Source organism: Choloepus didactylus, chromosome 10 (assembly GCF_015220235.1).
Source record: "Choloepus didactylus isolate mChoDid1 chromosome 10, mChoDid1.pri, whole genome shotgun sequence".
In the NCBI taxonomy this organism is placed as follows: Eukaryota; Metazoa; Chordata; class Mammalia; order Pilosa; family Megalonychidae; genus Choloepus; species Choloepus didactylus.
In genome coordinates, this window is record NC_051316.1 from 19,140,996 (window position 1) to 19,285,174 (window position 144,179).

The 144,179-nt window shown below is 41.8% G+C and overlaps 1 protein-coding gene across 5 annotated transcripts; it reads left to right on the forward strand.

Moving 5' to 3' along the window:
- The first annotated feature begins 6,544 nt into the window (after positions 1-6,544).
- On the forward strand, positions 6,545-109,346 carry SYK (spleen associated tyrosine kinase). Of its 5 annotated transcripts, XM_037798258.1 has the most exons (15): positions 40,689-40,775; positions 41,337-41,451; positions 57,856-58,320; positions 61,035-61,195; positions 77,002-77,140; positions 80,245-80,326; positions 80,712-80,761; positions 82,614-82,682; positions 91,083-91,170; positions 93,107-93,284; positions 95,784-95,993; positions 97,595-97,784; positions 102,051-102,191; positions 102,835-102,947; positions 108,442-109,346. In XM_037798258.1, exons 3-15 carry the CDS (start codon positions 57,907-57,909, stop codon positions 108,512-108,514), a joined length of 1,908 nt encoding a protein of 635 aa, XP_037654186.1. In that variant the 5' UTR covers positions 40,689-40,775; positions 41,337-41,451; positions 57,856-57,906; the 3' UTR covers positions 108,515-109,346. The 5 variants fall into 5 exon arrangements, with proteins under 5 accessions (XP_037654189.1, XP_037654185.1, XP_037654187.1 ...); XM_037798257.1 differs by lacking the exons at positions 40,689-40,775; positions 41,337-41,451 and adding an exon at positions 6,546-6,731; XM_037798259.1 differs by lacking the exon at positions 41,337-41,451 and having other exon boundaries at positions 40,670-40,775.
- Positions 109,347-144,179: the final 34,833 nt, after the last annotated feature.

Sequence of the window (144,179 nt, forward strand, 5' to 3'; positions counted from 1 at the left end):
GTTTGAGTTAGATGTTCTTTTACTTGCAACCATAAACATCTTAGAAGGTATATCATGTGTAATGTGTGGTTTTTATTTGAAAAAGATGAAAAATGAGAACAGTGGCCTTCTAAATATTAAAATGTACATATATTCTATATTAAAAGTGTGACATTAAATTGGGGTATAAGTGGTGATACTCCGACTGCCAAATCCCAAATATGTAGGGGGATAAAAAAAAGAATCTTCCCGTTCTTCCCCAAAAAGGGGAAAGGGGAGAAAACAAAAAATTTAAGAGTTACTAACAGTAACTGAACAAAAAAAGGAGAACGACTTAAGGAGCCGAACTTCCAGAAGTGCTGGGTCATATGAAAAACAGAAGTTTGAGATATCAGTGAGGTCATGCTCCCACACCTCCCAAGAAACCATATCCTACGAGTCCACAGAATCCTGACAATTCCCACCCCGATCTTTAGAGAAGTGAAAGAAGTTATTGTTTATTCTTAGCTTTTTCCGGTTCAGACTGTGAGGGAGTGAAAATGAGGGTAAAATGAGAAATGTCAGTCATTGGGAAGGACTGTCTGATGAAAGTGTGACGCTTCCTCAAGCAACCTACATTATTTGGGAGAATGAGCTGAAGCCCAAAGACACCTCCCCACGCCCCCCCCCCCGACCAAAAGGAGTGGGGTACACTCTGCCCCTCACCCCCTCCCAACTAGGAGGAGCATACCACGTGTCCAAAGAAGGGAGAAGCCTAGTAAATTTAGCACAACTCCACCCCCTCCTTCCCCACGCTCAAAGGCTACAGAAAATTAGATAAACAGAACACAAAGCCTTCAAACTGTAACCCGAAGAGGAAAACCATCTCTTAAGGATCCAATCGTATTGCAAAGGGAAGGTCTGAAGGAAGTTGCCAAGCATGGAAAAGACCAAAACAACTGTAAATTTTAAGAGAAAACGGCATGCAAAAGTTAGAGAATACAGCCCTAAAAAATTTTAAGTGCTACAGGCTACACAATAACTTAAGAACACGGATTCAATTAAAAAAAAAAAAAAAAAAAGTCAAGAGACTAGCTGAATAACCAAGAGAAAATAATAGCTAATAAGAAAAAGAGCCCACAGCTAAGGAAATAAATTGAGGACCAAAAACATCTACAGATAAATTAGAAATAACAAGGAACAAAGTAGACCCAGCTGAAATTTTAATTACTGGTTAAAAGACAAAGCAGAAAATTGAAAATGAGTAGAAACATAAAAAAAGAGAAAGAATATAGAAAAAGAGAAAGAATATAGCAATCAGAGAAAAAATAATATAGATGAAAAACAAAAGGATAATTGAAAATTATAACCTAATCAATGGAAAACTATTTAAAATTTTCCTTGAATGTGAGAAATAAATCTGTTGATTACAGAGCAAAGTGCGTTTAAAAATTAAAGATAAAGTTGTACTATTTCAATACATATTCTCACCAAGTTTTTGACTTTCAAAGTTCAGGTATCCAGAGATAAGAGTAGATCATCTAAAATTGGAGGGGGCGGGGGTGGAGACTGGCTATTTTCATATTCTTGAAAGCAGCATTCAATGTCAAAATATAAGGAGTTGAATCTATCAAGTTTTGAGCAAAGAGAAGTGGACTGAGGAATAATGAGCCCATCTCTGATGTCATTCACATATAATGATAACAGACTAACATCCTGAAATTTGAGATAATTCATAGATTCAGTGTGTGAGATCACTTCTTGAAAAAATACATCAAGTCAATCAATAAAGAAATTAGGAATGGCGATGTGGTGGTAAAAAGAACTGGAAGTGAACATAGAATTTGTATAAATGTAGAACTGAGAATAAACTGAGGAACTATGGTTACAAAAAATAATGCAAAAACTTAAAACTCAACAAGATAAAACTAATATAACTAACAAAAATTGGGAGGAAAGGTAAGGGAAGGTAGAAGCAGATGTAAGAGGTAATAAGCTAATCTTTCACCACAGAGTTAATTTATACTGTCTAAAATTAAAACTTGTGGGCACAAAAAGAACAACTAAACCTCTTATTATTTTCAGAGGTCTTTTTCTTTAATCATAACGGGATCATTTCAGAAATGATACGTTTGTGGCAAAGAATCATTTCTGTGAAGTCAGCAAGTCTTTAAATCTTACTTTGTACTTTTAATTTTGCTAAAGTAGAATTAAATGTAATTGTTTATATTAATAGAAATGTATAATAAAATATTATATTTAAAATGATGCCAATTTTTATAAAATCTGTCATTTTCCATGTGTCTGTATGCAAAGAGAGAATTCTGTAATTATGGCCACCCAAGGTTAAGGATGCTTATGTCTGAAATTTGGGACATTACTATTTCCTTTGTTCTTTTTTTCATTTCAGGCATCTCCTATTATGAGGATTTGTCACTGTCACTAAAACAATAACTACTTTTTAAAACAATGGTTCAGAGAAAAGCAAGCTGGTCAATGGAACAAGATTGGAGTCCAGAAACATGTACAGTGTATTATGAATCACTAGTATTAATGTGATGAAACTGACATTTCAATGCAGTGGGAAAAGGACTGTTTATTGCTTGAGTATCCATATGGAAGAAAACCAAGTTAGTTACATATGTTGTTCTCTATACAAAATTAAATTTCAGAGGGAGGAAAGATCAAGCATAAAAAGTTAAAGAATAGAAATATTAGAAGAAAATATAAAAGGATGAGACATTCTTTTAAAAGAAGTTTGGGAACCAGAGGAATTATAAAATAAAATAAATATATTTAATTTCGTAACATCCCATAGCTTCTATAAGTTATACAACATAACAAAGTGAAAAGAAAAAAACAGACTGGGAGACTATATTTACAAGCATGAAAGAAATTTGTTAATATTGTCCACATAAAACAGCTCCCCAAAATGGATAAGAATCAACTAACTGCCCACTAGAAAAATAGACATAGGATACAAACAAGCAATTTACAAGATGTTCTAGTTTGCTAATGCTGCCAGCATGCGAAACACCAGAAATGGATCGGCTTTTATAAAGAGGGTTTATTTGGTTACAAAGTTACAGTCTTAAGGCCATAAAGTCCAAGGTAAGTCATCAACAATCGGGTACCTTCACTGGAGGATGGCCAATGGTATCCGGAAAACCTCTGTTAGCTGGGAAGGCACGTGGCTGGTGTCTGCTCCAAAGTTCTGGTTTCAAAGTGGCTTTCTCCCAGGACGTTCCTCTCTAGGCTGCAGTTCATCAAAAATGTCACTCTCAGTTGCTCTTGGGGCATTTGTCCTCTCTTAGCTTCTCTGGAGCAAAAGTCTACTTTCAAAGGCCGTCTTCAAACTGTCTCTCATCTGCAGCTACTCTCTCAGCTTCTGTGCATTCTTCAAAGTGTCCCTCTTGGCTGTAGCTCCTCTTCAAAATGTCACTCTCAGCCGCACTGAGTTCCTTCTGCTTGTCAGCTCATTTATATGGCTCCACTGATCAAGGCCCACCCTGAATGGGTGGGGCAGTGCCTCCAGGGGAATATCTCATCAGAGTTATCACCCACAGTTGGGTGGGGCACATTTCCATGCAAATAACCTAATCCAAACATTCCAATTTAGTCCCCACTAATGTGTCTGCCCCACAAGATTGCATCAAAGAATATGGTTTTTTGGAGGGAGGACATAATACATTCATACCAGCACACAAGAGAAATGCAAATGGCCAAATTATATGAAAAGAATGCTTAGTATCCTAGGGGAATGTAAAGAGAAACCAGAGATATCAGGTAACTACTTCATTGCAATAACTGTACACCATTGGAAGGCGTGGAGAAATGAGATTTCTGATACAGGAAACTGCAAATTGTTATAACTTGTTTGGAAATTAAAAATAAAATGTGAATAAAAATAAAAATGTGTGTAACATTTGGCCCAACAATCCCACTTTTAAGATGTTATATTACAAAAATAACAGTATAAGCATATTAGGCCCAATATCCCAAGATAGTAGTTCCAGAAAAGTAGAACAGAGAAAAATGAAGGGAAAGAAATCAACAAAACTAATCAAGAAATTTTCTCATAAAGAAAATATTTCTAGATTGCTAAACACACACACACAACTGCTAATTTCTCCCCTAAGTATGCATTGAAATTGTACTAAAGAACAATTTCATGAAAAAAATCTCCAAACCTTATTATAATCATATATCATCAATTTTAAAACACTGGAAACAAATAGAAGATCCTACAACTTTCAAGGTGAGAATAAGAGGTTACATGAAAGGATAAAGAATCAGAATGGTTTCGGATTTCTCATCAGCAACCCTGGAAACAAAAAGATGATGGAATAATGACTTAAAAATTGTGAAGAATTATAATTTCCAAACTAGAATTCTACACCATCCAAATCATCAATCCAACTTGAAGACAGAACCTTTTTGAATATTCAATAATAGTAAAATATCTACTTCCATTCTTAGGGAACTCCTGGACATTGTCTTCCACAAAAATGATGGGATAAATCGAGAGAGAGAAAGCCATGGGATACAAGAAACACAGAATAGAAAAAGAGTTGACCGAAATTGTACCTAGATTTACAGTGCAAATTCATATTACCTACTTGGTCCAAAAAAAAATTAAGCTGAGAATTTACTTTCAAGTGTCCAACGTCTAGTTGTGCCCTAGGCTTCTGATGGAAGAAAACGCAAGGTTTCTCTGTGAAAGAAGATACCTGCTTCCTAGGCCTCAAATAATCCCCAGATAATTTTGAAAGGACAATGAGTGGTTCACAATTAAATATTCATATACATAAGGAAACGAGGAACCATGAGCAAGAAATATTTAGACAACATAAACAGACATGGGGAGATCTCATATGGTGGAATTAACATAGAGAAACCAGAAAATAATATATGTACTATTTTTAAAGAAAAAATTTTAAATCTGCAAGGAACAGGAAATTTTGCAAAGTGACTGTATTAGGGGTCTCCCAAGAACACCCCAGGTTTGGATGATCAGCTAAGAGGGCTTACAAAACTCAGTATTTGGTCGTACTCACAGCTAAGATCTATTACAATGAAAGGACAAAGTGCAAAATCAGGAAAGGAAAAAGATGCATGGTGCGCCTTTTAAAAGGCTAGGAGAAATGTGTTGACTTCTAGGAAGTTTTTTTTTTTAACTCTTTAGAATCATCACAGGCACATTAATGAACTTCTGAGATGATGCAAAGGCGGAAAGGAACACGGAAGTGTTAAATGGTAACTTGGAGACGGTTTTAGAACCTCACCTCATCGCCATCAGCATCCCCTAAGGAAACACACTCAATCGTAGTAAAAGCAGCCTGTGCTCCGCAAGCGCAGATTCAAGACAAGTCCCGTAGTGCCATTTCCAACCATTTTGCCAATTCTAAAAACCTCATATAGACACAGACGTTCTGCAGCCTCCAGTAGAGAAGGATCACTATTTTGCTGGCTAACTGAAACAAACTAAGTGTAGTAGTCGACAAATATAATCTTAATAAAAAGGCTTCATTTAAGTTTAAAAAATTAATGTCAAAAATAGAGAATGTCCAATAATATTTCAAGTGAAAGGGTGAAAGTCCCAAATTGAGTGGAAACACTCCTTATCTCTTTATTTTCCTTCATGGCAATTATAATGTAACATATAAATTGTATTTTATTTTTAATGTTTATTTTAGTAGCATATATACAACCCCACATTTCCCCTTTTAACAACATTGGGAGATATATTTTATTTTGAAGATTGTTATTGGCTCAGGGTGCAGCTTTTTAAAACAGGCACTGTCAACCAGTGTTCTCAGGAGGATGAGGGTTTGGAAACCGTTTCATGGGAAAACTTTAAAGAGGATATCCAACAGGGGAAAAAAAAGGACGGGAAAGCAGAATTGGATGGGTGTTTTTTAAAACATTTTAAGGACCCTAGAAAAGAGATTAAACTTAATTTAGCTCCAGAGGTTAGAACAGGTTGGAGGTAGAAGGAGGCAAATAAAACTGAATATAAAGACCCATCTAATTAAAGCCAGCAGTAAATGACTGCATTGGACAGGCTGGGCCCATCCAGAGGTATGCTGTCTGATTCCACGGTCCTCCTGGTCACCGCGTCAATGGGAACATCTTGGGTGGGTGGCTGTAAATCAAGTGCCTCCCCACCTCTTAGGTCCTTAGAAGTAACAGATGAAGGAGGGTTGGGGAAGAGACTGAAAGCCTTGTCCGCCTGCCAGCGCTTCCTTTTGTTGAAAGGCCCACCTTCTTTATATATGAAGGCCCCCTCACCTAGCTTCTTCGCCTAAAAGCAGCGCGGGGCAGCGCGGGGCAGCGCGGGTTTAGCAAAGCGCCCCAGTCTCTAGCTCCCTTTCTACCCCTCGCGGCGGGGGCGGGGGAGCGTGGAAGCCGGACCCCGAGGAGAGGGAACCCCGCACGCGCTCCGGGCCAGCGGGCGGAGCAAAATCTCGCCCGGCGCAGGACGCACCCACTTGGCCGGTCAGCCGGGGCGGGCTCGCCGGCGGCCTGGAGGAAGTGCGGGGCGACAGCCGGGACGCTTAAGGAAGTTACAGAAAATGAGGAAGCGCCGCGCACAGGGCGGCTGAGAGAGACGCGGAGGAGAGAGGCGTCGCGGCGCTGCGCCCCAGCTGCCTCCGAGGACGCGCCCACCCTGCCGCGCCTTTGCAGCTGCTGGAGCCCCGGAGCCCGCCGGGTTTTAGGGGTGGGGGTGGGGGCGCGCCTCGCCGGCCCCGCCCTCGCCTCACCTGGGACAGGTAGGTGTGGCTGCGCGCGCGCTCCGTCTCCACGCCTCGCAAGGACGCGGGGACGGGCCCACTTTCCCGCGTCGTGGGACTTTCGGAGACGCGCGGTTTATTGCATGTTTTGGTTGGGCAAAAGGGGGGCTTTGGCGAACGAGGGGTAAGATGCTGTTGTGTTCGTCCCTTTACCCCCTTTTTGAAGTGCACACCAGGCAGGTGCACTCAGGGCCGCAGATCTTTTAAAAATCGGAGGTAAAAGGTGCCAAAACCATTTGAATAAAAATTGGGAGGTTCTGCTACTTTTCCCCTAAACCAGCTGACTTCCAGGGTTCAGCCACCGTACAGGGAGAGATACATTTGGACCTGGGCCGGGGGTGGGGGTTGGGGTGGAGACATGGACGCGCAGACGTACGGCTGAGCGGACTGTGACCGCGGGACGGCGACTCATCAGGTACCTCCATGAAGTGCAGAAAGTGCAGAAGTGGGACAAGTTTTCTGGGAAACACAAAGCTGGAATCAGGCAGAGCAAATGAAATTTGATCTTAGAAAGAAATTTTTTTTCGTTGGACCATTTATACGAAACTGCTGGAAAATTCCACTGCCTAGAAGTTACTCAGTGTAGATATGTTCATATGCCTTCTTAGGTTACATATGTACATTTTTTTTTTTTAACTCCAGTAAGAGCGAGCTGTTGCATAAGAAAAACCTGAACATTTCTAAACCACTACGCTAATATTTAGCTTGATTGCTGTTTCCGATACCTAGTCCTTGTAAAGTAACTTAACTTAGCCAGTGAGTGATTTAGAGAGCAGAAACGTTTTATGTAGTAAAATCTAAGTTTGTGATAAATGGCAATATGGCAACATGACTTCAAAAACTTAAATCCGTCTAAATCATTATATAAAAATGCAATTCATTATTTTGTGTGTTTGTTTAAATTTTCAAGAACCAGAAGGACAAGCATTGGAGAAGTAGAGTTTGACTCTTTTTGTGTCACAAACAGAATTCCAGGTTATTTCATGAGTTTTGTATGACTCTCCAAAGATTTCTTTGAACTCCAGTAACACTGTTAATAGGAAGAGCATTTCTTCTCTTTTTAACCCTCAAAATATTTCAGTGTGTGGTTAAAAGAGTTGGAGATGTGCCATATCTAAATCATCATGTGTTCAAAAAAAAAAAAAAAAGCAAAAAGTCAACCATAGCATGCCTGTGAATTCCTGCAAGAGATCAAATTGATCCATCGGTTTTGGGTTTGTTTGTTTCAGTAAGAACAAATTCAATGCTATTACACAAACAGCACTGCTTGAAAATTAAATATGTTGATGATTCCCTCTCCCCCCAAAAAAGTCTAAATAGTGCATGCATGGATATATTTGTATTTGAGCTAAAGATTTAAATACTTGTAAAGTCTGAGATGTTTTAAGTGAGAAATCTTTTCAGTTGTAATTTCTTTTTGGATCATTTTATTCTATCCACATCATAATTTTGTTTCGATGTATTTAGAGAAATTTTGCAATAAAGTAGAAATTAAATTGTTTTATTCTTTGTATTTGGAGTGCTTTGATATAACAAATTTTATAGAAAGTCTTAATAATTAGAATGCTTTTAATGTTTCAAGCAATGATAAAAATGAGGTGTATACTCTGAGTCTTTACCTTTGCCGAGAAATGAAATAGGAAGAAATATTATTTTATACCTAGATTTGCACTTTGGAAGTTACTCACCTTGGTCTTATTTAGGCCCATAGTTAATATCCTAAATGCAGATCTGATTTCTCTGTTTTTTAAAGCAGGGGCGTCTTAATAGAACTTTACCTGTGCCCATTATCATTTTGAATCTCATGATTTTTCAGAATTTAGAATTGAAATCCAACTTAAATTTCAGGATTTAGAATTTAAACTTAGAATCTAAATTTCAGACTTGAGAAAGACATTTCTCAGAATTTAGAAAGGTGTGCATCCATACAAACACCATATGTTATCCACCCTGCCAACACCCTTTGCTTCCACACATCAATGTATCTGCACTAATAATAAGAAAATTTTTACTAGGTGGAATAAGTAAAGACTATAAATAACTATGCCAGTTTAGGTCAGTGTCACTAAATGAAGTTCCTTAAAATTTAGAAAAAAGACTTGTTTCAGAGCTCTTTGGAGCTGTGCCTCAGGGATTTTGGATCTGCATTATACTCCATTGACCTGTTTGCATTTGAAAAGAACCAAATTGCATTTATATTGCCCAATAATTTACATTTTCCAGAAATTAGGTGAGTAGTTCCCCCTTTTATAGAGAGTCTGAAATATGGCAAGATTTCACTGAGTTTTTAATCATGTAGATCAAAATATAAGTTTAAATAAGCATATCCAATTTTAGTGAGTGATAAACTATTACCACTGTGTCTGTTTCTTTTTTTTATATCAACATTTATAATATTTTAAACTTTAAATGTATAGTGTGTCCAAATTAATTGCAAATTTAAAATATATTCACTCTAATCCATGTTCAGTAAATCTAGGTATCAGGCAATTGATTATGAAAAATATAAGAATAGTTAGTTGAATCAGAACATTATAGCATCAATAGAAATAATAAAAAAATGAAAAAAAAACCAAAACAGCATAAATTATTGGCTGTTTACTACATGTAAGAAACTACACCAAATGCTTTAGAAGGAACATCTCATTTCATGCACACATCAACGTGACTAAATGGAGGCTGTGTATTTTTCATTTTGAGAATGAGGAAACCAACATGCCTGTGATTTCATGGCTAGCAAGTAGAGTATGTGACTCCATGCTGTCTTCATGATTATCATATTTCAATGAGGATAGGCTTCTCTTTTTCAGTTTTTACAGTCTCCTCTTCAGGAATAGGAAGCCTATAACTGTTTATTGTACAAATAAATCTGAAAGTCTCTTTCCATGAGTCCACATCTTGGCTCTCTCCTAACCCAGACAGCCTGAGACCAGCCAGGGACAAACCTGTAGTCTGACAAATTCAGATTTATTGACTTATTGCTACGAGAGAGATTACACATCAGAGGATCTGTGGAACATCTCCAGCAAACAAAGGAAAAGATTGAGTTATTGTAGGATTTGAGGGAAGAGTGAAGTTTAGGTAAAATTTAAATGAAGCAAGGTTTTGATAGACTCAAGGCAAAGGAGGCTATATGTAAAGGGTTTAAAAACAGGTTTGAACTGTCAAGTGGATCTGGTCCTCTTTCCATGGAAACTTCATAGTTAAGATAGATACTGAGTATTGTGTCCAGAGACATAAGATCTGTAGCTGTTCACCTGGGTTGGAAATTGAGGCTGCAACCCTGGGTCAAAGTGACTTAAATCCTCCAGGAAGAGCGTGTTTCATCCTTATTGATATAGTTTCAATCAGCAGAGTTTCTGACAGTCTGTGATTTTAGAGTAAGAGAGCAGTAGTTACTTAAAGAAGGGGTGATAATGACCTTTTATGGTGGCAGTATGTCCTTGGAAGAAATATTTTTTCCTGTTAACTTTGCAGCTAAGTTTATCCGTGCTTCTTATCTATGTCTAATGAAAGGCAGGGCAGATTTTTACAATCCAAGATAATTTTTACCTTCTCAGCTTTCACTGTGTAGATTTTTTTACTTTCCAACCATCCCTTAACTCACCTCCTCCACCCTGGTTTTGCAAGTTTTTATCATTTTCCTCCACTTCTGGGTTGGTTTAGCTGTAACTGGGTGGAGAAAAATGTTGGGGAAGAATTTCTAAAAATGTCTACATACTGAGCTTTTTTTTTTTTCCTACTAAAACAATTAAAAGCAAAATGTGCAGTACTAAAGAGTGGAGTCAAATTGCCTGGTTTAACTTCTCTCTTCTCATCTGAATTTGTTCTTTTTCACTTGGGAAAAAAGTTTTTTAACTGAGGAATTATGGGGAAATGTTTTTAAAAACCTAGGCTAATTGAATTTTTGTGTGTGTGAAATTTAACACATATACATAGCAGTGATAACTTTCAAAGTACGATTTAACCAGTAGTTAGCAAATTTCAAAGAATGTTATTGTTACAGTTCCACAATTTCAGTTATTTCCTTATTATAAAATATAACATATATACAGAAAGGTGATAACTCTCAAAATACAATTTAACAAGTGGTTATATAGGTAATTTCAAAAAATGTTATGGGTTACAGTTCCAGAGTTTCTGTTCTTTCCTTATTGTGAAATATAAGATATATACAGAAAGGTGCTAACTTTCAATCAAATATACTGCTTACCAAAGACATAGCCACCATGTCCTTAATTTAACGAGTAGCTATAGAGCAAATTTCAAAGAATATTATAAGTTACAGGGCCATCTTTTTGGTTATTTCCTTCTAGCTATTCTAATACCCTAGCATCTAAAACAATATTTCTATAAAGATTCAGTATTCATAGTCCTTTATTAAATCCTATCTTGTCTGTTGCTACCCGTCCTCTCATTTAATCACTAGCTAATTGGATTTTAAAGGAAAGTTCATTCATTTTGATATATTATCAGGGAAATTTTCTTATAATTTTGCTTATAATTTTGTCTAACAATTGTTAGCTTGTACCAATTTAATTGTTTAACATTTTGCCTTTTAAGAGTCAAATATGTAGGTTTTTGCCCTATGTATTTTGAAAAGTTGTTTGAATTGGACTCTTAAATATAATCAAATTTAGCCAAAGCCACCGAAAGTGAAAGAAGAATATTTCGTTTCTATTATAGTAGGTTTAACAAAGAAAAATGACTCTCTCGATACTTTTAATTCTCAGAAACTATGTAGTTATTTTTGGAGGATGGCCAAAGACTGACGGCTGGGGAAGCACAGTGAAGAGACTTTAGTGTAGGTGGTAACTCAATTACTAAGGACATGGTGGCTGTTCATCTGGTAAGGAGTATATTTGATTGTCTGCTCTGGTAGAAGAACAAAGTATCCAGTTCTGATACAGGTGTCCTGGCTTGCGCAGCTGGAGAAGGCAAGATCATTCACTATTATACTCAGGGAATCCTGAAGGGACCGTGGGTTTGGGAAGGATCTTGAGCCTCTAGATTGATTTGCTGAGCGTGAGATGCTTTGCTCTGAGCTGGGAGTAAGCAGGAAGCCAGCAGTTTCTACAAGGAGAATTACCATTTACTGGGGTGAGAGTGTAGAAGGAATCATTGGGTCAAGGGCAGAGTTTCTGGGAAATCCAAAATTTAAATATTAATTATCTGTTTATCCTCTGCATGGCATTAAAAAGCATTGGAGTATCTAACACGTGACCTTCTACTTACCCCCTCCATCTATTTTTCTTAATTGATAAACCCCCATTCGGCCTTGGTCATTCTGATAAATTATTAAATCTATCAGTTCCTGTTGAGGTGCCATGGGAATGTTTTGACTTAACCAGCATTACTTTTTCTCTTCTTTTAATTTAAATTTATAAGAAGTTCCTCCCTTCACTTCCTCTCATCCTCTAGTAGTGCTCCCCAAAAGTAATCTTTTAATTTTGTGAACTATTTCTTTTAGACTTTGCCTCCTTGTTTCCTTACAATATACTTATCAGGAATTTTTTTAAGTCTCAGTTTTAGATGATGTCTGCCACTATTCTTCAAAAGAACACAACCCAGGCACTGCTCATAATTCCCTGGCTATGGAATCCTTTTGTTCTCAGAGCATTTGTGCTCCAGGAAGCCTTTGGGGTAAAGTGTGAATTCTTGCTACGCGTTTTGTAAGATCCATAGAGTTTGCTTGGGTCGAGGCAGAAAGTTATGATTATTTTCATCATAAATGCCAAAAATCATTTGATTATTTGGTTGATACAGTGCCTCCGGGGCACACATTTACTGAATATTTTTTTAAGATGCTGGTTGAAAGGGTTCTGAGGTCCCTTGTGCTCAAATTCCCACTCTTTTCTTTATAAATTACACTTGGCATCTTTGTAAATGGTGCAATCACAGAGGACGTTGTTGTGATACATATCTCAGATCATGCAAGCAGTGCCCTTGGCACAGGATCTGGTATGTGGTTAGAACTGACATAACTGTCAGAGCCTCTCCCAGGTGGGGTGGCCCTGGGAATCCACCTCCGCAGTCTTGGATAGAAGTCAGTAATAAATATTCCCAAAGAGATTACAGATGAATAAATGCAATTTCTGAAGTTGGTTTCTCTGACCTCCAAAATGGGAGAACTTTCTGTCATTTTCTTTCTGAAGAGTTTTTGATTGCATAACAGGTGCTCAAATGCACGTCCACTAGTAAAGAATTCAGATACTGCAAGCAACGCAAAAGCCCTGCTTGACTATCTTGCTCAATCCCAGCCTCACCCCCACTGTGGAGAGCAGTGTAGTGTATTTTCTTTCAGTTTTTCATCCTGTGCATCCACATGTATGTACAGATATGTTTGTATCTTCAGAAGATATAATTCTCTGTGTGTGTCTTTTAAATACCGATATTATTTGGCAGCTTTCTTTTATCACCAGTATGTTGATGGAGGGACTTTCCATATCAGTGATCCTTGTATTTCATTCCACAGGGTGAAAAATATGATAGTTTATCAATAGACATTTAGATTTTTTCCTAATTTTTAATGTTATAAAAAATGCGGCGATTGTACTTTTTTCTTTTCATTCTTTCCCTCTCTTTGGCCATTTGTGCTGTGTTTATAAACCAGTAGATTAATCTTTATCTCAAGAAAGGTCTTCCGTCATGCCCATCCGTCTATTCTTTCAATCCCTTGAGTTTTTATTTCAGCAAGCAGATGGTTGATTTCCAAGGAATGTTGTTAATTCTGTATTTTATCAATGATACATTTGACTCGTGTCTTTTAGTACTAGTTTCAGTGTGAACCTTCTCTCCTCACCTTTGGACTTGGTTCATGTGTTCGCTCATTTGGCGCCTTTTCTTTGTGGGGTCAGTGTTCCTGATATGTTTGGTCTTTCTAGGTTGTATGTTCTCCTCTTTGGTTTTGAGAAGCCCTAGGACTTTGTCTTTTAAGGCTGTGTGTATTGCTTGCCCCTCTGGCAGCTGGTGCCCTGTGAAACTGAAGTACTAGAAGAGCTCATGCGCTGGGCAGTGTGTGGGGTGCAGGGGCTCCCTGTTTTCTGTGGATGTAGCCATGCCCTGCCTTTGCAAAGCAACTAACTGCACTGTTCCTCCTCGGGAACAGTCATCAATCTGTCCCTGGGGGATGGTGAAAGGTGTGGAGTGGGAGAGAGCTCGTTTGCCTGACTGCTCCCCTTCACCCCCCACTGCCGTCTCCAGTACAGATCTCTGCCACTTCCCAGGCGACCCACCCTTGGATCTTCTCACACCTTTGCAGCAGCCTTCTGCTGCCTGTGGTTTGGGCTGTGGTTTCCTTCTTCAGTTTGATCCTATCTCGTTTTGTGCCTTTCAAGAATAGTGATCGTTTTCAGGCCACTGATAGTACGCTCCCTGGCGTGGTTATGGATTCATCTTCAGTGGTATTGTTTTTAATGTTGTTTCTTTCATTTCTCTGCATTTACGGCTACCACATGTGCTTGAAGCGGAAGTCCACTACTTCCTTTTTTTTTTTTAAATTTAACAAAACCAATCAGCTGATGGTCATGGCTGGGTAAAGGAAGTGACAGTGAGAAGGAAGAAGAAACTTGCTAGAGAAGAGGTGGATCACAGAGCTTGGTGTATTGTCCCCCAAATCACTGCGGGCTTCCTTGGTTTTCACTGTTACTTTTGGAGCTGCGCCGTCAGGACTGTAGCTTACACAGAAGTATGTCTATGATGAGAGCTACGTTTTGAAGTCCAAACTGATGATTAGGAAATTAAGAGTCAAAACTCATAAATTTCTTAGAAGCATACCTAAATGCACATAGGATTTTAGAGGTGGAAAAAATTTTAGAGACCTTCTAATTCATCCTGCTGAGAAGAAGTGAGGTCTGGAAAGGTTAAGCCATTTGTCCAACCCCTAAGTGGTGTTGCTGGGATTCAAACCCCCAAGCCTAGGTGTTTCTTAATCCAGAACCAGAAAGCTTATCCAATGCTCTAAAAGGGAGAAAAAGATGATCTGCTTTTGTGCCAAGGGGGTGGGAAGTCTTAAAGTCCTATCAATGGAGGCAAAAAATCTGGAAAAGATAGAGGGATGGCATAGGGTCAGTTTTAGACCTTTTCTCAGTAGTTGTAGGAAACTTATTATGTTTATGATTTACTTACTTTCTCAACACAGTTTTTTACAATCTTTATGATAATAACAAGTTTCCTATAACTACGGGAAAAGGTCTAAAATTGTGTTGAGAAAGTAAGCAAATTCTGAAAGAATTAGACTGAAGATTTATAAATCAATGAGTGATTAATATGAGAACATTGGATGCTAATTTTTACATCTTCCCTCAAGAAAGATTAAGCTTCCTTCCACATTTACCATCCAAAGTGAACTAGAGCAACATAGAAAACTAGTTTAAAAGGATGCACCAGGCCACATGTAACAAGCCCAGTTGTCATGTTCATCAGACCTTGTGTACCTGTGGTTGTCATCACACAGAGCAGAGCTGCTATTTTCTGCACTGCTGCCACCAGTGCAGTGGAGGAGGAAATGCAAGGTGTGCTGAAAATCTTGGAATAGAGGGAGGGCACAAAAGAATTTTTTTTTTTTTTTTTTTGGCTTTTATAAAGTGGGTTTATTTGGTTACACAGTTACAGTCTTAAGGCCGTGGAGTGTCCAAGGTGAGGCATCAACAATAGGGTACCTTCACTGGAGAAAGGCCATTGACATCTAGAAAACTTCTATTAGCTGGGAAGGCACATGGTTGGTGTCTGCTTGCTCACAGGTTGTATTTCAAAGTGGCATTCTCCAGAATATCTCTGTGTCAGCTTCTCAGGGCAAACTCTGGGCTAGTACCTCCAAAGCATCAACAAAACTCTGCTTTCAGCGGCCATCTCCAAAATGTCTCTGTAAGTTGCAGCAGCAGCAAGCTCCTTCTGTCTGAGTGTCTTACACAGGACTCTAGTAGACTAATCAAGGCCAATGCCAAATGGGTGGGGCCACGCCTCCATGGAAATTATCTAATCAGAGTTATCACTTACAGTTAGGTGGGTCACATCTCCATGGAAACAACCTAATCCAAAGGTTACAACTTAATCAACACTAATAAGATATTTTTAAACCCAATTCCATTTGATTTTGGAAGTATTTATGATGCTGATGGGATTTTAGTGATTCATTGAAAGAAAGGCAGTTGACAACTGAGGAGAAAAGATACATTCTAGAAATAATATAGAAAAGTGAACACACAAGACAGGGATGATTTCCGTAAGGAGTCACTGTTGTCTGCAAAGGTATCTGTGCAAGGTGTTCCTTCTAGCTTATTTCTTCTAAGAAAACTCTGGAAGGAGTGTTGGTGTTCATTAATTAAGGAAAGGTTAAGTAAAATATGGCCATCTCTGGAGATCAAGATAGAGGAACATCTAAGTCATCTTAAGTGACCCTCGTGTAAAGATGGTCATTGTGTATGTAAACACCAATCAAAATCAAGCAAATTAAAACAGTTAAGATACAGTTGCCCCCCACTCCACCCCCAGATTGGCAAAACTTAAAAAAAAAAATTATGATAAGACTCAGGGAAAAAATGAAAAATAAGAGTAATAAGGAGGGGCACAGTCCACAAGATCTTAAGGCAAAGCTATAATGGAGAGTGGAACAACACGCCCAAATTACACATGGAAAATTGGTGTAGTATAAAGGTGGCATTTCAAATCAGTCAGAAAGGGGGATTTTAATTAATTTAAATTTAATTTATCTGATGTTCTTAGAAAAAAACTGGCTAATCACTTGGGGAAAAAATAAAGCTTTATCTTTTATACCAAAATAAATTCCTGATTAAACAAAGAATAAAAATACAGCAGTGAAATCCTAACAGTACTAACAGAAAATTTTGGTGAGTTTTTCAATAATTGTAGAGTGAAGAAGGCCTTTTCACACATGCTACTGAAGATAATAGAATGATAAATAAGATTTTCTAAAAAAATTTTAAGTCCCTGTACAAATGAAAATATGTGTGTAAATAAGTAAAAACAAACTGTGGGATATATTTATTTTTATGCCCATGGTAAAGGTCCAGTAGCCTTAATGTGCAGTGAATTCTTTCAAGGCAATAAGGGAAACGAAACAAAACAAAACAAAACACCACAGTACAATAGAGAGGTCAGTCAAAGGGGAGATAAGCAATTAAAAATGCAAATGAGCCAATAAGTGCAAAAATATGCTCTGCCTCTCTGTAATCTGACACTCATTTAAGGGTTTGCTATGAGGTGGGATGAGGGAAAAAGTCACTCCCATGCATGGGTTCTGACAGGGCCCATTGGCACTATCTTCCAAATTATAAAATACACATAGCCTGTGACTCAACAATTTCACTTTTAGGAAATTATTGCACATATACATTGACAAAAGTTGGATAATGCATATGCATACAGTAATTCCTTGCAACATTTTATTTTGTAATAGCAAAAAAAAAAAAAAAAAAAGAGGAAAAAAGAAAGCTCAGTGCCCAACAGTAGGGGACTGATTAAATAAACTTTGGTGTATCCATACATTGGACCCCTAGACAGTCTTTTAAAAAATGTGAAATTTTGTTCACCCAAAGAGATAGCTGTCCGAAGCTATATTGAATGAAAAAGCAACATATAATTTATCGTTATATTTTTAGTAAAACACATGCACTTACATGATGATGTACACTTGTGTGTGTGTGTGTGTGTGTGTGTGTGTGTGTGTATGTGTGTCTGGCTCCATAGATATCAAACTAGGAATAGCAGTTATCTGAGAAGGGGAGTAGAATTGTTTTAGAGAAAGGTGAAATTCACAGTTTTACTCTGCAGACTTCTGTATTGTTTGCAGGTTTTACAGTGATCATGCCTGTGTGCTTTTTTTTTTTTTTTTTTTTAATTTAGAAAAATAACAAGAAAGTTTGCTTGGGGGGAGAAAAACAGTGGGATGAGGCCAGGAAAAGAACTGCATTTAGAAACACAGTGACATGACTGCTGTGACCATTCTGTCTTTAAATGAATTACGGGTGGAGAGGTTTTAAGTGGTTGCCCAAAGTTGTGCAGTGGTGGTTCTCCAACACAACCATACCCTGCCTTCAGGATGCTTTTCCTGACTACTGATGCCCACGTCTCCCTCCTAAGATGCTGATCTGTGCTGTCCTGCAGCTTGCCTTTGAAATTATTTTAAAGCCCCTCTCACCTCATCCCACCCCCACCAAGTGCAGCAGCCAAGATAGAGAACTACTGCAATTTTAGAACTAGTCAGTAGGATTTCATAACATGCAAGCACATCTTTTAAATCTTTTAAGGTTAATAAAGTTTCCACCAATTTGTTATGTATTGATCTTCTGAGCATAGTGACAGCTTTGTGTGCCTTTTGTTGTCAGTGCTCTGGATGGGTGAGAGTGGTTCCTTCCCATCAGATCTCTGTGAGTGTATGTGTGTTTGTGTATGTGTGTGTGGAAGACAGAGCAAGAACAGGTGTTTTTATGTTGTGACTACTCCCTTCCACAGTTGCTGGTATTTAGAAGATCTGTAGGTCTGTGAAAGTCTAGGAGCAAGGCTGTTAAATGAGAAAGTCCCTGCCTTCCCAGCACACTGTGGACTGGTAGGAGATGAACACACACCAGATAATTCTCAGAAAAAGAAGACGTGTGCTGGTGTGATAGAAAAATCTCCCATTAAATGTTCTCCACGAGATCATTTGAATTGCTTCCATCGTGAGATTTTTAGCATTATTCTAAGTTTATTGTACTTTTCTCCCAATCAGCCCAACTTGTTGTTGTCTACTTGATTTCCATGAAATGTTTTCTATTTATTTTCTCATAAGAAGGATATAAAGAACTGAGCTCCTGGTTAAGAGCTCCGGTCGTGGTTTCTTGACGGCCTGTGGCTTAGCTTCCTTGCCTCGTGGCTGCAACAGCTGCAGACTGGCAGGGTTGCCCAAGTTGTGGGCCATTTTACGAAGGTCTGCTGCTGTTACTTCCCGCCTCTGCTGGCTGCATCCATTCATGGACACCCTCAGGAACACTGTCACACTCACACCAGAAAGCCTGGAGGGCTTATTGCATCAAATTATGTATTTCCACTTTATAATAAAATGTGTAGGACCGCAGTTTTGACCTGTGAATATCCATTTCCAAGAAATGGCTTAGTTTTTTAAATTACTCTCTGGGAGGCAGTGTGGTTAGCAGAAACAGACCATCACACAGGCCTGGGGTCCATCATTTGCTTGAAACTACTTAGGCTCTGCTACCTCATCTGCAAAATGAGGATAAAAATACAGGCCTCTAGGGTTTTTGTTGTGCGCAGTGATACACGATGCAAAGCACCAAGCAGACTGGCTTGCAAATTAGCATTTGCAAAATGCTAATGGTTGGGGGCCAGAAATCAAGGATAAATCATTTCTGGTTATCTGGGTGTGTCTTTTAGGAGCAAAATAATTTTAGTGACTTTATTGGAGGGTTATAGGAACTCTTGGACTCTTGCCTAACAGTGTTGCTTGACTTCAGAAGCAAGCCTATATCCCAAAGCTATGTTGGGAATAGCTGCTGGGACTAGGCAGGGCTCAGGGAATGAGTTTCCATCCATCTCTTGTCGCCCGTCATCGGACCAGGGCACTGACATACCCCCGCAGTGGGTCATGGCCAATTTCTTGGTCTGGAGCTCTGGAACACTTCATAACATTTTGGCCCTTGTAACCCACTATCTAATGGGTAGGTTTTGTCTCCTCTGCCTGATTGCAGCAGCTGGAGCTGTGCAACAGACTTTTTGTATCCTCTGCTTTTCCAGCATGGAACCTTCTTTGCACATTGTAAACACTTTTAAAGTTCCCTTCTAATATTTTCATATGCCAGATTTGATTTAAATACAGTGAACAAGATATTTAGAGAAAAGGCATCCCTCCTTAATAAAAAGAAAACCTAAAAGCCTGCAAGTTTGGCACTAGTAGGAGAAACTTCTGGAAGGGAGGGGATGTCTGGGCCACACAGACTCTCTCTCTGAGGATGAATTTGTAAGATTGCCTTCGCTGATCTGCAGGCCCCACCTTGCAGGGCTCAGGGCAGGCAACTCTTGTTGCTTCCCTCTGACACAGTGGCTCATGCATGGACAAAAAGGTGGGCAAAAGGCTTTTCCCTGTTTCCTTGCCAAGGATCTAGAACTGTGCTGTTCAATTCAAAGCCGCATGTAGCTACTTACATAGCAACTACTTAAAATTAAAAAAAAGAAAAATCAGTTCTCAGTCACACTATAGCCACATGTGGCCAATGGCTCTGAATTGGAAGGTCAAGAACAAACATGCCCCTCCTCACAGCCAGGCTGTTGTGCAGCGCTAGTCTAGAAGTCCATGTGCACATGTCATTTTCTACAGGGCCCCTGTGCCTCTTCCCTCTGGGAGCTAAGGAAGGAGACAAGCTTTCACCAGCCTCCTAACTGTCTCAGCTCTTACCGCGTCTTGGTGTGGTAAGTACATCCTGACACTCCCCACTTTCCCACGTGTTGGCCCCAGGTGGCTCTCCATTTCTTAATGGGTGTCTGACTCTAGGAGTTGACAGCCCATACTGAGAATACCTGCACCCTTGAGCTGAGATCCCAAGCCTTGTCTGTGCGATCTGGCATGGTCCTTTAATTCTCAGCATAGCAAGGCTCTCACAACACTGCACAATACCCTCCCCCCATTATAACCCGGCTTAGTTACGGTACTGCTGATGAGTCACATAAGGAACTGAAATTTTCCGCAGCAGATGTCCCCTGAGTGGGGACCCATCCTTGGAGAAAATAACTGAATAATGCATCCTTGTGCAAAACACAGTAGATTCAATGTAGTGTCTGAAAGAATGAACTACCTGTTTGTTCAAGAGGATTCCAAGATCATGGAGAAAACCTGAGTTGTGCTTATACATTACTCGACATTTGAAATGCAGCCTCATTTCCTCATTTCCGAGGTTTTGGTCATCGTGAAAGGAAGGTTTGGAGAGAGAACGTGTTCCTCATTAAGGTGAAATGAAGGAAATCAAATGCTGATCGAGTGACCATGCTCTATACTTCCAAATACGAGAAAACAATAGTTTTATTTCTGGAAATGTGTACCATTTGCTCATGTAAAGACTCTAAGAGGGATTAGAGGTACTTCCCTTGGACTTCCTGGCAGGTGTGTCCTGTGGGAGGTGGAACCTGCAAAGCCTTTGATGGATCTAAGTGAAAGATGTCACTATTGCATGTGGTGGGAACTTGGGGGAGTTCAAGGGTGCACTACCACCTTCTGTGGCTTGAGCTCTGCCTTATTCTGGGCTGCCGGGCGAGAGATGTGCACATTTGGTTGGCCTGGCTCTGGAATTCCTTGCTGCTTAATTTGGGTAGAGATAAAATACCACAAGCCAAGTCGTTTTGAAGGGTTCATGGATTACAGAACTTTCTTTCATGATTCAGCCTGACATCTGGAAGTGTAGTAATGCATGTGCTCTTCCTAAAGTTAACTACCCAGCCTCCTACCAGCAGACAAACATTTACGCTCTGCTCACAATACAGGGCACAACCCAGGTTCTTTGACCTGCGTTATTGTGTTAAAAAATTTAATAGCTACAGATTAATGGGGGTAAATTTATTTAACTAAAAATATTTTCCTGAATGGTGTCTTTCATATTACTTCTTTATGAAAGTTCAGAAAATTCCATGTAAAACTTCAAATTATTTGCATTCTTCTCTCAGTTTGGTAGCCCATGTTGCAATTCACTTCAATGTTCAGCTCTATTTGGATCAGGTTTGAACCCAAGAATTTTTAAGATAAAATCAGTAATTCTAGAGAAATGATTATACTGGCTGCAGTCTAGAATTACCTGGAAAGTTTTGTTTAACAAACAAATAACTTATTACTGTAGTAACATATAACACAAAATTTCCCATTTTAACCACTTTCAAGTAGACAATTAACTGGTATTAATTGCAGTCACAATATTGTGTTCCCATCACCAACAGCCATTACCCCAACTTTTTCATCACCTCAAACAAATTCTGTACCCATTAAGCAATATGTTCATTTCCCCTTCCTTCCCCCCAAATAATCTATGTCTCTATGAATTTCCCTATTCTAGGTATTTCATATAAGTGAGATCATACAATATCTGTCTTTTTGTGTCTGGCTTATTTCATGCAACACATTGATTGTCTACCAGATTCATTCATGTTGTTGCATGAATCAGGACTTCATTCCTTTTTACAGCTGAATAATATTCTATTATGTGTCCCACATTTTGTTTATCCATTCCTGGGTTGATGGACACTTGGATTGCCTCCATCCTTTGGCAATTGTAAATAATGCCACCATGAACACTGCTGAACAGGTATCTGTTCAAGTCCCTGCTTTCAATCTTTTGGGGTATATATTGGGAAGTGGGGTTGCTGGTTCATATGGTATTCTGTGTTCAGCTTTCTGAGGGAATGCTAAACTGATTTCCATAGTGACTTGGAGAGCTTTAAATAACTAACGATGCCTGGTCCCAACCCCGAGACATTCTGAATACATTTGTCTGTGCTGGGACCCTACATCAGTACTTTAAAAAATCATCCCAGGTATTTCTAATAACCTGCAGCCAGGGTTGAGAATCACTCTTCCAGTCTAGCACTTTGCTTTACTTTGCTGTTAATTGAACTTAATGATGAAAGCGATAGCTCAGATTTCCTGTGCATAAAAAACAGCTTTGACTCTGACTCAGTATCTTTGTGGTGGGCTCAGGAGTTCGCTTTTTAGCCTTCAGCTGGTGTGATTTTGAAGCAGGTGTTTGGTAGCCATGACCACCCTGCTGCTTTCTGGTTCTTGATAGAGGCATGAGAACTTTCCTAACTTCCACAATCATTTTGGTCTAAATCCTCAAATTTCTTGGGTTCTATACTCACTGCTTTTTGTCTTTAGATTGGACATGTTCTTCACCTCTGAAACCCATGTGAGCTTTGTTCCTCTGTCTTCTGGCTTTGATTGTTGCTGAGAAGTCAAAGGCTCAGTAATTTACTTTTCCTTTATAGGGTCCTGGGTAATAAACTCTTGTCATCCTGGATACAAGCCCTCTTTCATTTATGGACATTTACTTTGATTATAACTCTAAACATTCCTTCCACTCCTTTAAATCTCTACTTCAGAGACATCAGTTTCGCATAGTTTGGACCTCTTTTGTCTTTCTGGTATTTTTATGTTGAATGCTTTGAACTCTTTGTTATGTTCCATTTCATTTTGCTCAATTTCCATTTCATTTTTCTCAGGTTACTCAATAATATCCCCTGCATTCTGTTCTCTTTTGTTAACGTCTGTTCTCTTTTTGTGGTTTGAAACAACAGCCATCATTTCTTTTCTGATTTTTTTTTCCTGAGCTCTGTCAGCTTATACTTGATGCCTTTTCTTGCCTCTCCATGTCTTCCCCTAACTTGTTACCTCTGGATTGAGCTATTGCTTTAAAAGAGTGATTATTCTGTTAATAATAATCATGACGATTCCATGGTTATACATATGGTCCTAATTTCATCAGTCCCCTATTGCAATTTTCTGGTGAATGTTCTTCATCTGCCATTTGTTTCTCTTATAGCTTCCCTCCTTTTATTCTTTTTAGTGTAATTATATAGACATTGTAGGTTCCTCGTCTTTGAAATGAACCGTGTTAGAGAGGAGCCCTGAATGTGCTCTAGTGAAACAGAATATTTTCCTCATTCTCAGTAATGCTTGTGTGTGTGTCTGTGAGAGAGAGAGAGTGTGTGTGTGTGTGTGTGTGTGAGAGAGAGAGAGAGAGAATAGATTTGTTTAGTATTTATTTCTTGCCAGTGAGACTGCTAATCATTCAGAATCTCTGCTCTACCCTCCTAAAAACAGTGGTTTTGCCATGTCTGTGGAGAGCCCCAGGCCCCACAGGCTTTGTCTGAGATCTGCAGGAGCCCAGGCCTTCTCTGGTGGGCTTCCCTGAGGGTCCTCATGCTCCCAGGGGGCACTTTGCTGCCTTGGGCTTGGCTGGCCCCAGCCAGGGTGGTCTTTCTGGATTAGTGTTGTCTGCTAGTTCAATTGTACCTCTCTTTCCTGTTCTCCTTGCTGCAGAATGATTTCAGACAGAAGAAGTGGGTAGTGACATCTTTACTCTGTCAAAATCCAAGCAATCTGACATTTTGATATTTATCTTACTTATTTATGGTGGTCCACATTTTCATTTATAACATGGCCAAGTTTCTGCAGCAACAGTTCAAAACCAACAACTCAACAGAAAACAACTTTAGGATGACCCCCAAACCTTCACCTGGAATTCTTTGCTTCTTCCAGCCTTTCTGATCTATGTGGCCAAGGGATGGCTGTTTTCTCTTGTTGGCTGGGTCTTCAGTCGATTCAGCACATCTCTTGATTGAGCATCTCTTATGTGGCAGGAATGGTGTTGGCTACTGGGTGTAGAGCAGCGACCAAAATCCTTCTCTGCACTGAAGTTGTAACAGTCAATGGAAAGAACTAGTAGGAGGCCAGCACATAGCCTTGTTCACATGTAACTTCATTTATTCTTCACAGCAACTATTTTTTGGAAAAATTTAATAAATGCAGAAAAAAGTACAGAAATAGTGGCTAGATTCCACTAATAATTAAAAATTTCAGCATCTTGCCATTTCCACCTCTGTTTTGTTCTAAGTCAAAGAAGAACATCCCAAGTAAAGTTGAAGCTACAGCCCTTTTTTTACGAGTGAGGACTTGAGAATAATTTGCCCAAGGCTGAACAGCTGGTGAACAACAGGACAGAGGTTTGAGCTCAGAATCCTTGGGAGCAAAGACTATTCTTTTTGCCTTCCATTAATTATGTCATTAATAATAGATGGGTGGCTCATCTATTGCAAATGTTAACACCTATAATACTAAACCAGGCAGATTTTTTTCCCCATGCCATGAACTGATTTTTGGTATATGCAAACGTATCTTTTTGAGGGTGGCTGGAAATATCGTGTTAGGGCACCACACAAATACAGAGAGATGTCATTATCAGAAATTGAGGCTAATTGAGATAAAATTTTCCAAATAATATCTCTCTATTGTGTTGATTTTTTCCTGTAGCCAGTACTTTCCCACCTAATCTGTAATCATTGAGGCCCCTTGTGAATATTCTAGAAGTCACTCAAAATGGATAAAGAATGAATCTCAGAATCACAGGTCACATTCATATATAAGATAATATGTACAAAACAGGGAAATAAATACTAAAACCAAGTTAAATTTGACTGTTTCATATGGCTCATGTTTTTGAAGTGAGTGAACTCTTTTATGATACAGTGAAATTCTATTAGCCTTGTATTTTATCTTATTGAGTTAAATCAGGAGTGATACCCAGTAGTGGAGTCAGGAGTCATCAATGAATGAGTCCCATGATCAAACAGGTCACAGCCTTCAGAATTAAAACCATTCTCATCAACTTGATGTTTCTGTTTAAATTTGGTAGCAAGCTCTGTGATTTCTCAAAATAAGAATCTTTAAATGCTCATAGAAATGTTTTTCTTATGAAAGGATAATTTTTTTTCATAGCCAATTTGAAAACAAAATCTCTCTGCAAACCAGGGACTGGATTAATGGCAGGTTTTGCTTACAGCTGCACAAGCTGGAGACTGGCAGTAATGTCAGATGATGCATGCCTTCCAGGAGATCCTCGTGGGCTTGCAATATGCAGACCCACTGGATTATCACAGGTGAAACTGAGCAATGGCTTACTCAGAAGGATATGGGACGGGGGGTCGTCTAGAGTCCACACAGCTCAGGTGCAAGGAGGTGAAATCTACACTAGGTGTTGCAGGAGCCACCTTGGCTTGCAAGTCTGTTCCCCAGCAGCCAATTATCTCTTTGAACAGCACTGTAGGCATTGTTTCTGGGTCCTCGCAAGAAACAGACCCAAAACTTTGGCTTTTAATGAACCTAATGAGGTTCATTCATAGTTCTCCCAGGGCAGATGCAAGTTACAAAGTGTAAGGGTCATTTTTACCAGAAGCAAAGCTGCCTAGCAATATAAGTGACATACCCACCTTTTCAGTTTACCTGGGGACAAGGTTGGAGCATTAACCGGAGGTCAGATTCTCATGCAAGAGGGAAAAGGATTTTGTCAACCTGTTGTCCACCTTTAACAGTAAATTATTTTTTAAAGTAAATTTTTCTTTACCCTATTGTTCTTCATACAGCATTATGAAGTCCAACTCTTGTTTATTCACTTACTACGTTTACCCCCAAGAGAAGGTGATTTCTAATGGCAGGGCACGGGGCAGTGGGGAGTTGGAGGGTGGGATGTCAGGGGGTGGGGGTGGGGTGGGTGGGAGCACTTCTTCCTGAAGCGGGGAAGTGTTTTATTGCTGGCATGGGCCTCAGGCTGTCTGGTTCCTGCTAAATCCCCAGCACCTAGAACATCCCTGGTACATGGAAGGTGCATGTGTGCTGAAGGAAATGAATATGGGACACCTGGCTAGAGCAGTGTTTCCGTTCTCATGGGTGAGCCCAGGGCCCTCAGGTCACCCCAGAGCCCTGCATTCCAGTCCCTGTATTCCAGTGCTGCTCCCATCTGCAGCTGCTACAGGCCAGTTAGCACAAGGTGCCCAGATGATTTCCATGGCGATAGGCACGTAGGCACAAATGTATATCGATTTCCATGGTGATATGCACATACACGTAGATGCACATAGATTTCCATGAAGTTGCATATATATATATATACGTATAGTTACTGATTGGCATGTTCTACCTTATTTAAAAAAAACAAAAACAAAAACACTGTGATTGTCTAAAAGTTAAATTGTGTGAAAATCTCCCGGTGTATTTTAATTTAATTTCATAGAAGATTCTCATTGTAGTCAATCCCTACATGGAATAATGTGTGTAAAAACCAGTAACATTGGAATTGTGCTAGTGCAGATAATAAACAGTTGTTTTTGGAAAATTGATTACCCTCAATGTGTCAAAATTTATATTTAAAATATATCCTATGGCAGTACTTCTAAAGGTAATATTTACTTTCCTAACTTCTTTTTTTCTCTTTATACACAATATCCCTTTTCTATTTTATTTTAATTTTATAATTAAAAATTTCATGTAATTGTTAAATATTCATGTTTTAAAAATGTAAGCTGTGCTGAGATTATAATGAAAGGATGTAGTCCACTAATCCATCCTTCTCCTTTCCCATGTCTGCTCCCAAGAGGCCCCTTCTTTTTTTGAGTAGTGACTTTTTTGTTTTTATTGAAATGTTTAATTCATACCCATCATAAGAACTTTCAAGCAGTGTAGAAAAGCACGTTAAGAAATCTGAAATCCCACCACACCCAAATAATCAGTAGTGAAATTTAACAAATATTATTTCAGATACTTCTGTTTGCAAATATACAGATCAAGGGATGGATGGCTGGACGGACGGATGGATGGATGGATGGATGAACGGACAGATGGATGGATGAATGGAAGGGTAGATGGATGGATAGATGGGCAGAAAATAAAGAGTCATACTCTATAAACTCTAAAAAATTAATAATAAGTTGTTTTAAAGTTCATTTTATTTGAAAGGGAGAAAGACATTGAGGAAAGGAGCTGATAAACACCAGAAAAATATTTTTCACCATGTGAAGTGTTATTACCCTCAAGATCCTTTGGGGGTTAAGAAAAAGACATTAGAAACCACTGATCGGTTAGGCACTGTGCTTTAGAAAGCCTAGCTCTGTTTTAGAGTGTCCATTGGCTTTTTTTTTTTTTTAATGAAAAATGAAGTGACAAATATGTCTCTTCTCTTCCAACTTCTGTTGCTTCTGTTTATAATTTTATTCTAAATTTCTAACAATGACATTAATGCATTTTTATTTGTTAAAGTTTATAAACATTTGCATTGTACTCTGAAACCCAAAACTCACTTGTTTGAATGTATTCACCACTCACCAACAAACTCTTTACTTTACCACCTCCATTCCTATTTATTTTGATCCAGCCGCTGATGGGTGGACTTGATTGTTGAATAGTTTTGCTTTGTTTTGTATTGTTTTACAACAACGATGATCATGGGTCCTTTCAGATTTGAGTCTGTCTGTCTGTTAATTGACACTTAAATGACGTTTTGGCTGGAGGGAATATTCTTGGTCATGTCTTTTTCCTTCGGAATATGTGTACACAAATACATTGCCATCTGTTGTTGAATATTGACGCTGAAGAGTGCAGATTACTGATTCCATCCCCCTCCACTTTTAGGTGACCTTTTATCTGCCTAAATGTGTAGTTAATTATTGTATTGTCCCAGCAGTTCCTTAACTTAAAGAGGTTGCATAGCTATTGATGTCAATGGTGCTATATTAATTTTTTTAATATATGCCTTTTTTTAAATTTTATTTTGAAATAAATTCAAAGTTACAGGAACAGTTGCAAAAACAATGCAAACCCCATACGCAGCATACCCTGACCCCCCCTCCCCTGATACCCTGAGCCATCAACTTTAACATGCTGTCACACCGCCATTCCTTTCTTTCCCTCCCTCCCTCCCTCCCTATCTATCATCTGTCATCTATTGGTCTGTCTTCTGAACATGAGAGCAAGCTGCACACATCCTTGAACAAACACTATAATTCACATATACAATTCCCATGAACAAGAACATTCTTTTATGCAATCCCATTAAGCGCAGCTAAGAAGTTCAAGAAATTCAACATTGATACAAAGCTTACATTCTATATTTCCTTTTTTTTTTTTCTCCTTATGTCCCAACTGTGTGCCTTTGAGCCTCCTGTCCTCCATCCTCAGATCCCATCCAGGATCATCCTTGTAATATATGCCTTTTTGATCTGCAAATTCAGTTCTTGCTTAAGTAAATTTTTCTGTACTATCTTTTTGAATACCTTTTCTATTTCATTTTTGGAGCTCTGGACTTTACAGGCACCAGTTAGCCTTATATTGGACATCTTTGCCCTCCAAATCTGCTCTCTAATTGCATTAGCTGATGACTGGTCTCCATGCCCACTAGCTCAGTTTTCAGTCATGTCTCATCTATACCTTGATATTTCTAATGTTTTAGTAGTTCTTCAATGATGTTCAAACATAATTACATTTCCTTGCACCTAATGTGCAGCTCTGTCTGGATATTCTTTTTGTTATAATATAGTAAGATGACTTCTTTTTCACTTCTTTCCTACCATATCTGAAAACATTTCTTGGGAGTTAAAGTTTAGGTGCTGGTTATTGCTTTTTCTACTTTTTTATAGTTAAAGGTGAAAAGTAGGGTAGAAGAGCTGGGAGTGGCTATGTGCTGCTTTTGCTGGGGAAATCAGCCAAATGTCCTGAAAAATACTCACCTACTTTTCTATAATTGCTTTTCACCTCTATCCCCCACTCCAACCACTTTTCTCTGATGGGCTCTGGATGTGATACTATTTGCATTTGGAAAAAAATTAATATGATTTTTTTAAAACTCCAAAACCTTATTCCCCAAAGAATAGTAATTCCTAAATGGTCTAAAGTAATATACTAATGATTCCAACAATAACTCTTGGTGACATCTCTAGAAAAATGCCCTAGAGACATTTAATTTTTTGTATAAACATAGAATAAACTGAATCTAGTCCAGTGCCTCTTAACAAAGTAAAATTAATAACTTTGTAAACATCAACTGAATCTTTATAAATAAGAAAGAAGTATTGGAAAGTTCATGTAAAGAAGATTACCCTTGATATGTCAAGCTTTGGAAATATACATTTATTACATTCTTTCTCTTCTGAGATCCATAAAAAGTTGAATGGGATATTGCAGTAGGCATTATTGAGAAGAAATACATTTTATGGAATTATGTTGTATTTGAAACAATAGAAATATGATTTTGGAAGGACCCTTTCCTATGGCGTCTGAGAATTTAAACTGGTCCCCATAAATCACCCATCAATCCTACATAGTAGAAAAGAAAAGGAGTCCTTTTGCTTGGTTCCTGAACCTGTTCCTATGATGGGAACTATCAAAGTAATTATATTGCTTTGAAGATGTGATTTATGTTGTTCCTTTGATGGCAAATGCTAAACATTTGAAGAATTGGAGTTTTTGCTTGGTGTGTGTGTGTGTGTGTGTGTGTGTGTGTGTGTGTGTGTGTGTGTGAATAAGTTATCCTAATTAATTTCATAACAAGAAGCAACTTCTGAAGTATTTACCGCATTTGCAATTATCTCAGTCAGAAGTGGGAAATGTGTCTCTAAGCTCACAGGGTGAAGAAACTTCCTCTTACCTTTCAGACTTTTTCTCCCTGGGCCAAACCCAAGGAGAGATTGAAAATAGCATATCAGTCTTTCATTAAACAACCATTTGCTGAGGAACTACTGTGTGAGCCAAGCCTGAGCCCTGTTTCAGTAGAAAGCTCATTCTGGTGGATGGTCTTGGGCAGTAGCAGCTCAACATGGGAGAGGCCCATTGCTCCAACATCTGGGCTTCCTCTGAGACCCCTGGGAGATGGGTGGGGTGGAAGGAAAGTCACTTTGACATCATGGTGCAGGGTTAGGATTTGGGCTGGTGTCTGAGATTCTGCTCGCTGGAGATGGGTGAGGCTTTTCAGAACAGGGTATCATGCGGGCCTCCTTATGTGTCACTGTTCACTTACTTTGCCGCTCTTTTGGTATATGATCTTATATAGGAAGTGAAGATATTTTGGGAAACAATTTGACGGAAACTTCCTTTTGCTCTCTAACTGAATAATGGACAGGTGCCATCAAAGAGAGGAGGAGGAATTATAAAAATCCACTGTGCGTTAACTAAATAAAATGAATTAAATAGGAAATAAAGTCTTCCCCTACATCTCCAACAAATCCTTTCAGGGGGCTTGGCTAGGTGCTACAGAGCTGATAAGGAGGCAATCCTTCCATAGTACCAGGGCCTATTCATTCAATGGTAAATGTTGAACCCAAGTAATTCTTTTGATGGATGCATTACTTTCCTTGGAGGGTACGACATTGGTCATTTTAGAAATTTGAGCTTTTTTTAAAATCAAAATACTTTAGATAACCTCATAACAGGTGAGTAACTTTTGTTTAGGTCTCTATGGATTTTAAAGTTTCTTGTCCTTTTTACTTTGATCCCCTCCATCACTCTATGTGATAGAAAGGGTGTTTGGGACTAGGATATTACAGTCAACCCTGTTTTGTCTAATATGATCACTAAAGCACCACTGCCCAGTTGCCCAGAAGTAGACGAACCTGTGAGTATCAGGTGCCCTGTGCAGTCAGAGGAATCCAAAATGATAACTAATGGGGAAATGACTTAAACTTGGCTTTAGAGCCCCTGTTGTGTAGGGAGAGTTTTATGTTTTGTTTTTATATTTTTGCATGACAAAATGTAAATTTTTTGTAATGAACGTTTTCTAGTAGATAGACAAGCAGAGAGCATAGTATCATGAACATACATATATTCATGACTTGGTTGTGGTAATATCTTGCCATATTAGCTTTATCTGCTTTTTTTGGGGGGGGGGGGCAAAGTATATTTAAAGCAAGCTACAGAGATAAAATTTCACTCTCTAAGTATTTCTTCTTAAAAAAATGACATTATAATAACTTATCGCACCAAATAAAACTAACTTTAAAGAGAACGTTTGTAATTATTTTGCATTCTCCAAGCCAAGAACTATAGAGGCTGGTGAATAGGAATGTGGGCGAGTGCCTTCCTGAAAGTGAATGTCTCCTAGAGAATGAAAGAAAATCCACTTAAGGAGATCATTTCCACCCATCGTGAGGGTGAGGATGGAGCCATCTCCTGCCCATCCCTAGGAAACTCCCACCCTGATCACCAACACTGGTTGAGGGTTTACCAGGTGCCAGGCTACAGGCTCTGAGTACTTCATGTGGAATGGCAATGTGATCTCCTCATCTACTCTTTGAAGTGGGTTTTATTATTATCCCCATTTTGCAGATGAGGAAACTGAGGCTGTGCTATATGACTAAAAGTAGTGGAGCCAGGATTTGAACCGAGGAACTCTGAAACTTGAGCTGGGACTTGAAAGCTCTTCACAGACTGCTTGCCCTACTCTACACATAGGCTTTCTGTGAAGCTGCGGGAGGCTTCTGCCTAAAATAAGGTACATAAAATGCAGCTTAACTTTGTTATTTTGGTAGACATTGCTTTCAAAGCACAGATCCCCTAATTTTGTAGAGTCATTTCAGTTTTCTTGATTTAGACCTCAAGTTTTGTTTCAAGTTATATTTAAGGAAAAGAAGGGAATTAAGGTAATGAGGCCCACAGTTTCTCTGTAATTTGGGACAAAGTTATGGCTTATTAATAACCTGGTAGAAAAAAATTAGATGGTATCTAAATGAGATAAAAATTTGCTAATTGTATTGCATTTAGGTAGAGTGTGAAAAACAAATATTCTTTTCTTTCTGCATTCTATACTTGCATGACAAAACAGGGACCTAACAATTTGAGGCAGAAGTAGTTTAGAACTGCCTCAGCTCCTGGGGTGAAAATATGGACAGGATATGCACTGTGTGTCAACAAATGATCACAGGGGGCCTCCTAGTGATTTGGAGTGAAGTATGATGGAATGGACTAGGGATTCTCAGGCACAAATAGACTTACTTAGAATTAAGGTGAGTAATCAAGACTCTGGTTTGTATAAGAGTACAATCACATCTCAACCCTTCATTCATTCCTTCATTTGACAAATGTTTATGGGGCATCTGTTATATGATGGGCCATGTGCTAAGCATCAGGTGACAAGCACAAAGAGACATTGTCTCACAGTTTCAGCTCCAGCATATAAAGAACTTGGAAATCATCACTTCTAGCCTTACAACAAGAAAAAGCTAGACACACTGAAAATTAGTGACTTTTTATAGACCTCTCAGAGAACTGAGGTTGCAGGGCAGCTGGCCACCCTGCAATCTGGTGATACAGGTGCATTCAGAGAGGCCCAGCCAGCATTGCTTACCTGGAACAGAAATCTCTGGAGCTGTAAGCGGGTAGGAATTCTTAAATGGTAATTTTGATGAATTGCTGGAGGCTGAGTACCCAGAGAGTGAAAAAATCCTGGGGGACCCAGACTTAGGAGGGCCCCCACACCTAAGTGGGCTTTACTTCCAGGAGGCCCTTCAAGTTCTCAAAGTGAAGATCTGAGAACGAGCCCCGCATGCCTCTGGCAGGGGAGGGGAAGAATGATCACTGTGAAATATACCCAGAGCCATTTCCATAAAAAAGGTATACTTTCCAAGGGAAAAGAATTTGGCATAGAGAAAAAAGAAAATATAATCAGCAGGGATCAGAGCTTCAAGGAAATTGATTGGAATGCTGCAGCCAGGGAAGAAAATATGGGCCTGGTGGAAAAAGCGATCACACTGGAGAAAACTTCTGAAGGCCATAGCTCCAAGACATGGGTCCACTAAAAGATTGTGATTTAATCATAATATCATGCAATGCTCTCCACCCACCTCCACACACCTTACCACCACACCAACAGGGTTCCCGTACAACAGCAGTAGATTACGGCTGAAAGAGTTGCAAGACACACTCTCTGAGAAGGAATATTTAGGGAAGCTGAAAGTCAAGAAGGGGGACAAAAAAAAGAGGGGGCTGGGGCAGAGAGGACCTGGGCCCTCTAGCTATAGCAAACAGTAAACACAGCCAAACTCTTGGCCGGATTAACATTAATCCTCACTAAAGGTCTAATTGCCTCAGTCCCCATTATATGACAAAACATATACTGAATTCAATAGAAAATTGAAGTCATGCCAAAAGACAAGAATAAAACAAAGTCTGAAGAGACAAAGCAATCATGAGAACCAGACTTACTTTATGACAGTTTTTGGAATCATCATAGAATCTAAAATAACTGTGATTAATATGTTAAGGGCTCTAATGGAAAAAGTAGACAGCATGCAAAAACAGATGAGTAATATAAGCAGAGAGATGGAAACTCTAAGAAAGAATGATCAGGAAGTGCTAAAGCCACTGTGACATAAATAAAGAATGTCTTCTGTGGACTTAGCAGTAGATTCAACATAGCCAAGGACAGAATCAGTGAACTTGCAGATATGTTGATAAAACCTTTCCAAACAAACACAAAGGAAAAAGAATAAGGAAGAGAAGAGAAGAGCATCCAAAAACTGGGACAATATCAAAAGATGCAACATATGTGTATTTGGAGTATCAGAGGAGAAGAGAGAGAGAGAAGAGCACAAGACATATTTGAAGTAATAATGGCCAAGAACTTACTGAAATTAGTGACAGGCACTAAATTACAGAGCCAGGAAACTCAGAGAACACAAAACAGCAAAAAAGCAAAACATAAAAATAGAACAAAGCAAAAAACATATCTAGGCATATTTTATTCAAACTGCAACCAAAGAGAAAGAGAAGCATTGAAAGAAGCTGGGTGTTGGGGGAACCTTACCTGTAGAAAAACAAGGATAAGAATTATGGCAGACTTCCCATCAGACATTATACAAGATAGAATGGGAGGAGTGCAGTATTTAGGGTTGAAAGAAAAAAGACACACCAACTTAGAATTTTATATCCAGCAAAATGATCTTCAAAAGTGGAAGAGAACTAAAGACATTTTCAGACAAACAAAACTGAGAAAAACAGAAAATTTATCACTAGCCCACTGGACCCACAAAAAGATATAGAAAAGAAATTCTTTAGAGGCAGCAGGAAAATAATATATCAGAAATTTCAATTTATAGGAAGAAAGGAAGAATGTCAGAGAATGAATACATGAAGTTAATATAAAATATTTTAATTTTTCTTATTCATAGTTGATCTAAATGATTACTATTTGTTTAAAGCAATAGTTGTAAGAATGTATTGGGTAATTATGGCATATGGATAAATGAAATGAATGACAGTCAAATCACAAGAGATGTGAAGGACGAATTGGGAGTACTCTATTGTAATGTACCAACACTATATATGAAGCAATATAGTGGTTTTGAAACTGGAATTTAGATTATTTTGAATTGATTATTGTAAATTCTGGAGCAACCACTAAAATACATTTTTAAAAGATACAATAAACAAGGATATAAAATGAAATGATACAAAATACTACATTAAAACCAGAGAAGGCAGAAAAGAATAGAAAACACAAACATAGTAGAAACTCATCCAGCTAAATCAATAATCATTTTAAATGCAAATGGATGAAACACATTAATTAATAGAGACCATGAGAGTGGATTAAAAAATGTCCAGCTATATGCTGTTCACAAGAAATCCACTTTAAATAAAAAGATTCTGGTTAAAAGTAAGAGATGGAAGAAGCTAACATGCTAACACTAATCCAAAGAAAACTGGAGTAGCTATATTAGTTTCAGACAAAGCAGACTGTAAAACAAGGAAGATTATCGGGGTAAAGAGGGACATGACATAATAATCAAGAATTAATTCCTCCAAGGAGACATAGCAATCCTAAGTATATATGCATCTGACAATAGAGCATTATAATACATGAGGCAAGCATTGAGAAAACTGAAATGAAAAATAGCCAGATCCACTATTATGGTTGGATCCTGCAATACTATGTTAGTAATTGATAGAGAAAGTAGATAGAAAATCAGTGAGGATATAGATGACTATACAAAGCACTAACAATCAATAAAAAATACTTTATCTAACAATAGCAGAATATGAATTTTTCTCCAGCTCATATGAAATGTTCACCAAGACAGAGCATACTCTCAGAAAACACATTAACAAATTTAAAAATGGAAGTCATACAAAGTATGTTCTCAGAACACAATGGAATTAAATTGGAAATCAAAATTAAGAAGAGAGTTGGAAATCACCAAATGTTTGGAAATTAAATAACTCATGAATCCAAGAAAAAGGCTCAAGAGAAATTAAATATGTCTTTAACTGAATAAAAATGAAAATACAGCTTATCAAAATTTGTGGGATCCAGTGAAAGCAGTGCTCAGAGGGAAATTTATAACTCTAAATACATTTATTAGAAAGAAGAATATATGCTATGTGAAATTAAGAAACCACTATTTAGTAAGTCATGCCCTCGATCTTGAGACTTGCTGTTGTGAAGCTTATGGCTGCAAAGAGGAGGCCAAGCCTATCTATAACTATGCCTAAGAATCACTTCCAGAGAACCTCTTTTGTTGCTCAGATGTGGCCTTTCTCTCTCTAAGCCCAACTCTGCAAATAAATTCATTACCCTCTCCCCTACGTGGGACATGACTCCCAGGGGAGTGAGTCTACTTAGCAATGTGGCACACAACTCCAAGTAATTAGCCTGGCCCTGGCATTAAGTGATTGAGAATGCCTTCTTGACCAAAAGAGGGAAAAGAAAGGTAACAAAATAAGATTACAATGGCTAAAAGATCTCAAATAGAGCTAAGAGGCTATCCTGGAGGTTTCCCTTAATCAAGCCTCAGCTGGATATTCCAAATGGCCACAGTATGCCAAGCCCAAATCAACAGTAGTCCCCAAACTCCTAAAGAATACCCAGCTCCCTATCAGAGACTCTATAAAAGCTTCACTCACTAAGTTTATTTCTCATAAATTTAAATCCTCCATAGTGTTCCAATGCCAGATAAGTCCCAAAACCCAGAGGCAACAGCCTCTTCAAGAGCATCAACCAGATGCATCCCCTTCCCCAAAATGTCAACACCCCTTTTCAATATGAACAAGTTAGGGTGATCACTATGCAGATAACCCTGAAGATTGAGTCAGTGATCAAATGAGAGGGAGGAGTAGCAACAGACAAGATAGGGATTAACAAAAGATTACAAATACTGAATCTGTATCTATACTTATCTATATCTATATCTATATCATCTATATCTATATATCTATATTTAGTCTCTAAGGTATTAGAACAACTAGAAGGAAATAACCAATATGGTGGAACTGTAACCCATAACATTCTTTGAAATTTGCTCTATAATTGCTTGTTAAATCATACTTTGAAAGTTATTACTTTTCTGTATGTTATATGTCACAGCAAAAAATATTAAAAAAAAAAAAGAAGAAAGATGTAAAATCAATAACTTGTGTTTTCACCTTAGGAAACTACAGGAAGAATAGTCTAAAACAAGAACAAGAAAAGAAATAATTAAAATTAGAGCAGAAAGCATTGAAATTGGAAACAGGAAAACAGTAGAGAAAAAATCTGAAGCTGATGGAATGATCAATAAAATTGATATATCTTTAGACAAGATAACCAAGACATAAAGAGAGAAGACACAAATCACAGATCTCAGAAATGAAAGAGAGCTCACCACTACTGATCCCATGCATATTGAAAGGATAATAAAGGAAAAATATGAGCAGTTCTATGCACACAAATTAGATAATTTAGATATTTTATCTATTTTAGTCTATTTTAGACTAATTCTTGAATGACACAAGCCACCAAAACTCACAGGAGAAAAAATAGCATGAAAATAGCCCTATATCTTTTAAAGAAATTAAAGCAAACCAATATCTCACATTAACATGAATACAAAAATCCTCAACAAAATTTTAGCACATGATTGAATTCAGCAATGTATAACAAGAATTCTACTTCACTTCTGGGTGGGGTTTTTTTCCAGATATGCAAGGCTGGTTTAAGCAAACACATTTTTTAAATGAGCAAAAGATCTTAAAAGACATGTCACCAAAAATGATATACAGATGGCAAAGAAGCATATGAAAATATTCTCAACATTATTTGTCATTAGTGAAATGCAAATTAAACTATGTGACACCAGTACACACTTATTAGAATGACTAAAATCCCTAAATCTGACAATACCAATTGCTGGCAAGGATGTGCCAAAAAACTCATTCATTGCTGGTGGAAATGCAAAGTTGTATGGTTACTTTGAGGAGCAGTTTGGAAGTTTCTTATAAAACTAAATACAGTTCTACCATAGAATCAGCAACAACACTTTCTAGGTATGTACCCAACTGATTAGAAAGCTTACGTACACACACACACACACACACACACACACACACACACACACACCAGCGGAAATATCTGTAGCTGCTTTATTCATAATTGCCAAAACCTGGAACGAACCAAGATACCCTTTGATAGGTGAATGGATACACAAACTGGTACATTGATACAATGGAATACTGTTCAGCAATAGAACGTAATAGCTATCAAGCCATTCATGTAAATGGATAATCTTAAATTCACCTTGCTAAGTGAAAGAAGCCTTTATGAAAAGGTTTTACACTATACCATTCCATTTTTTTTTTTTTTTGGTATTTTTGGAAAAGGCATCACTTTATCTATGGTAAATTGATCAATGGATGCCAGGAGGTTGGAGAATGGGGAGGGTTGAATAGGTGAAGCACAGGGGAATTTTTAGGGTGGTGAAATGATTCTGTATGATGCTATAATGGTGGATAGATGATACTGTGCATTTGTCAAAGCCGATAGAACTTTACAGCACAAAGATCCTTAATGTATGCAAACTAAATATATGTATTTAGGAAGTAGGAGATATTGGGGAGGAATGCAGAGAAAGGTATAATAATCTAACTGTTACGAATGTATGAAACAATTTCATTGGAAGGAGTGGAGGTAAAGGTGGTGACCTAAGTAATTTGGAAATGAGTGAGGTATGTTAAGACTAAAGGCAAAAGGAACTGCACATAAGCAGTATTCTAGTTGATAAAGTTGTTTCCTCTGAGGTTAAAAATTGATAATTCTGAAACTAGTATACATGTATACTAGAATTGAACAATTAAGTAAATGGATGGTGGATGGTGAGAAATAGATTGTTCACTGATTTTGCAGGTTTTGATATATTATGCCCCCCCCCCAAAGCCATATTCTTTAATGCAATCCTGTGGGGCAGATTTATTAATCTTTCTGATTAGGGTGTGACCTCTTGATTGAAAGTTTCAGTGGAGATTTAGCCCAGCCATTCAAGGTAGGTCTTGATTAGTTTACTGGAGTCCTATAAAAGATTTCACAAACAGAAGGAGCTCAGAGCAGCTGGGAGAGACTTTTGGAGAGTTGCTTGGGAGCTGACGCTTAGAGATGCTTGGAGTTGTGGACAGAAGGACGTTTGGAGATGCTAAGCTAAAAACTCACAGGAGCTGAGCGAGGAGCTGAAACACAACCCAAGACCAGCAGATACTAGCCATGTGCCTTCCCAGCTGACAGAGGTGTTCCAGATACCATCAGCCATTCTTCAGTGAATGTATCCTATTGTTGATGCCTTAGTTTGGACACTTTTATGGCCTTAGGACTATAACTTTGTAACCAAATAAACCACCTTTATAAAAGCCAATCCATTTCTGGTATCTTACCTAATGGCAGCATTAGCAAACCTGAACAGACGGTTACAAAGAAGAGGAGAAAGCTAGAAAGATCCAAGTGATAATGAATTAGAGTTGGAGACATAAGAATGAATTCCTTGAAGAAATAATTTATTTTAGGGCTGGAGCCAAAAATACATACAAAGAGAAATCTGGAGCATCTTGTATGTGAGAAAGAAAGGAAGTACTAAGGGGGTGGGGATGGTGGTAGGAAAGCAGTGATGGGAGTATGTCAAAGGGACACAGGAAAAAAGTGAAAGAGTTCCCAAAGACCAAAGCTGAAACAACTTGAGCAACAAAATAAAGTAGGATTGGATTATAACCCAAAGTGTAAAATAAATATCCTTGAATCCATGCTTAAATGAATAAATGATTGAAAAGGTAAATAAATGGGTGAGAATAGACAAATCTACCATGGAGAAGAATTGCAAGTAATGTATGTAGATATTCTGCCCTCAAAGAGGTTGAACATAATTCTCCACTCTTTAAGTGTGGAGTGTGCATAGTTTCTTCCTTCCAAAAAGCACTGTACGAAAAGGGGGCAGGGAGGAGTGGGGAGGCAACTCTTCAGTGGAGAACCCGGACAAATACTACCTCCCTCTGGGTATAACAATTACCACCAACAGTGATAAGCCAAGTTCACAGCCCTATCCTTGATATGATTAATGATAATGGCACTTGACCTCTGTGGTCTTCCTCTTAAAAATCCCACACCCCCAGTCTAATCGTGAGAAAAACATCCGACAAATCCCAGTTGAGGGGCATGCTAGAAAATCTCTGGCCAGTATCCTCAAAACTGTCGAGGTCATCAAAAGCAAGGAGAGTCTGAGAAACTGTCACAGCCAAGAGGAGCCTGATGACTAAATGTAATGTGACATCCTGGATGGGATCCTGAACAGAAAAAGAACCTTAGGTTAAAAACTAAGGAAATCCAAATAAAGCATGGACTATATTTAATAATAACATCAATATAAGTTCACTAATTATGAGAAATGTACCATACTAAGGTAAGATAATAATAGTAGCAACTAGATGTGGGATATATGGGAACTCCATGTACCATCTTCACAACTTTTCTGTAAATCTTTATCTATTCTAAAGTAACTTGTGCAGGAGACAGGCATTCATCAAATAATAACACATATCAGAGTAGAAGTAAAGTAAAATGAACACAGAGCAGTAGTCAGTATTACAAAAGAAAAGTGACTGGTACCTTTGGGGGGCATTGAATGAGTCTGGGAGCATCAGATGATGCTGTACAGCAAAAGCGTGGTTGGAAACAAGATCTGAGAGTAAGCGGGTTTTACAGCAGGTGACAGGAGAGGGTTTACCCTGAGATCAAAGGGTGGATGGTGATGCAAGTTTAGCAGAAATGTGGTGTGATTAGATTTGTCTTTGAAGAGTTCGCTTCATCTGCATGGTGAAGAGAACATATTGGAAAGTAGCAAGGCAGGGATGCTGGCAGTTAGAGTTTCCAAGAGAGATGTTAGAGAGAAAGGCCGTGGTATTCCAGAAACGCCTGGAAGATGGAAGGTAAGATGAGTGGGAGTGAGAATGGATTAGCTTTAAAAACTTCAGGGGAGGGAGCCTAGGTTTTTGACTTAAACAGTTTAAATGGGTGGCATTCTTGAGCCAAAGTTCTCAAACTTGAGCTTATTAAAGCACAGATTGTTAGGCGCCACCCCCAGAGCTTCTGATTCTGCAGGGCAGGGTGGGGTCTGAGAATTTCCATTTCTTATAAGTTCTCTGGTGATACTGATGTTGCTGATCCAGAAAGCGCATGTCAAGAGCCATTGCTGTGAGGGAATAAGGTAAGAGCTCCAGGTATGGCAGGAAAGTTCCTGAGCTTGCAGTTGGATGTATTGAGTAAGAGCTGTCTTTTTGCATCTACATGAAGGTGGTTTCTAAGGGTTGTAGAAGAGTACGGGCTGGGTTCAAATATTGGCTCTACCCGCTACTAACTGTGTGATCTTGGGTGGGTTCATTGACTTTCCTGAGCCTCAGTTTCCAGGTCTGTGAACTGGGGACAGTGATAGTAACTAACTTTAGGAGTGTTATGCAAATCAGCTGATACTCTGTGAGTTTAGCGTTTAGCACAATGCATACCTATAGTAAGCAAGGAATACCTGCTAGTTGTTGCTGTGTTTGTCACCTTCATCATCATCTTTGCGTGGTCATTCTAGCCCCCACTAAAGTTGCAAACTTGACCTCTCTGTGGCTCAGGTTTATCATTTGTCATATGTTAATACTTTTTTCATAGAGCGATCATTTTCATAGGTTTTGGGTGTGCAACCGCTACGGTGATTTTTCTCAGTGCATTCCTTGTGTGTGAGATTCAGGTGTCTTAGAGAGGATTTCTCTCCTTTTTGCAGTTCCCATGATGTTTCACCGCTTCATGTGAAGTCTGGGCTTCCTATAACTCCTTTTCCAAGCTCGGGGGACATTGCAAGCTGATGCGAGAATATCAAAAACCCATTGCTTCACAGAGTATGTGAATGTTTAACAGATGATTGAAAAATACCTCCTGTCTGAGCTTGTGGGAACTTGTCAGAGGCCCCTTGTAAAGCTGGGTCTCCTGCTGGTGCCATGAGCTTCTGTCTGTCCTGGAGATCTGGGAAGAGGGGCAGAGAGAACAGACACATTTGCCCCAACCCTACACATGGCCTTGTTGGCAGAAAGACAGCTCTGCTTGACTCTGACTGTAAATTAGCCTCTTGAGGTCTCTAGTAAAGGCTTTTTGAGGATTTCCCTCCTGTTTGATCCAGGTTTCTGGTTGAATTTGATACCTACGATGTCCTAGGACTGTTGTTGTTTTTTTTTTTTTTACTATGAAATAACCAAGCAAATTTTGATAATACCATACTAAGCAATTCAATACAAAGTTCATTTTAATGAAAACTCTTGGGAGAGTAAACCTTCTGGCTTTAAGTGCTATTAGGCACTACCATATCTATTGAGTCACTTGTAAAACTCTGTTGGGATGGGATGCTTCTTCTCTGAGTGTTACTTAATTTTGAAGGTGTACTTAAAAGAGGCCCCATTCTGCCTGGGGCTCTTGCACTTCTGCTTTTATGGTTTGTTTCTCATGCTACACACTGGGAGGAAAAGGCTCACTTCCCTAATTACAGGCACCCTTTAACAGCTAGAAACTCTCCAGCTTGTTGATGCTTGTCTTCTGCTTTCTCCCCATTTCAGTTAATCTCCTTTTACACTGCTTCTCTTTGTGTGCTTTTTTTTCCTTCCAACATTCCATGTTTTCCTGGACTTGTGAGGAAAGACCTGTGTTGAATCCAAGAAAGGAAGGTAGGTTAAATTGGTAGGAATCAAGTGTGTTTAGAAACTATGACCTTAGAATTCTCTATTTATTTGTGGGTTCCGTAGAAGGGAATATTTATGTTTCATTGAGTTCATGTCCATGCATGTTTATTTTCTCCCCTTAGAAGTCAGTATTTCTGTGGCAATGTTGAGCTACGGTAGGATATAGCTGTTTGCCATCCCAGTACTCAACTCCAGCTGTCATATGGGTAAAACCGTCTTTCCCCCCTTCTTATAACCTTTTGCCACTTATTTGAAGCATTGGGCATATTTATGTCACAGGTTTATGAAAGATACAGTTATGAAATCAGAGACTATCATAAGCTGCTATAATATTTCACAATCGTGGATCACCCACAATGATTCTTTAAATGACTAGAGAAAAAAAAGGTGGATTTAGATATATATTCAGTAAAACTTTCTGATGAGTTTCTGAATCCAAGTTCGGTGAGTACCTTTTATTTAAATCATGTGGTTTGGTCCCTCCAGCAGCTTCAGAATCCCTGGAAAGGTTGTGTTGATGAGGTAGAGTGATGGAAAATTGAAATAATGCCCAGTTGCTGAGAATGTTAGCGAGGTACCTACGAATCAGGCAGAAGCCATGTCTGCTAACTCTTGTCCTTGCATATCATTGTCATGTGACCCAGAGATCTTTCCAGATGCTTCTGTTATGAGTAGAAAAAGATCTTGGAGATGTGTTCTGCAATAGGACTAAGGAAAGTTCTGGAACTTTGCTGCCCCGTTTGTCTTCCCTGTGTGATTTGTCCATGAAATGAGAAGATTGAGAAGAACTATCAGCAGTGTTCAATATACATTCTCTTTATTATTTTATCAGTTATTTTTATTGTTTCCTAGAGGAGAGTGAGTGATTGCATGGGTGTAGCTCACAAGGGAGACTTCCTTAAACACATGCAAAGTGTCAAATACAAGTCTTAGTCCACTGGCTGCAACCCCACCCTTTCTTTTCTGCTCAAGAGAGCATGAGTGGGACATTTCTAAGTGATAACCTTGGATGCAGTCCAGTTTTAGTTAACTGTTCACAAAGTTGAGCTCTCTTGTTTTAATAACAAGTTGCTTTGTGACATACGGTCCACCTCTTTGTGAACACGCTTGGGTGATGCAGTGACCAGTATCATCGAGATAAAACCTTTTCTCCCCGAATGGATTCTGGAGGGGGGATTTCCCCACCCCTGGTCATCAGCAGCCTGGGGGATTTTTATTATTCGATTGACCCAGTTTCAGCCACTTCCTGATTCCTTTTCTCCCTCGATCTTGGAGGCTAAACATGGCCAACTTACCTTACCCTTGAGCAGTATCATTCAGAGAGAAATAGCGGATTATAGCAGAGTTGTTCTAACCTTAGTTTGCTTGAAATGATCAGGGTAGCTGTTTAAAATACACAGTCCCAGTCTTTGCTGAGCCTGAGATGGGGTTCAGAAACCCTCACTCCAGGAGACCTCCAGGTGAGTCCGAAGAGGGGATCTGAGGACCACACACCTGGAAGCACTTAACTTGAGGACATTCATGTACTCACCGGGGTGACATTGGTTAGTACACTGAGTCAAGAAGCATGGTAGATAGTAGCGAAAATGGGATTCTGACAGTACTCAGAATTTATGTGGAACCCCTTAACCAGATACCCATTCCCTTCCTCCATGAACCACTTCTAGGGAGTGTCATTTCCTACCCCACACAGCACCTAACCCCGGGACTTGCACACTGGAGACACTCAAAAAACTTTGAATAAAGAAGCAATTTATATTTTAAAATGAAATTCAATTGCAGTGAGCCAGTTGCTCATTTATGACCAACTATGTTGAATAGTAACATTTATATTGACCTCAAGGCATAATATCTGTGACTTGTGATAATTGTATCGAGGGAGAAATGTTTGGTAGGCATTTAAAGGAGATCTTTGAACATTTCTCATGGAGCACGAAAATGCCTCAACCTTTACTTGATGCATTTTCAGTGTTAGCAGGTTATGAAGGCACAGAAGAAGAATAAAGAATTGAAGAGCTGGATAATGTTTTGAAGTATTGGAATGCCCCTTCAGTTTTTAAATATTTGGGAAAATGTTCTCCGGCTTTTTGGTTCTGCAGTTGGTGTCTCTGAATATTCTGAGGACACACCCTGTACTCTCCTGCAGATGCAGAACAGGGTGAGGCTTAGTGGAAGACCACCCATCTGTACCACTGTCCCAGCCAGGCAGGTCTCAGAAAGGATGGTGCAGAGCGGTCTCTCTAGAGGGCAAGCCAGTATCTGCTCATGAAACCAAATGGACTCAATGCCATGGATTTTGTTTCTCCATAAGGAGGCCACATGCTTTCAGCTCACATGTTCTCTTTTGGACAGTGAGATTCTGCTGCAAGAGGCAGTGCTGTTAGCCCTTCACAGACTGAAAGAGTTTGTAGATCCCGGTGCTACTTGACATCTGGTCCTTTTGCTTGGTCATTTATCTGTAGTTTAACCAGTCAGCCCCAGATCAACTCAGCAAGCTTTGTTTCTTCTTCTCGTCTAGGCTCATTCCTCTTATGAAAATTAATCTGACCCACAGATGAACTTCTTCCTTTAACCCAGATCCTGATGCTTATTTTTCTCAGCTTCAAGCTGCAAAGGAAATTCCCAGGAACATTTTTACAGGGCTGCTTTGCATTGAGGAGCCTGTGTGGCTTTGAGAATGCTAAGCTGAGGTCTCTTTTTGCATCTTCCTGATTTTGCCCCCCTAATTGGTATGAGTATTGCAAAAATGGTCCCCAAATAATATTTTCCTAGGGTACCATTTATTTCCACCACTGTCACCTTGTCTCATATTATATGAGGAGGGCCTCATGGCTCAGTGATGTGAAACTCAGCTACCTTAAGTTGGTAAGCACTGTTGGAAATCTTTGCTAAGATTGTTGCAGGGGATCCCAGAGTGTGGAGGTGCCAATGCATGATGGAGAGAGGAAAAAGGAGGGAAAGAAAAAACACCGTGAAGGTTAATGAGTTACAGCATTGTTAGTGATGATAAATTAATCTGGACTTTGAGATCTGCTCCTGGATCCTCATAATCTTTAAGGGTCTCTGCAGGGTTTGGGGAGCCAGCACCTCTCACCATCTTCCACAAGTAGAAGTGGAGAGGAAGGAAGACTTGGGCTAAGGAATGCAGCTTCTAGAAGCATGAACTTGGCATTTGTAACTTCTCAGCTCCTTTCTTCCTGACCTTAGCCTTTTACCTCCTTTCACCTCCTCAATACCAAAAAGTTTTGTTCTAACTCTATTAGAACCCAGTCTCTAGTCCCCTCACTTCATTCCCAGCTTTTTGGGCCTTGTCAACAGTTTGTTCTTGCTCTCACCTGACTCTATTGCAAATGCCATATTAGTTATTTATATCTACATAACAGATTGCCCTAGACTTGGTGGCTTGAAACAATAAATGAGCATTTGTTATCGCTCATAATTTCTGTGGGTCAGGAATTTGAGACAGCTTTGCAGGACCCAGGGTCTCCCATGAGGTTGCACTCAGAGGTCAGCCAGGGCTGCACTCATCTGAAGCCTTGACCGAGCCTGGAAGGTGCTTTCCCAAGCTGGCCCACTCCCACGGCCAGCAAGTTCATTCTGGCTGTTGGCTGGAGGCCTCAGTTCCTTACCACATGGGCCTTGCCACAGAGCTGCTTGAGCATCCTCATGCTATGGCATCTGGCTTCCCCCAGACTGAGCTTTCTAAAGACCAAGGGAAAAGGTTTAAGGGATTCTTTGGACTAGCCTCGGACATCACACATCCTCACTCTGCAGTCAGCCCTTTACCCATGTGGGAGGGGAACATTGGGGAACGTCTTGGAGGCTGTCTACATAAATACATTTTAACTCCCTAACAAACTCCACAGGATGGAAGTCCATTCTTAGGGTGAGCCCTCTTATAGGTGGCAAGGAGCAAAATGGATAAACATGCTAATCTTAATGGAGTGTATACTTTTGTGGGTTTGGATGACACAGACAGTAAACAAAATAAAGTGTAGACAATGTTAGAGAGTGATAGATGCTATAAATGAAAAAAGGAAAAGTGGAAGTGGGCTAGGAAGTGGGATGGGCAAGTACCAGACTGGTGCTGTAGAGTTCAGCCACTCTTCAATATGTCAATGTTCACCCAGATCGATCCTCTGCTAGGGAAGAAATTTCCACCAGAGTCATTGGTTCCAGATGTTTTCGTCTCCTGGTCTGAGTGTGACTATCCATACTTAATCTTTCACACATGATCCCCTCAGAAGAATTTTTTTTTTTTAAATTGGCTCACACATTAGCTGAGACAGTTGTGCTTATGGTGGCAAGCGTGAGGCCATTTCTTATCACCTGTAAAGTTGCCATCTGATGAGAAGAACGACACAAGTGATATTTTCCAAGCACAATGCATTTTAAAGGGCAAAGATTGTAGAGTAAGCCTTTATCCTGGGATAAATGGGGAAATGGACCACGAAAGTCTAGTTGGAATGGAATATTGGACGTGTAAAATGGCATAGTATAAATTAAACACATGAAAGGCACGAGGATGCTAGCGAGATGGAATGGGGTGCATCTTCATCTCTCTCATCATTTATAAGACAGCATTTTTACAGCCATAGTGGTAGCACTATAGAGCTTGGGGTGGGGCAGGCAGAATCAAAGACTAGAAGAAATATGGCTATTTTCTAGATTTAGCCTCTCATCATATATTATATGGTATGATGAAGCCTGATTGACGTTAGGCAGGATTTTGAGGTCAGGACCTTTGGCATAGTCCAGGTCTCCATATCTCTCCACCATGCTCATGGATGTGTGGGTGTGTCTGTCTCTCTCCCTCACATGTGTGCAAACACACACACACACACACCCTTCTTTCAAGTGTCGAGTGTAGGGCTGCCCAAGCCTCTCTATTCAGCTCCCACCATGACCCAGTTCTTTGCCTTTCTATTCAGACATCATACTCACAGGGTCCCCTTTGCTGTGCATATCCCAGTGCACTCTCCATCCCCAACCATGATTTGTTACAGTGACTACGATACTGTTGTCATCCTCTGCCCCAGGTGAGGGACCATGGCTTGAAGAGCTAACATCAGCTTGGTCACATCAACAAGAAATGGCCGAGCTGGGACAGGATGCAAGTCTTTCCGGCTCTAAGCCTCTGCCTCACACCCCTAGCTTTGCTACCTTCCATGCCAGGGAACACTTACGTGCATGGGGCTCCATTCGTTACCAGCCCTCCCTGTCCTTCTGCTCATTGATAATGTTAATGTATGAGTCAGTTTGAATATATTGTGTCCCCCAAATGTCATTATCTTTGATGTAATCTTGTGTGGGCAGATGTTATCAGTGTTGATTAGATTGAGACGTCATCAGTGTTGATTAGATTGAGTGTTTCTGTGGAGATGTGCCCCACCCAACTGTGGGTGATGACTCTAATTGGATAATTTCCATGGATTGTTTGTGGGCCTTGATCAGTGGATCCATATAAATGAGCTGACAAACAGAATGAAATCAGTGCAGCTGTGAGTGACATTTTGAAGAGGAGCTACAGCCAAGAGAGGCAGTTTGAAGACGGCCATTGAAGGCAGGAGCTACAGCCAAGAGGGACATTTTGAAGAAAGCACAGGAGCTGCAGATGAGAGACAGTTTGAAGGTGACCTTTGAAAGCAGACTCTTGCTCCAGAGAAGCTGAGAGAGGACAAATATCCCAAGTGCAACTAAGAGTGACATTTTTGAGGAACTGCAGCCTAGAGAGGAACGTCCTGGGAGAAAGCCATTTTGAAACCAGAACTTTGGAGCAGACGCCAGCCATGTGCCTTCCCGGCTAACAGAGGTTTTCTGGCCGCCATTGGCCATCCTCCAGTGAAGGTACCCGATTGCTGATGTGTTACCTTGGACACTTTATGGCCTTAAGACTGTAACTGTGTAACCAAATAAACCCCCTTTGATAAAAGCCAATCCATCTCTGGTGTTTTGCATTCCGGCAGCATTCGCAAACCAGAACAATGAATCACATAGGGAGATATTTGGTCATCTAATTTATAAGTGAAAATGCTAGAGCAACAGAAGGCACACGTTAGATTTGTGGTCAAGCCACAACAGCTAACACTGTAGATTTTAGCGGAGGCTTCGGATATAATTTTGCTCCCAGGGAATATTTAGCAATATCTGAAGACATTTTTAGTTGTCACAGTTTGTGGGGGGAGGGGCGTTGTTACTGGCATCAAGTGGGTGGAGGCCAGGGATGCTGCTAAACATCTACAATGCACAGGACAGTCCCCCACAACAGAGAATTACCTCGTCTCCAAATGTCAGTAGTGCTGAGTTCAAGAAACTCAGATGGAAACAGGGCTGAAACCAACAAAGGGTGTATGAGAGGGAAGAGGGCAGTTGTCTTAATATATAAATCCAGGGTGGGGGGATGTGCTTTCACAGCAAGTGAAAAAGGGAAGTTGTGCCAGTTAGGATATATTATGTCCTCCACAAAAAGCTATGTTCTTTAATGCAATCTTGTGGGGGCAGATTTATTAGTCTGTTGATTAGGGTGGAAATGTTTGATTAAATTATTTCCATGGAGATGTGGACCCTGCCCATTCAGGGTGGGTCTTAATTAAATCACTGGAGTCCTATAAGAACAGCTCACAGACAGAAGGAGCTCAGAGCAGCTGAGAGAGACTTTTGGAGAGACACTCGGGAGCTGACAGAGATGCTCAGAGACACTTGCAGTTGCAAAAAGAAGGACATTTGGAGATGCTAAGCTAAGGCTGCACAGGATCTGAGAGAGGAGCTGAAACACAGCCTCAGGGCCAGCAGACCCCAGCCACATGCCTTCCCAGCTGACAGAGGTGTTCTGGATGCCATCAGCCTTTCTTCAGTGAAGGTATCCTCTTGTTGATGCCTTAATTTGGACAGTTTGATGGCTGTAGAACTGTAAATTTGTAACTTAATACTCTTTTATAAAAGCCAGTCCATTTCTGGTATTTTGCATAACAGCAGCATTAGCAAACCAGAAAAGAAGCTTTTCATCAGCCACAAGCCCAGTGCAGATGCTGAACAGCTTAGGCCAGTCCACGTTGTGTTCCGAGAACCATCCAGTACAGAACCAAGGAAGAGGCATTTGCCTCTAGCACGTGTTTCTTAGGTCACAGCAGCAGCAGCAAATCTGTTATACTTTTAAGAGGGTTTTAGGGAAAACAAATTGGGTGGGGCAAAGTTATCAGGGTAGCAAAATAATGTCAGGCAAGGAAGGATTTATTAACTTGGGGATGGGATGGTGGTACCTGTGACCAAGTCTTTGAAGATTGTTTTGGGGAAACACAACTGGAAATGTTCTGTGCATTCTCTGGGGCAGAATAGGGATTGAGGATGGAGGAGAAGGTACAGGGGAGTCAGATAAGAAAGCATTTTCTAACAGAAGCATCAGGAAGGCACTGGAAAGGATTCTTTTAAGAAGCAATGCACTCCATGTGGGAACCATGTTCTATCAGATGCAGCCAGGCCATCTTCCAAGGGACTGGGGATTCTAGAAGGAGTTTAGAAGAGCTGGTCTCCAAGGTTCTCGGACTCTGATACCAGGGTACTTCATCTGGACTGAACAGCAACTAACATATAAAATTTTTGTTATGAAAGCAATATACATTCATTGTAGAGAGGCTAAGTAAAGGTCAACATATGTCCATTCAACAGCGATTTTGTGAGCAGCTGCTATGTCCTAAGCATGCAGATGTAACTGTGACTAAGATGTCAAAATGTCCAGAACTTTGGTGTTTACATTTTAGGGAAAAACAAATAAACAAGAGAAGATAAATAAACAAGAAAGGGGTAGACTTGCAATGAATGCTATGAAGGAAATAAGTACTTTAGTAAGCTAAACATGAATGGGGGGCACCCAGGGGTGGGCAAAGGCAACCACTTTGGATTGGATTATCAGGGAATACCTCTCCAAGCCTGAGTAGGAGCCAGACATGCCCCAAAAAACAAGACAAAGCAAAATAAAAACAACAACAAAACAAAACACTGGGGCAAACAATTATCAAATGTTATTACCAGGTTGTAAGTGCAAAGGCTGGGAGACAGGAAAGGGCTGACACCTTGGAAGGACAGGAAGGAGGCTGGTGTGGTTAGACCTAGCATGCCCAGGGGTGAAGTGAAGAAACCAAGGCTAGACGGGGCTTGGGCCAAATCAAGTAGACCCTCATAGGCCAGGGAGGAAAGTTTGAGATGTGGCGCAGACTGAGACATGTTTAGAAAATATCTCTGTGGCTGCCATCTAGAGATTGAAATATAAGGAGTACAGGAGTCAAAAGGAGAGGACTAAACGGTCATCTACATGAGAGATGGCAGTGGATTCTACGGGGGTAGCAGCATGGGAAATGGTGAGAAGTGATGGCCTTAAGATACACTTTGGAGGAAAACAGTAAGAGAACCTTGGAGACCAGCTCATCTAAATTCCTCCTGGTTTCATCAGTCCCTTGGTAGGTGGCCTAGCTGCTTCTGATAGAATGTGATTCCTGAAGAGAGATCGCTGCTTCTTAAGGGATCCTGTTCTAGTGTGTAATTGATGCTTCTGGTAGAAAACACTTTATTATCTGACTCAGTGGGTTAGAGTGAGGGAGGAGTAAAAGGGAAGAAACCTGGAATCTTCAGGGTCTTGCCCTATGCACCTGGTTAGATTTCACATCAGTTCCTCAATTTGGAGAGACCAAGAGAGAATATGTTTGGGGACTAAGATTGCATGAAAAATGGTAGCTGCATTTGGGGACCATGAAGGTTGAGTTGCTTGTTAGATATCCAAGTGGAAACCATAGGAAAGCAGATGGCACAGTGGAGAGAGACACGTGTGGGAATCGTAACCATGTAGTTGGTAGTGAGAACTGGGGATATGGATTTACCAAGGGAGCAGGAGGAGGGAGCGGGCAGACCTTCAGATCCCAAGCTGGGTTGCAGAGTAAGACATGGGACTAGTGAGGGAGACTGAAAAGGATGGAGCCAAGGAGTGGTTGGGGTTTAGCAAAGAAAAGGGACTGATTCATTCAAGTGTAGGTGCTTGGCTGGGTCCAAGACTGCTGAGAAATCTAGTATGATAAGGCCAGAGTAGTGACCACTGGATTTGGCAACTTGGAAGTTGGCAGCTTGGCAAGAGCAGGTTCATTGGAGAGATGGAAATTAAAGCCAGACCGACAGTGGGTTGAAGAATCAAGGTAAGGCGAGGGAGTATTGGCAGTAAATATAAAGAGAAGTAATAAAACAAGCCACAATACCATCATTCTCTCACAGATGCATGTCCTTTTGGACTCTCTCCTTCTTTCCCACACTTTTTGCATACAGTTTTAACATACAGTCTTTAGGAGTTGGAATGCATGCCCAGGTGAACTCTTTTACCTATAAAGGGAAAATGAACTAGATCAAAAATCTTTTGGTTACCTATCAATTATTATTTCTTAAAAAAGAATGCCTTCATATAATTATGTTGCCCCTGGCAAATATAATTTTGCCAGTTATTTTAGTAGTAAAAGGCTTTGAGCTTGGTTACAGACTCACTGACGATGTATGAAAATGTTGAGATTATGAATAAGGTCAGGAGAGTGGAAATGTATATAGTCTTAACAAAAACGTGTACACGCATTTCAAACCCAGGCTTTTAGGAAGATCATTGGATTTCAAGAATTAGATAAACTATCCCTGCACATTTGAGTGAGCTGAATAACACCATCAAATATAATGTGTAGTGTGATTATGGACATTTAATTTGCTTCCTATATTTCTATAACAAATCCACATTCTGCATGTCAAAAAAGGTATGTATAACCTTCTAAAAATAAAACTGGATTGTTCTGTACACATTATTCTAAAATCTGCTTTCACTTCGTAATATCCACCAATGAACAAATATTTATTGACTACCTACTGTGCACCAGCAACCATTCTAGCCACTGACATAGGGTAGTTTAAGAAGGCTATACTATTCTCATCCTCGCAGAGCAGACGCTGGTGGGGGGACCAAGACAATCAGCAAAATTAACAGCAAATTAATTTTGCTGTTAAAGTGTTGTCACTCTTTGGACACAGACTATGGAGGAAAACAAACATGGAAGGAGGATATGGAGCCCCAGGCACCATGAAACATTATCTTATGTCATGAAACATTTTTCTGCCACTAAATGAACACTTAACCTGCATCATAAAAAGGCCCCAAAAGAGTGAGTGGTACTCAGCTGCTGCAAATTTTGGGACAAGGACATGCTGGCAGAAGAGCTCACACCAAGTGAGATGAAATTCACTGAGACTCTGATCTGCTGCTGCCTTATGGGAAAAACACTTCCAGGCTGTTTGCACTGGGATTCATCATCATCTGTGATGAAGGGAAGGAGGCTGACTGGTGGATGAGAAGAGAGATTGTAGCGAGCTGGATTTTGGAGCCCTTACCTGCCAACAACCGGAAGACTCGTCTTTCAGAACAACTGTCCGTGCAGATGTGCGTTGAACTGCAGGAGGCCTGGGAGGCTGAGGTTCTCGGTGGACTCATGGGGACCCAAGGCTATTTTTTTAAATTTTTGAATGTTGAGATTTCCAATGAAATGGTTTCACTCCAGGAGAAAAATAACTGGGAATGCTGAAATGGACCGAAAATAGTTGCAGACACTAATGAGGAGAGAATTCTAAGGATCCCAGAGGGAGTTAGACAGGGTTTGAGCTACAGACTTTTCCTTGGGTCAGAAGAAAAGGCAGATTTAAGCAGCACTTGAAAAAAGAAAAAAGAAAGCGACAGGTAGGGATGGTTGCTTGGATGGGTGTGAAGGAGGAAAGGGTACAGCAAGGAAAGATGTTGGCTCTGGACTTGTTTCAAAGGTGATAAAGTTGTTGAGAGGCTGAAACTGTTGGGAGAAGAAGGCTGAGTGAAAAGAGAAAGCTCTTTGGATTTGGATTTGCCATATGGAGTTGTCATTAATATCTGAAAGCCAGAGCTGAGCACAGTAGCCTGGGCAACAAGACTCCTGCAAAGGGTGGCTGGAAAAGAGAGGCTAATCCTCTCCATGCCCAGGAGCCTGGGAAAGAGGGGGACAGAGACCAGGGAGGACACAGTGGGTGCCAGTCCTGAGAAGGGTTAAACAGGGACATTACAGACATTGTTTATTTCCCAAACTAAGTAGCCAAAAGGTGTTGGCTAAGCGGTCCTTGCAGTGACCCATCTCTGCTGTTGAAAACCACTACCGCCACCACCACGGACACAAGGTGTCTTTCTCAAGGTCTGTGGCCATGGTCAATGCTAGCCCAGGAAGTCACACCGTCAGAATGCTTTCTGCAGAGCACAGGGCTGCCCAGTGCTGAACCTGAGTGGGAACCAATCTGAAAATATACCATCTAGGGTGGGTTGAATGGTTTCCCCCCAAAAAGATACATTCAAGTCTTAATCCCAGCGCCTGTGAACATGACCTTATTTGGAAATAAGGTCTTTGCAGATTTAATCAGTTCAGATGTGGTCATCCAGGATTAGGTGAGCCCTAAATCCAGTGGCTGGTTTCCTTTTAACAAGACACACAGACACCCAGGGAAGAAGGTCATGGGAGATGGAGACAAATATTGGAGTGATGCATCTACAAGCCAAGGAAGGTCAAGAGCTGCCAGCCACCACCGGAAGTCTGGAGAGGGGCATGGGGCCTCAGGAGGAACCAACCCTGCTGACACTTGCATTTTGGACTTCTGGACTCCTGATCTGTTAGAAAATAAGTTTCTGTTGTTTTAAGCCACCCAGCTTGTGGTAATTTTTGACAGCAGCCCCAGGAAACTAAGACACCACTGAAGCCATGCAGGAGCAACCCTCACATGTACCTGGAGGATTGGGTCCTGGCAGTTCCACTCCAAATTAGTAAATGCTCTTAGAGTCTCATCACAGCCCATCCTGTCTTGTGTCAATTCACCTGAGTATGGGATTCACACCTCATAGAATTCCAAAGGGCCAAAATACCAGCGCTGATGTAACATATTGACAAGCCAATGAATTTTTAAAGTTATAGTTATGTTGTTAAGACTTATATAAAATAAAAAGTATTTGTTTTAGTTTGCTAAAGTTGCTGAAATGCAATATACTGGAAATGGGTTGGCTTTTACAGTGGGGATTTATTAACTTACAAGCTTATAGTTCTGAAGCCATGAAAATGTCCAAACCAAGGCATCATCAAGACAGTATGCTCTTCCTGAAGACCAGCTGCCTGTGATCCTCAGCTCCTCTGTGATCCTCAGCTCCTCTGTCACATGGCAAGGCACATGGTGGCATCTGCTGGTCCCTCCCTTCTCTCCCGGGTTTCTTTGCTTTTGCTTCATGCTTCTACATCTGTGGCTTTCTTTCTCAGCTTCTGTGTCTTTTACCTCTGTCTTTTGTATTCTTTCTATTTCATCCTCTTATAAAGGACTCCAGTAAGAGGATTAAGACCCATCTGGGGCTCACCTCAACTGAAATAACCTAATCAAAAGGTCCCCTCCCATAAATAGTTCTCTACCCACAGGAGTGGATTAAGAACATGATTTTCTGGGGTACATACAGCTTCAAACCATCACAGTGTTTGTTGACATTTTATTGAAAATACTGCTCTTCAGGCTTTTCTGTTAGTTGACGCTAATGGTGGACTGTAGTTATATAAAGAGTGCTATGAGAACACACAGGAAGGCAAGCCAGTCAGGGACAGTGACACAGCAGGAATGACATTGGAGCTAGGTCCAAAAGGACCTAAGAGTAGCTGGGGACCCGAGAGGGTGTACGCCCCAAGCAGAGAGCATGCCATGAGCAAAGATGTGAAAGAGGGAGAGTTGGGGTGTGTCAGAGTGGTCCTCTGTGGTTTGTGAATGGGGCATTTTAGACAGGAAGCAAAGAGGTAGGGAGGGATGAGGGCATGCTGGAGGGTTTGGGCAATACTTTGTGAGCAAGGGGAAGTCTCTGGAGAGTGTATTTGGCAAGAGAGGGAGGTGACAGGAGCTGTGTTGATACACGGACATGGAGCGGGAGGAATAGGTGAGGGTATGGCAAGCATGCAGTGTTAACAGCAGTGCAGGCTGGAGATGACGCTGGTTAGATCAGGCATGACAGTCAACTTAGAGATTAAGGAGCACATAACACAGCCATGTGGGAGGTAAAAGGGACAGAATGTTGGAAGGTGAGTGTTTTAGTTTCCTTGGCTGGTCAAGCAAATACCATGCAGTGGGTTGGCTTAAACAATGGGAATTTATTGGCTCATGGTGTCGAGGCCAAGAGAAAGTCCAAATCAAGGTGTCATCAAGGCCATGCTTTCTTTCCGAAGACTGGCGTCCTCGGGCTGGCTGCTGGTGATCCTTGGTCCTGGGCTTCTCTGTCACATGGCAAGGCACGTGGCGGCCTCTCCTTTCTCTTCCAGGTTCCACTGATGATCAGCTTCTTGCTTCCTGTGGCTTTATCTCTTTGTTTAAATTTCATTCTGCTTCTGAAGGACTCCATTACTAGGATTAAGACCCATCCTGATTGAGTTGGGTCACACTTAACTGAAGTAACCTCATTAAAAGTTCCTACTTACAATGGGTCAACCCCCAAAGGAATGGATTAAATTTAAGAACATATTTTTCTGGGGTACACACAGCTCCGAATCACCATAGTGAGCATGAGAGAAAGCAAAGACTCTGGAACTACTCTGAGGCTCCTAGCTAGGGCAGCTGGGCTGCTGCTGTGGCCTCGACTAGGGCAGGCAAATGTCCGGGAGGCAGCAGGTGGTAAACTTGTCCTCAGGTCTGATCAGGTGCTTGACATCAGTCTCCCACTGGCAGTTATTGGAGCTGCTGTGTTACAAGCCCATGCATTTGCAGAGTCCCTGGGCAATCTGCACTCCTGGAAGTCTGAGAAGCTTGAGAAGCACTGGCCTAAGGGGGAATGGGGTCACTGGGAGGGAGGTAGTGGGAAGTTAGAAATGCAGGTGGGGGCCACTGAGCAGTGCTGGTAGTTGAGACCCTAAGAAGACCTTCTGCAAGAAAAGAATATGGGGTGAGAAAGGAGAGTTTAGAGCCTTTGCTACTTAAGGGGAGGGCTGGGATCCAACCATGAACAAAGGCGTCGTGGACAGATTAGCCTGAGAGGAAAAAAAGAATCTTTCTTTCCAAAAGATACACCAACTTACTATTTTTCCAAAGGACACCTTTTTTTGTCAATACTGTTCTTAGATTTAAGGGCAAATATGGACTCTTCTTTAAAAACAAATCTTGCTGAAAGATGAATTTTTAGAAAGTTATTGGACAATGAGAAATTAATCTTTGATGGTCAAATGGAAAGCACGGCAAGAAAATCACTTATTTGTACTAACAAATACAATAAAAACTCATGTCTTATTACGGGCTCAGCCAGATGATGATATTGCCCAGAGAAAGTTCTATTACTTCTATGAGGCAGGTGTTTTTATGTTTACAACCATGTGTAATTAACTTATATTGAGAAGCTGTTTTGCATGATCTTGTGTGTGAGTAGCATGAAAGCATGTGGTTTTTTTCCCAGGTGAACTGATGGAATTATCTAGATAATTGTCTATTGATGACAGCCCCTTAGGTTAAAATGTACACTTCTTTGGGTACTTTTTGAACTAGCAATATGTGTCTTCATTTACAATCACAATGGAGAGAAAACACTTTCCCTGTGAAAAACATATCAATAGCCCCTTTTCTTTTCTGAAGGAGGTGTCCATAGTGGTGTTTAGATATGCCTTTGTTTCATGCATGAAATATCTTTTCCACCTCATCAAATGTGAAAGCTGCACTTTTTCTTTAATGTCAATAAGCAGATAGTAAATGGCAGATTGCCAGAAGGTATCTGGCTGCTTTGCTTTGCTGCCTGTCTGAAGAAGGAGTGGGGAGCCAAGAGTGTACCCCCTGCTCCCCAAGGCCTGAAGGGACTTGGGGAAGGTGCCACTTTTTGCACCTCAGGGCAGCAGCTTGTTGATCTTCTCACCCCAGGCTTAAGGTGGGAAGGCCTAGCATTGACCTCTTGCTCCAGTTTTACTTGGTTTGCAAACCAGACTATCCCTTTACCTGTCTGATGTTTCACTGCAGTATATGACTAAACAACATAGAATCTTGCAGTTTCAGTAGAAAAGTATTCAGCAACACTTTCACTTGTAATACACTGATGACTGTGAATTCTCTTTTAAACTGTCTAAATCTGGAGAGAAGTAATTGATTTAAATTCATGCTCTGGCTGTACGTGTTGTCTGTCCACTATCCACTGTCAGGGCAGCCGCTGGTCAGCCCTGTTTTGCAATAATACTTCTCTTTTCAGCATGTCTCTTTCTTAAGAATTCTTTGCCTCCACAAAAAAAAAAAAAAAAAAGTTCATTTGGTCACTTTTGTCAAATGCTTTCTTTTTAGGTTGGCTATCCAGAGGGGGTGTTTGGAAACTAAAATAATTATGTAAACTGCAAGGACAGTAGCCTGTTGGGGCTCTGCCACCAAGTTGAAAGAGGGAAGAGATTCCATTCTGACCTAGAAGTGTTTGCTTCCAGTTTTAAAGAGTGCTAGAGGTTTCAACAAATGCCCCTTGCTGTGTCGGGTTTCCTCGCTGACATCCTCCCCTCCTTTGCTTTACCCCAGGTGGACACCTCTGTGCAGGTCCTCGATCCGCTGTCCAGGTAGGAGGCAGCCATGGCCGGCAGCACACCCGACGGGGCGAGCCAATTGCCCTTCTTTTTCGGCAACATCACCCGGGAGGAGGCGGAAGATTACCTGGTCCAGGGGGGCATGACGGACGGGCTCTACCTGCTGCGCCAGAGTCGCAATTACCTGGGCGGCTTTGCGCTGTCGGTGGCCTTCGGGAGAAAGGCGCACCACTACACCATCGAGCGGGAGCTGAACGGCAGCTACGCCATCGCGGGCGGCAGGACCCACGCGAGCCCCGCCGAGCTCTGCCTCTACCACTCCCAGGAGTCCGACGGCCTCGTCTGCATCCTCAAGAAGCCTTTCAACCGGCCCTCCGGGGTGCAGCCCAAGACCGGACCCTTTGAGGACCTGAAGGAGAACCTCATCCGGGAATACGTGAAGCAGACGTGGAATCTGCAGGTGAGCTGATGGGCTGGTCCTGCGACTCCAGGTGGGCTCGGGGGTCCCTTGTATTCTCCTGTACAGACATCCCAGTTGCCTGGAAAACCATCCAGTGGGGCCTCAAATGACCAACTATCTACTTAGGCAACTTTGGCCAAAAATCGACACAGTTTTTCCCTTTTCTGAGCAACAGTTGAGAGGGGAAGCCCCTTAAGGACAGGGCTGAGAGTTTCTCCACCAAGGAAATCACCATTACTCGGTCCATGTGTATCCCTTTTGGATAGGCAGCAACAAGAGATGTCCATTGCTCTTTCTTTATCTTGCAGAGGTCACACTATACGTATTGACTGATGCTTGATTTTGTTGCATCATAATTTGTCTTGCAGAACTTTCTGTGTCAGCACACCCATGACTATGTAATTCTTGCTCTATGTTTCCCCCTCATATGTACCATAATTTATTTAACCAGTAGCTATTGATAGATGCTTTTGTGTGTGTGTGTGTTTTTCTTTTTTCTTTTTTCTTTTTTTTTTAAATAATGTCGCTTTTAAGATATTTTGTACCCATCTCTATCAGTTTGCCAGGCTGCTCTGACAAAAACCACACAATGGGTTGGCTTAAACAACAGAAATTTACTAGATAGCTCACCGCTTCTGAGGCCGGAAGTCCAAATCAATGTGTTAGCTAGAAGGCTGGCTTCCTCCCATGGTCAGTTGCATTCTGGCTGGGGTAATCCTTGAATTTGCCATCACATGGTGGTGTTCTCTCTTTTCTCTTCTGGGTTCTGTTGACTTCTGGCTTCCACTCATCCCAGCAGCATTCTCTCACTATGTCTGAATTTCTTCTGCTTATAAAGGACACCAGCAATCTGGATTAAGACCCAACCTTATTCATTTGGGGCACACATTATCTACAGTAATATCTTGGTGTGATCTTGTCTACACTGGGTCAACACCTACAGTTATGTGGATCAACACTGAGAACATGAACAAACTGGGTTACCCAATTCAATCCAGCACACCATTTTACTAAGATTTTATGCAATCTCTCTGCAGGATAAACTCGTAATGGGTTCGCTTTGCCAAATCCAAGGATATGGGTGTTTTAATTTGGATATTTAGTAACAAGTTCCCATCCAGAAAGGTCACACAGCTTGTGACAATTTACATTCCTACCACATTCTTAACAACACTTGGTATCACAAGTCAACGAGTTTGACTGACAGTCTCCTGCTGGTACTTAAGTGTTTGACAGTATTTTCTTGTATGCCCTGGATGAATGCTGTATGCATTTTTGCTGTGTTATTTGATATGACAGTTTAGTTTGTGAGCATTGTATGCAGTGACTCTTTTTAGGCCTTTAATATTTTATGTCTTAAATTCAACCTTGCAGACAAATGTGGTTGAGTCCCAAATTTTTCAGTAGTATTTATTGGCTATATCTTTGACCATCTTTATACTTTTTAAAAACTTCAGATAAAATCAGATTTACTGAGGCATAATTTACATATAGGAAAGATCATCCTCTTGAGGTGTAGAGTTCAATGATTTTTGACAAACGCTTAGTGTCATGTAACCCCCACCGCTGTTATGTAACAGTCCGTCACCCCATCAAGTACCCTCTTGCCCTTTGTAGTCCATCCCCTCCCCCTATTCAGCCCCTGACAACCACTCATCTTTTTCCTATCCCTACAGTTTTGACTTTTCCAGAATTTCACATAAATGGATTCACACAGCATCTTAACTTTCAGACTGACTTCATTCTCATAGCATGATGCATTGATGATGCATCTGTACTATTGCATATTTCAGTGGCTCGTTCTTTGGTGGGAGCTGGGTGGTATTCTACACCCTTTCAATTTCTTCCTCTCTTCTCACTTTGTTTTAGATGCTTGCCTGGTGTATAACCTATTGCTGGTTTGGGTTCTTATTCATCTATGAAGCAGGATAAAATTGCCATCCTCACATTCCCTTCCATCTCTCCTTCTCCCTTATATCTCCTAGTCTGGGTCAGTTACATTTTTATTCTTGCATCTACTGGTTCTCTTTATAACTTCAAATAATCAATCTTTGATTCTCTTTTTATTATTGTAAAGAATGTCTATTTCTCTCCCTGTAAGAAAGAGGAGGAAATCAATTCGCTTGGCTTTCAGCCCATTTTCCTGCTTTTGTTTTTCACATTATTATTTTTACATTGCCAAGGTTGATCTTTCTGTGGTCACATTTTCTGCAGTTGCAGGTAATGGGGTGCACAGGTGCTTGGAATGAAGCCTTGGAGAAGCAGATTGGAAAACGCATGTCTCCTTGGTTGCACACCTCACGCCTCTTGTGTCTGATCCTTTCCAGCACTCCTTAACTGTTATTAAATGGCAAACTGGGAGCTGAAGCCCCTAGGGCCAGAGGCTCTTTCTCTGGACCTCATGCATTTAACCAGATGGTTTTTAAAGCCCTGTCACGCTTTCAGAAGGCCAATCTCTTTATTCTAAAATCTATTCTGTTACTTACAAATATGAAGGAACTTAAATAATATATAAAGAACATGTTGGTTTTGTTCATTGAGTGAATGAATGATGAATGAAACAAAGAAAGAAAGAAAACTTGATCCCATTCTACCATGGGGCTCATGACTTTGCAGATTGGAAATGATTTCTACATCATTTTAAACATCTTTCCTTATTATCACCTATTCTGATTGCTCTCTCCCTTTCTTCTCCAAACCCCTCCTCCTGGCAGGGTCAAGCTTTGGAGCAAGCCATTATCAGTCAGAAGCCACAGCTGGAGAAGCTAATCGCTACCACTGCCCATGAGAAAATGCCCTGGTTCCATGGAAAAATCTCTCGAGAGGAATCTGAACAAATTGTCCTAATAGGATCAAAGACAAATGGAAAATTTTTGTAAGTATTGTGGTGTTAATCCCCACACCTCCTACCACCAGATCTGCTTTGGTAATTAAGGGTAACTCCGCTTCCGTATTACTGAACTCCAGGTGACCTGAAGAAGGGTTCACACATTATCATCCGACTGCACGTGTGTTGGCCTATTGTAAAGACTTTGTGAATTGAAGCTATCACTTGAAATTCCCCTTGCATGTGTTTTGCTCTGTCTGACCCTAAAGCGAATACTCATTTTGGCCATTGTTCCAGTTTGCTAATGCTGCCAGGATGCAAAATACCAGAAATAGATTGGCTTTTATAAAAGGGGGTTTATTTGGTTACACAGTTACAGTCTTAAGTCCATAAAGTGTCCAAGGTAATGCATCAGTAATTGGGTACCTTCACTGTAGGATGGCAAGTGGCATCCAAAAAATCTCTGTTAGCTGGAAAGGCACATGGCTGGCGTCTGCTCCAAAGTTCTGGTTTCAAAATGGCTTTCTCCCAGGACATCCTTCTCTCAGCATCTGTGTGTTCTTCAAAGTGTCCCTCTTGGCTATAGCAAGCTCGCTTCTTCTGTCTGAGCTTATATAGTGCTCTAGTAAACCAATCAAGGCCCATACTGAATGGGTAGGGCTGCACCTCCATGGAAACCATCCAATCAGAGTTATCTCCCACAGTTGGGTGGGGCGCATCTCCATGGAAAAAACCCAATCCAAATGTTCCAACCTAATCATCACCCCCACAAGATGCATTAAAGAATATGGCTTTTTCTGAGGGACATAATATATACAAACCAGCACAGGCATTAAGGGAGATAATGCTTAGAGAAAATATTTTTCAGCCACGTATCTTGCTTTGAATGGCAAATGTAGGATCCATAGCAATTTCCGTGGCTATCCAACTAAAATAAAAATATCAGAGTTTGTTCATTCTGATTTCCCCCATAATCTGACTTTGATTCTATTTTTACTTGGAGCTCAAATGCTAACAGGATAGGTAGTAAAGAGTACTTTCTGAGAGTAGCTTAAGTGCACGGTAAGCACAGCTGTTTAATGAGAAGTAGGACTGTGAGCTTTGGCCTCATGAATTCAAAGATTAGGACTACGAATTCTAAGTCCTGTTCATTGTTGTCTTTAGTGGCTTAACATAAATTTAAATATAAGATGGTATTCTAAGTTCTGTTCATTATTGTCTTTAGTGGCTCAACATAAATTTAAATATTAGACAGTCTTGGAGATGCAGGCCAATTCTGTGGTCAAGAAAAGTTATGGAATTGTTTCCCGCCAGCAACTTTGATCTCATTCCCTAGAGGTTTTCTGGCCCAAAGCCACACAGCCAGACCAGGCAATCTCCTGCATTTGCTGGTCACCATTTGGTGTCTCCAGAGGTACTTAATTGAATGTCACAGATTAAAACTGTTACATTCTAGCCTCGGAGACTTAACCAGAAACTGTAACATGGCCTCATGGTCAAGCATGTTGATTAATATCCACCTGACTTTGCTGAACTTTTCCTAGAAATAGTGGTTGTTTTTGCTGAGTATCCATCTATTTATAGAACTTTCCTCAGCCTTTTTACCACACACTTATTAAAAAAAAAATATATTGTAAGCACAATACTCTTTTTAAACTAGTGATCTTTAATGTTGATTGGCCCAAGATAGTGATGAGAATGATGGTTTCGTGGGCTGTAGTGATGGCTGCTGGTGGGCAGGGCCAAGAGCTTTACTACTTGGAAGAAAAATATATTTCCCTAATACAGGCATCTACCAGCTCATTTCCCCTAAGGTTTGGACTTTTAACATTTTCTTAGCAATAATTCCTGACGCAGATGTCATGGGATTGCTTACATAGCTTCTTGGCCTGTGAAGTCAACCCAAAATAGCATAATCCAGCAAAATGACTAAGTCCTCCTGACTTTTCACTGGTTGAGATGCTGGTTTTTATGCTGTTTGAGGAAGAGCTGTGGTCATGAAGCAAATGTCTATTCCTATTCGAAGTTGTCTGTTCCTAAAAACAGAAGGCCGCGTCCCTTGTTGATCTGAGTTCTGCTCAGTTCTGCCATCCTTTAAAAGGGATGATAATAAACCCCGTGCAGAAGTCAGGAAGCCTACATTTCACTCTTGTCTGATAAATGTCCCTTTGCTTCCTCCCTGCCTTGCACAGACTAAAATCTCATTTGTCCTTGACCCTAGCACCTCTCCCCTGTGCTGAGTTTTCCTCCCATGTTGGGGCTCGTGGTTTAGACAAGAAATTCTCAAACTTGGTGCATTTCAGAGCCAGCTGGTGTCAGAGCTAAAAAAAGTGCAGGGGGCCCCACAGTGGGAGAGGCCTGGGCTTCTGCATTTTCCCAAAGTCCCCCAACGGTTCACCTGAGGCTGGGTTCTATGCTCCACCTTACATTGTAATATCCTAATAATCTCTCTTTGCTGGATGCTCTGTGTGGCCCTCCCTCCACACCCCGTGCACATGGCAGACTCTGGGTGGTGGGCTGTTGAATAATGGGGGGGCACCACCCTTTAGTCACACCTAGGTCCCCGTGTTAGGTCCTATTGTAATTGACAAGTAGTAAGAGCACAAATGTGGAGCAGGTGGGACCCAGCTTCAAAACTCAAACCCTTACTGGCTTCAGAGTGTCTCTTTGGGGTTGATGGAAAAGTTTTGGTTGTGGATGGTGGTGACAGCAGCACAACATCGTGGATGTAATTACCGCCACTGAATTCTATACTTGAAAGTGGTTAAGATGCGAAATCTTGTATTGTATAATTTACCACAATAAAAATTTGAAATGAACAAACAAAAAGAAGCATTGTCACCCGTTGAGCAATCTTATGCAGACGGCAGAGCCTTCCCAAGGCTCACTCAGCTTTTTCCACAGACCTGAGATCAGGGATGATCGTGCTCTTTTATTTTCCCAAGAATTAAAAGCAAACGGCTACAGAGCACAGAGCACACTCCCTGGTGTGTATTAGTCACTCAGAAGATGCTGATCTGGCTTTTCCCCTCTCCAAACTTCCATGCTCTTCTTTCTCCAGCGTTAGTTAGGACTACGTATTTACATTACCAGGCAATGTAAAATGTGTATGTGCGTGTGTTATATGGGTTTTTAAAAAAATCTTTGTTCTAGTAACATGCATACAATCTAAAACTTCCCTTTTTTAACCACATTCAAAGATATAATTCGGTGGTGTTAATTACATTCACAATGTTGTGCTGCTGTCACCGCATCCATTGCCAAAACTTTTCCATCACCGCAAGTAATGTTTTTTTAAAAAAAACAAACAAAACATAGAAAAAAACAAAAGCAAACAAACAAACATGTGGAAGCACTTGGAAGTCTCTAATATTTTGTTATTTTATTTCAAGGCATTTTGTCTGCAACAGGTATAGGATGGGAAGGCTAATTGAGGTAATTTAGCGGTTTCTGAGTTTGTGGGTTTTTCTTTCTGCAGGACAGTGGATGTGTTCTCTTCCATATGGCTTATTATAAATGTTTTACTATTGTCAAGTACATTTCTTTAGGGTATGTAACGTTTGCCCTTGGTGTTGAATACAGCCCAGATCGTAAGTAATTTCTAGCACAGGGCAGGGTGAGCAACAGTGAATAGAGAGTCTTCCGAGTTCTGATTTCTTGACGTTTCCAGATTTTTTCATCTTTAGAACTATGTTCATGCATATTTTCTTTTCCTTTTTCTGGAAGATAAAGCCAGAAGTTTCGAGTGTTCTATGATAAACCAGCACCAGATTCTGCTGGCTTCGTGTCTGGTTTGAATGTTTCCATTTCTCTGTTCATTGAATGCTGTCTTCTCCCGCTCTAGGCAGTGGAATCTGCTGATACACCTGCCCCCCAGCTCACATGGGCCCAAGGGTTAATTAAGTCCCAGACCTTGTTTTGAATACTCCAAATTTTCCCTATTTAAGTGTCATTTCATAAAACACTCCTTATTTTGAATGTATATCTGTGGATCCTGAAAGTGGGATCTTTATGTTTGCATCAGAACTGGATTAAAATCACTGCTGAGTTTCCTTATTTAGAAAATGGGGGTGCAGTCCCAGCCTTCCTTATCCTGTGGTGAGGACTAAAGAGGACCCCTAAGATGGGGCTCAGCAATCTATTAGTTCCTTTCCAGCACGCGTTTCTTAGGCCCTTATTTAGATTTACCCAAAGGATGTGTCTGGGGCCTATTTTCCAGTCATTTAAATCAACTCATTCATTCTGTGGACCAGCGTTTATTGGATTCCAAGGTTGCATGGGGTGTTAGGCATTAGTCATTTTGTTGGGTTATTCTATTTTGGATTCGCTTCCTGTGCACTGTCTGGGCCTTGGAGATGGAGGAGTAAACTATGTAAATGTCTGAGTTCGTAGAGCCTATATTTTAGTGGACTGATAGATGCAGAAAAATTGAACAAGAAATCCATATCATATCAGAGAGAAGTAAGGGGGCAGAGCATGCTGGGTTTAGGGTGCAGGTTCCTGTTTTATTCTGGGGGGTGAGGAAGGGCTTCACTGAGAAGGAGACGTTTGTGCTGAGGCCTGAAGGCGGTGGGAGAGCCATCCTGGCAGAAGGAACAGCATGTGCAGGTGTGTTTGAAGGGCTCAAGCCACACAAGAGGTCACGGTGGCTGGTGCACAATGAGAAGAGGAGGATGCTGGGATGAAGGGCTCTAAGGCATGCCGCAGACTTCACTTTGGGCTAGTCTTAAGGAAGGTTAAGCAAGGTCTAACTGATGTTCAGTGGGATCCGTCTGCCTACCGTGTAGCAAATGGACTGTAGAGAGCAAAGGGTTCAGGCACATTTGGAGACCCTGCTCTGTGCATTCATGTACATTTGAATCAAAGTCCAGTGTTGTCCATCCCCGGCCTGCCTTCTCACTGTTCTTACCGAGCATGCTCCTCATACCTCCACTGCTCTCCTCTCCCTTGGCCTGCAGCCCACTCCCCAGCTGCCTCAGGTCTGCCCACAGTGGAAGTAAGGAAATGCACCTCCCTTACCTTGCACCTCCCTGTAGCACCTGGCAGGATGTTAAGAACCTAAGAGGCTCTTAGTTCTAGAAACAGAACCTAATTTTTGTGATTCCTCATGATAGGCTTTAGTAACTTGATTTAAAATAAGTTAATGCATGGAAATGTGCTGTGTGCAATGCCTAGCACTTTGAAGGAGCTTAAGAAATACAAGCTCAATTTGAGTCTGAATGAATGTGGGCACTCAAGACTGAGTGAGACGCAGCTGGTGGTTCTCATTTAGGGAATAACATCGATAGGCCAATGGGAAAATGCGATAGTTCTGCCTGGAATTGCTGATTTGCTCTACGGGCCAATGTAGCAAGACCCTTCTCTTGGGAAAATCTACATTCTTGCTGCCCAAATTAGAAGTAGGTCTTTCCTGCCATCATATCTCAAGTAGGACAAGGGAAGCAATGGGGAAGACATCACTGCCTCTCTTTGTCCCCATCCTTCCATTACTTCTTTTCCCTTCATCATTTGGAGGTATACTCCAACAGCTGTGGAGGAGGCTGTTTTCCTTACCACTTCTTGTTGAATTCTATTTCAGGAGGCTCAGGTTTGGAGAAGTGTTAGGGAATAGGGAGAGAGGGTGTTAGAAATTGGCCAGCTGCGTTGCTTGGAAGAAGCTCCTTCTCAGCTATCAACATGCCCTTTCTGTGTATCTCACAAAACCTAGTCAGAGCCAGGGATGGAGAGGGCCATGGAGGATATCCAGTCCATCCCTGTCTCCCTTGCTCATCTTACAGAGAAGGGACAAGGTCCCTGAGTGCCCAGGTTACTTTTACAAGTGGTGCAGCTAGTGGGAAACCATCTCAAAGGATTTGAAACTGGAAGGTTCATTTGGAATGTGGCAGCATTTCATGTTCTTGCCTTGAATACATGGATTTTGGATGAGCCACTTGGCAGACTGTCACCCTTGAACTTCTCCAATCAGCCTGGGGAGAGTACACCCTTCTTCATTCCCTGCATGGGAATAAAGCCTGATTCAACGCCTTTATTTTCAAGATTTCTAGATTTCTACTTCCTACCGTGACTGGGAGCAGAGTCCTTTTCATTTTACCCTGCATCTTTCTCTCAACTACTTCCCAAGGATGTTCTTTGGGTCCATTGATAATTCAGTGACTCAGCATTTTTGTGTCAAAGTCAATTTGTCTCTGCCACCTGGCTGTGGGGTAGGAACACATGAGGGCAGACCTGGGTCCAGTACTTAGAAGATGCTCAATTAATACCTGTTATTGAAATGAGTGAATTACTGTGGACCCATCTCCCTCTCCCCACCACCGTTTTGCTTCCTGGTTCCTGAAATGTTACAACGCTAGGGTAGTGTGTGGTTCCATGAGTCTGTGGTGATGAACGAATGAAATGCGGATTTTTAAACCTATCTCCATCTCCTCTTAAATTTTCATTGATGCATAATTGTGGGATATAGCAATAGACGTGGAAATATAAAACAGTAAAACAATATGCTCTGTGGTTTGTAGGATTCACCTTTGGGGAGGGAACAGTATAGCACGGGTCTTTGCAGTCAGGTTGTCTGGCATCAAAGGCTGGCTTCAGAGTTCTAACCAGCCACATGTCTTTGAGCAAGTTACTTAGTGGTCTCTTTTACTTTATCTCCTTGTCGATAATGTTTAATGAGGTTATTGAGAGTTATATATTATAATAAACAGAAAACACTCAGCACAGAACGTCAGCGTCTGCAAAGCCCTTCTCCTGTAGCAGTCATGAAATACACTTGATGCATCAGTAACATATACTAGAATATCACATCTTCAATGCAAACTTTTCCCCTCTCTGTAGCACAGGTGTACAGATGGCCCCAGAGTCTGTCTTCTGCAGTTGGGAATGTCAGGAGGTGCCCCTCTTATCCTTCTCTTCTCTCATGGTCCCAACTTAGAACCGCTTGACATGACATGTGCAGTATCATCTGCCAAAATGGAATGCAGCCTATAAAATATTTTAAAATGAAAATGTTCTATCAATACCACGTTATGCAAAAGAAAAAAATATATGAAATTGTCACCTTCTTCATGTTTAGTATCCAGCTGTAAATATTTTATTGTTTTTGGCTAAAAGTCCTTGCAGATCTTACAAATCCAAGAGCAAGTTCAAAGTGATCTTTAAAATTGATGATTACCCTCCAAAGAGCGGAATTAATGTTAAAAAGAAAAAGTAATGCTTCAGATTTGTCAAAGGAGCCGTCAAAATGATAAATCACCAATGCCACTTGAATTGTACTTTTCTACTTTCTGATTGTAGAAGTATGCTGTGTATAAAAGAGGATACCAAAATAGTTCTTTATTCAACAATATGTGCATTCAACTGGATTTGTGCCAGGCATTGGGATGGGAGCTGTGGATACCATGAAAAATAAGACAGACATTAGTCCCTGTCCTCATCATACTTATAGTCTAAGGGGGATGATGTTAAACTCAAAAAGACATATCACAAAGTACATGACATGTGATGATGTGTCACTCTCTGGCACATCATCTTACAGGACTTAATGCCGTTTGTGCCTATCTGATATTATCATTATTTTGCTTTGGGTTTAGTTGTTTATTTCCCATCACTCCCATTTTTTTTTTTTTTTTTGAATGCCATGACAGTATACTGAAGGCCCTCTAAGCTGGGACCAAATATGTGTGGTTTGGCCTCCAGAAGCCCCCAATAGCCAAACACCTTTCCAGCCCCCCATGAACAATCATTTCCACAGTGTGGCCATCCTTATGTGCTCTGCGTCTGAAATGCAGTTGCCTTCTTTACCTTCCTTCCCCTGTCCCTTTTAGGGAGAATTAAACACTTTAATCTTTGAGTCATCAATTCTTCATTAGCAATGTCCAGGTAGCATATGACTTTCTCAATTTCTTCCTTCCCACCCCTTCCCTTCCCACCATACCCTTTTCCATCAAATCCTTACACCACTCCTGTCCTCTTATTTTCCCTTCTCTCTTTCTCATTTTCCCTACCTCCTCCCTCACACACACACACATTCATTCACTCACTAATTTATGCCTCTTAAATCCAGGGCCCTGGAAGAAGCCCTTGAGGATAAAGCAGTGAACAGCATGGGTAGGTGGTCCTGAGAGGGTGTACACCATTTTGCACACAACTGGGGACTTGAAGATTCAGACCCTGGCTCTCTAATAAGAAAGGGTCCTGTCCACTGAGAATCAGGGCTGTGCAAATCTGAGCCATGTGGTCCTTGTTCAGGAGCAGGCACAGGTAGGCCTGACTTAGGGATACCAGATGGCACACCTGTCACCTTTGAATATTAGAACAATGCTTTCCACCTATACCCGACATCCTCTCCTCTCTTCCTGCCCAGCCACGTGGACTGGATGGCAGGCGAATACCCCGATTTGGAAATATGTATTAGTAATCCATTTCAGTGGAAGTGGGACTCTCAGTGTAAGGTAACCTTAAAAAAATTTTTATTTGCAATATGGAACATTCCTCAGAGAAACTGAGATAGTTCCTGACTATCCACTTGTATTCCCCATGACCAAGGGATAAATGTAAATTAGGATAAAGATGAAGAATGAATGCAGTATTTTTAGGTAGCTGGATTCCACAGGATGAATGCAAGGTCCAGAGGAAATAATGTAGAGTAGTAGTTTCCAAACTCTCATGTGTGTGCAAATCACCTGGAGAGCTGGTTAAAGTAAAGATCACTCCCTGAGTTTTTTTATTCAATAGCTCAGGGTTAGAGCTCAAGATTTTGCATCTCTGAAAAGTCCCCAAGTGATGCTTATGATGCTTTCCTGGGGGCCACATCTGAGTTTGCTGCAGATGCCCATTAATTACCTGGGCTAGGTTCATTGGAGGATCTGTAACCATATGTGCATTTGGGAATGCACCAAATACTGTAATATTTGACTGGATGAGATAGATTTAGCCTTAAAACTGCTTCTACTTATAGATAACATAAACGACTTATTAAGAACACCCAGGTTATGAAGTCAGACAAGCCTAGCCACCTAATATCTTTGTGATTTAGACAATTTTATTCATCTCTCTGAGCCTCAGTTTACTCAATAATAAAATGGGGAAATGTATTTTATCTGAGTCATTATGGGGATAAACAAGATAATTTGTATAAACCTAAGCCATTGGCTTCCATGTATCTGTTCTGCCTACATCCATGGATTCATGTTTTTCATCAGTTCTGGAAAATAATGATTTTTTTTTTCTTCACATACTACTCCCCTCTATTCTTATCATTTCTTCCTTCAGGGGCTCTTATTACACCTATGCAAGACCTTCTCAATTGATCCTCTGTATTCTTTCTTATTTTTCGTTGCCTTGTCTCTGTGCTACATCATGGATAATGTCTTTGGACCTGTCTTCCAGTTCATTAATTTTCTTTTCAACTGTGTCTAATCTGCTATTAAATTTATCAACTGATTTTTTTCCCACCGATTTCTTTTTTTAAGATTTCTAGAGGTTCTTTTTGTTTTGCTTTGTTTTCAAATCTTGCGGGGCATTTTTTAAGCATCTCTTATTGCTTGCTAATTTTTGTGATTCCATCTTGGATTTCTTTAACATTTAACATTTCATTACATAGTTATTTATTTTATATTCCATATCTGATTATTCCCTCCCTCCCTTTTTTCTCACAACACATATTTCTTTATGTTTTTGGTGATCTTTTTGAGTTCATATTTGATTGAGATCCTTCTGTGGGAATCCTGCGTGTCCTATGTTGGGAGTTCTTTCCTGAAAGGTTGAAGAGATCTTTTCTTCACAGGTCCTTGCTTTAATGTGGGAATCTCAGGTCCAGGTTCCCATCTTGCTGCTGGCTACATTGCTGATATTGGTATTTGCCCTTAGCCCAAACCCACATTGTTTTACTCTTCTTTGCTGCTCACTTTTCCTTGCCCAAATACCGAGCAGTTCTTTTAAAATATATATACATATATTCTTTAAAATATATATACACATGCATACAGCTATATTTCAAAAGCAAATTGTGGGTTTAGCAAAAACCTTCTCCTCAGTCACTAATGAATGAGGTTGTGTTCTGCAAACATGAGCCTCATACACCACAATAAAAGCTAAATTCAATCATTACTCTCATGTGCTCATTGTTGATCAAAGTATGACATTTTATTTGACATATGTTGTCCTGTGGCCAGAGGTTAACATCAAGAGTCACGGCCTGTTGAAGTTAAAAGTTCAAAGGGAGATGTGGGCTGATGCCAATATCAGTTCATTGGTGCTGATCAGTATCTCCGTGAACCTGAAGGAGAAGCAGCATGCCATAGTTCCACCTTCAAAAGCTAAAGTGGAGAGACAGAGGGGGCATTCATGATGAAATTTTTCAAAAGGCAGATGTCTTGAAGACCACCTTGGTGTGGTGTTTTGGACTGGTGTTCTAGACTTCTCTTGCTTTCATTGTTCATATGGAACTCACATGTGCCTTAATTTTGCTATGGTGCAAGGCAAAAGTACCCTGAAATGGCATCACTTTTGTCTTTCATGGAGCAATAGAGCTGCCATCTCTCCTGACTAGGGCATCCAACTGGTTCCCCTCTGCTCAGCTCTCCTTAAGAAGCCACTGTTGGGTAGATGATTTTGACTGAAGACTGAAATGATCCCCATGTGGCAGCATCTGCCGTCTTCTTCATCTCCAAGGCACAGCATCAGCCCTGGAGGGGAGGGCGAAAGGTCTGTCTATCTGCAATTCCACCCCAGCTACAGGAAATGTATATTATTTGCACACAGCCTATCCCAGGTAATCTCCCTCCCCTTTGCTCAACTCCCCTCCACTTTGCCATTCGAAAGGAGAAAGCCTATTGGGCTTGAATGAGCCTTGGGTGTTCTGTCTGCAGTGGGGTCACAGGGAAGCCACCTTGAGGGTCCCACCCCTCCTAGGACCCCTATTTCCTATCGGTGGTTGGGCACCACCACCCCACATCTTCTCTTATCCAGGAGCTGATAGGAGGGTAAGATGGGGTTCAGCCCTTTCAGGCTTGCCCTCTCTCTGCCTGACCTTTGCAAAGTGCTTTGGTATCTGTTCCAGTTTGCTAATGCTGCCATTATGCAAAATACCAGAAATGGATTGGCTTTTATAAAGGGGATTTATTAGGTCACAAATTTAGAGTTCTAAGGCCATAAAAGTGTCCAAAATAAGGCATTAGTAAGAGGATACTTTCACTAAAGAATGGCCAATGGCATCCAGAACACCTCTGTCAGTTGGGAAGGCACGTGGCTGGTATTTGCTGATCGTTTGCTCCCGGTTGTGTTTCAAAATGGCTTTCTCCAAAATGTTTCTGGGCTGGGCTTCTGTCTTTGTTCCTCTCTCTAATTCCTGTGCATCCTTGCTTCTTTCTCCCAGGGTATTTCTAAGCATCTGTGGGTTTTCTGTTAGCTTCTCCAGGACAAACTCTTGGCTTCATGTCTTAGCTTGGCATCTCCAAATGTCTTTCTTTCTGCATCCCCAAACATCTCCAAGCATCAGCATCTGTGTCGGCTCTTGAGCTCCCTAGCACTCCAGTGAACTGATAAAGGCCTACCCTGAATTGGCGGGATCCACACCCCCATGGAAATAACCCAATCAAAGCTGCCACCCACAGTTGGGTGAGTCACATCTCCATGGAAACACTCAATCAAAATAGTCCACTCAATAAGATTGGGTTAAAAGATCATGGCTCTTCTGGAGTTTTTAACAGTTTCAAACAGGCACAGCATCTATGAGATACAGGGCTTGCTCATCACACACCCTGATGCTATCAACCCTGGGAAGTAGGTGGGTGCTCTCCACATCCCACCAGTAAGAGTAGCCATGTCACAAGAGGTCAGGAACCTTCTTAAGGCCAGTAAGAACAACTTCACAGCATATCTGAGTTCAAGGCGTTGAAATCCCATGCTTAGTAAAAGAAAAAAAAAATTTTTTTTGAACATCTATTAACTTCTTCCTCCACGAGAATCATTAGGAAAAAATATTCTAGGGCTTGCATGAATAAACCTGAGGCCAGTTGACCCTGAGGGCATAAGGCAGCCGAGCTAACAGGAGCCAGAAGTCTTGCCTTTTATCTTTCTCTCTGCATGGGGCTCAACCTCAGTGGGGGTGCCACAGGATGAGCAGTGTTTTCTGAGGGACAGGAGGTGGCAAGAAGAAGGAGCAATACATTTCAGCTCCCAAACCAGTTTTTCCCGTATGTCAGATTAAAAATAGCCCAGCTCAGGATCTGCCTGCAGTCAGCAGATACCTCATCGTAGCTGGCCGTTAATGTCACTGAGCCTTCTGGTCTTTGCCACCTACAGATGTTGGGTCTGTTGGTTTCCCTTCTCTGCCCTCATTTCCTGCCAGCTGCTGCAGTCGCTGCTCAAGCTGCCTATCCATGGCTGATCACTGTTCCTTTCGGCTCCACGTGGCAACGGGCTTGACACTGCCAGGTCTTCAAGTCTGATCACCCATCCTGCTGGGTCTTGTCTCAGGTGACTGCACAGCCTGCCTGGGCTGGAGCGCAGGAAGAAAGGGCCTCTTCTGCAGGACCTGCTCTCTCGGGGAGTCTCAAGGAAGTGTGTGCCTTTGCAGAAAGAGCTTATCCAAAAGCAAAAGACGCTAAGTGTCCTCCTTGTACCAGCTTTCTTTTTATCCTATTTTTATTATGAAATATAAAACACATAAAAGAGTACATACTTATATATGTACGGCCGAATGAATAATGAAAAAACAAGCACTGGTATAAATACCACTCAAGTCAAGAAATAAAATATGGTCAGCATTACAGAAGACCCTGCTATGACTCTCTCTCGATCCAATCCTACATCCCTCCCAAGGAGATAATAATCTCTAAACAAAACCATTTACTTTTGCCAGCTTTTGAACTTTGTGTCAGTGGAATCAGGGAGTATGTTTTATGCTTGTGAGATTCATCTATGCTGCTTTATGTAGCTGTTCATTTTATTGCACTGCAAATACCATGATTTATTTACTGTGTAGTCAATGAACTTTTAGGTTGTTTATAGCTTTTGGTTGTCATGGATAAAGTTGCTATCCAGCATGTTTTCTGACTGTATAGTACACAAACTATGCATACTGGGGAGTGAATTGCTGATTCACAGAGTGTGTATACGGTCACTTTTAGCAGATGATTCCGAATTGTTTTCCGAAGTGGTTGAAACAATTTACACACCCAAGTGGCAGTGTATAGAGACTCTTGTTGCTCCCCATTCTCACCAGTGCTTAGTATTATTAGTCTTTTTAATTTTTGCCATTCTGAAGCATGTGTAATGGTGCTTCATTGTGGTTTTAATTTGCATTTTCCTGATTTCTAATGAGGTTGATCGCACCATCTCTTCCTTTCTGCCTGGGCCATCTTTAATCCTCCGTCTCAGTTTTAACACGAAAAATCAATCAAGGTTAAAAGCAAGATGAAATATTGGAGATTGGATGTGAATTCAGGAAAAAGAGAGTTCAGGTTCCAATTCTTATCTCCATGACCTTCAGGTAGCAGAGGAGACAGACGGGAAGGACTATAAATCAAGGAGAATGATTTTTTTAATATAGTCTATGGACATTAATTTCATTCTCTCAAGGTTAGCTTTTATATATGCATATGTTCTTAATGCTTTGGTATTTGTATAGCTCTTTATCCTTCCAAATTATCCTATCCGTTCTTTGTTAATACCTTATAAAATAAATGAAGCAGATATAAATATTCCCACATCGTAAAATAGTTTCCCCCTGACTCAGTTCTCCCTCCAATATAAAAATACGTTTTCCCTTCTCTGTGTTATCTGCTTTGGTTTAATAGCAAGAAACAGGCTTTAATTGACTGTGAAAAAGGGAGCTCACATTTCGGGCTGTGGGTGACTTGGTTGGGTTGGGAGGAAGGGGCCATTTTCAAGGGGTAGAAGGTTTCAGAACTGGCCACCCGCAGAGAAACGGGAGGATCTTCGTGTGTGCCTCTAGACACCCAGCCAGCTGCCCTGAGCAGTGGAGAGAACCCATCCATTGCACTCAGCCAAGCATGTCTTGCAAAAAAATATATTTTTAAAGCGAAATTCCAACCTCACATAGCACAGTTCAGCTCTCAAGTCTTGAGTTAGCTTTTTGAGATGAATCTACATGACAGGAGAAAGGAGAGCTTGGCCATATCTGTTTCCAAAACCCATCTCTCTTAAATGCCATGGCCATGGACACTGATCTCTTACAACTAAAGGGAGGCATCATAAAATCCCCTAAAACACAGAAGTCCCTAGCTTCTTCCCTAAATACATTGCCTTTGGGCACACTGCTTAGCATTTTAAAAAAATTTATTAGAGAAGTTATAGGTTTACAAGAATCATGCAATAAATGTAGAGTTCCCACATAGCCCTCCCTCATTATTAACACCTTACGTTAGTGTGGCACATGTGTTGCAATTGATGAAAGAACATTATTTATAATTGTACTATTAACTATAATCCATGATTTACAATAGGGTTCCCTGTTTGTGTTGTTCAGTCCTATGATTTTTTTTTTACATTTTTATTCTAGTAACATAAATACAACCTACAATTCCCCTTTTAATTCCAGTCAAGTATATAATTCAGTGCATTCATTACCTTGACAATGTTGTGCTACCATCACCATCATCCATTATCAAAACTTTTCCATCATCCCAAATAAAAGCTTTGTACACTTTAAGTATTAATTCCCCATTCCCTTCCCTACTCCGGCCCCTGGTAACCTGTATTCTCTTTTCTAACTCTATGAATTTGTTTATTCTAATCATGATCAGTGAGATGATACAAAATTTTTGGATGTCAGTTTCCTCATTTTAGAAAGTGCAGAGGTTGAAGAAGTTTTCTGGGAACTTGGTGGTTCACACTTTCTCAGTCTCAGGATCCAAAGGACTTGGGTTGCTGAAAGGGAGAAATGGGTTTGTGGATGGTAATGACCAAGAAGCTGAAGTGGGAGGGGATTTGCAGCTTCCAACCGGACTGCTTCCTCCCCAGATCCTACTCGCCTTTGAAGAAGACCCTCTCTTACATCCCCAGGAAGTCAGAGGCATCCCCTCCTATGCATGGCGGGAGATTTATTCATCTGCTTGTTGTCAGACTCCCAAGTTTCAGTTCACCAGGATTTCGGGAAGGATGATCCCAACCACAGTGCAAACAGAGGCTTTGGGGCGGGCCAGCCCAGCCCAGCTCTGACTCTGCTAGCCCTTCCATCACCCCACACTCGTTGTCACTTTCTTCTCCCAGTGATGACATTTCAAACCCCAGACCCTGTCTCCCCACCTCACAATGAGGGGAGTGTGAGGGAGTGATGAAGTCCCCCCTCCATCCATGGCCAAGAAGGTTCTGGTTCAGATGCCCACCAAATGCCCTCCACACACACACAGCTGGCACCCCCAAGCTAGTGAAGCTGTACAACCTGTGAGTGTCACCCACGCTCAGATCCCAGCGAAGAAAGAAGGTGAGTCCAACAGGGCTCCGGAGAGTTCCCCACAGTAGTTGGGGCGCTCTGTGGGGTTGGTTAGTGCTACCTGTCCTTGAGTGGTGGTGCTGTCTGGGTGAGCCGGGGAGAGGAGACGACTCACCCAGCAGTGCCCCCAGACCCCTCTGTATTACCACGCAGGGTTCCAGGAGCCAATGGGTCCCTAACTGGGGTCCATCCCAGCCTGTTAATGTTTCCTTCGTGACGGAGCTGGGAGTTGGTGGGGACGGCCGCCCAGGCAGGCCCTTGCCCAGGGCGCTGTGCTTTTCCCCGATCGGAGGCCCGGGCAGCCTGCGCTGACCGCCCCCAACGGGGCGCACCTTTCCGGGACGCCCATCGGCAAAGCCGGACGAGCGGCGTGTTGATTCGGCTCTTCTCTGTCTTCCAGGATCAGGGCCCGCGACAACAACGGGTCGTACGCCCTCTGTCTGCTGCACGAAGGCAAGGTGCTGCACTATCGCATCGATAAAGACAAGACCGGCAAGCTCTCCATCCCCGAAGGAAAGAAGTTCGACACACTTTGGCAGGTACACGTGGCCGCCGATGGGAGGCGCCTCACCTCGAGGGTGAAGCGCAGGGCGCCCCGGGCTGCGCGTCTTGCCAGCTTTAGAGGCGAAAGGAGCCGTCCAACCCCAGGCGAAAGCAGCAACTCATGGAGCTTGTGGGAGATGCTCCTCGGGTCCCTGCCCCAGACCTGCTGAATTAGAGTCTGTTTTTCAACTTCCAGGTGATTTGCCTGAGCATTGAAGTTCGGAAGCACAGGTCTAGAAATCCTTATAGCAGGTAAAAGAGGCTCCAGAAAGTTCCGTAGCTTGACCCAGACTACAAACCTCAACATAGCAAGGGCTTTGCTCATAGTGTAGCAGGAAGCCCTGCTTTAGGAGACCAGAAAACATTTCTTTCTACCATATTCTGGCTAGGACCCAGAACAGCCCTCCAGACAAATATACACGACATAAGAAGGTGTGGATGGCCAAGAAAGGCTGTAAGGAGAAGGCTCACAAGATGGTTCTTGGGTATTTGAGAGGCTGAAGTAGATGGAAAATGCCGAGTGCCGGTCTCGCTGTGAACTGGGGCTCTCTTCGTAGAAATTAAGATAATTTCGAAAGTGAGTGTAGACTTTCTGGGCATCAGGCTGCTGCATGTGCAAGACTGTTGCAATCCTAGTCTAAAAAGGGTTTATTCTTGAGCCACCCCCTAGTAAACCCCGAAACAGTCAAAACTGGGGAGATGTTGAAGCACTGATGAGCACTTAAATAATGCTCCTTCCTGCTTCGTCCGTCTGAAGCCAGGATAAAGAGCTTGTCTTAATTTTAAATCTTCACAGTTCCATTAGCTGACTATGAAGGAAGTAACAATGATAAATACTGCTGGTATCATTTTAACGAAGTGTCCTAAAAAACTGTCCTGGGTCCCTAGACAGAGAGAAAAATAGTGGACTCTGCTGCCACCTAGAGCATAAACTCTGTTACACTTTTGTGGGTGATGGATGCAATCAAAGGTGTGTTAAAATGCCCACACCAAGACCAAACAGGAGTCAACATAACTCAAAATCCCATCTTTTTACAAATTGAGACCAGTGGTCCTCATTAGCTTTAACGCACTTAAAGTAACTACTTCCTAATGCTTTTTGGCTCCTAATACTGTCATTGGAAAAAAACATTGCTTTTTTGAATGCTAGATGTGCCAGTTTGGATATATTATGTCCCCCATGATCTTTTAATACAATCTTGTTGGGTGGAATCTTTTGATTGAATGTTCCATGGAGATGTGATCCACTCAACTGTGGGTGAGAACTTGGGTTGAATTATTTCCACGGAGATGTGGCTCCTTCCCATTCAAGGTGTGTCTTGATTAGTTCACTAAACTGCTTAAGAGAACCCAAGAGCCAACGCAGATGCTGACATTTAGAGATGCTTGGAGTTGAGGACAGAAGGAGGTTTGGAGAGGCTAAGCTAATAGATGAAGCCCAGAGTTTGCCCTAGAGAAATTAAGAGAGGACCCCTCCAGACGCTTAGAAAGAAAAGCCCTGGGAGAAAGAAGCAGGGTTGCACAGGAACAGAGAGAGAGGAGCTGAAACACAACCTGGGATCAGCAGATGCCAGCCACGTGCTTTCCCAGATGACAGAGGTGTTCCAGACTCTATTGGCTGTTCTTCAGTGAAGGTATCATTTTGTTGATGCCTTAGTTTGGACACTTTTGTGGCCTTAGGACCGTAAACTTGTAACCAAATAAACCCCCTTTATAAAAGCCAATCCATTTCTGATGTTTTGCATAATGGCAGTATTAGCAAACTGGAACACTGGGTATTATAATATTTAAGCATATCCATCATAATGTTGACGTTGTCTTTTGGTTTTGTGGCTCAATAGCATCTGTCTCATTATTGACCACAGGTTTTGCTTTCTTTAAATGGTATTGATGTGAAAGAATATTTAATCTTATGTATGACAGTGGCCTGATGCAGATCAGGGAGATTAATAGTGAATATTACCTTTGGATATGAATTTCATGTCAAAGCCTCTCACTTCCAAAAAAAATCACTGATAGCGTGCTTTCTAAAGACAGCTGGAATCTTGGAGTCCAGTGTTCTACCCTGCGCTCACAGTACTAGACCACATCAGTGAATGAATGCCATTCATCTTCTGCTCATGACCATTTTGATTGTGCACTTTCATGAAGTCCGTGCATGACAGCCTTAAGGAGCTCTAACTGTGGGAAAGTTTCTCCCTGAGACTCTCTCCTACTTTTATGGATTCCTGCTCCGTATTATACTACTCAGCCCTAATTAAATATTTCCCATTACATATTTCCTAGCCGTGTGTTTAGGAAAGTATATCCAAACTGCCTGCGATATCTTAAAATTTTGCATGTGGGACTTGCATGTTGATTTTTCTTATCAGCAATGTCAAGTACCCTACTCCCACTCCCACAAGTCCAGAACTCTTTTGCTGGGAGTTGGTAACTGCTGCAGTACTCTATTTTAATATCCTTTACTTTAGAATAGGGTCCAGGAAAATCCCTTGGACCAAATCTGGCTCCCAGCCTGTTTTCAATTAGTCCTTGAAAAAAATGGCTTTTACACTCTTAAAGCATTGTTTAAAAAAGAAGAAGATGCAGCAGAGACTAAACATGACCTGCAGAGCCTAAAATAACACAGTATTTGCTGACTCCAGTCTGGAGGAAAATCCTTACCTGGATCCCTCCTCCCCAGTCACCCTTGTGACATGGAATGTCTGAAAATAGAAGAATTTAAGAAGATCTTTGAATGAAGATTGGAGAAATTGATAGAACGTCTCAAATATTTGTAAAAATTTAATAGGATTAATTGGGGAATAAACTATTGCATTGAACAGAACAGAAAGATGTTTGGTGTCCATTTATCAGGCTGTTAGGACCAGTCAGGTTGAAAGGAGGCAGGTGGCTGCAGAGAAGGCATCCGGAAGGGAATTTGGATGCTAGGAGGAGAGAGAGGGAAGGATTGGGAAGACTGACTGAAGGAAGCCTATTTGGTAGTTTATGCTTGTCCTTGAATCCTTTTTACCTCCCGAAAGAAGTCAGCAGTCATAAGTCAAATTTTTGTTTCCTACCTTGGTGATTTACTACGCTTTCTTACTTTCTTCTCTTTCAGCTCGTCGAGCATTATTCTTATAAGCCAGATGGTTTGTTAAGAGTACTTACAGTTCCATGTCAAAAAATTGGTGCAGACAGTGGTGAGTTGCTAGGACATTGGAGCCTCCGATTTTCAGACACCAACACCATCAGCCTCACTTTAGAGCTGCCCGGTTGCAGATTCATTTTGGATGACGCCTTCTTTTAGCTGATGGATTAAGAAGATGATGTCAGATGACTCTGATTTTATATTCATTAATCAAGAAATAGCTGATAACTTTCACTTTAAGAAAACCTCATTTGTTTTAATTGCATGAGTGAGAAAATGGAATGAAAAGGGATGAAAAGAAATGTATGCAGAAGGTGTATATACTTTCCACATAGCAATATATTACAATTATGTTGACTGATCTCTGGGTTGGGGGTTGGGGGGAGGTCAGTGGTTATACTGATATGGTAGTAATTGTCCCTGCTCTTTCTAACCAGGAAATATAAACTTTGGGCCTCGTCCACCACTTCCAAGTTCCCATCCTGTGGTAAGTGTCATTAGAAATATCACTGAAAGTGAAGCAATTATATGTTCGTACAAATGAAAAGCATGTTTTTAACTTCCAGGGAGCAGTGATGAGGTGTTTCGATCACACTTCCATGCACACCCATTTTTAAGCTGGGATTGCTAATGAGTGTTAGCGAGAATCCCCCTGTCTATTCTCAGTTCTCAGCTAGCCAGGTTTCCACAGTTTCTTGGCTATGTAAAATTCTCTCCATTTCCTAAAATTTTATAACATGACCGCGAACACCAGTGTTAAATTAGAAATATGCCTCGGGTCAGATTTGGGAAATGGTAACATATTATTCAGGTTTAGCCTGGAACCATCTACATTTTGGCGTGGGCACAACCCCACACGGCCACCTGCTGGGCCAGTAGAACCTTTCCATTATAAAGATGCTGCACTGAGATGTCTGAATAGCTCCTTTGGTCACATCTCCTGGGATATTATCGGAGGACTTTCTGGGTGAATTGGTTTGACTAAAGCTCAGGAGGAGACGACCTGGAATGGGGATAGGTAAAGCTTGGGGGAGGTATGGTGGGATCACAGAAACCCCCAGAGAAAGGAAGAGTTGAAGGAGAGATCTCGACCAGAACCCACCGCCCCACTGCCTATCACTGGGAAGTAAGAGCGTGACATGGGCACGCGTCCCCACTTGAGTTTTCTGGATGCAGGCATGACTGACGCCTCTTCCATAAAGAGAGAGGATTCTGCCTCTCCTCTCCCTCCAGATTCTTACGAGCTGATGCGTGCTCACTTATGGATTTATATCCAAAGCAGGAGTTGCTTTCATGTTCATTTTTTGAGGACACCAATGCCCTTTAATGCCCTTGGTGACGGGTAAAAATGTCCCCATCGTGAGCTATGCCCTCTATACCATCATTTTGACTTTTTGCTTGCTAACCTTAAAAACTAAAATCAGCAGAAAGCCAAATATATTTCTGCCTGCAGTAGGGACTGTTGATAGCTCAGAAGCTGAGCCTCTGCTGAAACAGGAGAGACTACCCAAGAGCCCAGCACTAGACATCATATGGTGGGAATGTGAATTTGCTAAAATATCAGTGAACTCTGGGATCGGTGTCTAAAATATAGCACCTTTAAGGAGTCAACATATTTTTTTACCCATCATCCCATAACAAGCCTGGTGGCTCTACTTTTAACATTATTGTATAACTCAGGAGACAGATCCATTTTTCCTTAAGATGGATGAGGGCTTAGGGCTAAGAACTCTCCAAAGGTTATCAAACCCTGTATCTCACCATGCATCACCCAGTGGCTTCCAGAAGTTACGTATTTTGGAATAACTTTTTTTTTGAATGGTAGAATGCATACAGAAAAAAATACACGTGCCCTAAGTCTACAGCTTCATGACTTTTTGCAGATACCATGTAATAACGAGCACCCTGATCAAAAAACAAAATTGAGCAGTCAGATTTGCTCTGTAGTTTATTTTGAGGGTTTATCTTGAGTTCATGACTTACTAATTCTATATAATATAGTTCTATATAAAGTAATTCTATATATAACTTCTATATATAACTTTTATAAATGAAATTCTATATAAAATAATTCTATTTAATGTAACAACTCTAATTGTTTAGTCTTTAATGGAAAAAAAAAATTTTCCTGATATTTTCCCAGATCTTTGTGATCTGGGAGTAAACTTGTCTTGCAACATTCCAAACGATCAAGTATCACCTGAAGCCAATGTTAATTGGCAAAACTGGGAAGGGGTTAGCAGGGTAATTATCAAAGCAAGTTTAAAATAATGTGTTATGTAAGGTATCCTTTGTTTTCTGAAACATTTACTATTCCTCTTTGCCATTATGGTTTCTAGAGTTGGTCAGCGGGTGGAATATTCTCAAGAATCAAATCATACTCCTTCCCAAAGCCTGGCCACAGAAAGGTGCTAAAGCTTCCCATGCTTGCTGGTCTCTGGCTAAGTGGTAGGACTTACCCGCACGCAATGCACATCTCCGCCCGTCTGACCTGCCCCTCCGTGTGCAACTCTCCCCTGGCCCTCCCAGGGCCAAATGCTCTGGTGCTCTGCTTCTGTGCTTCTTTGCCTTGTGTAGCCCTTGTTTCATATGTGACATGCCTCGGCAGCCCATCTCAGGCTTTTCATGTCAGTTCTCACTCTACTGCCAAAGTCCATTAATGTTAGCGTGCTACGTCTGCTAAAATTTGAGGTATAAAGTCATTTTGGTAAACGTGACCATCAGTAACTATTTCTCATATCAGGAAATCTTTGCAGACAGGGAACTTAGACTTCTGGGTTCTCAGAATCACAGGTTGTCATGTTATGATAATCAGTAACAGAGATTTCGTGTTTGTCAAAGGAATGGCAAGGTTTTATGAAATATCCTACACAGTTAGTAGTTAAGGCCATTTATTTTATAAACGTTGAGTGCCACAGTAATTCCCTTGTTGCTGTAGATTTCAAGTACAGAACTTTAAATATATAGCACGTGTTAAGAAAAGATGGAGCTTGAGGACTTGAAAACTGTTTTCCTTTTTTGAGGCAGAAATATTGACATATGATTTGTTTTCTGTGTTTTGTTATATGATTGAGTTTTGAGGGAAAATACAAAGAAGTCCTGTTGAAATGACTTTTATTTATAACGAGTCACTCCCCCTCACCCCCGAGATGTATATAATTGGATTGTTCGTCTTTCCTTTCTACTTTTGCCATCAATGGGATAAAATTGACTCTCTTAATAAGCCTTTCCATGTTCCTATTAGTTTATTCTTTCCCCAACATTTCAGTATATAATTGAACATCAACTCATGAAGTAGATTGCCTAGATTATTTATTAGGAAGAACAGCAATAAAAAGTCTACAATGTCTGAGATTTTGATTAGTAAAAATCTTCCAAGTAGACAAACCCAAGCTATTCTTAATCTTGGTGACCATAGAACACAGAAATGAGTTTAACACAGTTGAGGGAAAAAAATCCTGTCACACACCCGAATGGAATAATTCTGTTTTTAATGTCATTTTCCCAGTCGACGTGGATTAGCTCGTGGACACTGTCAGCTGTTTGATGTAGCACCACGTGTGAAGGGCAGTAGTGAGTTGCCAGAGGGGGACATGGCTTGAGGATGGGGAACCAGTTGTCAAGGTGATGTACTCTTTGTTGGCATCCTTTCTGTCCCCATGCTTTAGCATTTGTTTCAAGCCACTAGGGCCAGTTTGGTGACTGGAGCTTTTGTCTTGTATGGGAAACATTTCTGATAATTCAAGGCAAGGCTCTCCACAGCTGCCACCCTCGAGTTACACTGACCCCTGATACGGTGCTGCAGCATTTATAGTGTTCCTTGTGGGAGAAGATCCCTCTCAGTCACCCCGGACGGCTGTGTTACACTCTTAGAGACGCATGGCGGCACCTCATAAAATGAGATAATTCAGAATGTGTTTTGCTTCTGGGTATTTTTCTTTCATAAGCCATGTTTGCAAAGTCATGACTTAAACGCAGTTCAGATCAGACTGCGCCGCTCTGGGAGTGGCTCTGAGTTGTCTTGGCAGACAGGCTCACAAGGGTAATAGTCTTTAACACGGCGTGTACGTAGCTTCCTTAAACAGCACAGGGCAGGAGGTGTGGTGGGCAGGGTGTCTCTATCCCACCACGAGGCCCAGGGGCCACTTGGGTGCCCACTTCTTTTATTCCTTTTGCCACACTGGTGATGACCCCAGTGGAGGTGGGCCGTCTTGACACAGATATGCTGCAGCCCCAGGGTCCCACCAGTTTTTCGTATACTGTTCTGCTTATGATGACCAAGGCCCGCCAGCCAGCCCACAGCTCCGCCAGACCACGTGCAGCCTCAGAGATGCACGTTTCTGCCATAAACAAAGCAGACACATGTGGCACATTCATCGTAGTTGTGTTGTTCCCAATTGTATCATCCAGGGCTCAACCAGAAAGCAGAGCCAGCAGGGGATGTATGTATATGATACACACACACACATTTACTTACACCCACACACACATACACACACAGAGATATGTATGGCTCACACACATATCTGGAACTGTGGGATCTGGCTAAGTTTGATGTTTGTAGGGTAGTTAGTCAGACAGAGAATATCATAAGCATTTTTGGAGCCCCACAGAAAGGAGCCAGAACCATTGTCCACAGGCAGGAGTCAGTCAGTCAGTCTGTCTCTTTTTCTCTCTCTTTTTCCAGGGAAGGTCTAAGCTTTCTTCTAAGGCTGCCCAACTGATCTGATTAAGTCAGGCCCTCCCAAGATTATCTCCCTGACTTGAGTCAATTAATGAGGGGCTTTAATTACAGCTGCGAAATTCATTCACTTAGAATAGTGTTTGGTTGAATAACTAGGGACTGTAGCTCACACTAAGCCAAGTCAGCACATCAAAGCCCTCACCACAAGCAGGCAGCAAGACAAAATCATCATTTCCCCAGCAAATTTAAGCCAGTTCAAGTCTGATGTTAACCCTTTACTCACAGCAACCAAAGAAATATCTAGAAAATAAGCTTTAATAAATCTTTGGACTTAAGGACAACATGTCTAAAGATAGTTAAAGAAAATAACAGTAAATAGGGCAACATAAAAATATTAAAGATATATGTATGGAGAAGAACCATAGTAACATCAAAAGAGAAACTGCAAACTGGGAATAAGTTTTAGTCATAATGACACATATAAAAGGTTAATATCTTTAATATGTAAAGAGATTCTCTAAATCAATAAGAAAAGTATCACAATCTGATAGGTTAATAGGCAGAGGATATCAATAGGTAGTTTATGCAGTAAGGCAAATATAAATAGTTCTTAAACATAGGAGAAGATGTTCAATTGCATAATAAGAGAAATGCAAATTAAAACTGTAATGTTCTGCTATCTCTGTCTGTGAAACTGCTCCAAATAAAGAAGCTTAGCAAGGCAGTGTGTAGCAAGGGTGTGGTAAATAAGCACTTTGACACTCTGTTGGAGAAGTGTGGCATGATACAATCTCTGAGAAAGACAATTTCACAACAGCCTTCAAAATTAAAAGTGCACATAACTCCTTGTCTCTGCAATTTTATTTCTAGTTATGTATCATACAGATATCTTTGCCTTTATGTGTAATCATATACATGTGTGTATATGTGTGTGTGTGTGTATATATATATCTAAAAAGGTGTTTATTCCAATAGTATCTAATTGACTAAGTCTGGACATAATTTAAATGTCTATCAATAAGAAAGAGATTAAAACAGTTACAGTGAAATTCATACTATTGGAGGCAGCCGAGATACCATATTGTTTCAAGATATAATGTTAACTGCAAAAGACAAAGTCAGGCTGGTATAGCATAGAATCTCTCTGGAGGAATACACAAAATACTGGTAACAGGGAACAGAGGAGTGGAAAACAGGGAGTCAAGAAGTCCCACTTTTGATTGTTATATCCCACTTTTTAGAGTTATATCCCTTAAAATTATTTAATCAGTTTTTAGAAAGAGATTTGAATATTAGAATGTAAATTATCTGATTAATACTATGAAAATCCTTTTATTTTTACAAAAGGGTAAAAAATGTTGCCTATTTACATTTCAAACAACATTGACTTATGCAATTGAATTTTCATAGATGCCCCAAATACTTATAAAAGAGCAAGGTTCTATGATTTAAACTGTGGATTAAAAAAATTTATTTGCTCATGAGAAATATTTTAGGAGAATAAATATTTATGTTTTCACAAATAGATGGGTAATTGCCCATTATTTAAGCAATCGTGAGAAAAGGATTGTGGGAATTATGTCAGATAGTACATCTGTTTAGCTAAGGGGTAATGGTTTTCTTGAGTTTGTTAATGTGATCAATATAACGAGTTGATAATAAGGCACAAAAATACATTTTAAGCTTGAATTAACTCTAGCATTTCAGTTAATGGAAAGCGTTTTTGATTTGAAGATAACTATAATCAGTCAATCTGAAATTTCATAATAAAACTAGATTTTTCTTTAGAAATTAAGAACATTTCTATACTTATACAATGTAAATGAATTCAAATAAAGAATACAAGTATGATTCACCTCCTTTCCAATGCAACTTACTTTAAGCATCAGTAGTCTTTAAATGAACAAAGTCCCTTGTATTATTAGTGCTGGGTTTTTATTTCTTTGCTACTCTGTACATTAACTTATCCTTCTGTTAAGGAAAATATGCAGAGTTTAAACAGCAGCATCCTAAAGTCTTAAAGACAGATTTTCAGTTTCACATTTCACAGGTACATTCTCTAAGTCAATGAGGCTGGAATGCTTTCCAGAATTTCAAATTAAAATCCATCTTTCATGCTTTATTCCAAAGTACACACTGATGATTGGAGTACTTTAAATTTTATGTTTAAATACCCAATTTACTAGGACCAAGAGGGCAGGAGCATAGAAAAGAAAGAAAAAGTCGTTCTCAAATCATACTTTTTTACTTGAAAATGCCTAAGCAGTGGGCCAGAGCACTGAGAAAATGTGTTTCCATGTAATTATAAAGGGTCAGATTTTAGATCTTTGCTTCTAAGGTGAGAGAGGCTTAATTTCAAAGGTCAAGTGACATGTTCATGAATTTAAAACGACCCTAATATTATCCCACATCCCTGCCAGAGACTATTTGCCCTTGTCGCAGTGGTCTCATTCCCATAGACAGGCACCCTGTATCTGGTTCATTGTAGCCAGTATTTCTAAAGAAAACTGGCTTCTCTAGTCACTGCAGTCATAAGTATATTGCTGTCGGTGTTACTACTATGGCCTAACTTGAAAATGTCTTGTAAGTTGCCTGGGTGTAAAAGTTAAAGTCTAAAAAATGGAATTAGGACAGCCCCAAATCAGGAAATGGACAGCCCCAAATCAGGAAACTTGATTTAGTATGCCAGTTTCAGAAGAATCTTATTTTTTCCCTTTTATTCACTCTGTGTTCCAAGTTCTGAAACATGGATACTCAAAGAATATTTGAATTATATTTCTATTTGCAGTGTAGCCTGATCAATAAGGATCAGGGACCATAATTCAAAGTCTAACATAATTTTGCTTATTATTGTGCAGTGGTCCATTGTTAACTGAATTTATAAAACTTAATTTACAAAAATTAAGTTTTTGTAATTTATAAAATTTTACTTTTATAATTAATTTATAAAATTAATTTCTAAAAATTTGTGATTTCTAAAAATCACAAATTGCTCTTTTGAAAGGTAGAAACCTTAGCTAGCTAGTACCATCTAGTGGTGTGCCGTGAGTGGGATTTCTTTTTTGAAGATGTGCAAAAATGGGTTAAAAAGGAGCTGCAGCATTTCATTTGCATCTTGCTGTCTCTATGCAGAAAAGATGATATTGTTGATTAGGACAGAATAAATAATGAAATACAAAGCAGAAAGAATAATGATAAATAATCAAAATGTGGACCAGCAATGCATTTTTCAATAACGTTAACCTTTCATTACATTTTAAATAATAATTGATATTTTTATAATTCATTATTATGCCTTAATGCCCATCTTTCTGAGGTCCTGAAATTCCATATGTCAACTGACCATTTCTTCCTGAGGATGTTTTATTGTTGTTATTCTTCTTCTGCTGAATGGCATTTCATCAAGTTTCTTTGGGAAAGAGGAAATTTCCATTTTGTATCTTCATCTCCATACAGACTACCGACAGCTCTTTTAACTGAGGCAATGGAAAACCACCCATTTCTTCCCAAGAATTTTCTCCCAAATGTAGAGCCATTCTTTGTTCAAATCCCTTCAGTCACCAAGAAGGAACGGGAGTGGAAAGGTCCAGCTGGGTCAGAGTGGGAGAGAGCTGAGTTGGTTTCTTGAGGGGAATGTGTTTCTGTTTGTGGCTGGGGTGTAATGGAAGCCCTGAGCCACCACAGTTGGAAATATGGAGCCTAAACTCCAAAGGAAATCCCTGATTTGTTTCTTTATCCATAAGCCAAGATAGACTAGGAGTAAAACAACACACAATCAGTAAGAATCTAAAATACTCATGCTCAGAGGTTAGATGCTCTGTGTCTGTCACTATAGATTTTTACTCCTGATACCCTAGTATCTTCTGCAGTATTTTTTACAACTTGCCACTGTTTTAAAATTCTTCCTCGTGGAATACATATGTAAGGCAATTGCATTCTGGCTTAAAATCGTAACAAGCCTTTGGGAACTACCTCCCGCTCTGGAAAGCACTCTAAAAGGCTGCACCCCAATGATAATTTAGTGGGCAGAGGGCAGCAGCTTTCAAGGTCAAAAGAAGGAGTAAATAATTCTCATCTATGATAGCAAGTGCTAGGGATATCCTTTAATCCCACATGTGTTGATGTCTACTCTTTGGATCTCAAAAGCTTCCTGCCTGCAGGGAAAATCGAAGGAGTTGAAATGATAGTCCGTGCTAACCTGGGACTTTTTATTTGTTAATTTGGGGACTATTTCCAGCCTGGAGTTTGATTGCGAGAGGGAACTGAGCAGAGAGGGAGGCTGGAAAACCTTGGAGATTTTCTGATGTCTCGTACGACAGTTCTCTTGAGACGGGGAAATTCTTTTGTAAATCAGAAGTGAAATCACAGTGCATCCAATAGTCCTGTAATCATACATAAATTTTTAAGAGAGGCAGATTATCATTTGGGATTATCCATATCTATCTCCCTCTATTAGTATAAAGACTTGAGAGGTAACTTATTTTTAAATCACATTGGTCTGCACATCATATCTCCCAGTTTTAAAAATTTATTTTCATTCGTTCATTCATTCATTCATTCATGCATTCAGCACATTTTTATAGAGGACCCACGGCAGGCTTGGCACTGCTGCTAATGGCAGTGAATAAATGGCTGTGCCCCCTGGAGCTTGTATTCCCTTTTCATTCTTGATGCATCATGGTTGCTTCTATTAAACAGCTCAATAAGAATGCTGAGCTAGTCTATAAGAAAATGGGTCCAATGATATCCCATCAAAGAATAAGAACAGATGTCCCTTAGCCTCATGGGAAGGACTCTGTCACTCTAAGCGCCCTAAGTAGTGCTTCTGAGTCCCTCAGTATACAGCATGAAAGAGGGAAGCCAAGATTATTGGAAACATGAGGCCAAGTGGTAGTAATGGCGCACTGTGACTTCATTCCTATATTGTTCATTCCTGGGCTTGTAAGACCAATGAGGCAGACGGGGGTTTAGTGTGTACTGTAAGTTAAGTGATTGTGTAATATTAAGCTTAATGTCTCCTTTTCCTTAAATTTCTAAATCTGGCATTACCTCATTTCTTCGTGGCCACTGTTTGGGCATTAATAAGACAAATGGATGCATAAACTTCCCACTCAGCTCAAACCACATGCAAAAAAAAAATGGTTTTGAATCATGGTTTTCCTGTGAACTAAATTTAGCAGCAATAACCTTGCTTTAATTTGGAGGCAGGTTAGATCAGGAACAGTAGAGAGAAAGATTTTCAAAGGGGAAAGGATTTATGTTCCTCCTTGGGAGCATAAGGAATAGATTTTTTTCCCAGTTGTTTCATGATGCGGATGGATACTAAGCAAAATAACAGGAAACGTTGCAGTTAATAATGGCAGCAAAGCTTTGTTTCTCAGATGTGCCTCAGTTACCTGCTTTGGGTGTAAGGAAGGATTACAAGGAAAGAGAAGATTCCCAATCTTGCAGGTTACCATGATTACTGGTGTCATCATCAGCATCTCACCCTGTACCCTGGAGTGGTGGCAGCCAGCCTTCCTCTTTGGAGCCTTTAGCTCACTGGACAGTTCTAATCCTCTGGTATTGACCCAACTTTTGCTAAGTCTCCACCAAAGTTGAAGATGTAGGAAGAAACTAGGAATGCATAGACGTTTTGGAGTTGGGGAGTGGATGGGAGCAGCTAGTAGCTATAAATGTTCATTTTTTTAGAAGTAGTTACATATAATACAAAATGAAGATAAAAAGTTAATAGAAGACGTGAATCCAAGGAGAAAGTGAAAATCCTCACCATTTTTTTGGTATGTAAGAATAGGATTTGAAAGGACTTGTGACTGGGAAGGGAAATCTACCTAAACCTTTAGAGTTAATTCTCTCACGACACCCTCAAAAACCCTTGCAGAGCCCATTGAGTGGTATCTACCAGCAAGAACTTATATTTAGCCCCCACAAAATCCAATCAGTGGCCTGAAGAATGAGATAAGCCTTGTTTTGTTTCGTTTTTTTTTTGCTGTGTCCTACTTTCTCATTCTTTCCTTTGCCTTCCCTGCATAAATTAAAATGTTATTATTTGTCAGTAAAAATAAAGAGATCAACTTAACAGTGCATTAAAGAAGGTAAATGACTTATCACTTGTGTGCTTCAGACACCCTCTTCCCAAGGTAACCGGCCAGAGAGCTCTGTGACGTTCAACCCTTATGAGCCAGACCGTGAATCTTGGGATCCAGAAAGAGGTGAGAGAACAATTTTTGTTCCCTAGACTTGCACAGTGAGGAAGCCCTTCCCACAATCACTTGTAAATTTGATGAGTGGCTCACACATTCACTCCACTGTCTGATTGCAGCATGGCGATGATTAGCGTTAAGCGACATTTTCGCCTGGGACAGATAGCATTCACCACATATATATGAGCAGTGATCTGCTGCTGCCTGGTGTTATCAGTTCCCGCACCCTCAATGGCAGCATCAAAAAAATAGTACAACACAAACGTCATGGCTCCTGTTTCAGAATTTCTCATCTCTTGTAATCCTGATTGTTGTGGTTTGCTAATGCTGCCCAGTATGCAAAATACCAGAAATGGATTGGCTTTTATAAAAGGAGGTTTATTTGGTTACACAGTCACAGTCTGAAGGCCATAAAGTGTCCAAGGAAGGCATCAACAAAGGGTATCTTCACAGGAGGATGGTCATCGGTATCTGGAAAACCTCTGTTAGCTGGGAAGGCACGTGGCTGGTGTCTGCTTGCTCCCAGGTTGCATTTCAAAATGGCGTTCTCCAAAATGTTGTTCTTGGGGCATTTTGTCTTCTCTTAGCTGCAGCTCCTCTTCAAAATGTCACTTTATAGGACTCCAGTGATCCAATTAACACCCACCCTGAATGGGCGTGGTAACACCTCCATGGAAATTATCCAATCAAATGTTTCACTCAAAATTGATTGAGTTACATCTCCATGGAAACACTCAAAGGATTCCAGTCTAATCAACATGAATACATATGTCCCCACAAGATTGCATCAGAGAATATGGCTTTTGGTGGGACATAATATATCTAAACTAGCACACTGATATTAGTCAAAGTTTATGTCTCTGTGAAGATCTTCATCTTGGTCTGATTTGACCATTACTAAGTTTCAGCAGGAGTAGCAATGAACGACCAGTAATAAGTGAAGGAATGTCTGAGTTGCTGGAATTCAAGACATGTTTAGGAAACATCCTCCATGAACTCATTTAGCTCTCTAGTAGATTTGTTTTCAGAAATGACTTCTGTGGATGGCTTTCTTGGGTTCTCTAGGTGGCCCCAGGATATTACTTTATTAATGAATTTGGTCTGATTATCTATCACTATGAAACACCCCAAAACATGGTGGCTTAAAACAATAGAAATCATTTCCTTTTCTCTCGTGGGTCCTGTAGGTCAGAAATTTGGGAAAGGTTCAGCAGGGCAGTTTTGGCTCATGGATTCTTGGTGTCAGATTGTGGCTGAAGCTGGAGCAGCAGGGGGCTGGCTGGGCATCTTGCTGTCTTCACTTAGTCACAGGATGTCTCCTGGTAGTCTCTCCAGGTGTGCTAGTTTGGGTGAGCTCCCTCATAGCAGGTGACCTCAGGCCAATTGGATGTCTCACACGGTATCCAAAGGTTTCAAGAGTGAGTTTCTAGCAGAAAAGGCAGAAGGGAGTTGCATGACCTTTTATAACCCAACCGTGGAAGGCACATCCCATCACTTCTCATATACTTTATTGCTTGCAATGTTACCAGAGACACCCAGTTCCAACGAGAGATGACATAGATTCCATCTCTCAATGGGAGAAGCATCCGAGAATTTTTCGGATGTAGTTTATGGCTCACTATGGACATTTAAGAGGACGTGTCTATCTCCACCACAAGTGTGAATGTCCCTTTGTTGATGTCTCTTGCTTAGGGAAACATCCCCCTCCTCCACCCCATCAATGCAGAAGCAGAATCAGAAGTTGAGTAGAATGGGGGGTGACAGCTCCTTTGCTGTTCCCTGCGTTGGGAAAGGTATGGGTTTGAGTGCTCCTTGGCATCCTTACTCTCCCAGGTGACCATTGGCTTAAAAGGCAGAGTGTGACTGCAGGGAGGTGGGAGTGGCAGACAATTCTTTTAAAAATGGGTCCAGCCCAAGGGATGTGTGTTTCCTGACTGTGTTGCAGGTCCCCCAAGGGAAGCCTTACCCATGGACACTGAAGTCTATGAAAGCCCCTATGCAGACCCAGAGGAGATCAGGCCCAAAGAGGTCTATCTGGACCGAAAACTGCTCACCCTGGAAGACAACGAACTTGGCTCTGGTAACTTTGGTACCGTGAAAAAGGGTCACTACAAGATGAAAAAGTAAGTCCCTTTTTGCATCATCACATCATTTTCGTTATCATATGAACTTCTGTTTCTAGAAATGACAGGCGTATATGTGTAATTCCTCATTGAATCCAAAGGTAAAATTCAACCCAGCATGGCTAAATCCTTTTTTATTAGCATACATGCATATTAGCTAACTTTTATTAGTTTACAAGTAGTGCATGGGCCTTACAGAAAATTAGCATTAGAAACCAGCAAAACCTTGAAAAAATAAAAATATTGTGTTTCTACCAACCAAATATTACTACTGTCAACTACACATATGCACATGTGTATTTGATTAAAATGAAATCTGTCCATAATGATGCACTATTTTCACTTCTTGTCTTTGATTTTATAATAATTGTCCCATTTTCTTACTCAGAAAAATCTTAATTTCATATATCATTCATGTAATTATTTGCTTCATTTGAAATTGTGTTGAAAGAACACAATTTCAAATAACAGTACATATTATGCAATAATTAAAATTGCCAAATTTCTAAAATCTCTGCACTTCATTTGGTCTTTAGAATGCATCCCATATAGGATATTCAGTAAAAATAATGGTTCCTCAAGCCCCTTCTTTGAAATAAGTCCTTTCTTTGGATGGTTACTGTTTCGGTTTGCAATATACCAGAAATGGGTTGGCTTTTTCAATGGGGATTTATTAGTTTTCAAATTTACAGTTCTAAAACCATGAAAATGTCCCAGTTAAGGCATTGACAGGATGATACCTTCTCTGAAAGAAAGGTCAATGGCATTCAGCGTTCCTCTGTCAGATAGCAAAGCACGTTACCGGCGTCTGCTGGTCGTTCGCTCCCAGGTTTCGTTGCTTTCAGCTCCCGGTTTTGGTAGCTCTCTCAGGTACTCTGGGTGCTCTTCTCTAAGCTTCTCTGGGTATTTCTTTCTCTGCTTTCTCTGGTTTTTCTGTCTTTTATCCTCTTACAAAGGAATCCAGTAAAGGATTAAGACCCACCTTGAATTGGGTTGGTCATTCCTCAATTGAAACAACCTAATCAAAAGGTCCCACCCATAATAGGTCTACACCCATGGGAATGGATTAAAAGAACATGTCCTTTTGGGATACATAACAGCTTCAAACCAGCACAGTTATGTTACTTATAGGATAAATGGTAAGATTCGGTTGTTTCGTGTTATCTTAAATTTAAGGGATTATTATAATTTTTTCATGAATAAGTCATTTACAGAATTAAAGGTCAAAAATATAAAGTATGCATAGAGATTCTTGCTTTCAATTCTGCCCAGGCAACCCATCAACTCATGTATTTGTACATACACACACATATATACATATATACTGCATTGATCATGATGCATATTTTAAATTATATATGTAAATCGCAGTCATTTTGTGAAATGAATATAAATTTTCCTGTCTTAAGGCATAAATTTTCTCAACTAGTTTATGATATTTAAAATTCCTTCCTTAATTAAATACATGAATTAACATAGACTTAACTACAGATACACAGTTTCGCAATTTGGGTAAAGGAGAGGCCCTGTCCATCAATTTGGGACAAAATGATGTCTTTACAATAATGAGCCTTCCAATTGATAAGCAGGGCCCATCCCTCCATTTACTTAGACTTTTTCAAATTTCTCTCAGGTTTCTGTCAGCAACGTTGTTTAGTTTTCTGTGTAGAGGTCTTGCAAAACTTTTGCTAGATCCACTCTTAAGTATTTAGTGCTTTTGATGGTAATATATATGGTATCATTGTTAAAATTTCACTTTCTAATTCATGATGTTGCCAGTATATGGAAATATAACTAATTTCATATATTGACCTGAAACCCAGCAACCTTGCTGAATTGTTTATTTCTATACTCTATCTATTCTTTTGGTCCATAAATATGTCATCTATGGTGATGATGATTTTAATTCTTCCTTTCCAATCCTTACACTTTCTTATATTTGTCCTGCACCTTATTGTTTAAGCTAAAAAATGCAGTACAATATTGAATAAAAGTAGCAAGAGCCTCATTCCTTATCTTGGGGGGGGGGGCGGAATTTTACAATATTTCACATAATCCCGTAAATTTAAAGTAAGTATGATGTCAGCTATAGGTTTATAGGTTCTCATTATCAGATTAAGGAAGTTATTTTCTATTCTGAATTTTCTGCAAGATTTGTTTTTTATCATGAAAATGTGTTGAGTTTTATAGAATTCTTTTCTCCATTTACAGACCATATGATTTTTCTCCTATATTGTGTTTCTATGGTAAATCACACTGATTAGTAATGTATTACATGGCTTCTTAAGCCAGAATTATCCCTATGCAAAAACCTCCTAAAGAAATTACAAGGAAAAAACATGAACAAGAACAAAAAATGGACCAGCGTCCCACATTTCCTTTCCCTTAGCAGATATTTCCATAACCCCATCTCTGCATAAGATTATGCTTCCCAGAAGATCACTAGCTAGAGGTGAGCCATTTTCAATATTTTCTTACACGTTAGGATTTCTTTTGCAGAGGCGTGAAAACGGTGGCTGTGAAAATACTGAAAAACGAGGCCAATGACCCTGCTCTTAAAGACGAGTTGTTGGCAGAAGCGAATGTCATGCAGCAGCTGGATAACCCATACATCGTGCGTATGATCGGGATATGTGAAGCCGAGTCCTGGATGTTGGTCATGGAGATGGCAGAACTTGGTCCGCTCAATAAATATTTACAGCAGAACAGGTACCTTTACTCCAGCTGCCCCCAGAAGGCACAGAAGCTGATATTGTAAGGGACCTGCTGACACCTGCTTGTGGCCTGATTTCTCCAGGAAGCCTTCTCTCCCCCCACCCCTTCCCGGTGTTGGTCCACACCCAGGGACCTCGAAGAGGAGTACAGAGAGACACGCTTCCTGAATCAAATGCTCCTTCAGCTCTTGTTGCTCGGAGAGAGACTCTTACCCAACAATTTTATATTCGTTCTCTTCCTTTACTCGCTTTTTATTGGCCCAGGAATAGACTCAGTGTCAGAATATCTTCACAACAAATTTTCCCTCACTGAAGCAGAATATACTCTTTATATGAAAAAAAAAAAAATGTTTTCGGTGAACATTTTGTAAGGAATAACAGTCATGTTTTACATGTCTGGTTGGCAATCATAGCTCTTAAGTTGCCACAAGTGGTTGCTTCTGAAAATGGCAGTTTTCTCTTAATCGATTACAGCCATCCATGAAGTAATCTCATTGAGTTCACCTAAAGCTCTTGTTGAGATGTGAGAACTCGTATGGGATAAAACAAATAATAGCTACTAATTGAGCTCCTCCCATTTGCCACGTTATGTTGGGAACTTCCTTAGATTTTATCTTTACAGCCTCCACAGAAGGGAGGTGCTCTTATCCCTACTTCACTGATAAGAAACCCCAGCTCAGGGTTGGTTTTGTTACTTGTCCAGCATCAGATCAAGGATTGGAACTGAAGCCTGGTCTCTAAGCCAGGTCTGCCCGCTCCGTTATACTGCTTTTCACGCAATTCTAACTAAGCACCCTGTGAAAATCTTACCCACGGAACACCAGAAGGAGAATCGGGTTCAGTCTTGAACAGCTGAACATTACCAAAGTCTTGCAAAACTGACTTAGTTTGCCAGGTTGTTATGATAACTACCACACAATGTGTTGGCTTAACAACAGGAATTTATTGTCTCATAGCTTCTGTGGCTAGAAGTCCAAAAGCAAGGCATCAAGAAGCCATGCTTTTCCCAGAGTCAGAAGTGTTCTGGTACTGGTTTACCATAATCCTTGGAGTTCTTTGAGCTGTGACTGTGGTGATGTCCTTGATCTCCTCCTTGGCTTTCTCGCTCTCTCTCTCTGTCTCTCCCTCTCTCCCTCTCTCTCTCTCTCTCTCTCCCCTTGTATCTGCTCTTCCAGTTTCTGCTGACTTCTGGCTTCTTTCTGTGGCCTTCTTTGATTGACTGTGACCAAATTTCTTCTGTTTAAAAAGGACTCCAGTAATAGGGACTAAGGCCACCCTGATTCAGTTTGACCTCACCTAAATAGGATCTTAGAAGATCCCATGCACCAGTGAGTCTATGCCTTAACTGATAATACATTTCAAGGGGTCCTATTCACAAATGGGTTCACACCCACAGGAACGTGGATTAAGATTAGGATTAAGAACCTGTCTTTAGTTGGAGTATAAAATTCAATCTACAGCCGCCATTCTTAACCTTTGTGTTTCAGAAAAATAGGAAACAAGTCAATTCACCTTCTGTCTGAAAGGGGAACTCGCTTGGTTGTTCTAAAATGGATCACTGTCCACTGTCACTAATGACACATCTGTGACTTTCAGGCATGTCAAGGATAAGAACATAATAGAGCTGGTTCATCAGGTTTCCATGGGAATGAAATATCTGGAGGAGTGCAATTTTGTGCACAGAGATCTGGCTGCAAGAAACGTATTGCTGGTTACTCAACATTATGCCAAAATCAGTGATTTTGGACTTTCAAAAGCACTTCGTGCAGATGAAAACTACTATAAGGTAGGAACACCTTAGCTAATATTAAGGGTAGCAGGTAGTAAAAATTAGAAATGCAAATGTTTGTTTTCTTTGTTTTATTACAGTAGGATTTCAATAAACAGTATCTCCATTTAAAATTAACTATGTAGAACCTTTTCTTATTAGGCTTTGATGCTACTGTTTAAAAAAAAATGGAAATTCTCTAATATTATCACACCTTGAGATTTAGTCAGACTAGTATCTTCCCAATTATGTTACTTGGAACCATAGGGCATCAAGATATTAATTGATGATTGATGAATAAAGAAGAGGAAGAATGGAATACCTTCATTAAATCACTTTGGAAAATATGAGTTGAACAGGTTTCATTCCTGGGGTATCTTTAGGAGCCTTTATCATGCTAATCTGCATTGTGAGTCTCAGTAGGTTTTTGTGTGCTGCCTGTCTCAAACCTTTATCTTGTGGGTTTTTATTCCACAGCATACAATTTGAATCTGTTCCAAAATAACGTTTTAATGCATACCTCTCTGTATATGTAAAAGAAAGAAAAAGAAGGTGAGCATTGTAAAATGAGTCTGCCATCCGCTTCCAATACAAGATTGAGGGTCCACAGTATCCCAGTAAAAATGTGGAAATAGCTCTATTTACATAATTTTTATCAAGGTGAATTAAAATGTTAAAAAAAATGCAATTTTGGGAAACAAAGATTAAGGTACTCAAGGGAATGGATGCTAAGGAAGAAATATATCCAGGCGGAAATTACAAAGAATTAACTACGGGCTTTCAGTAAAAAAAAATAGGGTGTAAAGGCTTTGTTACCCCTCTCTGAGCTCTGAATGAACTGTTAGCAGCTAAAAGAAGGGGAAAAAAATAAAAGAAAGCTTTTTCGTCATATGAACTCAGCTACGCCGTAGAAGCAGAATCTCTGACCACTGGCTGGAAATGGAGTGAGGGCCAGCTGATGGAAGAGGGTGCTAAGAGCAGACTTTCATACTATAGGTCCCTGGAACATCCAGAGTTCTCATAGATGAGAATGACATACCCTGAAACTTAAAGCTAGTAAATGGCAATATGTGACAGAGGACATGGGGGTGCTACGGCTTTGTCCCCTGCACTCTGCCCCCTGTCGTGGTTGGATAAGTGTGCCCAAGTGGGAAAATCTGTCCACTCAGCCTTTCTTTGAGCAGCCGGCCATGGAGGGGGCAGGTGGAGAGAGATGGTGACTCTCAGTCAGCTAAAGACGGCATGAAGCAGTCTTTCGCCTCTTGAGCGTGGACCCAGCCTTGGGGCCAAGTGCACAGCAAGTTTTGGGCTGCCTGGAGCCCCCGCTCCTTCATACATTAGCTGCTCCTCTTCAAAGATGAGCAGTCGTTAGAATGCCATGTTCCTAAGCCTTATTGTGCAGAGACTGCAGGGAAAACAGAGCAATGGAAACAATAACAGGAAATGAAGACCACACATACATTTGAAACTTTTGAACACACAGTTCTTCATGACAATGAGAGAAGGAAAAGAAAGCGTGGACTATCTTAAGCCAGGTCTCAAAGAGGAGGGGGAGGAGTTGAAATAGTAGATGCTGTTCCAGTCATCTGTGGCTGCCTTACAAACCACCATAAAATGTAGTGGACTAAAATGACAGCAAACATGTATTTGCTCACAGACCTGCACTTTGGCAGGGTTGAATGGGGAGGGCTCATTACTGCTTCACTCCTTGTCTTCAGGAATGGCTCAGTGGGAGCTAGAGGATGCGTTTCCACTTTGCTCATTCATACAGCTAGCACTCAATGGCCCGGGACCTCCTCTGGGCTGTTGGCCAGCACACCCACAAGAACTTTCTCCTTTGTGCCCCTGGACCTCCTCGCAGTAGGGCGGCTGGGTTCTGAGAGCACATTACCCATTGAGTGAGCAGTGGAAGCCATATTCTGCCTTTCTCTGTAATTCAAGCACAAAAGAGCCCAGCCCAGATGGAAGGTGAGGTTTGGGGGGGGGGGGGTTGGGGTAGGGGTAGATCCCGCTCCTTGAGAAGCATTGTGCCGGTTTGGATGTATTATGTCCCCCAGAACACCATGTTCTTTAATGCAATTTTGTGGCGCTGACATATTAGTGTTGATTAGGTTGGAATCTTTGGATTAGGCTGTTTCCATGGAGATATGACCCACCCAACTGTGGATAATACCTTTGATTAGATTATTTCCAGGGAGGTGTGGCCCCACCCATTCAGCATGGGTCTTGATTAGTTGACTGGAACCCTATAAAAGCTCACAGACAGAAAGACCATAGAGCAGCTGCAGCCAGAAGAGACATTTTGAAGATGGCCATTGAAAGTAGACTTTTGCTACTCCAGAGTTTGCCTAGGAGAAACTAAGGGAATACCCCCAGATGCCCAGAGAGAAATGTCCTGGGAGAAAGCCATTTTGAAACACAACCTGGGAGCAAAGGAAGAAGACACCAGTCACGTGCCTTCCCAGACAACAGAGGTGTTCCAGACGCCATTGGCCATTCTTCTGTGAAGGTCCCCTGTTGTTGATGCCTTACCTTGGACATTTAATGGACTTAAGACTGTAACATTGTAACCAAATAAATCCCCTTTGTAAAAGCCAATCCATTTCTGGTATTTTGCATTCTGGCAGCATTAGGAAACCAGAACAGGAGTGGTGTAAAAAAATTTAGGGGTCAATTTTCAAACTGATACAGATCTTAAACAATTTATATTTGAAAAGTAAACTAGCAAATCTCTGAAAATAAATGGAAAGAAAAAAAAGGAAACCACTATAGAAATAAAAGCAGCAAAAAGAGATTGAACACTACTGAAAAAATGGAGAGATGGAGGGTTTAAAAGAATAAAGTCAAGTGAAATGGGAAAGAATAAAGAAGTAAATAAGATGAAATGATAGCTATGGAAGCAAATGAGAATTGTGCATTGCAGTGTAAATTTGTGCAACATCCAAAATGTAAACACAAGCACCCTTTGATCCAGCAGTTCCTGACAGATACGCATACACACATGAGCAAATGTACACAGTCGGTAATGTTCATTGTAGCGTGACTTATAATAGCAAAAATCTGGAAACTACCTGAAGGCCTCATGGTAGGAAACGTGTTAATTAGTCATGATAGATTCATACAAAGAATCCAATCCAGCTCTTCAAAATGGCTTTATTTTCATGTGCTAATACAGAACTATGTCCATGACACACAGTTAAGTAAAAAAATTAGAAAGTAAAGTGAAAAAAGCATATGTCTCCAGTTTTGTTACCCCAAAAAGGTATATATTACCAGTTTGTGCTTACAAATTGATTTTTTTTATGTCCCATTTTTGTTACCCAGAAAGTATGTGTTACCAAATTATGCTTATAAATAGATTCTTTGTGTCCTCAGTTACTCTACCAAGTGTATATTACTGAGTTATGCTTATAAATAGATTTTCTGGAAGGATACAAGAAAACATATGAAAAATGACTGCTTCTGTGGAGAAAGATTGGGAGTTAGAGACTAACTTTTCTAAAGTTTATCTTTTTATTAGTTCAAACTTCAGAACATGCCTGTATTGTTCGCAACTCTTGAAATCGAAATCTAAAAGTAATATGTAATGTGTTTGAGACATAAGTATAATCCATTTGTGTTATTTAGAGGAAACCTTAGATTTTCCAGGCTGAGGTCTCCAAATTGCCCCCTGTTGACCTCTCATGTTACCTGTCATCTCCTTCTCCCATCCCCAATGGACTTTACAAGATTTAAAAGTAACATCAACAGGAAGTAACAAGGCTTCTTAGAATAGGGTGACATGCTGCCTCTCACACCCCAAAGGAAAGGGTTTTGTGGTGCATAATGTCTGTGTCCTTACTACTTGCTTTTTTAATTAGAAAATTTTAAGACTTAAAAAAATGATGTTAGCAAACTGTCCTATGCCAAAATAATTAGCCTTACTTTAAAACTGTAGACAAATGTTTATAAGTAATAGATATACTTATAAACTTTCCAATATTTCTTAGAACATAATCGTGAAGTAATATTCAGGCTTGAAATATTCAAGAAGGTCATGTAAATAGTCCCAAATCTAGACTCTTCCATTGCTATGTACAGGCTTCATGAAGCTGTGAAGAGCCAAAATAAGAGGTGAGAGAAAAAGATTAAAAGGTGTAAGTGATTTGGGTTGGCTCTTAAAATAAAATGAGTGAATTCCTGTGTCTTTAATATTCAGACCAAATACACACAAACATACATACACATGTTGCTTTGTGGGTGATTTTATTTTGAATGGAACTTCTTCATTTGCTTTACTGTCAGGCCCAGACTCATGGGAAGTGGCCCGTGAAGTGGTATGCCCCAGAGTGCATCAATTACTACAAGTTCTCTAGCAAGAGTGACGTCTGGAGCTTCGGCGTATTGATGTGGGAAGCATTTTCCTATGGACAGAAACCGTATCGCGTGAGCCACTACAGTTTCATTTTATAATTGTATGGCTGTTAGAATGGATAAGCACCCAGATTATTTTTACAGGAACCCCCAAATCATAAAATCTAGGCACGCTTTCAGACATTGGCATTGGGCAATTAATGTGGCTTCATTTTATTCTAAATTGTGAAAGAAATATTTGATGCCAAGTGGACATTATGGATTTTTGTTCATTGGGCATGATGCATGTAAACATACATGCATAAAATATACACTCAGATCATTCATTAGAGTTGAAATAGAAATAATGACATCATACAGTATCAAATTTCCAGCTCAGTTACATTTTTTACATTTTTAATCCAAGTATAATATACTTAGAGAAAAATTGCACAGATCCTAGGATACAGCTTGATGAATTTTCACAAATGAAACCAGCACCCCGAAAACAGAACCCCAGAATCTTCCCCCGTTTTCGATGCACAAGCTTTCCCCCAAGAGTAACCCCATCTGGCTTCTGGCATCAAAGATTAGTTTCACCTGTTTTTGTACTTTCTATAATCAAAATCATACATCATGTACTCGTGTATACTTTTTTGGAGGGTAGCTGGTGCTGTTTGCTTTGTTTTGCTTAACATTATTCTTTAAGAGCTCAGGTACATTCTGCATGTTTCAGGGAATGAAAGGAAGTGAAGTCTCTGCTATGCTAGAGAAAGGAGAAAGAATGAGCTCTCCTCCGGGGTGTCCGAGAGAGATGTATGAGCTGATGAAGCTGTGCTGGACGTATGAGTGAGTACACAACCCTGCCTTTCGATTTATCCAAATGTCCTGCAGTCACTTGCAGTGGCTGGGCACTAAAAAGGACCATAAATTCTGTATTTTCATTAATCGAGAATATCTTCCCTTCTGTTTTAGTTTCCTAGGTGCTGGCAACAAATAACATTAAATGGTTCAGCTTAAACAATGGGAATTTATTAGCTTATAGTTTTGAGGCTGAGAAAATGCCCAAATCAAGGCATCATCAGGGTGATGCTTTCTTCCCCAAGACCATCTGCTGGCGATCCTTGGCTCCTCTGCCACATGACAAGGCACACAGTGGCACCTGCTACTCTCTCCTTCTCTTTAGGGTTTCATTGATCTCATTTTCTTGCTTCCATGGTGCGGTCTCTCTCTCTCTCTCTCTCTCTCTCTCTCTCTCTCTCTGTGTGTGTGTGTGTGTGTGTGTCTGTACTAATTCCATTTATAAAGGTTTCCAGTAATAGAATTAAATCCTATCCTGAATGAGGTAGGTCACGCCTTAACTGATATAGCCTTATCAAAACGTCCTACTTACAGTGGGTCCACACCCACAGGAATGGATTAGATTTAAAAACATATTTTGTTGGGATACATACAGCTTCAAGCCACCACACCTTCTAAACCAACAATGTGGTTTAAAAAAAAACAAAACTCAAAAAACTGACTCTGCTTCAAATACCTTGCTTCCTGGACCAGGCCCTGGTATTCTTTACAGTCTAAAGAACACATTTATGTAATTACTCAAATCCAGGATATCAAAATTTAAATGCAGGGAGCAGGTGGACAGTCGAAGTAAAAAGACATTTGCAAAAGTTGGCGCTATATGCCATTTTTGGCAATAGGGTTGAAGTTAGTAGGTTAATGTGATGCTTTCGTAATTCCCTGATGACCTTTAAGCATGAGGCAGGACCAGGGATTGGGGCCAACTCTTAGATGGACTGCCCAAGGTCACTTCCTGAGAAGCTGCTCGGCCCTCATTATCTACCTTGCCTGGTGGGTCTTGGATGCTAAGCCATGCTTTAAAGTGCTCGTGAATGTTGTGCTTCAGCTGATATTCAGAGCAGCTCAGGGGGGAAGGAAGATGCACTGGACTTGAGAATTAGAGAAGCGTCTTTTGATCTAGTGAGGGCATTGTGTGGTAACTCTGAGCCCCCTTTCTGCACCTTTGACCCTGAAGTATTCCCCAAGAGCCCTTGCAGCTCAGAAATGATGTGGGTCTGTGATCAGGGGCGCTGTCAGACTTACCATAAATTTAGTACCCCAAGGGCTCAGATTTGATCTCCGCTACCTTGTGCTGGCTTTGCAGGAGCACCTGGAGAAGGCGGGACGTTCCAAAAGCTTTCAGATGCCCTTGGCCTTGTGCATCCACTGGGAGCATCACAACCGCCACAATTGGGAGTGGACATAAAGAGTCTCGTTGTTTGTCTGGAAGCAATGCAGGGTGGTCAACCACAGAAGGAAAGGGAAAATTGTGGGGCAGGATATTTCCCTGTCTTTCTTCAGGGAAAGAGTCAGGCAGGGGCCTTTTCACGCCAAATCATTAGTGCTAAAGGAATATCACTGTTTCAGCAAGAGAGAAATGTCCTGCATAGATTTAAGGGGTGCAAAGCCCATTCCCTGAAGTCTTGACTTAATTCTCCCCATACACAGACTATGTGTTAGAACCATTGATAGGTCAGGCCATCTATTTTTAAAATGGAAATGGAAGAGCTAGGCTAGAAAATCTTGGGTGTGGAGGGGAAATAGGATGGAGAAACAAAAGAGAAAAACTCCTGGAGATGATTCCACAGAACTTGGTATTAAGAAGCCAGCCCATCTGTGCTGAGGGTCTTGTCCCACTCCCGTCACATTTCGGGGTGCCTCCCATCATGTTTCAGGTCACCTCCCGAAATGCATGGCGTGAGGACTGAAGGAAGCACCTGTTCTCTGAGACTTTCAAGAGGCCCCGTAAATGTGCGTAGGCAGCGAATCTTTTGTTTTCCACAGCGCTCCAAAGGACCATAAAACTGCCAGGAACAGCACGGGCTTTTCCTGGCTTTTAGCAGGCAACATAAACCCTGCTGTGTTTTTGAGCCCCCAGCCAGGGGTGACAACTCCCGGAGAGTTTGCACGCGGATCAGACTTACGGGTCGGGGGCTGTACATCCCAGTATGTTTCCTCCACTGACTCCATTCCCGGCCCCAGTGGTCTCAGCTGATCTTTTCTACCCAAAAATGGCACAGCAGATAGATGGCTTGTTCCTAGTAGCATGTATGATCAGCAAACCCATCCTCCCGCCACCCCCCAGGGGCACAGGCTGCTCTCGGGGAGCAGAGCATGCCCTCTGTGTGTGTGGGTGTCCATGGGGCCATTTACAAGAAATACTATTTCGTCCTGCCTGCAGCTTCCTTTGGAAGGTTTCACTTCCTTGAGGGGCAAAAATGTACTTACAGATTGTTCTAAAATAAATGAAAAAACCTGGACTTAAAATTTGTTCTCAGATGGGATAGTAACAATTAGCGTTTTTGCATTTCATTTTAATACGTAGCATGCTTATTTCTGTTGGTTGCGTCTTTGGGGTGGGTATTTAACAGGGAGGTGCAGGAGGGTGGGGGAGGGGAGGGGGTTCAGGGAATGGATCTGGGAGAACTGGGGCAGAATGATGGTGAAGCAGCCAGGAGCCTGACCTGCTAGGTGGCTCTGGAGTGGGTGCAGTGAGGGCTCTAAATGCCCCCAGCACCTTGGCACATTCGTTTTGATGCTTGGGGAATTAAAAGCAACTAGTGCTCTGTCTCTCCACCAGCAGGCACAGCTGCTTCTGCTGTTATTGCCTGAAAGAACCACTAGGGGGCATCATGCAAAAAACAAAAATGTTTCTTCCTTTAATGCATTGAAGTTATAGCAAACTAGAACAATCTGGTTTGTTTAATAGAAAATTATTTCATACCTCTCAGGAGATTTTCAGTGCCAAGGATTTTCAGTTTGCTTGTTCTGTTTTCTGATCATTGTCAAACACTAGGTTAAAAAGAAAGAAAATTATCTCAAAATATATTTTCCCTACTAGAGATTGAAGTTCAATTTGATTGAGATTTACAGGGAGGTGGTGTATTTCTCAGGCATTTCGAATCAGGTTATGCTTTTCAGGAATGTGAGCTTTCTAGTTTCACATGAATAACTAAGAATCGGTTCCAAAGCATAAGTGTCAGCAGATTAAAAATAATGGAGGTGTAGGTCCAACATCAGAAATGACAGCTGGTTATCAAACTTTGATTTTTTTTTTTCCCAACAAAGCTATATTTCTGAGGGTGAAAGTTTTTCTAGTAATAACTTCAAATGGGGGAGGTGTCAGGGGGGATGATTTCATCTAAACATAAGTAGATCAGGTACAGTTGAATGAAAAAGAAAATATTTTCTTGGGGCATGGGCAATAAAACTAATCCCAAAGCACCAGGAGACAGTTTGTCCACCTGGATTTGTTGCCTGTGATCTCAGGAAGATACACACACACCCCAATTCACCAGGCTTTTGTTCTGTTCTGGGGCATGGTCCTGGAAGGACTTCAGAAGGACCTAAGGATGTTTGTGGGGGGAGCCTAGGGACGTGGATGTCATCCCTCAACCCTCTCACTTCCCAAAGAGGAAAACAAGATGCTCAGACTGCTACCCCGTAAAAGCCCCGTAAGGAGGCAGCATTCAGACCAGGAAGGAAATGCTGGTCCTAAGAAAAACAGGAACCAGTAAGAGAGGCTTCAACTGTATTTTATAGAGTTGATTCGTGTTCAGGGCAATGAAAGGCGCACATGGGAAAATCTGTCCTTGCAAATTGGTAGAAAAAGCCAGAACTCTTCAGTCTCTGATGGTCTGGGCCCTTCGCAGCTTGGACAGGGGGCCTCTGTCTAATGGAGAAAAGCCCAGGTCATGGGGGCTCTCTGAGCATGGGAATGATCTAGATGGAACTCAAAGTCCTCTTTAAACATGTGTAAACCCAAGGCATTGCATGAGATTTAAGGTCTAGGCAAGGTCTGCCCCTGACTCCCTTGTCTACCACAACCCCAAGTTCTTTCTGCCTGAGTGGGACATGTCCCTCCCTTGGACATACCCACTCTCTGAGCACCTGCTGTGTGCATGGCTGTCCTTCCAGGTGCTTGCAACAGCAGGACACCAGACACAACATAAAGCCCTATCATGCCCTGTCAGAGTTCATGGCTGAGGGGGTGGGGTGGGGTGTGGGGCACAGACAGTAGATCATAAGCTGAGAGATCAGTGCATTCTATGGCATGCTAGAAGGTACTGGGCCCAGTGGAGATTCAAAGCAGAGTGGGGCACGGTGGCTGGGAGAATGTTGCACGTATTTATGGAGTTGTCAAAGACATTCCGTGCTGAGGCAGTTTCTCAGCAGAAGGAAATGAAAAGGTTGCTGGGGGCACTAAAGCATATCAGAGCTTCCAGAATGTGGTAGAGTCAGTGAAAAGAATGGAAATGATCCTTTTATATTCTCTAAGCTTTTTGAAGTTTTTTCATTTTTTCCCTCCACTGTAAAAAGACAGCCAGTTTCAGTTTCACCAAGACTGCACACACACACACACACACATATGTGTACACATACATACATATATCCATACACACATTTGCATGCTACAAATATACACACAGACATATATGTATATGCATATACACACATGCACATAAATATAGACACACATAAATACACATGCACACATATATCCATACACACATTTACAGACTACAGGCATATATATACACACAGACATGTATGTGTATACATAGACGCACACATGCACATACATATAGAGACATACATACACACACACATATATCCATACCACATTTACATGTTACAGACATATGCACAGACATGTATACACATATACACATACCTATATGCACACGTACACATGCATATACACATACACACATATATGCACTTATATACATATATGTATCCATACACACATTTACACACTACACATCGTTCGACACACTTCTGCTGACCACCCTCCACCTCCTGAGTGCTGTGACAAGAACTAGTTAACTCTTCCCTTGTGGAGGTTACTGTGCTAGGCAGGGTGTGGGGGACGGTTGATGGCAGGATGTGTGTCGTGAGACAAACATTAAGCAAATTAACCCCCAGATACACACACGATCGCATTTTGTGGTAGAGTGCTCTAGTACAACCCACTGGGAGAAATTAGAGAACTAGAGAAATTGTAGGGCTGGGGTCCGAATTCCAATTAGGGGCCCACACAGGCCTGCTTGGGTGGGGGAAGCGGGAGGGAGAGGATGGGGGCCGCTGGCTGTGGGGTGGGGGTGGGAGGGGGCAGAGCAGTAAAAGTGTCCCGGGCCCTCACCCCGCGTTCACCACGCGGGGAACCGAGGAGGGCAAACCTTCCCACTCCTGCTCCTGCAGAGGCCCAGCTCCTCAGAGCCAGAGATCGGAGCTCTTTCTCAAGCCCACTGCCCACCAGTAACATCTCTTGCATTTTCAGGGTGGAGGACAGGCCTGGGTTCGAGGCTGTGGAGCGGCGGCTGAGGAATTACTACTACGACGTGGTTAACTAACAGCTCTGATGCTCGCCAGTGCCTGCCTTTGATCAAAGGAACAATAACAGGAAAACGTGTTAAAAGGAATTGTTTTGGTTTGTTTTTCCATCTCCCTCTGTCCATTGGGAGAACAAACCTCACATGGAACGTGGCCACGACTGTCACCCAAAGCCCATCCCAGGCCGTGCACCCAGCAAACCCGGGCAACAGAACATCTGTGTGCAGAAAGACGGACAGCAGGATCAAAGGAGTGGCAGGATCCGTTTGTTCTCCCTGGATGTGTAGTTTGCATGACAGGTTATTTTTAGGATCTGTTGTCCAGTTCTTTTTATCTTTCCAGCTCTCAGTGTCCTGTGCTTGCACTTGAATACGGAGCAGGCCTGGAGGGTGGGGCATGGAGCAGTCTCACCAAATTCAATATTTTCTTGATGCCCACCCATTCCATTAGCATGTGACTCGGGAAATGGAAGAGCAGATGGGAGATGAAAGAAAGAAAGTTGACTCCCTCCACAGCATGGCTCTGATAGCCCTTGAAACTGATCTCTGGCCACAGACAAGCTTTCTCGAGAAGAAAAATGCTGTGAGACTCTGTTTCTATTAATTGTAATCAAGTTTGACCAGGGCAGTTTCTAAGCACGTAGCTGGTTAAGAAAAAAAAAAAGAGAAAGAAAGAAAGAATCCAGATACTGCTTTGACTCTGTGTTATGAGACAGAAGACATTTCTACATTAAAAAAAAATGAGAATTGTAATAAATTGGCTTGGCTTTCTTTCCCCCAAAATCCCATCACCCTCAGACCAGCTCGAAAACTATACTTGTGTGGTAACTAGTAAATAAAGTTCTGTATTGGAGACTTTGTAGGGGATGCAAAATGTTTGTCCTCTTGAGTCTAACAGAAGGATGGGTTTTCTAGTTGTTTGTGAATTGAAAGCAAGCAGAGTGCCTCAGATCTGTTGTCTAACAGCTTGGCCCCAGGCTTCCTCTCTTCCAACGAGCAGCCAGAATTCCATCTTTTTTCTGTCTTCAGGGAGAGGAAAACATAGTGGCCAAAGCCATCAAATGATGAGTTTCTAAAGAAGGTCTTATTGAGTATTTTCAGTGTGACTTTGAGTTGAAGACAGACCTGAGAATTCTTTCTTGGTCCCCTTGTTTTAGCATTGGCTGAGACAATATTTGATCTTAGACAAATCATCGGCACACTGGTATCAGTTTTGCTTGTGGCTCTTGAAAATTAGAGAGCTATTTAGTCATCATTCTTATGTCTGAAGATACATATCAACTTGGGACTATCTCATCTTTAACTACACCCAAAACATTAATAAATGTATGCACAGCCTAAGGGGGACAGGGTTCCAGGCATGGAGAAAGCAGTATTTTATACCTTTGCTTAAGCCAAAGACACGAGTAGAGTCACTCGTAGAACTTGCCTTAAGATCTTTTTAAAAGCCATTCACACTTTTGTGACATTACATTACTTGGTGGGTTTAATCATTTTGTTAAAGAGAGGATTCCCGTGTGCAGGAAGCACTGAGCATGTTCTCTAAACAGTGGATATACACATGGATAGTCCCTGACGTTGAAAAGATTAATGTCAAAATCTGCGTTGACCAGGCCATGGAGAGCTTTCGAATTGTAGGAGGATGGGTTGGGTTTGCTGGGTTTTCATGAAGGTGGTGAGAAAGAGGTTATCTTGTTAAAGATCCTCCCCCATAGCGTATAACGTCACACACTTCTAGGAGGAAAGACACGTGTGCAGTAGATGTGTGAAGTTCTTCAGACCTCTTGTTCGGTGTGGTTTTCCAAACTCTAGCAGCACTTCCTCCCCTACATGGAGTCTGGGGATGAGAAACCTCTAGAATGGGAGTGGGCAAGAGGAGGGAGGGAGGAGCCCCCTACCCTCCAGAAGCCAGCCTGGGAGGTCGCCGTTCTCAGGCTCTCCAGAACATCTCCACTTTGCAGAGTTGGGTAGAACGGGCTCCCGGGTGTAGACTTCCCACTGCGGCCCATGTCGAGGGTTAGGAATGATTCTCTTTTCCTCTCGGGTGGTGGAGTAGGGAAACGAGGGAAAGGCAGCTTAATTGAAGTGGGTTTTGGAAATTTGGGAGACTGGGACAAGGTCCCAAGGGCTTCTTTTGGGGCTTCTGGCTGGGCTGCCCACAAGTGCTGTACCCAAGACTGGGAACCACGTCTGACTGTGGGATCGGGGCTCACTCTGTCTGCTTCCACCTTCTGGTCCGTCTTCAGCATCACACAGAGACACTGCTGGCCAACCTCGTCTTACTGCAGGTGCCCCACATATCATAACCGCTGCACCTTTTTGGAACAGAAATGTAATCCATTCAGTGGCTAAAATAATCACATGCGTGATTTTACTTTGAGCATGTCCTTTCCCCACACTTGCTGTCACTTAGCTGTGCTTGTATATGTTGGGTGGTGACTTGTTGCCAGACCCACTGACTGCAGCTGGGAGTCAGTCCCATGCAGAGTTGACGCCAAAGAGCCCCCCTCAGCTGGATATGCAGTGTATCAATAAAAATTTGGAATGAGCATTGTGATGATTTTCACGGAAGCTGTTAGGCCACAATAGGTCCGATGTCAAATAAATAGTGTTGAACTGTATTGTCATACACACAACTTGCTTTTAAGATTAGTGTAGAACTAAACTGGGAGGTCTCCAGTTGGTCCGTAAGCTTCCACCGCAGCTTGGGGAGAAAAGCCCTCCTCTGAGGCAGTGGAGGCCTTTCTTCTCTCTTTATAAGCCCGGTGTGCCATGGAATCACATTTGGAAAATCTGCCTGGCACACTGCCTCACAGCCTGCATCTCACCCTAATAGAAGACAGGCTTAGGAGACCCCACAATCCCAAAATGAGCCCAAAGTGGGGTGCAGGGTGTGAGTTCTCCCTTTCTCAGTGAAGGTCAGGAGCTTAAGGATCCAAGAAAAGAATTCCAGAGTCTCGATCTCTTCCTGTTCTAAAGGAGGTTACACATGCATGCACACACATGCACACACATGCATTCTCTTACACACTCAACTGCACATACAGATTTACACAGACACACACATATACATGCACAGATGCAAAGACTCACACACACACACACTGAGCCATATTCCAAGTAACCACTTAAAAATCCACATGAGATAGCAGTCCTGCCTGGGAACGCACTTGTCCTCTGTCCTGCTCTCTCTGGGCCTGGGGGCACGGACTGAAGGGGGTCTCCTGGTTGCAAAGCTTCCTTCCTTGCCCCACTTGAGGTCCTCTCTTCCCTCACCCTGAGTCCCAAGTTTTGCAGAAGTTGTAGGGGTAGCTGGCCTAACCCTCCCTTGGTAAGCCTTGGGTCCCGGGATAGCACCCAGATGGGAGGAACACGGATGCTGACATAAGCGCCCTGACTTGCCGTGCTCTGAAATGCAAGAGCCACCGCCTGAACTCGGAATGGAAACCCGTACCTCTGGCTGATTTGACCCTGGCCGAGTAATATAAATCCAGCCTCCTGCTTTGCACAATTTTAGATGAAGTCAAGTACCTTGACACGTGAAAGAGCTTGGCGAGCTGAAAATGTCAGCGGGTGCCCGTTTAGCCCCTAAGGCCTTCGGTGGTCTCGCAGGTCAGGAACTCTGGGAGCCAGCAGGGGGCGCTGCGTAATAGCGCAAGAAGGAAACGGTGGGTTTTGGCTTCTGGATCTTAAACCAGAGACGAGCAAAAAAAAAACCTGGCGGTGGTGTATGATTGCATTTAAGACGTGAGAAAATGCTCTTCATCTGAATTTGGGTTGCAGGCGGCAGTTTGGCTTTATTCCTAAAGTGAGCTGGAGCAGAGAGTGATTTTAAGACCCGGGTCTGTGTTTCCAAGATCAGGAGGGCAGTTCAGAACTCTCAAACAAACATGTTCTCCTTTCAGGAAGGAAGGAAGCATTTTGAAAGGGCCCAAAGGAGTTGTTTGGTTTTGTGTTTGTGTGTGTGTGTGTTTTTAAATAATTATCTTTTAGTTCTAGTTAAACAATACCAATACCAGTATTTCCAACTTTGGACATCAATTGCTTCCTTCTCCTGGAAACTGGCTTGTGGACTCCAGGGTGGAAATCGGTCCCTGCTTCAGGGAAAGCAGGTCTTACTAAATCATTGTATTTTCTCTGGTGTTATGAGCCCAGAAGAGGCCATGCGTTCTCTGCAAACCCCCCAGCACTTTCTGTATCAGTTCCCTGTCCTATGTGGTCTGATGTGCTAATCCATCAGAAGAGAAGCCGGACAAAGCATTTCACAAAGTGTCTTCCAAAGAATATTACTCTAGAAGGCTAGAGCTGTGCTAAGCAACAAGCAGCTTCCCTGATTAAATAACTTTGGAAAACACAAATGGGTGTTTTCCCACCTACTAAAATTACAGTGCCTTTTCAGCACCCCTAAAAACCTGGAGAATTGCAACAAAGACTTCTGTGTAATTTTTTTTTTTTTTTGAACTCAATATCTTCCCCACTTCTGTAACCACATTGGGCTCCATGCTTATTAGCATGTTGGCACGGGTGCTCCGGCACACACTTTGGGAAACGCTACACTTACCAAGCATTGGGAGGGGGTACGTCTAAAGTGGAATATTAGGCATTTGTGGGGAAGGTAATTCTATCACCCAAAATCACCTGTTTTTGCTCACTGAAAAGCCAGCTCTGTCTTATGTTCTCAAATGTTGATCATTTACACACATCATATATTCCCTCTCTTTCATGCACACACACACACATCATGACACATACAATCAATCTTTCCTTCAAAGAAAAAGAAAAGAAACAATGAGTTTTTGATAACAGCACAATGGCCCAGGGGACAGAAGTTGATGTTTCATTGTGGAGAGCTCTTTTTAAGGCCACATACTATTTTAAATAGTAAATAAATACTATTTTAAAACGAACCTAGAGGAAGAAAGAATATGCTTCCTGAACCACTGCCACCAAGTCCAATAAGCTGTGTTTCAAACCTTCTTTCACTTGCCCGAGCCCCCTCCATCTCACCAGCCCATTTTCAGCGCATCAGCTGACAACTGTCTTTGCAGCCCGCACGCTGCCCAGCAGGGGACATTTCCAGGAGCTATTATTTTTAGCTGTGAGTCATAAGACTTTAAGCCGTCACAGTCTTTGAGCTCTCTCAATGACTGCATTTTCCACCACGGTCATTAAACTGTGGGACAATGAGTGAAAAATGTATATTGTTCGTAAACAATTTCTTCTTTTCCTCATTCGGAAAAATAAATAGCCAGTGTTCTGGTGCTGTTTATTCTCCACAGCTCCTGTCAAATGACGTCATAAATTTCTATAAACCTCTGTGGGTTGACAAAGCCTGTTGGAAGACTGTAAATACTCAGTGCCTTCGAATGTTTAGTTTAATTCCCTCCCTCCCTGCGTAAATGAGAGGCTTTGGCCTCGAAAGGGGGTGAGCAGGTAAGGAAACGTTAAGAGCCATCATTTGTCAAGAGAATCATTTGGCTAAATTAGAGTCCTAATCAAGTGATTATGCCAGAAGGAAAATGATTTTCATGGGCGTAGGCAAGCCAGCTACGCTAACTGCACAGGAAACGATTTCCAATTCCATAATGAGCCTGGAGATTCTAAGATAACATCAACAGCAGCGTCTCCTCTCATTCCATAAAAGCGCCTGGGAAAGCAAACTTTCCAACAACCAGAGGTGGCGTGGGATGTGTTCGCAGGGATGCCGATGAGCCTTCTGCCTGCCGGCGGGGTCCAGGTGAGCAAATGAACCCAGCAATGCAGCTCTCACTCCAACACCTGTCAGAATTTAGGGACACGAGCTGTTTGGTTCGCCCCACCCCATCTGCTCTCTTCCCCTCTCTTCTTGCTTCTGTCAGTAGTGAACCCCAAAGGAAAAAGAAAACATGATGTGTGACCTAACCCATCCCAATTACCTAAACTCTGACCCGCATCCTGTTATGCTCATGGCAGGAAAATCTAGACGGACAGGTAGTGAACTGAAGACACATAGGATATCAGCAGAGCAGAATCTGAGAAGCCTTCTCTTGCCCCGGAATTGGGGACCAAGGTAGGGAGAAGTCAAGCCGAGGATCAGTTAAAGCACAGTGATCATCAAGCAATAACCATTTGAATACACTCTTTTTCTGCAATCCAAACGTTTAGATACCTGTTTATTCTAGGACACTGTTCTCTTAAATTAACAAAATAACCATTTTTTAATGTTTTGCCAAGAAAAATTTTTTTCGGTGTCATTCCAATACTTTATTCTCATGCACTGAAAAATAGTCTCCCAGGTGCTACTTTTGCATGTAGAACAAAGGGTTGCCCCGAAGAGCCAGTGACCCCATCCTGGTTATAGTCTGTATTTCTGTATTATGTAATTTGGAAACATGTGGTCTAAAATTGGCTGGAGGGGCCTGCATTCTCTTGTAATGCTTCCCCAGGATTCATGTGTGTGTGTGTGTGTGTGTGTGTGTAACTGTTAGACAGTTGTCTTTGTGTTTTACTTTTTTTTTTCAGATTTTTGTGTACTCCTAATACTCAACTTAACCTGAAAATAACATTTTTAAAAGTTATTAACCTGCTTGAAAATTACTTTCCCCCCTTTAGCTTTTATGGTGAAGAGCTTCTTTTCTCTCCACACCAGGCATTCACAGCAGTTGAACCCTCTCCCTGTGAGGTGGATCTGTAAATGGGGCACAAGGACCCCCACACTCCTGTCTGATTGCCTATTCTAGACACTCCCATTGCCACAGTTAAAATAAAACAGTAGAGAGGCCATTACTTAGATAACTGAAGCCCAAAATAGGCCAGTACGCTTTTACCCAAGGCTTCCCCAGAGACCAGTATTTCAGCTTACAATAAGTGGTCTGCTTTTCCTGTGCTACTCAGATGCTTACCTCCCCCCATTATGGGAATGGAGACGATGGGGGCCAGCGGACAGGTACAAGAAGCCCCAGCCTCTGAAACAGGCAAGAGGAGGGTTCCCTGAGATGCTGAGGGAGCACCTCTTCTTACCTGTAGGTGCTTTCTCAGTGGATCTTGGACTTTGGCTATTATTATCTGTCCCCAGGCTCACAGGGCTGCCACCTGCCCACTGAGACCAGGACGAGAAGCCTGCTTATCAGGCAAATTTGGCTTTGTGCCTCCTAAACATTTTGTCTTTCACATGGTCCCCTGGTGGGTAAATGGCCTGAGGGTGGGGATCCAGATCCACAGTTTATGGCATCGAGAAGTATCAGCAGCCTTTCATGGTCAAGGTTCCCCCAGTGACAGGATGGGGACATTCTCCGAGCCTCAGCCTATGCCTCTGGCCACTAGTAACTCTCTGAGTGCCTTCTCAAAGTCAGAAGAGGCTTCAATAGGAGAGAAAGCCAAGTTAGGCTTTCATCTGAGACCCTGGAGAGTGACTTTAGAAGCTTCGGGTATCCCAGCCTTCCTCCTCATTCACGGCCTTGGAACGCACCCAGGTGAGAACTGCTGGGTCAGAAAAATGAATGTTCAAGTGTCCACTGTTTGGGAAACTGTTGGATGTGACTTGCACCCTGGGACAGATGGGCCTGCCAAAGACTTTTATGATAAATACATCCAAACAACATGCAAACGCCCAGAGCATTTTGCACACATGCAAATACTTTAGTTTGCTTTGGTACCCTAGATATGCAAGATGTTATTTCTTGAGCATTCTGTAATAGAACCTGCATTTGCATAATATTTCAAAGCTTACAAAGCCTTTGCAGGTATATTTTCTATTTGAAGTCTAAAATCAACTTTCAGATAGCTGTTACTAACTCCTCATTTTAAAAATTAAAAAAAAAAAAAAATACAACAAAAAAAAAACCCCATGACTTGGAAGACAGCACCAAAAAGAGAAGCAAGTCCAGGTTTCTTTCTACAGCAGTGGTTCACAGCCCTGACTGCACATTAAAATCACCTAGAACACATTAAAATACTGATGCTCAGGCCTCCTTCTCAGATGTTTTTGGTTTCATTGGTCTAAAGCGGGACCTGGGCATTGATAATTTTTCAAAATGTCCCAGGAGGTAAGGTTTGCAAACTCATTGCCCTTGGGTGGCCCACCATTGTGTTCCTGCTCATTAGTACTTTCAGTTTGGGGACCTTGGAATCCCATGGAGACCTGGCATAGGAAGTTGAGAGTCAAAGCCAGAACTGAACTCTGGTGCATTGGGTTCCTCCATTTTAGCCCAAGTGGTATTGACCTGATATTTTCAGTGCTGAGTAATCTGTTGCCCACTGACAATAAATGCCAAAATGACTCAGTGATGAGGTTCTTGGTTCTCTGGCTGATAGAAAAATTGACTCACTAGCTTTCATTATTAAAATTTTTCCCTTCTCTGTGATTTAGGATCCAACAGTCCACGGAAGTCTATAGCATGGAGAGGTCAATGTTGTGACAGCCTGTGTTGGCTCAGCAAGTCGGTGAACAGAGCTGAGAACTTGGCCACATGTTTCACTGCCTCTCTATCTGTAGAGTCTGACAAGTAGGGAGATGAGTGGGTCATTTGGGGCCTGAGAAAGGGCATCGTGGAACCTTAGTAGCCCAGGATGAAGGAGGAATCTTAGGCAGCCTGTGGAGTCCAGGCCTGCTCCATGGGCTGCCTAGAGTCTGGCCTTGCGAGAAAAAGAATCCCAGAGCTCCAAACTCAAATGCCACAACCACCATTCCCAGATGGCTCAGGGACACCCAAGAATGAGCAAAACCCAAGGAAATTTCACCCTGACGTGAGTCCCTTAAAAACATGCCAGTGAACATCTGCATTTTTAGGGCTGAACTGCAACCATCCTCATTTCAGAAGTCATGGAAGCCTTAGATGAATAACACCCTGGAAAGGGAAACTAAAAATCTTCTAATGCTATACCCAAAAGCCAGGGCAAACTCAGGCTGGTGGAGCCTGATGCCCAAACAGTTTTGGAGCTTATTTAAGAAAGAGAATTTTAAATCCTATTTCATTGGAACCACCAGAACTGACTCATATGTAAGACTTGATTTAAAATGTTGGGATATATAAAATGTGCAACTTTACACACAGAGGCACTCAATGTGATAAATTCTGTTCCACATGAGTCCCATCAAAAACAGAAAGCAAAATCGTGGTGCATTTGTAATTGTCTACACTTAATTGTGCCAAATACATGCCTAACAGAAGAGAACTTGCTTTGGCTTTGAAAACCAATGCCTCCATCGATGATTAGACTTCCATAGATTAGCTTCTGACTCCATATTCATCAAACCTTCTTTCTCTTCCACTATCCATGTACTTCCTATGCAGTGCACAACATATGCTGTGTTCATATCACATGTGAACTCCATTCTCCAAAGCCAGTGGTCAACAAAGTGGGTGGTAGCCTTCCCTACACTTAGGCTGGTTAGGAACAGCTTAACTATGCATGGAAGTGACCATGAACCACACAGATTATATCCCATTGAGCCCAAACTAAATGTATCTCAAATTCAATTTTCCCTTAGCAAAATCTCAAAAATGCCTCTGGACTTCCCAGTGCCACCCAGGGAATTTGGAGGTGAAAGGAGATAGCTTATCTGAACAGATTGCAAGTAAAATGCCTGACCTTCGCAAATTTTACAAAAACACGTGACTCCATTGTTTGATCCTCTCCCAAGATCCTGGAAATAGCCCATGCAAACCTTGAGTCCTGAAGATTACAATACACCTGGTGGATCCATTGGTGCCAAAGGCCAATCCAACTGAGAGAGCCAAGGTATTGGGAAAGATTCACAGCAATAGTAAGACGGAGAGAGAGGTGTGATTGGGTGTGGGTGGTATGGGAAAGAGGCAGACAGATGGGTAGTTAGGGCCCCAAAAGGAGAAAAGTCACCTGCTAGGGACACACTCTATTAAGCCAGGCGAGAATCTTTCCTGGACTCTTAGTACTTCCCTCTGCACCCCAGGCTGGGATCGGAGCTTGATCTCTGCCAGCACATCATGAGACTGCACCCTCTAAGAAGGTCCCCTCCCTTCTTGACCCTCCTTTTCTGATGTCTGTGTAACCAGCCTTTCCCTAGTCCTCACCTCTGGATACAACCAAGGTCCTGTTCGTAGAAAGAAGGTAAATGTCTCTGCTCCTTCGCACCTGCCTAAAGCAGAGCCTCCTTCATCTGTGAGTTTTCCACCCTGCATTGCTGAGGGTCCCTGGGGTCTCCCAAGTGGCCCCAATGGGATCCGTGTCCCCTCAGGGTAGAGCCATGTGGTTGTCCCTACAATATGTGGCCAGGAGCTGAAAGAGCCTTGTGGTGCAGCCTGCCCTAGAGTCCACATAGAAAACACAGAAACCCTTGCTTTCCTGGGCTCATCACTCTGTTTCTGAACCTCAGCCCGGCTACTCAAGCCCCCATCTTATAGGGCCTTCTTCAAAACAGGTACTTTGGATCATGTCAGCCACACTTCCATGGAGCTGGGTGTGGCAAAGTGGCCCGGCATCAAATGCATGCTTTGAATGCTCTTTCCCTGTGTCCTGGCCATTCCATGGAGCCCACTCAAGTCCTCTTCCAGCCAGAATCCCTGTGCAAATGGACGGTGTCCATCCATTTGCTGGTTCATTCCCAGTGCTCAGAAATGTCCGGATCCCCAGTGGGCTCTGATCAAATCTTTGCCCCTAGTTCAAGCAGTTGTCTCCTTAGTGCTTGTTACTGAGCAGTTGGTGAGAGATTGGTGAGGACAACTTCAGAAAACCACAGGGAAAATCTAAAGCAAGTCCCAACCCCAGGTCCAATGAATGTGATCCTGTTTGGATATAGGATCTCTGAAGTTGCGATTGGTTAAGATGAGGCCATACTAGATTAGGGTGGGCCTAATCCAACAGGTCTGGTGTCCTTATAAGAAGGGGAAATTTGGACACAGTCAGGAGAAAGATAGATGAAAGAATTCCATGGATTGCTGGCAAACTACCAGAAGCTGGAAGATGCATGGGTCGGAATCTTCCCTATGGACTTTGAAGGAAGCGTGGCCCTGTGGACACCTTGATTTCAGACTTTTAGCCTCCAGAACTGTCAGATGGTAAGTTTCTGTTGTTTTAAGCCATCCTGTTTGTGGTCCTTTGCTACAGCAGCCCCAGCAAACTAAGACAAGTGTCAACCTGGGGTCCTCAGCTGCCTGGCCACATCTGTCATATACCCCTTCTTTCTGCAGCAGTGGATTTAGGGCATATGGGAAAAGGGAGAAGAGGGCAGAGGGCTCTTGGTCACACTTCTCACATTTTTCTGGGCTCACAGGTGACCAAGATCATGTGGAGAAGCAGATTCTGCTTCTGTGGGTCTCGGGTAGGGCCTGGGACTCGGCATTTCTCAGAGATCTCAGGTGTGGCCACTGTGGGCCATTGCCTGAGCCTGAGTAACAAGCATTTAGGGTAATGGTGTTCAAGGTCATTGCATTTTAGACCTAGCTGGGACATACATGATGCCAATATCCAGGCCACAGGCTCTGAGATGCTGGTGTCCTGGGTCTGGGCTGGGGCCAGAGCCCTGACATTCTTCCAAGCCTCATGGGTGAGTCTGAAGAAGAGTCAGTTGGAAAACCACCACTGCCTTCAGGAGGGAGAAGCACCCAGGGTGAGTGAGGGGTGAGTAGAAGCTCCTCCAGGTTCTGTGGGGCCTGAACCTCACCCAGTACAGGGAGCCTTTTTAAGAAAAACAATACATGCTCTTAATTATACCAACATGGATTGTGGTGGAAATATCTCATGTTTACAAGTTTTGATAAAACATTGGTTTGTGTGAACCCATGACCAAGGCCCTTCCTACATCCTAGAAAAGGGGCCCCAAACTTGAGCTTGTCCTGATGTACAATAAACCTGCTTTTGTTAGGACCACTGGGAGCTCTTCCAAGTCTAGACCAAATGCTGACCCAGAGGTTATCCCAGTGCCTGGCAAAGGAAACCTGGGTTTCCAGAGCCCTGATTTCATGCAAGGAGGAATTTAACTGCCTTATGGCATTGTTGCATAAGCCAGACCTCCTGAGGGAGGCTGGGAGCTGGGGACCTCCTGACTGAGATGTCCCACCCTGGGACAATTCTTCTGGGTCATTTTAGCACCCGAGCTCCCATGGAGTTGACCAAAGCTGCCACAGGGTCTCAGTTCCAAAGCAATTTCTTCTGTTCATTCTTCTTTCTGCCTGCTCACCTTCACAGGTGTTGTGCCTTTTTAAAACTGCTATGTACCCCAGGAAAAACTATGTTCTTTAATGCAATTTTGTGTGGGCAGACATGTTATGCATGGGAGCTTTTGATTAGGTTGTTTCCATGGAGGTGTGACCCACTCAATTGTGGGTGGGAACTCTGATTATATTATTTCCATGGAGGTGTGATCCCACCCATCCAGTGATTAGTTTATTGGAGTCCTTTAAGAAAGCTCACAGAGAGAAGGAGCTCAGAGTAGCTGAGAGAGACGTTTTGGAGAGAAGCTAAGATATGTAATCCAGAGTTTGCCCCTGGGAAAAGCTAAGAGTGACACAGACCCAGACACTTGGAGAAGCTTGGAGATGCAGACAGAAAGACATTTGGAGATGCAAAGCTAAGAGATGGAAGCCCAGAGTTTGCCACGGAGAAGCTAAGTGAGAATCCACAGATGCTTAGAGAAAAAGCCACTGGAATCAGAAGCTGAAAGCAATGCAAACTGGGAGCAAAGACCAGCAGACGCCAGTCACATGCCTTCCCAGCTGACAGAGGTGTTCCAGACGCCATCAGCCTTTCTTCAGTGAAGGTATCCTTTTGTTGATGCCTTGGTTTGGACACTTTAATGGCCTTAGAACTATAAATTTGTAACCAAATAAATCCCCTTTATAAAAGCTAATCCATTTCTAGTATTTGGCATAATGGCAGCCTTAGCAAACCGGAACAGGTGTCAACAAACATCCCACCCGTGCATCTCAGTCAGCTTCCCAGAGAACCAAGCTAGGGAGGTTCTTCCCAACCCTGGGGAATGAGCAAAATGTGTGGCACTCAGCACACACCAATCTTTGCTCATGTGCAGAAATAAAGCTCTGTGTACTAACTGTTCTTGGGCCAAAAGGCAAATGCATTTTGGATACTGACAACGTTTCCCAACTGTCCCCCAAAGCTTCCACTGATTGGACTTCAGTCTGGTGGTGCCTGACCCCATCTCTTCCTGCTCCCACAACTGCTAGGAGTGACCAAGATCCAGGGGAGGAGAAGAAGTAACTCTCTGACCCCACAGGTCTCCCCAAATTTGCAAAGGATCAGAGTCATGGGTGAAGGAATGCAGCAAAGCAAACACCCACGTAATCCTGTTCACCTCTGTCCCCAGCTCCAGCACAGGGCATGAGAAAGAGCTCGGGTCAATGAACTGTGATGTATAAAGGAGGGGGCTGTTTGGGGAAGATGAGGCTTCCCCAGACTGGCTGTCCCCATGCCCCAGTCTGGCACTTCCTGGGGACAGCAGCTCACTTTAGCCCTTGGTGAAGAGCAGAACTCTGAGCCAAGTGCCTGGTCTGTCTCCCCACCTGCCACTTCCTACATGCATGACCATTGTCTGTTATGAGACATCTTCATATCCTGTGTTTCCCATCTGAATAGTCCCTTTCTCATGGGCAGTAGGGAGGGCTTCCCACATATGAAGAATGTTGCTGGCCAGAAGCGAGCACAGCCAGGATGCTTTGTCACCACACCCTCCTTACCTGTGTGTGCTGTGGAGAGCTGGCCAAGTTATTATATAACATTTATAGAAGAATTAAAGGTGTAATCGTCATAGCCCCATGTGTTTTACCCATCTGGTATTTTTTACCCTTCCACAGTAGCATTTGGACTGAGTATCCCTGGCCTTCAAGGAATACCCAAATTCAGAGACTCTGTGATATTGATATGATTTAATGTGGTTGATCCTCACTATTCATTGATTGCAGAGGGTTGAAGAGTTTGAGTCACCCAGTGTGTGTGTTCTCAGCTAAGGTTGAACAAGGTGGCACGCTGCCTTCTGTTTCAGCTCTCCTACTGTGAACAAGTATCCTTTTGGAGGTATATTTTGTGCCATGTTTTTCACATTTTTGTGCCTTTTTTTTTTTTTTTTTTTTTGCTATTTACTTGTTTAAAATGATCCCCAAGAATGTAAAATGGTGCAGCCACTGTGGAGGACAGTTTGGCGGTTCCTCAGGAAGCCAAGTACAGAGTTGCCTTACCACCCCGTAATCCGCTACTCAAGATATATACCCAAAAGATTTGAAAGCAGGGATGTGAACAGACATGTACAAATCAATTTGCATAGCAACGTTATTCACAATTGCCAAAAGATGGAAACTCAAGTGTCCATCAACAGATAAATGGATAAACAGAGTGAGGTATATGCATACAATGGAATACTATTTAGCAGTAAGAAGGAATGAACTACTGAAACACATGACAACATGGTTGAGCCTTTAGGACATTATGTTAAGTGGAATAAGTCAGACACAAAAGGACAAATATTGTATGATCTCACTGATATGAACTAATTATAATATGTATACTCATAGACATAAAATCTAGAATATAGGTTATCAGGATATAGAATGAGGCTGAAGAATGGGAAGCAGTTGCTTAATATGTGCAGAATGTTTAGGTTGAACTTCAATGTTTGGAAATGGACAGAGGTGATGGTAGCACGTTATTGTGAGAACAATTAATAGTACTGAATGGTGTGTGAATGTGGTGGAAAGGGGAAGTTTAGAGTCACGTATGTCACCAGAAGGAAAGTTGGAGGTTAAAACATGGGAATATATAACACAGTGAATCTTGTGGTGGACAAAGACTGATTAACTGCACACATATAAAAAAATATTTAAAAGTTCTTTTATGAACTAGAACAAATTTATGACACTATTATAAGGAGTTAATAATAGAAGGGTACATGGGGAAAAATGTACCTATTACAAACTATGGACTAGAATTAGCAGGAATATTTTAATATTCTTTCATCTACAGTAACAAATGTACCACACCAATATGCTAAGGGTCAACAATAGGGAGGTTAAGGGGTATGGGGGGATTTGGATTTTATTTTTTATTTGTATTTCTTTTCTGGAGTAATGAAAATATTCTAAAATTGATCTTGGGGCTGTATGCATAACTATGTGTTGACACTGTGAGCCAGTGATCGTATATTTCAGATGGTTTGTATGGTGTGTGAATATATTTCAATAAAATTAAAAACAAAAAAACCCAGCAAGATCAGCTGTAAAAATTTTTTTTAATTTTTTAAAAAATTGGAACTTAGAATAAACTAAACAATACTTAAAAAAAAAAAAAGAAAGAAATAGATCCCCAAGCACAGTGCTGAAATGCTGTCTTGTGTTACTACACACAAGAACAGTGTGACGTGCCTTCAAGAGAAAATACCTGTGTTCAATAAGCCTCCCTCAGGTATGATTTATAGCTCCATTGGCTGTGAGTTCCATGCTCATGAATCAACAGTATGCATTAAATACGGTGTCTTTAAACACAAACACACATCAAAGGTTATGTGTCGATTTTTTGATGAAAACGTTGCAACCAGAAAGTCTCAGAAACCAAACCCTCTATTTCCCAAGGAGGAATGGTTCAATCAGGATTCACTAATTCAGTGTTCACAGCGGCTTGACAGAACACAACTGCTGCAAATAACAGAAATCGCCTGTCCATGTATTTTCTATTGGATCGTTGCCATCGACGTTCAATTCAAGCAGTCTGACAGCATCCCTCACCCTCCTTCCTGCAGGACAGCCCCAAATCCCTGTTCTTTCACCCCCAACCCCTGGTTCCAGGTCTGACAAAGTGAGCTCTGGGGTGCTTGCTGATTGTCAGCCAGAAAATTGGGAGCTTTGACAGGCACATGGCTTTGATCTCTTAATGGCTCCAGTTAACAACCTGACACCCGGTTCACCACCACCATCCTTCCTTTCTCTCCCCTTCTCCTAGCACAGGTCTCTCCCCTCCCAAAGGTTACCTAGACAAGGCGTTCCTCTGAGAGGCCAAGATCTCCTCTGCATTCCCTCTCAGATTGGACCTCAACTGCAGACGCCAGGACTTTTCCCGGACAGGATCACAATTATAGCATCACCCCAAGAAGATGCCCAGCCCTCCTGGCCAGAACACCAGTGGGGAGGGACACTCTGAGCATGGGGCGGTGCGAGAGTCTTCCCCACTGCTTCAGTGAAGCCTTGGGCTTGGTGGCTTGGATTGCACATGAATTTACAGGTGATGTTCTGCCCAGAGCTGTCCCCGAGGGCGAAGACACTAGGAAGAAAGCCCCAGGCTCCCAACCTGGAGAGCGCTGTGCCCACTTGGCCAGGGATTGCTTCAAAGCAAGCTTCAGTCCCCCTCTTTGCAGTTGGGACCTCTTGTCCAACAGATTTGTAGAAAAAATCATGCCCCATCCAGCCCATGGAGGAGGTGGGGAGTGTCGGGCTGACTTGGCACTCTGACCTTGCAAGCCTTGGAAACTCCAAAGTCATCAGTTCTAACCTGGTTGCTGCCCCCACCCACGCTGGCTGCAAGGGATGGAACCACCCCTGCTTTCGAGTTCCCATGCAAAGTGGAACTGGGGAGAGTTCAAGGGCCTTTGGACGTCAAAGGCCAACATCACTCTGCCTGCCCCAACTTCTTCCATCAGAGGGAGGGGCCTGGGAGGCAGGTCCTTGGAGGCTGGAAGACAGTTCTGAGATTGCTGGTTTATTTGGAGGATTTTCAAATTCTAGGACTCAGCTGTGAGTGTGTGTGTGTGTGCGTGTGTGTGTGTAAGAAAGAGATAGATTGAAACATAGACACACACACTCTCAGTAAAGAGAGAGAAAGAAGCCAGAATAGAGATGGATAACTAGACAAGAGAGAAAATGAAAATGCCAACAGAAAGTCTTCTACATCCCGGAGAAGGCCTGTAGAGATCTCCAAACTTGTAGTGCGTTTCAGTGCAAACTAATTCCAACCCCATAGGGGGCTGACAGAGGCGGAAGTAGAAGCCTAGAATTTGGGAGTGATTTTCCCCAAAGTCACACACCGTGTTAGTGGGCGGGACAAGGCTTATGGTGGAATTGGATCTGGTTCCAGTTCTGACTCTCCCCCTCCCAGGGCCCTCAAGAAACCAACTGATCTCCCCAAGGTCTATCCCTTAGCTATTGTATCAGGAATAATCATCCCTCTTTGGGGTTTGTTGGGGGGAGCGAATGAGAGGCTGGCTGAGCTCAAGCAGAGGCTGAGCCAGGCCTGGAAGCCACGTCTCCCACTTGCCCAGCACCCGTCCCTTTGGTACACAAGTCCCTCTGTCAGCCTAGTTCATAGTAATCCAGTGTGCATGACAAGTGCTCTGGGGTCCATCCATCATTGGCACAATGGCTCTGTTTATGTCCTCACTCACAGTGTGGGCTGGGAGGGCTCTGGAGCCACCAGATGGTGATACAAACATCAAAGCCAGAACTCGGGGCCCCACAGCACCCCACTACAATGACCAGCCAACCATTAGGGCCCAGAGCAGCTTTCTTCCCAGAGCCCTTGGGGCTGAGGGCATGAACAGTGATCCCAAGCAAGCATCTCTTCCTGAAACCCCGAGGCTGGAGGGCTCCCACCCTCCAGAATTTAATACTATACACTCCCCACCCCCAAAGTCAAGTTGAGACACAGCAGGCCAACCCCAAGGTAATTTTTGAAAGGAATCAGCAGTCCTCTCCAAGTGAAACATATTGTTCCCCTGCTACCTGAGCTCCCTCACCTGCTGGCAGTTCAGATCTTTGCGATGAAGATGGTTCTTTGGATGTGAGGCAAACATTACTAGGAGGTGGGTGGGGAGGAAAAAGAAAAGAAAGGAAAAAGAGGGGAAAGATGAATATATGCCTGGTCTCTAACACATCACAGGAAGGAAAAGGGTCTGCCAGCGTCCCTCACACAGGGGGAAGGGACAATGGCTTGGACCCTGCTGGTGGAAACCAACACCCCAAAGTTCCTGGATGGACAGGGCTCTGGGTGCTATCTCTCAAGTGGCCACCAGGTGGCAGGACAACACTTGGGCAAGAGCTCACTGGTCTTGGCTGCCCGCCCAGCAGGAAAATTGTGATGCTACATCATCTAGTTTATGTCTATTTTTTTTTTTTTTTTAAGACTCAGGCCAACTGGACTTGCTATTGGCAATCACACTTCAACAGGTGTAAAAACAATGTATTCAGTGATTTATATTCAGAGTAAGTGGTTGGCAGCCAGTGGGTCTGTTCGGGAAGCAATTCCTAATCTCTGAAATCAAAGTGTTGGTTAGGAAAGGGGATTTTTGAGTAGGTTTCTTTATTTCCTCTTGTTAAAAACGTGTTTGGAACATGTCCATTTCTGCTCGTTTGACCTTGAGGGGTGGTCGTTTTATTTTGTCACCAAAGATGAGAAAAAGCAAAAACCAACTCAAACAAAAAGTTTGAGTTGGAAGGGATTTCCCTCCCAGGCCTGTTAGTCTCTAACTGGCATCTGTTAACTTTTGGGAACTAGATAACACATCGCACTTACCAGGCACAAGGCCACACCGACCACAGAAATACTAAGGTTCTTTATTTGGGACTTGAATAGCACAGGTCTTTGATTAAAGAAGAGTGTGAAAAACAAAGTAATGGATTCATTTCTTACTTAGTCCATATGGTTTGGCGGATTAACCCTTTCAGAATGTAGAATCTAAGGGGGTTAAAAAAGGATCTCAGGCTGCCACAGGTTGACTCATGTCCCCCAAAAAGGTATGTTCAAGCCATAAACCCCAGTCCCGTGAATGTGATTTGATTTGGAAATAGGATATTTGAAGATGCAATTCCTTTAGCTGAAACCCTAATCCAGTTTGACCAGTGCCCTTAGAAAAAGAGAAAATAGGAGAGAAACAGACAGACTGACAGCCAGGTGATGAGGCAGAGACTGAGCTATGTCACAAGCCAAAGAAAGCACGGTCTGTCGGCAAGCTACCACCAGAATCCTACAGACACCTTGATTTTGTTCTTCCAGCTTCCAGAACTGTGAGACAATAAATTGCTGTTGCTTTAAGCCCTCTGGTTTATGGAACTTTGTCACGGGCAGCCCTGGGAAATTAAGACACAGGTCTACTCCAACCTCTCTTTTACAGGTGAGGAAACTGAAGGCCAGGACTTGGAAAAACCCTGAATGATCTGAGAGCAAAGACCTCCTTAAATTTTGTGCCCATGGCGTCTCATTTGCCTCACCCTACTCCCAGCTCTGCCCAAGGAGTCCTATTGGTTCTCAGTCATCCAGGGACAGTGGCAATTCCATGAGCAGCTTCCACGGCATGATGTGGTGGGAGATTGCATTATGCACCCCGACATGGACATGTTCTTAATCTGCATGCCTCTGGGTGTGCACCCATTGTAAATGGGACTTCTTAGCGATGATATTTTGAATTAAGGTGCAGTCCACATGAATGAAGATGAGCCTTAATCCAGATTACTGGAGTCCTTATAAAGAGGAGAAACCAAAAGCCAGAAGTGGGAGAAGGCCACAGGAAGGAGCTAGAACTCTGCAGAAACCAGAAGAGTGGAAGCAAGGAGGGGAGAGAGCCATGTGACAGGAGGCAGAGATGCAAGCCAAGGAACCCCAAATATTGCAGCAAGCCAGTGCCAGAACCCTACGGACTTTGGGGAGAAAGCAAGCCCTGCTGATTCCTTGATGTTGGAATTCTAGCCATCCAAACTGGGAGCCAATAAATTCATGTTGTTAAGCCCACCCATTGTGCAGTATTTGTCATAGCAGCACTTGCAAGCTAAGACAGCATGTAAGAGCAATAGCACCATCAGAGTGGGTCTTCTGTCACCCCAAAAGAGAGCCAAAGGGACCATGACACTAGAGGGTAAGGGCCAGCTCCGACCCTTCTCCAACTGCTCTGTGGCCATGTGGCTTCAGTGCATTGTTTTAACCCAGGACCAAGCAGAGAGAGAAGCCTGGCGCTCAGTGCATGGTCCATAAATATCTGTCATGTGTTCACTGTCCAGGTCCCCAGGCCCAGATTAGTGCCTGCTGCAGGACAGCAGTTCATTAGATACTGGCTGACCTGAAAGCCCCCTCCCCAAAAATTGTTCCATGCCCACCAGCCTTCTCTTCTGAACGCCCTCAGGGGCTAGAACAGTCTTCACAGAAGTGGGGGTGCAATACATATTTGTGGTCTTTGAATGACTAGACTTGGAAATTTCATTGTACATGTTTGCTTTCAAATCACATGGAGAACTATTTCAAAAGTCCTGTCTGCTCATCCACCCTTCATCTTGACATCCCTTGATTCCTTGTTACATCTGTAACAAGCATTCCTCGAAGCAAGTCTTGTGGGTTTTTTTTTTTTTTTTTTGCAACAATCTTCAGCATATAGATGGCTCCAAGGAATTGTAAAAGTCAAAGTCAATAACCACCACCATCACACGGTTTCCCTCTTTTCAACATAATTATTTACCCTTCATAAATATCCTTCAAAAGTACAGTTGGGTTGGAAAGGCATGATTTCCCATTCCTGGAGTGATTTTTACTTCCATTCCATAGAGTGGATGCTCCCTCGATTTTACACTCCATTGTGCTGCAAGTGGAGCCAAGAGATATTGGCAAACTGGGGCTTAGGTACTCGTTTCCACCCTGGGTCTAAGCTCATTTAAACCAACAGAGTGGTTTTCAGATCTACTCCACTATTGATCTTTCAGTGATGAATCAAGTGTCCTGGGCAAGAGAATCAAAACCCTCTTCTCTTGCCACCCGAGCCATAACAGGTCACCCACACCACAGCCATTGCAGACATCACCAGTGCCTTGTAGCACCAGTGGTTCCCAAAGTGAATTCTGCTCAATGGGGAAAAAAGAGCTCCAGGGCTGAATGCTAATGGAAAGCTCTGTAGCTTATAATTTCCCCTTTTGGTGCTTCAGCATATTCAAAATGCACAGCATTCCTGCAGCAAAGAAACCCATGTAAGTTCATTTTATCCAGCAATTCTAAGTGCCTTTAGCCAACAAACCCTGAACTCACACAGTAGCTGTGGAACACTCTTTCAGAGCGCTATGCAGGGTTTGCCTGGGTGGCATTGCTCTCTGGCACCTGCTGTTCTAACCACATCTACTTGTACCTGAAAACTCAGCTCACATCTCTTACCCCATCCATCGTGCCCTCTTTCCACAACTGACCATCCTCTCCCTCACCATCCCCCAGTTCTCATAGTCCCTGCACCATAAGGCACCAACCAATCTGAGGCCGATTATTTTATGCACGTTAGTCTGTACTTTGAAAGCACGAGTCACAGTCTCTTTCTTGCTTTTCTGTGCCCTCCATGGTCCCCAGAACCATGCTACACATACATGTTGCAGGGACTTGAGGAACACAGCCCTAGTGCGTCAGCCTTCTCCAGGCCCTTTGTTTCTACATGTCCCTCCCCGGATGGCTTTGACCGCATTTGCTCGTTAGTGCTCTACCCGGAAGGCAGAGCTCACTCATTCGTTAATTCCCCAACTTTGGCAATACTTTTCATGACCAAAAGGAGTTGTTTGGATATGTTTTTTGTATCCAAGGAGGTTAAGGAGCCATTCCTGTGTGTTTGCGTGTCTGTGTGTGACTGTGTGTCTATGTGTGGGTCTGCTTCTCTGTGTCTATGTGTGTGTGTCTGTGCATGTGTGTTTGAGTATGGGTCTGTGTCTATGTGTTGGTGTATGTGTGTCTATGTTTGTCTGAGTGTGTGTCTGTGTTGTATCTGTATATGTGTGTAATTGTGTGTGGGCCTCTGTCTCTTTGTGTGTCCATATATGGGTCTGTGTGTGTGTCTATGTGTGTGTCTGTCCATGTGTGCATTTGTGTGTGGGTCTGTGTCTATGTGTCGGTGTGTGTGTGTATGTGTCTGTGTGTATCTGTATATGTGTGTAATTGTGTGGGAATCTGTGTATCTGTGTGTCTGTGTGTATATTTCTGTGTGTGTCTATATATGTTTGTGTCTTGTGTATCTATGTATGTGTGTAATTGTGTGTGGGTCTGTGTCTCTGTGTGTGTCCGTATGTGTCTGTATGTGTGTCAGTGTGTGTATCTATGTGTGTACCTTTGTATATGTATGTTGTATTTGTGTGTGGGTCTGTGTGTGTGTATGTGTATGTCTATATGTTTGTGTCTGAGTGTATCTATGCATGTGTGTAATTGTGCGTAGGTCTGTGTCTCTGTATGTGTCTGTGTGTGTGTCTACCTGTGTACCTGTGTATGTGTATATTTGTATTTCTGTGTGGGTCCGTGTGTGTGTGTGTGTGTTGTGCACCAGCACATGAATCCATGAGCACACCAACTTGGTCCTGACAATCTCACTGACATGGGAAACCCAAGAACTTCCCAACCAGCCGACTGGTTTCCGTCTCTCCTCACCACACCCAGCGCTGCTTCCTCTCTGCCTCCCGGAGCAGCCTCTGTCTGTGTAGACTCACCTGCCATCCCAAAGGCTCTCTGCCCCTCCAGTGCCGCCCAGTGTGCGGGAGCTGTGTCCCGACATGCCCTCACCCACGTTGTAGCCCACCTCCCTGCACAAGCTGCCGCCTCTCCTCGGAGCCCACTCAGCACCTTGGCACATTCTGGTGTGACCTGGTTCCAGGGCCTCGGAGCTGGAGCTGGCTCTGCCAGTTCCTGTGAGCTAAAGCTCCAAGGAGACGCTCCTGAGAATTTCTTAACCAGCCCTTTTGTAGCCCACACCCACCCACCTCTGTTGCCCCAGACCGCTGTCTTCTCGGCCTTCCTCTGGTGTCTAGAACAAGATGAAGGAACGGGCCTGTGTTGCTCCTTAGAACACCCATGGGAGGGTTTGGAAGCATCTGTGGTTGGCTCACATTCCCTGGAGGAGCCCGAGAGGGGTCACCCTTCGATGCCCCCTGCTCCAGGTGACCCAAGGATCCTGAATGAAAGTCAGGGACTGCAATCCCTTCCCTGGCTCTGTCACTCACCCATTGTGGTCACTTGTCTTTCTTGGTGATTTAACTCTTGTTTCTCTTTTTCTGGAAACATCAAAACTCTCTCTGTCTTTGAAGTTCCAGAATAAATCTTTCAGAAGCATATTCTGCTATGAATTCTGTGGACCCTTCTAAACAGGGCCAGCTACATAATTTGTGACACCCGGGCAAAATTAAAACTTGGGGCCCTCCATTCAAAAGCTTTTTCCATTCTTCCACAGACTTTTTTGTTTTTTGTTTTTTTTTGTTTGAGTAATTTACGGTATCTCTTATTTGCTATTTAATGTCATTCCTAGTAAAGAAATACTAAAAGTTTAAATTATTAGCATGAGTTTTGCCACTCATTTTTGTATTGTGCATTGCTTCTTTTAAGTGCATGTAAAAGTGAATTTAACACATTTGAGCAATCATTGAAATTATACATTTCGTATTTCTTAGCTTGTATGTTCACATGTATTTCATTCTTACCAGAACACTGGAAACATTGCACAAAATGAACTGAACTGTTATTATTTCACTTCCTGATACACACTTATTCAAGCAACACTGTCTAGCTTCATAATGATTAATAGGGAAGGACTGAAAGTAAAAGGAACTATGGGTTACCCCATCTTTCCCTTTCTTTCTATGTCATCATTTTCAGCATAAGTGGTTGGCTAATATGGGGGGCGTAGAATAGCTAAGAAAGGATGTGACAGGGTTGCTGGGTCATTGGTGTTTCTTAGAATGCACTTGTCTTCTTTCCACACATTGGGAATTGAATCGTATCCTCCACAAAAGACATGTTCAAGGCTTAATCCCTGGACCTGTGGACCTTGGAAGACATTCTTAACTAAAGTGTCAACTCATTTGTGAGTAGGATCTTCAAAGATCCTCTTTAGATGAGGCCAAATTGAATCAGAGTGGACCTTAATTCATAAGACTGGAGGCTTATAAGGGAGAGGAAATCTGGACACAGTCAGAAAAATCCAGAAGTCAATAGAAGCCCAAATAAACAAAAATCAGAGGAATAGACACAAGGAGAGGGAGAGTGCCATGTTATGTGGGATTGCTGAAATGTTACAAACTCTGGGTGAAAGCGAACCCTGCCAATACCTTGGTGTGGGACTTCTGGACCCCCAAACCATGAGGCAATACATTCCTGTTGGTTAAGCCAACCCATTGTGTGGTTTTTGTCCTAGCAGCTCTGGCAAACTAAGACAGTGCCTTGGAAGCAAGCTCTGGTTCCAGCCGAGAGTTGGCCTCTCTGGACTGTCTGCATCTCTTTTACTCCATCTTAGAGGTGATATGCTTGCCTTTTACTCCCTTTGAGTCTTGCTGGACTCCCACGCATCATCATGGATCAACCAGAATTCTGTGTTCAGGGGCATCGTGAATGCTACATGTAAACGGGGAGGGAAGGAACGGAGGCGGGCACATATAATTCACCAATCTCCTCTGCTCATGTGCATGCTCTGTTGTCCCATGGACTTCACTTACTCAAACACAAATTGAAATTTTACTTACCCAAACATGAGTTCAAAACATACGAAGCTGGCCCTGCTTTTGAACTGAAAAAGTTCTGACACATTTTCTTCTATTCATTATTTGATTATTGCCTTCCCCTGATTTGCTCTGTTCTCTCTTGGAACTCCTCGTAAATAGATAATGAAACTTCCGGTTCTCCCTTTTATGTCTCAAGTCTTCTCTCTTATTTTGATTTCTTTGTTCTTATGAACTGCATTCTACAAGAACCCCTTGATCTTCCAATTCATTTTTTCATTCTTTAATCATGTCTGTTTTGCTACTGGTCCCATCTATTGAGCATTTTTGAGCAATCATTTTTAAATTTCCAAGTTCTGTAATTCTTTTCATAACAGCCTCCTCTTATTTTATGGATAGGTTATATTGTCCAATATCCTTGAACCTCTTAATTATAATTACGTTTTAGGATTTAATCTGCTGTATTAGCTGTTTCCTGGAGTAGTGAGCCTCCCATTTGTTGAATTTGAATACCATTTTTTCACAGCATTCATTTTGCATAAATATTGGACAATTCTTGGCTATTGGCTTATCTTTCTGTTAGTGAATCCCTGATCAACCATGTTTTCTCTATGTTCCAGTTTTCTCATTTGTAAAATAAGGGTTTCAAGTAGATCCATGATAGTAACTCTTTCTTAGCTTTGGCAAATGTTATCAAATTAAAAATTTTTATGGATGCATGTATACCTGGAAGTGGAGTGGGATAAGAGGTACCAACCCTGGAGGCGCCATCTTGAACCTTGGTGTGGGATTTCTGGCCTCCAAACCCATGAGGCAATAAATAATTGGAATCCCACCCTTCTTGCTGCACAGAGATGCCTTGCCCTGTGATTCCTGGATCAGTTTATCGTGAGACCCCCACAGCCTGCTCCTTAGAGCTGGTGCAATAGTTAATGGACCAGGTGAACCATACAGCCATTTCAAGCTCTAATATTACACCACTTCTTGTGGGGAGTGTCCAGATTTGAATTTCCATGAAATCCCTTTATTTTGGCAAGGTTCTAGAACAGGACAGATCCCCATGGGGAACCCTCAAGGATTCCAGAGAAAGTCTCTTAAGAGGAAGCCACAAAGAATAATGATGATGTGACTAACAGGGGAAAACAAATTACATTTCTTTTATTTATTAAGTGGACCTCCTGATTTCAAATGAATCAGTATTTCCGGAAAAGTCTGGGCTAAGCTGCAATCCTGGCCTCAGTGCACAATATCACTAGATGCTGTAATTAGTAAATGTGTGGCATTCTAAACATAAAGAAGCAAAAGAAAAAAAATACAGTTTTTTCAGTTAGGACCCTGAAAGTGGCTCTTTCCCAATCTCAATGCCAAGCAAACACCAGGTGGGGAGAAGGTTTTGTGGGCATGCAATCCAGATTTCGATCTAGAAATAACTCCAAGACCAATGTGAAAATACCTGCTATTTTAAAAACAGGTCTATATGTCTCAGTGGTTTATGCTTTTTTCCTTTAAGTACCTTGAGATTCAGCTAAGAAATGAGGAAGTGGAAATTTTGAATATGGTTTGTCCTCTTTTATCTGGGCAGGACTTTTTTTGAGAGTTTCTGAGAGATAAATTGAATTTCTTCCTCAGAAGAGATCAATTTTTTATGAACCAAATCAATAATAAAAATGATAACAACAAACATGGATTATAATTTTTGCAAGCTGTGAATGGGTCTATTTCCTGAGCTTTGCAAGGCTTTATGCTAATCCTTTCACAGTTCTCTCCTCCTAGAAATCTCCAAGACAGAGCTGACACTTCTGTCGCTGCCTTTCCTGCCTCAGCTTTCTTATGTTTTTGATCTCTTTGCCCCTTTGAATGCACTAGAGTGTTCTAGAGTGTTCTCTAGAGTGTTCTAGAATGTTATAGAATGTTCTAGAATGACTCCCTAGATCTTCCAGTCTTGTGAGTGCCCACTCTTCTGGAGAATGTGGAGTGTTAATGTTAAAAACAACAAAAGAGACGGTTTTCTGTTTTCCCTTTTGTTGGCAATCCTGAAAACCATCATACCAGCATGGCTAAACCCTGAAGGATTTCATCTCAGGTCTGCACTGGCAGACTAGTTGGTAGAGTAAACGAAAGGGTCATTCTCTCCTGTCCTGGAGTTTATTATTCACAGCTCTGGGGGAAAAAAATAGAGACCAACGCACAGAGCACCAAGAGAAGGGCCACTGGGTCAGCAAAATGGATGCCTGACCTCTGTCTTTCTAAAGTTCAGTACAGATCTTTAGATTTGCTTGCCCTACACCAAAGGCTGGCCCTCATTCTTTTTTTCCCTAATTTATACATATACATACATAAGTGGAAGCTATTTTGGCACTTGAAGTGGAAGATCTAGGGAGTCATTCTATAACATTCTAGAACATTCTAGAACACTCTAGAACATTCAAAGAGACAAAGAGATAAAAAATATGAGAAAAAGCTGAGGCAGGAAAGGCAGCAACAGAAGTGTCATAAGTGTAAAATTTGTTGAATTTTCACAAACTGAGCATGCCCGTATAACTCACCCCAGAGAGAAAATAAAACATCACCAGCACTACAGAAGTTCCCAGAAGTACTTTGTATAAATGGGCTTGTACAGTTTGTACTCTTGTGTCTAGCTATTTTGGCTCCAATGACATTTGCAAGATTCAGTTCTGTTGTCAAATGTAGCTATATATCATTATATTCTCATTACTGTCTGGCATTCCTTGTGTGAATATTCCAGAATTTATTACACATTCCACTGTTGGTGGGCAGTTGTGTGGTTTCCCATACTTATTCTTACTAGCTCATATGGGTGACAGTCCGTATGCTTCAAAGGGTATTTTCAGGTGGAAACAGCTGCTTTGGTCTAAAGAATTTAAGAAACAAATCAAAACTAGCCCCACCCAAATGCCCACATTGATCAGTTTTACCCTATTGTGCAGGAGGGGAAAAAAAGTGGTTTCTAGATTCTCTGGATAATTGCCAGTTTTCCCTTTTCTCTCAGGGCAGACAGTTCATGAAAATCTTAAAATATGGATAGCTACTGAGACTTAGGAACTTGCTCACCATTCTCTACCCTTGACTTCCTGAACCCTCTTATCAGAAAAGGAGAAAATGAGTGGGGTGGGGTGGGGTGGGGAGTAGAGGGAAAAGAGGAGCTGAGTGGCCTCATTCACAGAGAACATTTTTCAGAAAACCTGAATTCTTGACAGATGTTTCTCCAACCTAGAAGATGATGGAAAACACATTGGCCCACTCTAATGTGTCCCACTACCCAAGAAAATAGGAGTATATCTTGCATTCTCTCCTCCAGAAAAGTTCCTTTGGATTCAAGGCGAGTAGGAGTCAACCTGGGGATTTATGCCAGAAACCTCAGTAAGAAGCCAAGTCATTCAAGGAAGTCCAGGAACGTGCTGCACGGAAACTTTTGACCACAAAATCAAATTTCACTACCTAGATTAAACACTAAAAGACAGTACATCATAGTGATCTTTGAGAAGGGATATTTCAGAAGTCCAAATTTTACATTAGATTAGATATTCTTATTCTTTTTTGTTGAATATACATTAGCTAAATGGAATTATCCAGTATTATGTTATGTACTTTTTCTCCTCCAAGAAAGCACCATTTTCTAAATTAATTCAATGAACACAAAAGTAAATGAATCCATGTAACAAGGAAGGCAGCTTATGTTTCCAGATTCACCTAGACTCCAGTGGAAATTGTTGAGTTTCGAAATGCAATTCACTCCCTTATTTGAAGGGCAGCTTCCTTAGTAAGTGTTTTTATTCATTAAAGCTGCTGAAATGCAATAGACCAGAACTGGGTTGGCTTTTACAATGGGGATTTATTAACTTACAAGCTTACAGTTCTGAGGCTGTGAAAATGTCCAAATCTAGGCATCATCAAGACGATAACTTCTTCCTGAAGACAGGCTGCTGGTGATCCAGGACTCCTCTGTCACATGGCGACATCTGCTGGTCTCTCCCTTCTCTTCTGGGTTTCATTGCTTCCAGCTGCTGACTTCAGTGGCTTCCTCTCTGTTTCTGTGGCTTTCTCTCTCAGCTCCTGTAACCTTATCTCTGTAAGCATCCATGTCTTTTTTTCTGTTTCATCCTCATAAATGATTCCAGGAAGAAGATAAGACCCACCCTGAATGAGATAGGTCACATCTTAAATTATAATCCTACTCACCAAAAGGTCCTGCTTATAACGGGTCCACAGTCACAGGAATGGATTAAATTTGTGAACATGATGTTCTGGGGTCCATACAGCTTCAAACCATCACAAGAAGTCACTCCAGATGGCACTGGCATCATGGGAATTCCCACCTATTCAAGGAGATGGCTTTCTCCAAGGAATGTGGTCACCATTCTCACACAGGAGACAGGCTGTCCTCTTGGGCAGTGTTTAGTGGCACAGGCTCATCTCTTGACAGCTACAACATCCATCCAACCATTGGCCAGAGCATGGTTCTCGCCTGAATCCAGACCGTATGGGCAGGGGAAGGTGACTCTGAGCTCAGTGCTTGCTTGTGTGTCCTCAGTCCACTGTCTCATTGTTCTATCCACACACCACTGATATGCCTGTCACTTCCTAACACCTCATAGCATTGCCTACTTTTCCTCCATTGACCCCAATAGTACCAAATGATCAACAAAAGGTAAAGTATTTTCAGATTTTTAAAAATATGTTTTGATTACTTCTCTGATTTCCAATACAGATATCCAAGGAAAGGTGGTGGTGTAATAAAAAGATTTAAAAACCTCTTTCCTTCTAAACCTAATGATATAAAGCCACCTCCCCACCCCCACCCCACAAAGCCCAAGCAAAACCAGCCAAAGAGTTACCAGTTGTATGAGAACTGACAAAGGGCCAAAACCAACCACTAGATAAGAACAGGGACAGAAGAGGCTGCTCTGTGGGGTGAGATGTGCTGGGGTCACGGCAGGAACCTGAGGCAGAGGGAAGAATTTTGTCTTCGTCCTAAGAGCCATGGGAAGTCATTGAAATGGACTGTGTGATATGACAAGAGGTGTCTTTGAACAGTCTCTGTGGCTGAAGGGAAGAAAGCCAGCTGAGGAGCCCAAAGTGAAGGGAGCTGGGAGGGGTCCACAAAAATGGTCAAAAATGGCAATTGCTTTCTCAAGAGTGTCTACTTCCTAGGGCTTTGTGAAAATTAAATGTGTTAACCCATTTAAAGGGCTTAGCTTAATGTATCATGCTTGGCAAATGCTCAATAAGTGCTAGCTATTATCATGCTTTTTCATTATAGGTCCTGTTAGGCAAAGATGTCCAAGATTTAAGAAGTGCATAAAGTAAGTTAAAGAATAGTTTGCTTTCTAAGGTCCCATCTGTGTGAAATTAAAATGAAGCAAGAGAGTATGCTTATGTATAATTGTAGATGCAAAAATATCTCCTGGGCAGATATACCCCCAGGAAGCCCAGGGAATAGACTGTGTGGTAGTTTGGAGATTGTATGTACCCCAGAAAGGATCATGTTCTTTTAATCTGTTCCTATGGGTGTAGACCTATTGTAGGTGGGAACTTTTATTAGGTTATTTCAATCGAGATGTGACCCATCACATTCAAGATGGGTCTTAATCTTTTTACTGGAGTCCTTTGTAAGAGGATAAAACACATACAGAAACTGAGAGATGAAATAGAAACACCCAGAGAAGTGTTAAGAAAAAAGCCACAGATGAAGAAGCCAGAAACTGGAGCAACAAAACCCAGGAGAGAAGGACCAGCAGATGCCACCATATGCCTTGCTATCTGACAGAGGAGCCCAAGCTTGGAGGTATTTGGTCTTCAGAGAAGGTGTCATCTTGTTGATCCCTTAATTGGTACATTTCCTTGGCCTTAGAACTGTAAACTTGTAAGCTAATAAATCCCCAATGTAAAAAGCAGTCCATTTCTGGTATATCGCATTTTGTCAGCTTAGCAAACCAAAACAGACTGGTTGAAGGAAGGTTATTTTAACTTACACACTTTAAAATGCAAAAATAGTCAAGTTTATTGGAGTAAATTTGGGAAATACAGAAAATCACTTGTTATCTACGTTAAATAGCCTGAAGGACAAACTTGTTTAGCACTTACAGTAAATTTTTTTTTAATGGGAGGGAAAGATGGCCCCAGGAATGAAATCCATGGGGTGCCTTTTTGCTCCAGTAAGAAAATAATCTTATATAGTGGATAAAAGGAGAAAGGCAAGTCGAATTTCAGGAGCAGGAAAACAAATCTGATTCCAGTTAATACTCATCTTCCTAGAGTATTTTTTTGTAAGTCAATGAAACATCCTATCACTAATAATAAAGAAAATTCCCAGCACTGGAGCTTCCAATTTATTATGTCCCTTTGGACACAGAGCTACTTCAAGCAGCCCATTAGAAGTGGCAGAAATCTCCCCATCTGTCAGAGAAGTTGTGATGGTTTGAAGTTGTTATGTACCCCAGAAAAGATCATGTTCTTAAAGCTAATCCATTCCTGTGGGTGTAGACCTACTGTGGGTGGGACCTTTTGATTAGGTTATTTCAGTTGAGGTGTGGCCCAGATGGGTCCTAATCCTCTTACTGGAGTCCTTTATAAGAGACAAAATTCAGAAACGTGCACACAGAAGCTAAGAGAATCAGAAAACAGAGTGGAAACCAGTGAAGCCAGAAGCTGGAAGCAATGAAAGCTGGAAGAAAAGGAGAGACCAGCAGACATCGTCATGTGTCTGGACATGGGACAGAGGAGCTGAGGATCACTGGTAGCCAGTCTTTGGGGAGAAAGCATTGCCTGTTGATGCCTCAATCTGGACATTTTCATGGGCGCAGAACTGTAAGCTTGTAAGTTGAAAAATGCCCATTGTAAAAGCCAACCCATTTCTGGTAAATTGCACTTTGGCAACTTTAGCAAACTGAAACAGAAGTACACACATACACACACGCAACTAAAATGCTGGGATGTTCTCAGTTGGAGCAAGAGGACCTCCTTTCCGACTGTTACCAGTTCTTATTCCAAGCACTGGAGTACTTGTTTTTGTAGCCCTTAGCCACCATGTAAGAAGTCTGATGACCTTGAAGCCACTATGCTCAAGGAAGCATGCTCAAGAAAGCCCAAACCAGCCTCATGAAGAGGCCCATGGCCGACAGTCTGCAGGAACTGTAGGTGACAGCCCAACCAAGTTCCCAGCCAATAGCCAGCATCAACTGAGAGCCATGTGAAGGAGGCATCTTGGGTATTGAGCTCAGTTGGGGATTCAGGTGAGTACAAATGTATGAGAGAGCCCAAGTTGAACCACTTGACTGAGCCCAGTCACCCCATAGACATCTGAGACAATAATAAATTGTTATTTGTTTATTATGAGCAATAATAGATAACCAAAACAGAATTTTGTGGTTATATGCAGAAGCAGCCACAGTGGGATGCAATGCTTTCATAATGATTCTTACGTATTTGCTCTCCCACAGGGTCCTGTACCACAAGTAAGTGGCTCTTTGCAAACTCCTTTGATTTACTTTTTGATTAAAAAGAATAATAAAAGATGGTTTAGATACCACACCCACTGTCACCAACCCCACTTCCACCAAAAGACATTGGTAGAATACATGAAGAGAAGATTTATAGCCATTCTTCTACTTTTTCAGTGAAAAGTAAACTCAGTTTGTGATTTGGTTTGTAAGACAGGGCAGATCAGCAGATGGGCAACACATTTAAAGGGACATTTTGTGTTAACACAAGTATGGCTGCTCATAAGCCAAGCAGGATTTAATATAAGAAATGAGACTTTGGCAGACTGGTTGAGAGAACTAAAATAGGCTATAGCCTAAGCCTCTGGAAAGGGTTTCCAGAACCCAGAGGAGAGGTGACCCATCAAAGAATCTGCTACCACTACCATGCCGGGAAATTAGGTAATCAATAGGAATATGCTGTGCCACCTCCAGCTCTAAGATCACCCCCCCTTGGTTGCAATCCAGGGATCAGGAACACTAGTCAGACCCAAGTGCTTCAGGAATATCTCACCTTAGCTGAGAATTATGAATCAGAAGAGGTCACCAGAGCTACTAACTCCTGCTAGATGCTTACCAGCAAAATGGATGATCCAAACCCTCCTCTTGACATTTATGCAGCCACTTCCCAGACATGGGGACCTCCACTAAAGCTGCTGCAAAAAATATAGGTGCCTTCTCACCGTGCTTCCAATGGAAATGGCAGACATAGCACAAGCACAGTCCCAGCTCACTTCTGCCCTATAAATCTCCGACAAGTGTACCTAATTGAACTAAAATAAGATTTTGTGTTGGGAATCTAGTTGCAATTTGTTCAGAAGATGTAGTTTTTAGCTTTCAGCCTCTGTACAATGGAAAGAGAGTAAAAAGCAAGTTGAGCTCCAGTCCACCATGCGTCCATCACAACTTAGGTCCAGATTCATTGGTTTTCAAAGAAGAACCAAAATGTTGGTCAAACATGGGGCAGACTGTGAACATTCCTGGCCCTTGGGGAACTTCCCATCTCTTCTCTCCACTTCTGGCTGCCTGAAATCCTTACACCTTTGGTCTCCAGCAATTGCAGCAATGGGTCTTGTAAAGGAGGGTGATGAAATTAGGGGGACAATCACCAACCTCAGACATATCTTGGATGGAGAATAACCACAGAGGCTGATATTGTAGCATGTTGCCTGACCCCTGTACATTTCAGGATCCTGGAAACCTGATTCTCTCCCCATCACCTGGCACTAAAAAGGCAGCCCTATTCTTGACTGTTCTCTTAATACCCTGAGCCTCAGGCTCAAGGTGGTTTTGTTAAAAAGATGAGGCTAAGACAAGTTAACACAAGTGTTTGTAACAGTTTTAGACAAGTGATGGAGGTAAAAACAATTAAAAATAAATGACCTGACATTTAGGGGAAATAATTCAAAGGAAAGTGGGAAACATGTGGGGTGATCCTTAAAATATTTTAGAGGGAAGCTAAGCATCTATTTGAGAGAATATAATCAGTAATAACATCAGAAGAAGAGGCTGCAGGGAATGGTTGGCATGCTCTGTGGGATGACAGTGGTGAGGTAAGGTGCCTAGGGAGGGTCCCAGCTCTGGCCTTAGGACCTCGGAGATCCCTCGGCCTCCCCGAGCTCTGGCCTCCTTTGCAGAGTGGGAACAGTAGCCCTGCCATTTCTGTCCACAAGGAGCTTGGTGAGACAGCAAATTAGAGTATTTTGAGACATGCAAAGAGCTATTAAAATGCCCGGTATTATTACTGGATATTACAGTGGGAAACTCATTAGGAACTCATTGGCATATTTTTAGTTCGAATCAGCAGTATCTGGGACCCCAGAATATTTGATGATTGCTCAATAAATGATCCCGAAGACCTGGCTGAGAGAACGTCTGATACCAATAGTAAGTCTATGGTGCTGAGAAAAATATGTTACTGAGTACTGGAGTATACTGGATTGAAGAGCATCCCACCAAAATCCAAGTCTACCTGAGCCTTAGAATATGACCTTATTGGGAAATAGGGTCTTTGCAGATGTAATTAGTTAAGATGAGGTCACACTGGATTGGGGTGGGCCCTAAATCAAATGACTAGAGTCCTTGTAAGAAGGCAAGGTGAAGACACAGGGACACACAGGGGGAATGCCAGGTGATGATGGAGGCAGAGATTGGAGTGATGCATCTGCAAGCCAAGGAACACCACGGATTGCTGCAGCCACAAGAAGCTAGGATAAGGCAAGGAAGGATTCTCCCTCAGAGCCTCCAGAAGGAAGCAACTTTGCTGACACCTTGAGTTCAGAGTTCCAGCCTCCAGAAGTGTGAGAATAAATGTCTGTTGCTCTAAGCCACCCAGTTTGCCGTATTTGTTAACAGCCGTCCTAGGAAACTAATACATACGGATACACTTAAATCAAATATTCTGTCTGCCCAGAATGTGAGGTGCCCAGCTGGTGGGTGATAGTTTGATGAATCTGCACTATAGCTAATTAAAGGAACTTAATTTGTACTATTTAGTATAGGTCTTAAGAATGTCTTCCTTTTTAGCATCTTTTGATGTTATGCGTACTTATTAATCTTGCTATCTCTAGCACCTCACTCAGTTTCTCATGCATCTCATTTTATTTCAGGAAACATTGCCTATCTACCAAGACCTAGGCCTTGTGAAAGAGACAAGACATGTTCCCTGTGCTGGAGACATTGTCAGTCTAGTGCAGTTGGGGAGACAGATTTCAAAAGAACAAAAGTAGAGCTAAGAATCTCTACTGAATTCAGAGAAGGCTTTAAGGAGATGATTGTACTTTGTCAGGAGCTTGGAAGGTAAATGGGATTTTGATGGCCAGAAAGTTCAGGGAAGGTGCTTCTAACCCAAGAGAGTTATATCAGTCAGTATGTCCAAGGTTATGCTGCTGTAATGAACAATCCAAAACCTCAGTGTAATACATCAACAAAGGCTTATTTCTCAATCTCAGTACATACTATAGTAGATTTGCAGGGGTTCTGCTAAATGTGTTCATTCAAGGACCCAGGCCAAATATGAGGGTCTCATGGCAGCAAGTAAATAACTTACCTCAAGCAGAATGACATCATTTCTGCTCACAGCTTATTGGCCAATTATTCATAGAGTCCCACTCAACCACAGGTGACCAGAAAGTATAATCCTACCATCTGCTGGGAAGATAGATTGGTGGAAATATTTGGCACACAACACCGATTGCCATGTGGACAAAGGTGGGAATACCAGTGAGCATTTAGGGAAGAGGGCATAGCCCAGAGAGCAGGAAAGAAACTGCCTGGGGATTGGGGCTGGGGAAGTGCATGATGCCATAATAGAACTCCTGGGAAACAGACCCTAATGTATGTATAGGCAGTATATGAGGGCATGTTCTCAGAATCAATCTCTGTGGGAGATTAAAGAAGTAGGGTTGGGCAGTTTATTAGTCAGGGTTCTCCAGAAAAACAGAACCAATAGGAGATCTCTCTCTCTCTCTCTCTCTCTCTCTCTCTCTCTGTATGTGTGTGAAGAGATTTACTATAAGAAATAGGCTCATGTAACCATGGGAGCTGACAAGTCCAAACTCCATGGGGGCAGGCCTCAGGCTAGAAACTTCAGTAAAGATGATGTTGAAGCCTTAAGTCCAGGAGAAGCTGGCTGACCAGAAATTCAGGCAAGACCCAATGCTGATACTGAGGCAGAAATTCTTCTTCTGACCTCTGAAATCCTCAGTTCTGGCTTTTAAGACCTCCAACTGATTGGATGAGAAGACTCCCCACACTGCCAAGGGCAATCACCTTTGTTGATTATAGATGCAGTTAACTGATTGTAGATGC

Coding starts and splice junctions, on each gene's coding strand:
- SYK (XM_037798257.1), top strand. CDS start 57,907: ATGGCCGGCAGCACACCCGACGGGGCGAGCCAATTGCCCTTCTTTTTC. Junction 77,141..80,244: donor AGTTCGACACACTTTGGCAG/GTACACGTGGCC, acceptor CTTCTCTTTCAG/CTCGTCGAGCATTATTCTTA. Junction 82,683..91,082: donor CAAAGCCTGGCCACAGAAAG/GTGCTAAAGCTT, acceptor TGTGTGCTTCAG/ACACCCTCTTCCCAAGGTAA.